The 136,943-nt window shown below is 47.3% G+C and overlaps 3 protein-coding genes across 8 annotated transcripts in view; 2 read left to right on the forward strand and 1 right to left on the reverse strand.

Annotated features, from left to right (window-relative positions):
• The window catches only part of HAUS7 (HAUS augmin like complex subunit 7), a 19,229-nt gene extending 19,126 nt beyond the window's left edge, over positions 1-103 (reverse strand). Inside the window, exon 1 of the mRNA XM_080910559.1 lies at positions 1-103. This exon is cut by the window's left edge and continues 31 nt beyond it. Within this exon, the coding sequence (XP_080766685.1) occupies positions 1-65 (65 nt within the window). The 5' untranslated portion in view covers positions 66-103.
• Positions 104-19,389: 19,286 nt separating this feature from the next.
• On the forward strand, positions 19,390-31,055 carry BGN (biglycan). The gene is made up of 8 exons (XM_080910558.1): positions 19,390-19,523; positions 26,272-26,523; positions 26,787-26,899; positions 27,419-27,632; positions 28,219-28,329; positions 28,478-28,571; positions 28,715-28,853; positions 29,701-31,055. The coding sequence occupies exons 2-8, from the start codon at positions 26,283-26,285 to the stop codon at positions 29,896-29,898; spliced, it is 1,110 nt and encodes a 369-aa protein (XP_080766684.1). The 5' UTR covers positions 19,390-19,523; positions 26,272-26,282; the 3' UTR covers positions 29,899-31,055.
• Positions 31,056-38,279: 7,224 nt separating this feature from the next.
• ATP2B3 (ATPase plasma membrane Ca2+ transporting 3) lies at positions 38,280-106,411 on the forward strand (the record flags this gene model as incomplete). 6 transcript variants are annotated; one of them, XM_080910517.1, is made up of 22 exons in its annotated part: positions 38,280-38,495; positions 57,325-57,657; positions 62,871-63,068; positions 63,168-63,425; positions 63,872-63,997; positions 64,548-64,673; positions 67,375-67,416; positions 68,701-68,865; positions 69,458-69,672; positions 70,613-70,855; positions 71,526-71,767; positions 77,107-77,341; positions 80,048-80,227; positions 80,350-80,437; positions 80,838-80,944; positions 82,015-82,206; positions 84,405-84,618; positions 84,909-85,120; positions 86,299-86,406; positions 88,750-88,932; positions 93,527-93,613; positions 103,624-106,411. In XM_080910517.1, exons 2-22 carry the CDS (start codon positions 57,450-57,452, stop codon positions 103,942-103,944), a joined length of 3,750 nt encoding a protein of 1,249 aa, XP_080766643.1. In that variant the 5' UTR covers positions 38,280-38,495; positions 57,325-57,449. The 6 variants fall into 6 exon arrangements, with proteins under 6 accessions (XP_080766643.1, XP_080766639.1, XP_080766642.1 ...); XM_080910513.1 differs by having other exon boundaries at positions 93,527-93,680; positions 103,624-103,771; XM_080910516.1 differs by lacking the exon at positions 103,624-106,411 and adding an exon at positions 93,148-93,214 and having other exon boundaries at positions 93,527-93,642.
• Positions 106,412-136,943: the final 30,532 nt, after the last annotated feature.

The raw sequence follows: 136,943 nt of genomic DNA on the forward strand, positions 1-136,943 counted from the left end.
TTGACCACGCAGTCATCATCGTAGTAACTGTCATCAGAACCGCCACTAGCACCTTTCTCCGCCATGTTTCGCGCTCTGAAACACAACTGGTTCACGCCCCCAAGCTTACAGGCCACTGCCGCACCGCTAAATGCTCAGCGGTTTCTTGGGTTTCTCCGCCCACCAATCCGCGCGGCAGGGGCGGAGCCATCCTTCAGGACTGGCGTCACAATGGCCTACCCTCTTTCCTAACGAGCCTTCCCCATTGGGCTGCCGCTCAGTCACTGCCTGCGTGCAGACGGCTGGGCGAGGACACGACAGAAGAGGGCTGAAGGCGGGGCTGGAGGGATGGAGGAGAGAGGAGGCGGGGCGAGTAGGACTTGACCGAAGCCGGAGTGAAGGACTCACAGAGGCTCATCCAGGAGGGGGCGCTCCTACCTTGTTAGGGCTCTCTTTGGCAGTAACTGATGGATCTAGACTGATGAAGGCAAGCTTTGGTAGAACTAAGATCATTTCCCCGGCCAGAGTTCTGTCTTGTCTCCTTTGCACACGAAGTCAGAAGGAAAGTCAAATCTGACTCTGCCACTCACAGGCTGTGTAACTTTTCTTTTGGTTTGTGTGGTCTCTTTTGTTTGGGGAATTTTGAACCAGGATTTGACTTTGTAGCCTAGACTAGCTTCAAACTTGTGACCTTCATGCCTCAGCCTTCTATGCACTGTGATAACAGGTAAGCACCACCATGCCCAGAGAACTTTGGACCACCTACCTAGCCTGTCTGTGCTTTCTTGCCCTCAGATAAATGTTGGATGAGAACACCTACCTCATTGTATTACAAATGAGGATGAAAAGAGGCAATCATTTCTATGAAATTTCTAAGGTGATGTCTGACAGGTTCACTGTTATCATTATGCTGGCCAGACCCTATATCTCCATCCTACCTTTTGCTTTCATGGATGTTTTTGTGCCTCATTCCTGCCCAGTCCACTTAAAAAAATTTCTCTGTATTTCAGGCATCTCAAACTCAACACAACTGAAGAACTGTTAATAGTCAGTCCCCCTCCTTCCTAGAATTTCAAAACCCCAGTATGCTATCATTCCAACCCTAGGTCCAGCTGATTGGATAAAGCAAGAAGGGATTGAAGGGTGATTGTTGCTCAGGAGCCAAGAGCCAGTAACAATCTTTTGCACTCAGTGTGTGCACCCTCGGACACCCTCACAAAGAGAGATCATGGAGACAGACCAGCGGCAAGGAAAAGCCAGTTGTGAAGCACATGCCTGCAATCCTAGAACTTATATGCTGGGATCACAAATTTGAGGCCAACCTCAACTACATAGTGAATTCCAGGCCAACTTAAACCACTTGAGACCCTGCTCAAAAGAGAGAGGAGAGGAGGAGGTATTTGTTTTAAAGTTAGATTTAGTAACATACCTGTAAGCCCAGTGCTGAGATGATTCTACCCAACTGATAAGCTTCAGGTTCAGTGAGAGGCCCTGTTTCAAAAAGTAAGGTAGAGGGCTGAAGAGATGTCTCAGCCATTAAGAACACTTGCTGGTCTTGCAGAGGACCCAGGTTTAGTTCCCAATACTCACGTGGTAGCTCACAACTATCTATAACTCCCATTCCAGAAGGCCCAATACCCTCTTCTAAACTCCTTGAACACTGCATGCATATGGTGCATAACATAAATGCAAGTAAAGACACACGCACATAAAATTATTTAAAAATAATAATGACCTTAGGCCTGTATACTCTTGCATATTCCTCTCGTGTGTGTGTATGTGTGTGTGTGTGTGTGTGTGTGTGTGTGTGTGTGTGTGTGTGTGTGTGCACGCACACACACAGAGGTTGTTGCTAGCAGGCTGCTGAAGTCCTCTAACTGGAATCCTGGAAGGAGGGAACAGGCAAGAGCTTGGGGCTAGCAGAAAAGAGCCCCCTGCTGAGGGGCCAGGGCAAGAACTTGGGGCTAGCAGAAAGGAGCTCCCTGCTGAGGGGCCAGGACCTAATTTCTTAGTAAGAAGTTGGAATATTAAGCTCTTCACAGGACAAGACATGGAGCCTCCCAATTTGAGCTGAAAAACAATCTGTAAAAAGGAAGGCCCAGCAACTTGGCTCAGGGGCTCAGTTCTTTGCAAAGAATTAGTGGCCTCTTTCCACCCTACACAAGGTTGCTTCAGCCTCAGACCCTTCTGAAATACAGGGGGGAGAAGGGGCTTTTGGTTGCTTGTTTTTTATTTTTACTTTTTCCTGACATTTTATGTTTTTGTTTGTTCTTCCTTTAAAAAAAGAAGAATAAAATTTCATTTCAATCATGACCCTAACCCAGACATTCAAATTCTTGTGGGTTTTCCTGCGGATCTTTCCTAGGACTGGGGAATTTGGCGGGAGAAACCACTGTAGTGTGGCTGCCTCCCTCCACCCTTCCCATAGCCTCTGCTCTTGAATCTGCTCCTGAGGAACGGAAAAGAAACCAACCCCTGTGTATTCTGGAAGAAAATCATCCTTCTCCACCCAGTCCCTGGGAGCCAAAGCACTGAGCAGGTCTTTCCCCAACTCAGCAACTTTGTCTACAGCTCCAGGTGGGGCCTGGAGAAGCAAGGTCCATCCATAGAAGCCATGGAGGCTAGGCTCCTGCGCTACGGCCACAGCACCAGGAGGCTGACTACCTTCCTATTCGGTCTTGGCACCTCCACTGGAGACTGGGGTAGAAATGTAGACAGTCATAGGACTGCTCAGTAACAGGAAAGAAGAGGCCCGGTCACAGAACTTTCTGAAAACACAGACTCAAGCTCAACATAAGGCAGCATATTTCCTGTCTAAACATTAGCTAGCTGGAGAGGAAGGATATTACACGTCTTGGAAGGTGTGTTTGCTGGAGAAGTACGGAGTAGGGAGGAGTGGGAAGACCCCTACAGACAATCTCGCCCAGAGCATGTGAGTTCTATAAGGGAGACTGGCTGGAGATGAAGCATGAAGAGCACATTGTGATGGGAGTAAAAGACCATGAGGCCTGTAGGGTGGAGGGCCTTGAACAGAACTAGGATATATAGGAAGCTAGTGGCAGCCCATGATCCTAAGAAAAACTTGGCAATTTATTGCAGCAGGGCATAAGCCACGTGTTAGTGCTTACCACATAGGTTGGAAAAAGAACAGCTGACAGACACTAACCCCACAGTGCCAGGGATGGGCTGGCAGGCTGTGGAGATATGTGAGACCCTTCCACTTGTGGAGTTGTGCTCCTGGAGTAGACATACTTCCCTCAGAGCATTGGGCAAGACATCAGGATAGTAAAATGTCATGAAGCATTCATGTTGCTTCTAGTATTAGACCCAGGCTTCTATGGGATTCTCAGTGGCCCTCCAAAGTCAGATCTGCTCTGCCCAGGGCCAGGCTCAGGCTTCACAGGAAACCTTCAAGGGACCAAGGTAACCTCTACTCCTAGATATTCTACCCCTAAAGCTCTCCAAGAAGGACCATGAACAAGAAATTCAGACTCAAAGAAACAGCAAGATGGAGGGCACGTGCCATTAATCTCAGAAACCGGAAGGCAGAGGCAAGCAGATCTCTGTGAGTACCAGGTCAGCCTGGTTTACAGAGTGTGTTCCATGACAGAGAAATCTGGGCTACATAGAGAGACCTTGTCTCAGAGGGAGAGAGAGGGAGGGAGACCACAAGTTCATATTCTAGTTTCAGGGAAAGAAATGAATCCCCAGCCGTGAGAACAGGCTGAGGATAGCCCAATTTGGAACTCCAATGAGATCCCAGCTCAGTCTCTAGGGTGGGCCCAGCATTTGCCCACCTAGTAGGATTAGCCTGTGTTTTGTCCTTTCCCACTCCTAACTATTTAGGACAGGATCCTGACCCCCTGTGGGTTCAAGTGCACACCTCCAAGTACCCCTCACCCTTGCTGTGCCTATAAATAGACAAAACTGGATGAAGTGTACAGCTGCATATGCTCAGGGCTCAGCCAAGGACAGTGAGGAAATGGCGGCAGGATCACCCCCTTCATAGGGAGACTCTTGGGTCTAGACTTCTTGGCAAGACAAGCAGGGCTGAGTCACATGCGTCTGGAGCTAGAGTCTCGGGCGCCAGGACTGGAACACAAACGTGCCCACTCAGAGGGCCGCCAGGGAGGGGGTGCTCGACTTTGCATTCTTACCATAAATCCCTCTTTTCCCCAGGCCAAGCCCCAGTTTCTATCCAGCCTCTATCCAATGCCTGAGGCCCACCTGATGGGGTGCAACAGCTTTCATGGAAAGTCAAATGGAGCCCACATTTTTGGCAGGAGTCAACTGGAATTTCAGGCTGGGAAGGAGGATAGAAAAGTGGTCTCAAAACCCTCCTTGCTGCATGGTGCCCTCTCTAGCCCTCCTTCTACTGCCACCCTCCCCAAGGATACCCACACTCCAGCCAGAGAAGACCTTGTCTCCTCCACTCTCCAGCTATCTTCCCAACAAGGGTTCTGTTTCCTCCATCCCCCTCTCAGTCTCACCTCAGGCAAGGCAGCCTATAGGATGTAATAAGTGTGAATGTGCATGGTCTTCTGTCTACAGCGCTCACAAAAGCATCTGCAAGAGTACTTCTTTAATTGGGAGCAGATCCTCTGAGGTTTCAATGGCATTAAAATAAGCTGAGTTTCCTCTAGGGAAGGGTCGCTGGCAGCAGAAGAGCATGGAAAGTTTTACTTTTCTCTTCTGAAAGCTTTAAGTGGGAAAGGCCCCTGTGTCTTTACTGGCATACAATAGCTGTCTGCGTGTGTCCTGAGACCTGCCCACATGTGTATATACAGACTCAGTATGTTTGTGTACTTGTGCACATTCATTTGCGAGCACACATAGGCATGCTCACACACACAGGAGCACGCCCATACACACACCAGTTATTCTGCTCCACACCATGCCAGAATTCCCTGAATAGAGTGACAGAGCACTGACACTATTGATACATCTCTCCTGAGATCCAGATAATTTCCTGATACCAGCTTCTAGTCCAGTTTCTGAGCTTACAAAGGTATGAAGTTGATACTCGTTGCACCCAAGGCAAGCTAAGATCAACTTCTCCTCTAGACAGCTCAGTCACCTTCACACCTGTTCCCACTTCTGTCTTTGTGACCCCAGTGAGTCTGTTTCAGCTAGTTGCCAAGAGCTACAGTTAAAAGTTGAATTGTGCAATTCTTTTACTGAGAAGCCCACAGTGGCTCTGTTTTCTTTGAGAGCAAAGGTAATTTTTCCTGATCACCTTTGACACCTTCCTCAAACAGACCCTTCCGTCCTTTCCCAATCTCAGTCCCTCACTCAAACTACTTCACTATCCTTGTGAATTTAAGTCAAACTCCCCCAACTTGGGCCTTTTGCACTGGCCAGCCCCAATTTTTTTGAAAGACTCTTTACTAGAGTGCTTTTTACATGGATATCTCATTTTCATTAATATCTCTGCCCAAGTCGGTCTCTCAAGGCCTTTGTCAGATCATCTGTCAAAAGCAGCTGCTTCCTCTAGCTGCAATATTCAGTCTCTTTGTTTCTTATGGGATTTCTGTCCCTGCACTTGCAGTGGCCCAGGGGTGGGTGGTGAGAAACAATTCTGTTCTCTAATCTTTACCTTATGAGAGAAGAACCCTAAGGTTGTACAGCTTTGAGAAGATTTGAGGGACAAAAAGCTCTGCATATAGGGAGAGGGCCATGTGGGGAGGAAAAAGTTGGCAGGAGAGTCTTGGAATTCTGGAATTGTGCAGTGAGAAGCTATGGTGATTATATAGAGCATATTCTTCCCCCTGTCTGCAATCCATATATCTATAGCTTTCTAAGAGAGCTTGTTTGCCATATTGAAAAAGACAGACTGAGGCACTGAGCAGGGATGTTTGCTCCTGAAATCACAGGACCAGCCAGCTCATTGCTGAACATTAAGTCTGAAGCCCTTTACAGCAAGTCCCAGGCTTCAGCCTAGTTCCTGGAAAAGTCCAGTGTCCCTCCCACCATCCTCTCCAGACACAAGCTTAGGATCTGTGCTGGCCTGGGGCCCTGGCTAGCTCAGTCTGAGTGTACAAACGAGCTCTTGAGGAGACAGGAGTACAAAACCCAAAAACTTATGGGAACTGTCGACGCTGCTGAGCTCCTCTCCAAATCTGATTCTGCTGTATGGGGACCCTCAAGGACCCCAAGGTTCCAGAGGTGTCTGGGCAATCTGGATGGACAGAGTAGCTTGCAGAAGTATCATTCTCCAAGTACCTGGGTTGGTCACTGCACTTCCAAACCAAGAGAACAGCATCCAGCCCAAGGATCCATAGGAGAACTGGGGGCACCTCAGACCTTGTATGGGCTTCCTGCCTAGGTGGGAAAGAGGGAATGTCTCTCCCTCTCCCAGACTGGCTGTGCCAGAGAAACCTGGGAGTAGGCTTCTCCCCACCCCCAGCCCAGCTAATGGGAACCAGATGGCAGGATGTTTAGTCAGAGCCTGGGGAGGTTCAAGAACAGGGAAAATGGGTAGGGGGCCAGGATTCCAGAATCCATCTCAGTCAGGGGGGAGGGGCAGAGCCAAGGGCATCTCGAGGGACCTGGATTCTAAGCCAACCTCTGTGATGCCTAGATCAGGAGACTTGATCGAGTTTCCCACCCTTTCTCTGTAAAATGGTGGTGGAGGAGGGGTGTTCACTCTCTCTGGCCTTCCAGAATAAGGGAGGACTGCATGCTTCAGGCCTCCTCAGGCCTGAGGAGTCACTTCTCCTAGCCTCAGCAATGGTCTCCCAGACAGAAGACTGGGTCCTGGCTATTCTCTGGCAGATGTTGGCCTCATCCCTTGCTCCCAAGACAGGCCCAGTGTCCGATTTGTGTGTGGTGTTGTCCCAGTGTTCAGATCATAAACAAGAACCCTGCATGGCACGAGTCAGGACAGGAGTGGAGGAAAGGGCTGTGAATGGACTTTGTATGGTTCAAAGTGGAGACTCCTCCTCCAGGCTGGATTCCCAGGTTCTTCTCACACCAACCCTATTACAGCTGTTTCGCTAGACTCAAACAGGGAAAATCTACTTGCCAGGGATTCCTTAAAACCTCAACTCTTGTCCCTGACCCTCTCCTAGGGACTTACACACTACCCTATGGCACAGGACAGAGACAAAAACTTGCAGATAGAGCTGAGGCTTTAAGCCCTTCTTCCCCTTCCCCCATACTACTTCCCTTTATCCTCCCATGTAAGCCTTGCCCACAATTAACTCATTTTTTTTTTCAGATCACTTCCAAACGTAAGTCAACACTGGACAGAACTGTAGGAAAAGCTTCCTCAATGCTGGCCCCAAACAGCTGAGCCCTGTGGCAAGCTGTGTTGCTTGCCAGCCCCAACGCCTGCCCCTCATCCCTGAGAACTAGGTTTAGAGCTGTGGCTGTAAGAATGCCCAGTGGCTAATGTCCAAGCCAAGTTTTGGAGCAGAGATTGATGACACACCCTGAGAGCTGTTTAAGGGACTCATGTAGACAACTCTCTGTCTTTTGCTCTGGTCTCCACTCCTTTGCCTCTACCCAGCAGTACCTTCACTCAAGCCCAACCTCCTTTCTATCTGGTATTACCCTAACCTACAAAGGCTCCTCAGATTCACCTGGTGTTGAGGATGTTCAGGAGCATATGCGGCCTGGGACTTTTGATCAAAAAGTCTGGGAGTCTTGTGAGATGGATACACCTTAATGCACACACATTCTGATGAGGAATACAGGGTACATGTTATTCCCCCATTTCACAGAGGAAAAACTAGAAGCCTAGAAGAAAGGGAAATGGCAAAATAATTGAGAGACAGCCCTATCCACAGAAAGGACAGTGTCCAGGCCATCTAAAGTCTCTGCTGTCTGTGGAATGGGAGGCTTTTCTACTAAGCAAGGCAGAAACCCAGCAGATGAACAAGTTTTGTGGACACCAGAGTCTTCACTGCCCCAGACAGCCCTGGTACCTGCCCCATTTCCTGGGGACCCAAAAGGCTCCCTCCCCTTGCCTTCCCCTGCCATGAAGGTGGAACCTGGCAGCCTGTCGTAGGTATCCTGCCCTGTAATGGGCTTCATAGGCCTACAGTGTATGGAAACAGATGCCCTATTCATGGAGATACTGGGTCTGGGCCAGTGGAGAGTCAATATGGGCCTTAGAGAGAAAAGTACATGCTCTTGGATCCAGGAAAGATTCAGGCAGTGGACATTGTAGTGAGCTGGGCACAAGAGACTCATTGGTTTGCTAGAAAAGTGATCTGAGAAGGGAAGGAGAAACAGAGTGGGCAAAAGTGTCAGAAACAAAGCCAGAGCTAGTAGCTCAGGCAGGATTGTCTTGGGCTGTCACTGTGGTCCATGTGTCCCATCCAGCTGTGGCCACCATTCCATCTGTCCCAGCTCTTCATGCTCTCTGCTGACCAATATGGCCTGCCCATGGGTGCCATAAAGTGTATGATGCTTACAACCTGGCTCTTTGGGTTGGATGCTGCTCTGGAGGGGCCCTGGCCAGGCAGAGGCTGAATGAGAGAACCTGCTTTGACCTCACTAGCCCCAGCACCTTGCCCATCCTGCAGCCACCACCCAGGTGGGCCAGGTCCTTCAACACTGAGTAGGTGTCACTGGCAGAAAGAAAAACACCTTTCTGCGCCACTCGAGTGCCCTTGGGTTAGAGCAGATGGGCAGAAAGGCAGTTACTGGAGGTTGTCCATCTAAGACAACCAGAATGGGTCAGGGTTTGCTGGTAGGGAGTTAATCTAGCTAACTCAGAGCCTTTACAGGAGAAGTTGGAAGTCTAGAAATGTAGGAGTGGATTAGCAGGCAGATCTGGGTTCAAGGGGCCCCAAAACAAGAACTATAGGTGTGGCCTGCTTAGTGTTGTGATTGGTGGCCCTGTCCTATGCCTGTGAAGGTAGGAAGAACATGTTGTGTGGATCTAGGCCCTTATCCTGTTCCCTGAACATAGAGTAGTGAGAGTCCTCTGAGCCACTGGGCTTCTAGGACATGGCAATCCCCAGGAATTATCACCCTCTCATTAAGGTGGCTGACAGCCCCTTAAGATAGCCTTTGAGCTTAAATACCCCAGGCACTGGGGCTGCCATTCCTCAAGGTGAAATATGCCAGGTGACAGTAATATCTTCATCTCCTCAAAGACATTAGATTCCTGATTGGCACTGGGTGGGGGCAGAAGGGGATAACGAGGCAATGCCCTCACCCTCTGCCCTTGGGAGGTACTGGAGAAAAGGGACGAAGAAGAGCTTTGGCCAAGATCTAAGTAGGCTGACCTCATCCAAAAAACATAAGCAAAACTCTCCTTGTGACCTGAGAGCCACACTGCATCTTGTTCAAATGGACTTGGAGAACCATTGGTAAAAGCAGTGCTACAGATCTAAGAGGCAGGCTACACAGTCAGTGGCATGGGATGGCACTTTGCTTGCTCCCTGGCTCTCCTCTGGAGAAGGAAGAATAGCAGTGGAAGGTCTGAAGAGAAAAAGATTGTGACTACTCCACTATTAATATCCTATGGTGGATGAAGACTAAACTTTCAAATCATTCCACTTTCAAACATTGGTACGTTTTGCAGAGCTGGGCAACCCAAAGAGGTCTGAAGATGAGCAGCTAGACTGGTGGCAGAGCTGCACTTGGTCCACTCTAAGGAGCAAGTTCACCATGCTCCTATCTGGAAGCCACCTGCCAGGATAGCCTCAGCCACGAGGAAGAAGTCACCTCTAATAGTCTCTGAGCAAACACAATGTCTGAGCAATGGAATGGGCACAGGGCAGGCTCAACCCCTGGTAATAGCTTGTCCTAGGGATCAGGACGGAGGATCTGTGGAGACATAGAAACTTTTATAGACCATCAGGGCTCCAGGAGCCCAGGAAGGGGCAGTGATCATAGTGGAGTGCCAGAGAAGAAAGAAAGAAGATCAGGAAATCAGAAAGAATCTGAAGCCCAAGAGTAAATGGGCTTCAATGGTAAATACTAGTCAGGGCAGATAACCCCCATGTGTTTTCTGCTGAGTGTGGTAAGGCTTGTGAGTATCCAAACTGACCATGGCTTTGTCAAGTAAAGCATAAATGGTAGAAGAGGAACTCTCCAAAGATATGGCTCCTACCAGACTCAGTCATTAGCAAAGCCCTTGCCCCTCAGATTGGGCTCTTGTTGCTTGTGACTAAAGCCAAGGCTACCTTTCCCCTCTTATAGGGACCTTCTGCCAATTTGGGCCAGAAGTCTAGCACCAATAGAAGGACAAAAGGAAAGGCTGAGACACTGGCAAGAGCACCTCAGAAGCCACAGGATATGTACAGAAGAGACCAAGAATCAGATAAGGGCCTGGGCCTGAAATGACAGAGTTAGGCACCACAGTGCAGGCTATGCCTCCATGCCAGTCTCATGCACAGTGGCCCAGATGCTTACTGCCTGCTCTGGACAATCAGAAAAACTAGCTACTTTAAAGAAATGAGAGAACAGGGGATGGTGCTTGGGAAATAGTTGTCCTGTGTGTACAAAGAGAATGAAACTGCCAAGTTTCCAACTTGCATGTTCCTGGGACTGTCCAACCTGGAGTGGCTAGATCTGAGCAAGACAAACTGGACACTCAGGGCCTATATGCACACACCTCTAAGGTGTTAAGCAGCCTCTTTATCTACATTCTGGGGGCCTGGGTCTAGGGATGGGAATTTCAGGTTTCAGATGGCCCAAAGGGTCTATTGTCCATTGCTTTGCATTGGCCTACTACATTCAGCGGCTAGAGATCAGGTCTAGAGAAGACATTGCAAGAAGCTCTCCATCATGGATGGATTCCATGATTAGGATACATGGGCCCACTGGAGCAGTCCGCTTTGCAGTAGATATCCTCAGCATGCCTAGGTTCAACGACAGATAAAGCAACAGTGAAACCAAATAGAGATGTTCCTTGGCTAGGATGGGCATAGAGTCATGCCCAGGAAGGCTTGTTCCCTGACCAGTAGCAGACAGACCCCCATCCTACCTCCTCCTCCTTCTTCCTAGAATCAGAGGCAGCTGAAATTTGCCATCACAAAGTCCCACAACCAGGTGTTCTAACACAACAGAAACCCAGAATCTAGGTATGAGAGAGCAGGATCACTCAGAAGACCCTAAAAATTTTTCCTCTGATTTGGACAGCTGGCTAGGGTGTTGGTACATAGAGACCTTTCACCATGACAATGACCAGCAACCACAGGGTTAAGAATTCAATCTTAGAGGCTAAGGGAGGTGGGAGAGGGCTGTCAAGAAGCCAATGATGATCTGATGGTCACCAACACAGGACAAGCTGTAGTGGGGATGGGAGGCAAGGGTCCATAGACAGTCCTGCCCATCATTTCCAGGACCAGAACCTCCCGCCCTGTGTCTTCTTGTTCCAGGAAAAAGTTACCAAGACGTTTGGGTTTAATTATTCTTTTTTCCTCTTCCCCTCTTGCCAAAGGGGCAAAAGAAAGCAGACGGCAGCCTGGGAGGGGCCACCCAGCAGCTTTCCACTCCCCCCCTCGCCTGCCAACGATGTGGGGCCTGGGCAGGGGGCTGGCTGCTAGTCAAACACAGGCTCAGCCCCTGCTTCTCTTGACTGCGCAGTGCTGTGGTGTTTTCTCTGCTGGTGGAAGGCATAGAGGCTGCAGCCCGTAGGGATAGAACACAGGAGCTCTCTCAATGGCTTGTTCCACTTACAGACCCCGGAGAGTAAGAGGTCACTGTAACAAGCCACTTTTCCTGCCTTCATCCATTCTGGCCATTATCATCCTCTGTTCTTTCAGACTTGCAAGGACCAGATCTTGCTTGCCAGCAGAGTCAGAGCCTCAGAAATCCACCATGGAGAGTAACAGGGGCTCATAGTGGCCCAAAGGAAAGTGGCAGCCTGATCTCCACCATCAACCTGGCTTCCCTATATACTTCTGCCCCCAACATACACACGCGCGCGCACGCGCACGCGCACACGCACACACACACACACACACACACTCCTGGACAATAATGTTATTGACCTCTGACACCCTGGTTCTTCAGACGAGCAAAGAAAGGAGAAAGACCCAAGCTAAGCTCCACTTAACCTTTGCACCACATGGACAGTTTTAGATGCCCCCACTTCTTCACATGATCGATGAAGATCCTTTAATTCAACAAATGACCTGGTGGAGTTCAAGGGGCTGAGGGAACACTGGTTTCCCTCTGCCTTGCTGAAAAACCCTTAGGTTACATCCTACCTTTAGCCTCCAAGGTCTATTTCCTTATTTGTCCTTATTTGGCCACTTCCTCCTCTTGACACTGATTACCAAGGTCCAGCTCTCAAAGTATTAAAGTCTAGAATCAACCCCCTTCACTTTGGCTCACATAATTAACATGTCCAATTAAAATTAAACACCTCATTCTAACACAGGGTTTCTTCCTTTTTCTTTTATAAACTGTCACTTGCCTATGTGCCACATGTGCCTCCTCTCTATCCAGAGACACTCCTTTGTCCACCCCCCTTTCCAGGACAAATACTCCTCCACCCTCCCATGTTCCCTTTCCCCTCTCCCTCTCCATTTATCTTCTGTCTCTTATTCCCATCCTTGGCCCCTCTGGAGCAAATATATGTCCTCTGTGCTAAGAACTTGGTCTTGGCGGTCCTAGGTTGTACTTTTCTTTTCAGTCTTGACTGTGCTGAGAGCTACAGGGAAAGGTCTAAGGTCCCTGCTTCCAGAGCTTATAAGACCAGAGCAGCAGCTGACAAGAACTGTCCCTGCCTTGGGAGTGTAAATAGAGAAAGGGCACAAAAATACTACAGAGCCCTATCACTGCCACCAGATCCAGCTGGGCTCTGAGCCTGCAAATCCAGTCTTGCTTTGGTCACATTCTGCAGCAATTCCCTATACCCCGCCCCATTCTCAGCAGTAAAAGGACAAGCAGACTGGGGGTGGGGGTGACTAGGAAGCTGGTGGAATGTTTGTTTTGGACTCATCCCCACATTCCTTCTTCTCTGGGGTCTGGGCCCACAGATATGGCACTTCCTGTTTGGGTTGGGTCAGAGGTCAGCAGCCCTGGAGGCAAAGGACTTGCTTTCCCAGCTTTCCCAACTCCTCCTCCCCAGCCTAGCCACCCCAGGCCCTGCCCATCCTGCTCTGGACTCCTAGTCCATCCCACCCCACCCTCTTCACAGTCTGAATTCAGACCCAGAAGGCACTGGATGTATGGGCTGGGTAGCTCCAACATCCTGTCCTCCCTGTTCTTAGCCCTGATGAGGTAATGAGTCCAGGAGCCCCACTGTGTGCCAGAGCAGCAAGTTCCAGACCTGGTCCAGACCCTCAAGGACAGGGTGGAAATCCCCTGCACAGATGGAAGAGAGCAAGGAACAGGAACTCCTCAAGAATGGCTCCTGAGTTATTTCCAGTTTGTCTACAAGACCGCTGTGTGGTGGCAGAGCATGGGACAAGGAACATACAAGCTATGGCATTCCCAACACAGATGTGGGAAATTTAAATTTAGAAATTCTATGAGATGATTCTTTGACTCATCTCATGATCAAGTTTGAAACTGGACTGTGATCAACCTACCCTTTACAATCCCTAAGAGCAACCCAGAATTGGGCTGTACCAAGATGAGACAAAGAGAACATAGTTTTATGTCCCCAGGTCAGCACTAATTAAGCATGCCTAACAAACAAGGCACAGCTGAGGCAAAGATGATCTAATTCTCAAAGAGAGCCAGAGTATTGGAGATATAGGGTCTTGGCAGCTGGAGGCCAGGGCCTTCAGTTCAGTGATGATGTGGGACGAGCTGGCCAGCAACAGATATGAGCTGGTAGTACATGGGACATCCCCCGAAAGAACCCCAGGCAGGGCTAAGCTTTCAGTATCCTCCATTTCCTCACGCCATGCTTACTGGCCTACTTCTCCCTTAGGGAGTCACTTGGCAGGCACCAGTAATATAGGAAGTCCATCTGAGAACCTCGGGATGCTGAGAATACAACAGTAGCAACCCAGTTGGTGGTGATGGCAGGGATGAGGTGCCTGAGGTCATATGGCAAAAAAGGAAATACTCCTCAACCTCCAAATTAAGATGGGGCACTGAGGAAACAGAATAGGTGGGGGGGCAGAAGGATACTCCTGTGGCTGTCAAGTTTAAGTGAACAAGGAGAATGGGGAGCAAAGCTTTTGTTCATGCTGGCCTGTGTCTCCTCCAGGGGACTCAACAGGATCTTGCATCCCTTTTTCCTTCCTCCCTGCAATCAGCTTCCAAGTCCTGCAACCCACCAGCCTCCATGTCTGGTTTCCCCACATTCCATCACACCAAACTTCCCTCTTTCTTTATCTCTAGGTCTGGGTAAGCTTTGCTCTACATGCTATGCTTGTTGGTACCAAGGCTACCCCCAGCTCCTAATCCCATAGCAGCTACTACCACTTGGGAAATGCTGTCTTCTGCAGTCCTCAGGCTATGTACTGCCCTTTACCAAGAACCTAGCTAGAGGGCGTGAAAGACAGGGCCTGGCCTGCCCCCAAACCTGCTAGACTCCCATAGAGTTACTAGATCTTTCAGGTTCCACAGGCCATAGGCAGAGCCAGGCAGCAATCCCAAGGTGTAGTCTTATGCAAAGCATATGGTCCCAAAGAGCTTCATGGCTTCCTTCTGGCTCCTCAGCTTTGATGACGACCATCTACGCAGGCCACAGTACAGTTCTGGTCCACTTTCTCTCTTCTGGCTATGCCCCAGACTGTGTCTCTAAAGATAGCTAGACACAAGCAGGCTGAGCCTTGAAGGAGCCCCCTTCCATCCCTGAAATTACAACCCTGGTGGCCCAGAGGGGAGAGATGCTGTGTGATTATGTCCTCAGGGGAAGGTCAAAAAAAGCTCCTTGTATAGAGAGTGCCAGCTTTCACCAGCCACGCCTTGGCCATCAGCACTGGGAAGCTTCCAGACAGTGAAGGCTTGGCTCAATAGCACTACTTCTGCTATCTCTTGGGCATATTGGCTGAAGTGGTGTCCCTAATTGTGCCACCTCCTGTACCCACCAAGCATCCATTTCATACAACCTTGAGGCTCCAGGTTATCACTTAGTAGCCACTTTAGTGGTAGTAGGGGCTGCCCTCTACAGTCTGTGGGGCTCATATCCTGACTCTGTTCAGCAATGGAGGGTGTAGGCATCGGCCATGAACAACATAGCCATAGGGCCAAGAATGGGTACCTAGCAAGACTGTGAACTTGGGCAAAATGCTTGTTAAAGAAGTGGCTCTGATGTGCGTATGACATGTCTTGGATACTGAGTCCCCTTGCTCAGGACTGGTTTTGTAGGGGCTCACAGGATAGTCTTCTTCCCTGCAAGTCTTCCTTGTCCCCTTAGGCTGGTTCAATCTCTTCCCACCATCTCTTTGATTCTCCAGGCATGGCCTTGCTCAGTCTAGTAGTATGCAAATTCCATGTGGACAGGGCCACGACCTGCTTCAACTCAAGCACTGCAGATTCCCTTGAGTTCCAAGGTGCCTTCTGAGTCTCTGCAGCTTAGCTTATTCAGAAGCTAGGCATTGGACTGATCATTAACAGGGGCTGACAGAAGAAACAGAAGGAGTGTTGTGGAGAGCCTAGGTTCAAGCCACAGTCACCCACTAGGCTGGCTGGATAAACTAGGGGAACTGGACAGGAAAGGACTCAAAAGGGAGCTTAGCAAAAGAACCCTGAAGTCAACTCAGCTGCATGAGCTCTGGTGAGAAGCCCCTGGGGCAGTTTTCTCAGCAGCTGCCACCTCTGCAAGGGGCACCTGCCAGGCTTCCAGGTCCTGCTCACCCTAGAGAGTCTCACCAAAAGGTAGGATTTTTATGCTCACTGAGAATCAACATGTTCACAGTTTCCCTGTGGGTGCTCTTTCTCTCTCTCAGCACTCCCCTTCAGCTTTGAAGCTAGGGCAAGAACAGCTGCAAAACAGCTGTCGGGGGACAGACTGCAGCTGATGCAAGGCCCTTTCCACACAGACCCGGCTGAGATTCTCCTGCCTAGGAAAAGGGCCCTCTCTTTTTCTCTTCCTCTGTGGCCCTTCCACAAGACATAGGCCCTTCAGTGTGTCCTGGGTACTGCCCTTCTAGCAGCTCTTGTTCAGGCCAGAAGAGTAACTGCCTAATGGTGGATGAAGGGCTGGCTGCTCAGAACAAGAAATCAGCAGTGTTTCCTAACCAGGTCCCCAGGGAGTGCAGGTGCCCATAGCAGGTGGTCACAACAGTAGAGCTTCTCTCAGCAAGGAGTGCTGGCTGCTCAAGAATGTGTTTCCCTGTACATCTAAAGGGTTAGGCTCCTCCTTGTATTCTTGTCTCTGGTCACCAAGAGAAAGGGTTTCACAGGCTGCAAGGGGTAGGGGGCAGGGTAGCTCTTCAAGACAGTCTAAGCTTCTCCAGGCCTCTGGAAAATCATACAAGCTGGAGTTGTAGGGGACTTATTCCTGTATGGGATAGCCTGAAGTCACATACTGATGAGCTGTCTCCCAACCCCCTGCACAAGACTGGCCTGGTTCCTGCAAAGCTAAGACGGCTGTGTAGTTGCCTCCACCTTAGGGGTCCTGGAGGCTTCAGGAAATGCCTGTTCTTCCTTCCTGCCTTCCTTCCCTCCCACTCCCCCCCCCCACTTCCCTGCCTCCTTCCAGGCATGGGAGGCCAGAGGGCAAGAAGTTGCTGCTGCTGCTGCTGCTGCTGCCCAGCAAGAACGTTCTGTTCCCAGACTTCCTACAGCTGGGGCCCAGGCTGGTTCCCAGCCTCCTCAGAGAATTTGAGGCATGAGGCAGGGGAACTAGAAGAGGGAGAGGGGCAGGCTCAAAGACTGATGTGCTGCCTGGATGGTCTGGGAGTGGCCCCCAAATTAGAGGGCTAGACTGAGTGACTCAATGGGTCCTGGGCTGGGCATGCAGTTACAGCTTATTGCAGACTGTAAACCACAGAACAAGGACCTTCCAGGCACAAAAAAAACATATTTACGGAAGTGCTGCCCTGACCTATTCCCTAACTTCAAGGAAGAACCTGGAAGTGTAACAGTATATTCTCCCCCTATCCCCCACACAAAGGGTCACTTCCTTACTACCCCAAGCTCCATCCAGAAAGAAAAACAGGCTGGCTTACTGCTTAGCCTCCCACCTACCCCTAGGGAACATTTTCTCATCTGTTCCCTACGTAAGGCAAAGGCTCTCTCTGCCTGCTCTAGTCTGCTCACTGTTCCTGGCTCCTCCAGAAAGTCTTCCTGGGCCGCTGTCTGATACTGTGTGTAGTAGCCCTGTTGAGGCCTCCTTGTGGAACTCAATCTGTGATTCTCAACATGTAGTAATTCTTAAGCAGCCGGTAGTGGCTCCTTTGGGAGTTGAATGACCTTTTTGGGTGGGCCATGGCTGCTCTATCTTGTGATCACTATCTCCATCACACTTCTCTTGGCTGGGCTCTTGGAGGCTTGGATAAAAACCCCTAGAACAGTGAATATAAGCTTAGGCCAGGTGGTACCATATTTAATAAGGGCTTTGCAGATAGGTGCCTGGGGCAGTGGATATATATATTCTGTGAGTTTTCACCCTTAAAATAAAAACCTTGGCTAGATATGGTGGTTTGTGCTTCTAATTCTGACACTCAGGAGGTGGAGGCAAAAGGATCAGAAGTTCAAGGTCATTCTGTACTACACAGCAAATCTGAGTTCTGCGTGGGGTACAAGAAACCCCATCTCAAAAAGCAAAAAACGAGAAGGATTTATTGACATATATTTGTTGGGTGTAGTAAAGGCTCACTCTTTTGTAATCTCAGCACTCAAGAGACAGATGAAAGTTCTCACCACAAGTTCAAGGTTATTTAGTGGGACTTTATCTCAAAAATAGGGAAAAAAGAGATGAAAGATATATAAACTACAAAGCATACAGTTTAAATGAACTACTCAGCAATTTTCATTCAGTATGTTCAGAGCAATTTCATTGTTTTAAACTGAAGACTCAGAACTGGTGAGATGCTTTCTTTCTGTTTCATTCTGGAAATCTCACATGAATAGACCAGACATAATGTCCTTTTGCCATTGGCTGCACTCACCAAGCAGAATGTTGCATATATGCCTGGGACCTGCTGTAATCCCAGTCATCAGGGGGGCAGAGATATGAGGATCTGGAGTTCAAGAGCAACTTCACTTACATAGTGAGTTGAAGGCCAGCTGAGGTTACATGAGATCCTATACATACATATATACATGCATACATACATACACACACACACACACACACACACATAAATGAGTAGACAAAAACAACAGCCTCAAAAGCCTGAGTGCTCCCCAGTCTGGACCATAGAATCCAAAGGCACCCACAAGCTCCCAACCCATATCCCGATTCTCCCATTTTTTTCCTCTCTGCAGCCAGAAGAGAAGGTTCTTGAAGGAAAACTCAACACTGATTCTGGCTCCAGGCAAAATTCTACTGGAGATTCTGTGTCAAGCTGGGAACTAGCAGTAAACTTCACCCTGCCCTCTGTCCAGTGGGCCTCTGCTTTTCTGACCCTGCCTCAGTCCCTGAAGTTTCTTTGCCCTTCCTAACTTGGTCCCTGGTTCCTTCTTCAGATTTCAGTGTGATGCCCCAATTCAGTCTCTGCCACAGACTAAGGGCTCACCTTTACATCTTGGAAGCTGCCCTGGCAAAGGAGAGGTAGGGTATCAGTGGACAGGTAGATGCTACACTAGGGACCATGCTTCATTTGGACTCTCAAGAAGCAGCTGAGGTTTGGCAGCCTACCGCAGTTAGGTTCTGAAATTGAAGGAAGGAAATGCCTCCAAGAGAGACCATAGTTAACTGCATTCTGGCCAGCCAGTAGGGGTTGAGCAAGAAGATAAGGAGGTTGTTCCTCTCCTCCAAATCAGCTCTGCCAAATTTTCAAAGGCTTCAGGGATGTGAGCCAAGAAGGTCTGCAGAATCTGAGGGCAACTGCCTCCTTTTAAAGGAGGAAGGGATGGAAAAGAGGAAAGGCTAACAGCTAGTGGGAGCCTAGATCAAGCCCTTCCAGAAGCCTACAGTCCCTTACTTCTCTGATCCCCAAACCACCTCCTGGTTTCAGACTAGTTAGTTACCTTTCCTCATCTTCTTGTCACTTTCTTCTGCCTGGCAGCATGACTGCAAGCATCTCAGTGTCCCCTTTTGGAGAGTGGAAAGTTTGACTCTATGAAACTGTCTGCCCAAAGACACCAAGGGTCTGTCCCCAAGTAAGTGAATGTGTATCCTTTCAAACTATGCTTGAGGCAGGGGCCAGAGTGGGGGGGGGGGAGGAGGGGTGCCACATAGCCCAGCCCTCTACAAGAAAATTGCTTTCTTTGAAGCTGTCAGGGGGGCAGGAAGCCTGCCCCCTCCCTCCCAGCTGCCCTTCCTCCCTCCTTTTCTCCCTCTCTGCTCCACTAGCCCCCTCCCTCCTTGTCTCCCTCTCCGCCCCGTCCCCTCCCTGTCGGCCCGCCCGCCCAGCCTTTAGCTTCCCTCCCACCGCCTCTGTCTCCCTCTCTCCACGAACTGCCCAGGAGCGAGCAGCTGCTCCGGTTGGCCCTGACGGACAGACACACCGACAGCCCGACATCCTAGTCCACCAGCCTGCACCTGGCTGCTTCCCCTTCCCCAGGTAGGGCCTGCTCAAGCCGGGAACTGATTCCACTCTCTCCACAAAGACCTCAATCTGTCCTCCCTGTCTTCATTTCGGGCTATGCTCTGCCCTCACCACCCAAAGATGCTGGCAATCCTGTTGCCTCCACACCAGGCCTGCTGCATCTATAGTCTTGCCGCCCCAGTGTCTACACTTCCACTGCCTCCCTGCTGCTCTCTCTGTACCCCCAGGGCACCCACCAAAGGCTTGGTGTCCTTTTCATCAACTCCACATTTCTGCCTCTTGTCCCCACCCTCTTCCCTGAACTTTCTTCCTACCCTTCCTTTCCCTTTCCTCTCTGACCATACTCAGTCGCTAAGCTCACCTATGCTTTGCTTCTCTGCTTCTGGGGGTGGACAGGGAGCTCCCCCGGGGTACTTCCCAGAGCATCACTGAGGCAGGGCTGGGTGGATTGCATGCTAGCTCTACCCATAACCCTATCCCCTTCATGGCAAGGCCCAGGTACACCCTTCACTCCTGCTATCCTTGCTCTCCCAGCTCAACCTTTCTTGGGGTCTTGGTCTTGGCACCTGGCCAGGTCAGGGAGGATGGGACCCATGCAAAATGCAGCCTTGGCACAGTCTCCCTTTGGAGTAGTCAGAGAGACTTGTGCTCCCAGGCACACCTCAGGCACCTTGCCCTGCTATTCCATACTCACTACAGACTAATGCTCTGCCTCCACCCTGTTCTGGGCAAGGTACACAAGGGTTCACAGTATTCCACCTATGGGAGTCCTGGGTTGTGTCCCTGGTTACCTTAGTACTATCTGTACCTCTTGAGCTGAGATGCAAATGAGCAGAGGATGGGATGGGGGACAGAAAATGGAGAAATTATGCCATGTTCTCAGGGAGTCTGTCACAGGATTCAGAAGAAGAAGCAAGAGAAACAGAGTCAACTGGGTATTCACCAAGTCTGGTGAAGTTTGGGGGGCTGGAGTACCTTGTAACTACCCTAGTGGTTGGACAAGGCTCCCATCTGCCTAGAATAAGAGGTTCGGGACCCTGCAAAGTGGAGCTGTAGGTGGGGCAGGCAGAGGAAATCTTCATTAGGCCAAGGGCATAGCATCTGGGTGACTCCAATTTCATGTTTAGGAGCTGTTGCTTCTCTAGTCTGCCAGTTTTCTGCCTTGTAATGGCTGGAATTGAGACACGCTTAACATGTTCCCTATGCCAGCAAGAGTCACAAGGACCAGCATCTGGACATGCAATTAGTTGCCTGTACCACCTACACCCTAGGAGAGCCTGTGGGTGGGCAGGGTTGCTTTATGTAGAATATGACTGTATTGCTGCTGAAGGCTGGGGAGGAGTGAGCCTTTTGAGGGCAGGTAATTCAGATAAACTGATAGGAAGATGTGGCAAAGCAGCATGAGGGCAGTAGAGAGGGCTCCATAGCCAGCTGGCCACATGGGTGTGGCAGCTGGGCCTCTCTGGCCCACTCCTACACTGGCTCTCTGTCTACCCCAAAGGACTTGGGTCTACCATTGCTTCTTTTCCCTACCCAGAACAAGGGCCAACGTCCTACTACATGCAAAGTAAATCTGAACCAGCTAGTTTAGAAGCTCAGATGGGTGTACCAGCCAGTAACCATCATGTCAAGTAACTTGCTACCACTGACCCAAATCTTTTCTCAGTTCCTCTAAAGCCCTAGGCTGTTGGGGGAGTGACAACATGAAATGGAAGGGAAAGGGATGCTGTGGAGGTAAGAAAGAGCTTTTCATAACAATATTCTGTAACTCCCCCCCCCCCCAGTCACAGCATCAAATTCTCTGAAGAGAGATTTGTAATGAGGCTATATTTGACAATTTGCACTGGGATCCTCTCCAGAGGGCTTGATTCTTTGTCACCCTGTTTTGGGATGGAATGGGGACTAAACTCCATTCCAGTCTCCTATTTGCCTGGTCTCACCCACCATGGTCCCTCACTTTCTCTCCCTGTAGAAACAGAATACCATAAGTCTATCCCAGAAGTCACTTGTCCTTGGTCCCACAGGATTCTTAGCATGCCTCCCCATTAAGGCCAAAATACCAAGGGCCTCTGATACTGCACCTATTGGAGTCCCCCAGCTTCCTTCCTCACCCCCCCCGACACACACTACCTCTTCACCCACCATGACTCCCTCCTGCTCTTTCTCCTTTGTCCCTGCTCTCAAATGCCCCACCCATTTTCTTGTGTGGCCCTCACATCCAAACAGTCCTGGCAGAAGGCCTTCTCCATTGTAGGGAGGCCAGCTGGTTGTAGCGAGACACCCCAGCACAGGACCTCACTACACCCAGGAATGGGGCAGTGTGAATGAATGTTCCCGGAAGACTGGAGATGAAGATGATCCTGGCCTTTCCCAGCTGAATGCATAAGGCTGAATCCCACTCCAGCCAGAGTTCCTGGCAAGCAGTACAGAACCTGGTGTTAGGGAGAGAGTTCGAGAACCCCAAGACATGAGAAGAAAGGGGACTCATTGGGGTCTGGAACCTGTTGCCTTGCTACTCTTTCTCCAGAAGTGGGACTTGGGATTAGCAGGTAGACGTACAGACACAATGACATCACAATCTGATTTTACCTCACTGTGAGTCCATGGGCAAGAGTCTGGGACAAATTCTCTGAGCCTGCTAGATACCTATCAATGTTAATAGTGTCATGGTCACTAGGGATGGTGTAGGGAAAAAAATGACTCGAAACTCCTTTCCCATCATTGAGAAGTAACAACATCCTCCTGTTTAAAAATTCTGGCACATGGTTAATAGGAGCCCACACTTTGTTGGTAAGTGCGAGGAGATAGGCAGGTATATGGGTCAGTTGCAAGAGGACTAGGAAACCTAGTACCTCCAACTGATCAGAGTTATCTGCTGTCTTGCTCTTTTCCAGAAGTTTCTCGGTAGGGCAAGGAATGAGGGATAGAAGGCTCTCCCTTGATTCACCCAGTACCCCTATATATCCCAGGCACCTCTGACACCTACATTCAGGTAAAACCCACCCCCAATTCTGGAGGGCTGTACCTGACTGTCCAGGTACTCTGTCAGTGCCACAGCCTTAAGTAGTAAGATCTGTCCCTGGTCAACTAGGCTCAGATTCTGCTCACCTCGTGGCAGACAGGGAATCACACATCCCATCCCTATATTTGACACTCAAGTGTTAGGCTTGAGCTAAATGACCTTAGAAGATGGCACAAGGTTACCTTTGGTGATCAGAGAAAAGAAAAACAGCGCCTAATGGCTCCTGCCTCTCATGCATTTCCTCCCCTGCATAGTCCAGGAGCCCAGCACAACTTCAGTTTATCAGAGTTGAGTATGGTGGCTCATCAGGGCCCAGTGCCCCAGGGGAAGGCTGATGAAACTGCACTTGGTGTCTGCTCCTTGGCAGCTTCCAGCCTCACATCTGCAGGCAAGCTCCCAGAAGCTGCCAGACCTCAAGCCTTGCCCCTGCCGCCCTTGGCCTAGCCTGAATGCCTGGCACAACCCTTCCATGTTCTCAGAGACTGCCAGCATGTCTAGCTTGGCTGTTGCCCAGAGCTATCCTGCATGGAGAACTACACTGGCTTTCAGAGGGGCAGACAAGGAAGGCCCTATTTGGAGTGGTGGCACAAGCTTCAGGAAGCCCAGTTCTTTCCCTTGTTCAACCTGTGGTCACCAAGCTCAGCTCGCCACGATGACCACTCCTTTCCTTTGCTCTGAAGAGCTGGTGCCCAGCAAGCTCAGAGTTCACTTTGATGGATCATAGAGACATAGCCAAAGAATCCAACAAAGGTAAACTGAGGCTTGGAAGCACCAGTAGCAGGAGGAAGTGCAATGGGAGGAACTTTTTATAAGTCTCACAGGGTCTGTCCACAGACTGCCTCTTCCTGACTGTGACTTTGCCTTCGTTCTCAGAATATGAGAATGAGGGATCCGTTTGAGGGAGTTGAAAAAGGGAATCACGTGAGACTATCCACAGCACCCCCTGCTACTAACACCCTACATGATGATTTTCCACCCCCCGGACTCACTGCATTATCCACCTACAGACCTAGAGTTTCCCTCATCCATGACCCAGCAGCATGGTTAAATGTTCAGACTCTAAAGTGACCAAAGCTGGACTTGAGAGAAATCAGTTTTTTGTAAGGCCTTAGTTCTCTCAGTCATAACGTGGTGCTACTGGTGGTGCAGACACCAAGAAAACCTTCCTTCCACACTCCCTTGACTTGATAGAACCCCCTTCTCTGCAGATTTTAGGTACTGCATCTAGTGTCAGTTTTCTGAGTGTAAATGAGGGCTGTACTGGAAAACCTGCCTGACCCCTACCCTTCAAACCTTGAGCCCTGAAAAAGCAGCCAAACTCTACCCTGCCTCTACATGGGCTTTGAGCCTCTTACCCCAGCTTGAGCTTGGACTGGAACTGTCTACAGGCTGGGCTCTCCCTTGTATCACATTCTTAGCCCTTTCTGCGTCCCCACAGCATGTTTCCCCAAATCTAGTCTTCTAAGCCCACCTACTGTCCTGTAGCTTTGGGTAAAGGAGGCTTTTAATCTGAAAAGGCTTCAGTGCCCACAGAAAAACAGCATGTCCTGAGTGTCTGAGGGCCACACAAGGCTTCTGGGGAGATTCTTACCTAGGAAAAGGATGCCCTGTGGAGATCTCCAGTGCATCTGTTCCAATGCATCTGAGTTAGTTCCCACACAGATGGTCCTCTGTCCAACTGCATACCCCAATTCATGTCATCTCCTGATCCTGGCCGGTGCAGGTGAACTGTGGGTCCTGTAGCTCAGTTAAGCAGAAATGCTAGCCCTGAATCTTCCTTCAGGATAGCTTTGCCAGAAGGGACAGGCACGGGGTGGGGGCAGTGCCTCACTCCTTCCCTGCCATTCCATCTTGCTCTCTGGCCTCCTTCCAAACTTTTTGCCTGGTCTGGGCTGCTTCTGCTTCTCTTCTCAGGCCTTCTAGTCCATCTACCCTGGGCAAGATCCCTGCCCTGTCCTGGATGCTGCAGACTGAGGGAGCGCTAACCTTTCTAGGTACTCTGGAGCCAAGATCTGCCCACTGATATTAGCCAAAAGCGGCCATGAGAACCACTGGGTTGTGTGTGGATGCCCCCCCCCCCAAACCTAGGACATTTAAAGCCAGAATGTCCCAGCCTCCCCCTTCTGCCAACACACACACACACACACACACACACACACACACACACAGAGAGAGAGAGAGAGAGAGAGAGAGACAGACAGACAGACAGACAGACAGACAGACAGACAGAGACACAGACAGAGACACAGACAGAGACAGAGAGAGACCCCTACCTACTGGTGCTGAGAATTTCAAAGCAGCAAGCAGTCAGCGCAACCCCCTTGTCAGCTGGGTTCCTTTCACTTTTGCCTCTAGCAGTTGAACTCAGAGGGGCTTATTTATCCCAGATGGAGCCCCAAATACCCCAATTTCACCACCAAAATTTGCTCTATATGAGGACTCTTTGAGTCAGAGGTGCCTTAAATTTTCAGAAGGCTAGGCTTCCTATCCACCCCTACACCAGGGTGGCCCAGACATCCAAGCCTGGAAGGCTAGCAAGACCACCATGGATTCCCTATTTAACAAATGAGGCGATGCGACTAAAATACCCTGAGCCTTTGCCATGGAGTTGGGCAAAGAGAAGTGTTAAAGGGAGGCAGGGGCTCTGGCTTGTCCTGCAGACTACACCCTGCTTGGGTGGTTGTACGCAGGAGAAAGAAACAGGAGATGTGGGTGCTGGGGCAGGCTCAGGCAATGCAGTCTCCACCCCATCACACTGTCTCAGCCTGGGGGGCCTCCAGACAAGCCCGACCCTGCCTTGTTTCTCTGGCAGCAGTCTACTCTCCTTGGGAATCTTCTCCAGGATGCCAGGTCCATGGGCACAAAGAAACAGTGGAGGTAGATATGGAAAGCCCCGAGTTTTGTACCCTGAGTCCTGGGGAATGAGAGGAAGAGAGATATGAAATGTTGACGCCTAATTCCCAGGACCCTTACTCGACGCTGCTACAGCAATGAAATATCTATTCCTCCCTCCCTTTCCCTCCCCCTTCTCCCTCTCTCTCCCCCTTCCTCCTCTTCCTTTCCCTCTCCTCCCACTTAATGCCTTGGCCTCTGGACCTTCTCAGAGCAACATGGGCACTGTGGAGGGACTCAGGCACTGAAGGGGTGATTCATTCATTGCCCAGTTAAACTAATAGCATCCAAGTCTTCCAGGCTCACTCTCAGAAGGGGTGGCCTGTGGGACCAATAGCAGCACTTCCTCTCAGCCTCCAGTTGGCTTCACTGACCTCCAACCTCAGGCAGTGAAGCGGGCTCTGGCTGACTCACTGGGGGGGGGGGGGGAGGCAGCCTTGAGCTAATTTCGAAGATATTTCATTGCCCAATGAAACCAACTCCTTCCAGGAAGGGGAGGGGAGTGGAAAGAGGCACCCTCCTGGCCAGCCAGCACTCCTACCCTGACTGGTGCCTCTTACTCATGCCTCCACCCCCTCTCTGCTGCTATCTAGCCATCCCTGGTGAGGGTTGGGGAAATACTATGCTCTTGCTCCCCCCCTCTCTCTCGTGTGTGTGTGTGTGTGTGTGTGTGTGTGTGGTGTGTATTTGTGTGTGTGTGTCACACACATGCAGAGACAGACAGAGAGACAGAGACAGAGACAGAGTGTCCTAGCTACTGCTGCTGGGGGATAAACTGAAGACAGCAGGAAAGAGTCCAGATGGTGGTGCTGATGTTGACCTACAACTCTTCTCACATTTTGTTTCCAGGAACATTGACCATGTGTCCTCTGTGGCCACTCACCTTGCTGCTGGCCTTGAGCCAGGCCTTGCCCTTTGAGCAGAAGGGCTTCTGGGACTTCACCTTGGATGATGGGCTGCTCATGATGAATGATGAAGAGGCTTCAGGCTCAGACACTATTTCAGGTGTCCCCGACCTGGACTCTCTCACACCTACCTTCAGTGCCATGTGTCCTTTTGGTTGCCATTGCCACCTGCGGGTTGTTCAGTGTTCTGACTTGGGTGAGTGGACAGACATCTAGGGTGAGAGTGTACAGAGAAGCTAAAAGGGACACATGGGCTATCCTGTGAGATGGGTTTACAATGGTAGGAGTGGAGAGATTGTGTCACCACAAGCTGAGGTGTATGAAGGTGCTCAGAGTCTCTGCATTTGTCCCAGTGTCTTTGTGTGTGTCCATATGCATGTGTGTGCCCATCCCTTTACACCAGCTGTGACAACAGACTGGATGAGCCAGGCTTATGCTGGTGATGGTGCCGGTCCTCAGGTCTGAAGACTGTGCCCAAGGAGATCTCACCCGACACCACACTGCTAGACCTGCAGAACAATGACATCTCTGAGCTCCGCAAGGATGACTTCAAAGGCCTCCAGCACCTCTATGTAAGCTTCCTCCTGCCTCCTGCCCTTTCTGAGGTGCTAGGAGTAGTTTGATGTTCCTATGGCCTGAAAGAGGGGTGGTCACAAATGGGGCTGGGGACCTATGGAGTCCTGAGTTAAGTCTAGAGGTGGCTATAATACCCAAAACCATGCATTATATGTATGAGTACAAGACAAAAATCTGTCAGGTCCCATTTCTGACAAGAAAGCTTTGCATTTTGTTGACTCCTCTGAACAACACAGAAAGAGTGTATTCCACTGTAGCTCTTAGAGAAACTGCCTAGCAAAGTATGCTAGGCAGTGATGGCATTACCAGGGCAGCTTTGAGTTAACCTTAGCTCCTTGCCCTGTACTCTACTCACCAACACAGATTGTTCTCAATGAAACCAAAGAGGTTTAGATGTCTCCAGTACCACCAGTACCAAGTTCAGGAGACAAAGGAAAGGGGAGATTGAGCTGGGGTGGGTGCGGGGGGGGGGGGGGGGGCTGGGGTTCTCACCTTAGTTGCCTGCCCTGCTTTAGGCCCTGGTCCTGGTAAACAATAAGATCTCCAAGATCCATGAGAAGGCCTTTAGCCCTCTGCGGAAGCTGCAGAAACTTTACATCTCCAAGAACCACCTGGTGGAGATTCCTCCCAACCTGCCGAGCTCCCTGGTAGAGCTACGAATCCATGACAATCGTATCCGCAAAGTGCCAAAGGGCGTGTTCAGCGGGCTCCGGAACATGAACTGCATTGGTGAGATTAGTCTGTACCTTGGCATCAGGCATAAAGGAGGCAGGTACAGGAGATCTCTTCCAGACAGGACAGCTGGGTCCTGGGCTGTCCCATGTAGTCATGGAAAAGCCCTGAATGTTCCAGATGTTTGTTTCAGGACATGAAGAAATAGACCATAGTGGCTATGAAGGCTCAGCTGAAGAAAAAGTCTCAAGAATAGTCTAAAATAAGATCAGTATGTTTCTGGAAAAAATAATATGGGTAAAAGGAAGGCATAGGACACAAGAAGACTAGACTGGGAGAGAGCAGGCAGAAGGGCAGTGGACCACTACAGCAGCAGGAGCTGGATGGCTTTCTGGAAGCCCTGACTTTATTTCTGGTTCCCCACATTTTTTTCCTGCTTCCCAGCATCCAGAGACCAAGAACAGTGGCAGAGATCTCAAGCTAGTCATGTTGAACAACTGGAATTTGTAGTTAGTTAGCCGGGCATATTCATAACCTGCTTTCTAAGGAAGTGGGAAGAGCCAGTGATCAGCAGAGCTCCAGTTCAGAAAAGAACAGGCTCTGATGGTGATTGGCTTCAGGGCTGACAGGATTTCTCTCCTAGAGATGGGTGGAAATCCCCTAGAGAACAGTGGCTTTGAACCAGGAGCCTTTGATGGCCTGAAGCTCAACTACCTGCGCATCTCAGAGGCCAAGCTCACCGGCATCCCCAAAGGTAGGAGAGTATCAATACCCAACCTGAAAAGGCATAGATGGTGTCTTCCCAGTGCAGTTGAGCAGGCCTCTCTTTCTGGAGCAGAGAATGGGCCTTCTATCTGCCCCAGACCCTGCACTTACCTCCCAGCATGCTCTCTTCTGGGTAGATCTCCCTGAGACCCTGAATGAGCTTCACCTGGACCACAACAAAATCCAAGCTATTGAGTTGGAGGACCTACTTCGCTACTCCAAGCTGTACAGGTGGGGCTGGAACATCCCTTGGGGGCTGCAGGGATCCATTAGCAAATGGGGCAGGTTATAGTGTGGCACCCAAGTCCCTGTGCTCTATCTCAGAGTCCTCTTCTCCCCCAGTGTCTGCCAACCTCGAATTCATTTCTCTTCAGGCTGGGCTTAGGACACAATCAGATCCGGATGATTGAGAATGGGAGCCTGAGTTTTCTGCCTACTCTGAGGGAACTTCACTTGGACAACAACAAGCTGTCCCGGGTGCCTGCTGGCCTCCCAGATCTCAAGCTCCTCCAGGTGAGAGCTGGCTCTCCAAGACTAGGTGGGGTATTGTAGAAGGCCCACTCTCTGCACCAGCCTCTTAACTGCCTGGATACCCTGACCCCCCTTTACAGGGGCCCAGGGTAGAGAGCAGAACATAACCTAGAGTCTCTTCTATATTCCACGTCCTCATTCAGGCCTCAGTAGAACAGTGTCCAATCCCTGTTTGTGTGGCGGCAGTACTAACTCCCATCTGTAGGGTGTTTGGAGAAGGGAAGTCTCTGTCCCTGACTTATCTTCCAAACACATGAGCAAACTAGGCCTTTCCTAACCTTATTCTGAACCTCAATTTTTATCTCAGCTCCATTCATAATGGTAGAAAGCACATTGATCCTCCTCTAGGGCAGCACAGTCCACACCAGACTGAGAGCGCCCTCTAGTGGCCAGTAACCTTTCTACGACTAGTGAGCTCCTAACCAAAGACACTATCATTCCTATACACAAATCATGTCAGGATCAATGTTTGCTTCCTGCACTTCTTACACTTCCCAACTCACCACTCACTTATACACTTTCATTTGAGACCTTCATACTGACCTAGGTCCAGCCAAACACCAGTGCCCTAATCAGAGCTTAGACCTTCTAACACATTCCAGTATGCCCTCCTCTCAACCCTGGGAAGAATCACCAGCTGACCTTCAAAGGGTGACTATAAAATGACACCAAGAAGTGACTGATTGGATCCAATGTGGAGGCAGGCCTGACCTTTTTTACATCTTGCCTACAACTTACAGCACCTACCCAGACTGGGACAGATTGGGATGGGTGGTCTGTGGCACTGATCTGTAAACAAGAGCATCAGACACATTCCCTCTGCCTCCAGGTTGTCTATCTGCACTCCAACAACATCACCAAGGTGGGCATCAACGACTTCTGCCCCATGGGCTTCGGAGTCAAGAGGGCCTACTATAATGGCATCAGCCTCTTCAACAACCCTGTTCCCTACTGGGAAGTGCAGCCTGCCACCTTCCGCTGCGTCACTGACCGCCTGGCCATCCAATTTGGGAATTATAAGAAGTAAAGGCAGTGGTAGCCACCATGGTGGCCTTGGTGAGAGTCTCTGAGGAACATAGCCAGATGTTCCACAGGGGAAGGGGAAGCAAAAAAGCAACACTTTTGTTCCCCAATATTAACTCACTGCCCCCACCACAGCTTCCCCCTGGCTCTTAAGCATGCATATATGCACATGGCCTGGCCCCCTCCTACTCTCCTCAGCCGTTGGGATTTAACACTCACCCACCATGTCCACTCAGAGATTCCCTACAAATCTTTCTTCTTGCTCATCCTGAAATTCAGATGTTTGTAGCAAGAGGGACTAGCAAGGATGGACAGAGCACACTGCCACATCTATGGCTCCATCCAGGCATGTGTTCCTCCTCGTTCTTGCCCATGTCTGACTTCTAACTCTCCTGGGCTCTGCTTGCTGCCCTTATCCTCTGGTGATCTCTTTTCAGCAAGTTCACTACCTGTCCACTCCAGTCACCACCTGGGTCTACTAACTTCTGGATCATTCCCTCGCCAACCCTATTATGCTTTCTGGTACTTTTTTCCTTCTGGGATTATAGATCTGTCCTCTGCCATCTCTGGACCTGGTTCATCTCTCTCTGTCTTCACCTCTTTCTCTGTTTCTTTACCTATATCTCTCTGTCTCTATTTCTGTCTATGTCTCTCTGTATCTCTGTGTATCTCTCTCTCTCTCTCTCTCTCTCTCTCTCACACACACACACACACACAGAGAGAGAGAGAGAGAGAGAGAGAGAGAGAGAGACCATCTTCCCCAGACTGCTTTCTGTTTCACGGATCTCTGGCCAATCCCTGGACAAACAAATATAGTGCAACTATCTTCCTGACTGCCCTACCCAGCATTTGATTCCCAGCCCTGGAGGAAGCTGAAAGGTGGAGGACCAGAATCTTGCCCATATTGTCCAGGAAAGGGTCTATACTCTGCTATCAAGATGAGAATCAGGAAGCTTCCTAGTTCCTGGAGAGACTCAGCAGGCCACCAGAGCCCCCAGAACCAGTTTGCATTGGCCCCTGCACTCTCCCCAAGATGGCTAGGTCCCCTCCCTCACCCCTGGGTCCCTGCTGTGGTAGGAGGTGGTGGTCAGTTTCACCCAGCAGGAGGGAGTGCTGCTTATGAGGCCAGTTGTCTCTCAATTAAAGAAACACTGTGCAATATGACTCTGTGTGCCACTTCTTTGGGACATCACTGGGCACCAAGAGGAGAGCAAAGGGCCTCCTCAGGCTGCCTCAGGCCTTTCCATGGCCAGTTTCCATACTTATGCTTCCTCTTCATTGTTGCCCTTGCCCTCATAAGAAGGCCCTTCTTGCCCTCAGGTCCAAAACTATAAAAGCACGTCCCAAATGACCAGACATAAGGCCTGGGCCCTATCTGATTTCCCCTCCATTCTTGGTCCTTTTATTGCCTCCATTGTTCTTAAGCCGGACTCAAGAAGCAGGCAACACCTGAGGTGTCATCTGTCTTTCCAGAGTGGAGCATTTGTCAATGACCTGCTGGCTATGGGATATCAACCTAGGTCTCACTCCCTTCAGGGTGGGGGGCTTCAATACCCCAGCAGAGAGAATTCTGTCTGCCTGTCTAGATGGAATTAGAAGGAAAAAGTAATGCCAAAACACTGTTGTATTCAAGCTATGACTAGTACCTTGCCAACACTAAAAAAAGGGTAGGGGGAGGAGTCCTTGGGCCAACCTGGCTTGCCTTCCCTCCAGTACCATACAGATCCCTGAGAGCTGAGAGCAAGTGGCAGCTAAATCCTGAGGGAGGCTCCTGTTTGAGTCCATGGAAGCATGCCCACTGGTGACACAAGCTGCCCTGGAAAGTAACAGACCCACAGAGGACTGAAGTGGACCTGGGCTAAGCCCAAGCCCTTCTGCTCAGGTCATGGGAACTGGGGCTTCCCTATACAGCAACAACCAGGCAGCAAAAAAATAGAGTGCCAAGCCAGTGTGAGTGACAGGCCAGAGGGGTGCACCCAGAAACAAGCTTGTGGTTTCTCACACACAACTATACCCTTCTGGCCTGGCACCACAGGCACCCAGCGTGTCCCCAGGTTTCTCTTTTGGGGGTGGGAGGTGCCACTCGGTGTTGTAGCCCAGCGATAGAATATCATCCAGCAGCATCATAGCACTATTCTGGGGCATGTGCTCCACAGCCTGGCAATCTCTGCTGATCTGGGCAGACACAGGACAAGGGCACTCACTGTCCAAAGGCCAGGAGTCAGGGCCTCAACTCGGTCCCCATACTGGTGGGAAGGAGGGGAAAGCAGCAAGGGGTGGAAACAGAAATATGAAGCCCTCAGTGTTTCTCTGGGTGGTGGTGTTCTGGGGGCAGGATTCACTTCAACAGGTTCTCCACATAGTCCCACTACATCTTCCTTCCCTTCCTGTCTCTCTTCCTGGCTATTTATTTACCTGGCTATTCACACACACCCCCAATTTGGCTCTCTCTCATGTCAGAAAAGTTTACAAGGCTATCCTTTGCAGGTCTCAGATCAGGTACCCTATGGGGCAGTGCAACCACCACCAGCTGAAGGGACGTGTTAAATAGGTGTTAAATTCAGAGAAAGGATTCCATGGACAGCTCCACACTATCTACACCAAAAGCTTTAAGGCCCCAGGCAGGAGCTCATGAGACTAGTATATCATGGCTAAAGGTGGCTCCATCTCCAGAGCACTTGGTCTTTGCTACAGGCATAAATTCCTCTGCCTTGTGACTGGAGAGATGGCTCAGCAATGATGAGCGTTTGTTGCTCTTGCAGAGGGCCCAGGTGTGGTTCCAGTACCCACATTAAGCAGCTCACAACCAGGGGATCTAAATCTCCTCTTCTACGCACTAAATACCTTCTTCTGCGGACACCAGACTTGCATGTGGTGCACATACATATACTTGGGCACACTCACATATGCATATAAATAAGTAAATCTTCATATATTTAAATTCTTTATATATATTTAAATTATTCAACCTCACTTTACTATTAAGTACATTTCAAATTATTAGACAGTGATGAACTAAAAAATTTACAGTGAAACCAAGAGTGGAGGTAATCCTCTAATCCTAGCACTTGGGAGGTAGAGGCAAGAAAATCAGGAGTTCAAGAATGACTTTAGTTGCATGAGACTTGGTCTCAAAAAAGCCCACAGTTACATTAAAATAGTTGCTTACTGTCATTTACATTGGGTTGGAAGGTAGGGTTATATCCTGGGTACTGGCTTTGATCATAGGAGGCCCCATGGTGGTGATTTTATAGAGCACAGAGAACAAGTTCCAGCCCAACATTTGCTTGTGAGTACCTGGACTTAGGGACAGACTAAATGAGGAGTGAAAGGAAGAGTACATTGCAGGATCATGACACCAAAGCAGCCTGATGTGTTGAGCAAGAAACAAGCTGTGGTAAGGGGGAAAGAGCTGTGAGCACCAGAGCTACCAAAGGCAGAAGGCATGCTCATATGGGGCTCAAAGCAGAGGCCAGCTAGGCAGCCATCAGACTGGTGAATATTTACATGTGAATATGAACATGCTGAGACAAAAATGCATAGATGCACACACAAGTTTGTGCAGGAAAATGAATGAATATATGCAAACATATGTGAGCACACATGCACAAAGAGCAACATACATGCATACAAACACAAAATAACACACACACAAGTACACACAAATATGTATACACAAACACATGTGCACATACAACCCTGTATGTGGAGGCAGAAATTTATGTGCATAATGTGCATAGAAACTTAGGAAAGCACACACTAATGATGCACATTGACATAAACGTATACATGAACTTACATAAAACAAACATATACCCATATAGACATGCCCATTCATGCACTGCACACAGAGACACACAAATAGACACATGAGCATGCAGATGCATAGTAATGTGTCATTGGAAACAGCTGTTCTATAAATAAGGTAGTTGCTAAGGAGTGGCCTTTAAGAGGCATGAGACTTGGAAAATGGATTTTTCTGAGCACTTTCTACAGGTCAGGTGCCTTCTGCATTTAGTGGGTCCCAGCAGGAGCCTAAGCCAAATCTAATGCTTAGGTTTAAACAAGTCAGATCTTGTAGAAGGGGCAATTGGCCATGTATCCTAGACCGTGGCCTAGATGGAAACAGGGACCCTAGGGAGAAAATCCCTCCTTGAGAGTATGAAGGAAAAAAGTTAAAGGCCTGGGGAATGGGGGCAGCAGGGCTGCTCTGAGAGTGTGAACTCCAGGCTCTCCCAATGGGCTCCAGGCTCTTCTATGCACTCTGTGCTCTCTCAGGAAAACAGAGACCATATAAGAAGTAAAAATTCTATTCTGAACATGATAAGGTAAAACCTTTGTTTCCCTTGGTTTCCAAAGACATACATACCTTGAGAACCCAAAGAATCCAAGGTAGCCTGGTGCTGAAAGGTGCCAGTGCCTATTGCACAAGAGGTGACATGGGAAAAGGGTATGCAATTTACACACACACACACACACACACACACACACACACACACACACCAAAACAGCTGGCCAGGGTTTTCCAGAAGTTCTAAGTATGGAATCTACTGAAGCCAAGCAGTGGACAATCAGTTGAAAGGTAACTCTCCTTGGTGACTAAGTTGAGGTTTATATGATTGTCCTTGGACCTCTGTGACAAATAATCACAGATGGCAAAAGAAAACAATATAATTTATTCTTTTGTGGTTCAGGAGTTATTGTGACAGGGAAGTACTTCTTGATGAGATCTGGGAGGACATATATTGCCTCTTGTAGCTCCTGGTAAGTCTCGGTACTCCTTGTTTGATGGCCACTTCACTGAGCCTCTGTTATCATGATCTCTGGTTCTATGTGCATGGAAAATTTCTCTCTACCTCTGTCTTAGAAGGACACTGTTATTGCACACAGGGTCTGCATGAAGCACCAGAGACCTCAGGTCACCATCATCCATTTAGTCACATCTTCAAAAACCCTATTTTCAATTAAAGCCTGTTCCAGCTGTGAGAATCAGCCAGGATAGTTCTTTGGGTTGCTGTCAACCTGCTCTAGGCTTTTGGGTGGACACTGACCTTGAAGCCTGGGGGCAGGGGAATCTGTGATATCAGCCTGGAAAGATTAGAGATAAAAGTGAGAATAGAACAGGTCCACCAGAAGGACCAGGAATCTGGACCCCACCAAGAAACTGCAATCCCAGAGGAGGCTTTGATAACCACACCAAGTGGCAGAAGGGAAATTGAACAGGCAAGGAGAATGACCTAGAGGCCATTGGAAGCAAGATGGTCATCCAAAGGGTCCATAGAGACAGAGAATTAACTAAGGACTCAGGTAAACGTGAGGGGCTGGGCATAAGGGGCCAGCTGGAAAGTGGCCAGCTGGCTGCTTCCTACAAGTTTCTTAGGATAAGGTGACCCTTTTTGAGGTTGCCCAAGAGTAGCCATGATGAACATAGGAGAGGACCAAGATTAGATCCTGGACTGGCTGATCCAGACGCGGTGTGCTTAAGGGTAGGACCAAGAGGAAAAGAGGAAGGGGACAGGAAGGGAGCAGAGAATCAGCCTAGTGGCTGTTCCCATCATGAACATCTCTGGATCTGGCTCCTTAAAGATTCCCAGTGTAAGGAACTGGGACAGGCCTTTGTGTAAAGAAGAACATTCTAGCAAAGGCCATCAGGAACCTGTTCCTCCCTCTTCTTATTCTGGAGCCAGGGCCTTCATGCCACAAGGGGGGGGGGGCAGTGTGATGAGTTGGGCTGGTTCCAATTTTAGTTTCTCTATTCTAGGCAAGAGAAGTCATGGAGTGTGCCATGGGGCTCTGAAAGTGTATCCAGTCCCTAAAGAACCAGCTGCCAATTCCAAGAATGTCCAAGTTCCAGGATAGCCATGGATTCTCTAGTAGAGATACAGCCAACAACACTGTGTTGGGGGTTGGTGAGCTCTCACCTGGAGGATAACCAGTACTCAGGGAAAGCAACTCTGTTGGAACAGAAAGAAAGGGTATATGGGGGGAAGCGTTATGTGTGAGTACATATATGTGGATAAGAGTGTGAGGGAAAGTGAGTAAACATGGGTGTGGAAAGTAACTATCCAAGTGCTCATGTGTGAATGAATGCCTGTGTGTGTGTGTGTGTGTGTGTGTGTGTGTGTGTGTGTGTGAGAGAGAGAGAGAGAGAGAGAGAGAGAGAGAGAGAGAGAGAGAATATCTTTTTCTGTGTGACATTATACGTCTTTGCGAATCATAAGCATGTGTGGGTAAAAGTATGTAGGCCAGCTTATATGGGTGTAAGAAAATATGTGTAAGTGACCTGTGAGTGTACATGGGCATGTGACTCTGTGTGATACATGAATGTGTAATTGTAGGTATGGGTGAACATGTGAGTGGTGCTTAATGAGTGTGTGGAGTTGGTAGTGAACATATGTGTGAGTTGGATGAGCATGAGTGTATAAGGGTGAACATGTGAGGATATGTGTTGGATGAGTATGGGATGTTGCGAGCTTACAAATATGCATATTGGGTAATTGGGGTGTGGATGATCACTTAAATGTACATGTCAGATGAGTGTGGGATGGGATGAGTATGTGAATGTACATGTTGGTTACTATGGGTGGACATACATGAGTGTATATATTGAGTAAGAAGTGTGGGTAAGTGTGAAGGAGTATATATGTTGGTTGAGTGTAGGGTAGAGGCAACTACATGAGTATGCACGTTGTGTGAGTGTACGATGTGAATGAATGTGCATGTTGGTGAATGTGGGTAAGTGTACATTTTGGTGAGTGTGGGTATGTGTGAATGTGAGTATAGATGTTGGGTGAGTGTGTAAGTAAGCACATAAATGAGCATGTTGGGTGAGTGCAGGTGAGCATGTGAATATGCGATGGGTGTGAATATGAGTGCTTAGACTGAGTGAGTGTGAAGTGGCTGTGTGAGTGTGAAGTAGGTGTGAACGTGTTAGTGTTCATGTTATGTTAGTATGGGTGGCTGTGTGAGTGTGTATGTGAGTGTGCAAGCAGTCTGCCTGGGCTGAGAAGTGCCAGTATCATCCCTGGCTTTCTACGACAACAGATCTCACTGGCCTTGCCACAGAACTAGCTGCTTCTTGGGAGAGGGGCTGGCTATAGGAATGTGATCTCTAGCCCAGGGTGAGACCATTGTGTGCTTTAGTCATATGTCTTACATGGCAGCAGCTCGATGAAAAAAAAACTTTGAGACCCAGAACCATATTCTGTCATCCCAGTTAATGGTTTCTCCATATCCCTTATCCCAACTATCTGAGCAGTCACTGTCTGCCGGCCACTTCCTTTCAGTAAACACCATTGTATCCTCAACCCAGCCAGGTGCATAGGCTTCCTTGGTACCCTGTGTGTTCAGGCTTGTCCACCCCTTTTCTCCAGCAGCTTTAGCTGGTGAAGTGACCCTTCACCATGGGTTTGGCCCATAGTCTTCTCAGAGGTTCAGCCCCTACTTCTATTCACAGACCAAAAGCAAAGCAGGATCTGGGGTCAGAGCTTCTGTTCCAGAAGCTGGAAAAAGGTCAGTGGCAGGTGCAGCTTCCCTCTGGAAGTCCAAGGGCACACATGGTGGCAGCCCATTGGTGTGAATGCATGTTGGTACGTGTCAGTGTCTGCTCTAGGGTATCCCTTGTATCTATCTTTGGAGTAGCAGCATTGCCTACTTTGTCCTGGAAAAATGGCGTTTACTTGATAACCTTTATGGATCAGGGAGTGAAAATCTGTTATAAACTCTAGCTTCCCTCTGGGGAAATCTATTTGGATGCTTGCACTCCCAGTGCTTACCAGGCAATTTCAGATAAGCACCAATCACAGGAGCCCACCAAGAGCCCAGAGACCCCATGTTACCAATGAGATCTAAACCCCAAGGGTAGAGGGTCTTGAGAAATATGGCAACCTGCTGCCCCAGTCGCTTTCGGGGGCGGGGGTTTTGTCTCTGCACCAGCTTCTCAGCCCCCACTTTCCAACCACACCCACCACTACTCTGCCAGTGTCCTTGGAGGGCCATGCCAGGCTAGGAAGTGCTGGCATTCCCTCGCATCCTGGGGACAGAAGGGCGCACACCAGGCACAAGGCTCAGGAGCACCTTGTCCCCAGAGCCTGTTTGCCAGTGCACTGCCCCTCTATTCGCGCTGCTCCTCCTCCTCCTCCTCCTCCTTCTCTTCCTCCTCCTCCTCCTCCTCTTCCTCCTCCTCCTCCTCCTCCTCCTCCTCCTCCTCCTCCTCCTCCACCACCACCACCACCACCACCACCACCACCACCACCACCACCTCCACCACCACCACCACCACCACCACCAACACCACCACCACCAACACCACCACCACCACCAGCTCCCTCCCTCCCCCACCCCTTCCTCCCTCCCTCCGCGCTCAGAGCTGCGGCTGGAGTCGAGCGCGCAGCGTCGCCCGCCGCCGCCGGTGCGGAGCGTGGGGAGCACTCGGCCACAGCCCTCGCCTGCCGCGGAGGGTCCTGCTCCGCACTGCTGGCCAGGCCGCCCAGTGCCCGGGCCTTTCCGTCCTTGGAGCAGATCGTTGCTTGCAGGGAGCTCTCCCGCAGCAACAGCGAAAGCTACAGCAGAGGCCGCGGTGGCGGCTGTGCCCATGCCGGGGTAAGTGGTGCCCTGGGCGCACAGGCGGGCGCAGAAGGGGTGGGCGCGCGAGCAGGCGGGGGCGAGAGGGCGGCCCAGCAGGTGGCGCGGCGGCAGGTGGGGGGGTACGCAGGATCCCGCCCAAGGCACCTGCTCCCTATGGGCCTGGCCTGTGTGTCCTTGCAGCACTATGGGCGCGCGTCACCCTGGGGCCTCAGAACTGGCGGGCAGCGCCCCGCACCCGCACTGGTACCCTCACCCGCACCCTAAACCCCGCATCCCGCGCGCACGCGCATCTGTGTCTAGGGAATAAGGCCGCTGGGGGCTGCGGGCTGCGGGCTGCAGGTTGCGGGTTGGGGCTCCAGGCAGGCATAGCCAGGGGCGCCAGGCCTGGGCCAAGAGTCTAGCCTCTGCGCACACACCTCCCCAGGGCTTCAAGATACCCCTCCCCCGCCTCCTCGCACTGTATCATCCTCCTCCTCACATGTTCCTGCACTGTCCCCTGCACGCCCACATAGCTACCCAGCCGACCCTGACGCTGGCATAGACAGTGCCACTGGCAAGTGGCAGAGCCACACTTGAACAAGTCCTTCATCTCTGCCAACAGCTGCCTTCTTTTCACCTGTGTGACCTTGGCCAGAGGGTTTCTGTGATGGAAAGCCTCAATATTCTTGGGTTTGAAGGCTTCGGCTCTGCTATTCTGGGATGTAGAGCCACTGGCAGTATCTCTGGAGCCCAGGAAGACCCTCTCCTCTCTCTATAACTTGCTCTCCCTCGCCTTCTGTGAGCCTCTATGAGGCTTGGTGACTCAGCCAACAGAGAAGGGGCAGAAGGCAGGGTCAGGGGTCAGGGTCCTGGCGCCTCACCTGGGCAGAACAGATAGGCAAAGACTCATAGACTGGGAGCTCTTACCCGGGGCTCAGGAATGATAGGGATGTATGCAAGTACCCCTCTGTCACTCTTTTGCTGCAAGGTAGGCAGAACCAGGATCTCCCCTTCCCCACTGAATGTTTGCCCTCCAAGGACAAACCCTGAATGAGGCTACGACTTCTTTCACAGATGTGGCCTTGGGTCTTGGCATGCTACAAGATCAAGTCCCCATCCATCTCCCCTAGCTCTCTACAAGGAGTTTGGAACCAGCCTGGCAGATGCCACCTGCACATACACCCTCACCCATAGCTCTGGGCTCTGGATCTTCGTCCTTGCTCCATCCCTATTATTGACCAATTAAAGCAAGAATTTTTAACCTACATGGACTTCCCTGGTGTCTGGAGCAAGCCTGAGAGGGTGGGCACTTAGTTTCTGTGTGGCACATTTGTGACCTTGATTCTGCTGAATCTGCAAACTCACTAACAAGATGCTAACCCTTGATCTTTGTCCCCATTTGCCAGACAGGATCATTGAGGCCTCAGGAGGTGAGGAGACTTGGCATATATGGAGATCCCTTTGTTGGTTTGGTTGGTTGGTTGGTTTAAGCAGATAGCTGTGGGTGCTCCAACAGAAATATGGGGGGTTGTAAGAATAATACCATATAATTTCTCTTTCTGAGCATCTCCTCCATCCACACATGATTCTCAGCAGATTCCTGGACCCCTGGTGAAGTGTTCCATCAATCATATTCATGAACTGACATGTTTATACCCACTACCACCACCCTTCATAGACAAGGAAACTAGGGCTTCCTGGTTTGGAAAGGGGCACTTGGAGGAATGGTCCAAGAAGCTGCCTAATTCTACTGGGACCTAGATTAGGCCTAGCAGAAGAGCTAAGGGTAAAGCTGACCCCACAAGTCTGCACCAGAACAGACAGCTGGTCAGTTGGAAGGAACTGGGCACTTGTGGTCCTGGGGCATCGATTGACTGCCAGTAGCCTTGAGGCAGGAGATGACCAAGGGCACAAGTAGTCTTGATCAGCTCCACCTGGTCCAATCCCAGCCCTGCCAGGTGGTTTGAGTGGAGGGCAGCCATGCTCTGGCACAGAGGAGGTGAGGCAGGCAGATGCGAGCAAGGCGGGCGGGCGTGGGAGGGGGTTCTGCACAGAGCCAAAAGGAGAACCAGTCCTTGGGAAAGGGAGCCCCCCAAAGCTAGAAGCATGCTTGGAAAAGTGCCAGCCTCAGTAGAGAGAATGCCACCATAGGCCCCTGAAAGCAACCAGGGGCACCAGTAGCCTGTGGCAGACACCTATCTTGCTCTCTAATGACAGAAGCTCCAGGGAGTGATGCCAACTCTATGCCTGATGGTTTCTGTGACCTTGACTGAGTCCCTTATCCAAACCTGGGGGCAGGGTGCACCTTGCAGGTCCTACATTGACATTTCAGGATCCCTAGCTGGAGATGCTGGGTTGAATCACCCAGGAGAACAGAAGAGCTGAAAAGCCAGCCAGCGAGTGAGCCAGGCATACGAGTCAGTGGGCAGCAGAGGCCAGCCTGTGGATCACTGCATACTCTGTATTCCAGTTGTGCCTAGCCAGCCAGAGAGGCAGCCAAAGGAGGCTATAAAGAGCTGCTAGAGCCCCTCTGAACGTGGCTGCTCTGAGATGAGCTTGACTGAACACTTAGAGCTAATACAGCCATGTCCAACTTTCTCCAGCCATTTGCCCTGCTCCCCCAACCTCTCAGAGCAAGTTGGTATACCATACTCCCTTCTGATTTTAAGCTGGTAGATTCTGTGATTCAATAATAGTTGCTGTCTCCATCCTAGGTTACTAGCATATCAAATGTCAATAATGACAATACTAACAATGCGAGTCACCAACAATGCCTACTCAGATAGTGTTCTGAGTGCTACACAGACATCTTTTGTCCTGCCCTTCATTGAAATAATAGCTGAATAAAGCAAGTGCTGTTATTATCTACATTTGGCAAATTATCAGACTCAGGCTCAGAGAAGTTAGGTAACTTGCTCAAGGCCACCAAGTCAGAGGATGGCAAAACTAGGACTGATTTGTCATAAAGCCACCTGTTATGGTGTCCCTAGAAGTTTCTTCGGATTTCTCTAGAAGTATGTGTTGAATTTTACAGAAGGGAGAATTGAGTGTTTGAACTGACTATCTTGGGAGCCCTTCCTGGGTAAAGCTATGGGTTCTCAGGAACATTCTTCAGCCCAGAAGCTAAGATATTGATGTTTCTACCCCATGTTCCCACTGAGAAATGGATAAAAGGTGCTTTCTAGCCATCCAAAACACATGGAGAATGAATGATTCATTTTCAGTAAGTTATCCTTTTAGAGGAAAGTGATACTTTCTTCTAAAGAAAAGCAAATGATGGATGGGGACCTGGACTATGGCACTGAAGTCCCCCTGAAGCCCTCCAGTGCCATCTCTGACTCCAGAGTGAGCCGTAGCTATATCCCAGGCTGGCCATGGCAAATGGAGACCTGCAATGTACAGATGGTTCCTTGTTGTCCCCTGTCATTTCCCAGCCTCTCGCTGTTGCCCTCCTCCCTGACATGACAGGGCCAGTGTAAGTCAGGCCAACAGTGCCCAGCTGGAAAGCCCTCCCCTGCCATGACACCTTCTGTTGGGTGGGAGGTGCTGGCAGCAGGCCTGAAAGAAGCCTGGGGAGAAAGGTCTGAAGCACACAACACCAGGGCAGAGAAAAGGAGCTTCTCAGGTGTAGAGGAATTTGGGCATCTAAGACTATGCCCGGGTTGGGAGGACAACAAGTCCAAAGTCAGATGACTAAGTAGATGGCAAAAATGAAGCAGAGATACATGGTTCAAGCAGACTCTTGAAGCACAAACTTTCCAAATATTTGTGCCCAAATCAAAGGTGTGCAAAAGGGGGATAATACCATTTACCTCAAAGTTTGCTGTTTTCTTTTTCTTTTTAAATGTGTATTTCTTATTTTATGTGCAAGTCTGTATGCCTGGGAATATATATATGCACCACATACATTCAGCAGTCTATAGAAGTCAGTAGGCAGCATCAGATTTCCAAGACCTAGAATTACAGGCAGTTGCAAACCACCATGTGGGTGCTGAGAACCAAACCAGGTCCCCATGCAAGAGCAATAAGTGTTCTTAAGCACTGAGCCATCTCTCCAGCCTGAAATGTGCCTTTTTCAAAGGGATATAGAACCTACTATTTTGGGTTCTCCCAAGAAACGTGCAACCATTCCTTGAAATGAGTTCTTTCATGAGCTATAGTCTTGAGACACTTTCTAAACAAACACTGTCTGATATGCCAGCTATTAGCCACAAGTGGCAATTTAATTAAAATGAAATTACAAATTCCTTTCTTTGTTTGAACTGAATGTGTTACAAGTCCCTGGTATGACTGCAGGCTTCCCTATTGGCTAAGGAGGTATAAATGTTCCCATTGCTGCCTTGTGGTACCATCTCAGTGTGTATGCAGACCTAAGTCCTGACATCGGTTCTAAAGCCCTCTGTACTGCACTTCTCTGTGGTATTCAGGCACTGGTGTTGTAAGTATGGCTCGGCTTCTCTCAGAAAACCTGCCAGGAATGAAGCCCTCAGGGAGTTCTGGGCACTCATGAGCATTTGAGGAAATGTTCTTTGATTAGCTAGGCTCTGATTGGAGGTCTTAACAGCTGAGGACACTAGATGCCAGGATGGGTTTGAGTGGGTTGCCTGTAGAAATGAGTGTGTTCCATTGTTGAGATGTGGCCAGCCATGCCAGGGCCACATCTTATTGGTGATAGTCCTTGGGGACTCTGCTCCATAATCATTTTGTTCTGTGTCTGGTTCTATGAGAGCAGAGAGGAAAAGCTAAAGTGCTTCACTGTGTTCATCAAAGAATCTGATGCCATTGAAGCACCAGCTGGCTGGGTCCAGTAGCTTGGGTGGAGGCTGTGAAGCCAGGCTGCACCTCTCAGGGTTCAGCCTCCAACTTTGCTCCTACTCTGCCCAAGCTGGCTAAGTAGTTCAGACTTAACAAGATAGCCTAAGCCTTAACTTCACAAGAGCCACGTGGGGCTGAAAAACTAGAAAATGTCCAGTTGTTCCAGCATCCTCAACAAGATGCCACTCAAAGTCCCTGCCACTCTCTCCCGACTTCTTGAAAGGGAGTAATGGAAGCAGATGTGGACACTCCAAGTTAGTCCATCTATACCTTGGAAAGTCCATTAGGACCAGAACAATGCTTCCCAAGGGCCAGCTCAGGTGCCTACACACTCAGGAGGATGAAGCCCACCAAGTCTAAGCAGAAGGGCATTATGCCGGGAGACCATAGCTGAGAGGCCTAGGAAGCGCTGTATAAATAGTAAGGTGTTCCCTGGTTTTTTTCATATTGTTTTGTTTGTTTTTCATGACAGCGTTTCTCTCTGTAGCCCTGGCTGTCCTGAAATTTTCTCTCTAGACCAGACTGGCCTTGAACTTGGTGATCTGCCTGCCTCTGCCTCCCATGTTCTGAAATTAAAAAGGCTTGTGCCACCACCACCCAGCTGTTTTGTTTAAAAAAATTATGTTCTTATTTTAAAAAACTAATATACAGACATAATCTTTATTTTTGCACTATTTAAAAAACAAAATACAGAAAAAAAAAAAAAAGAGGTAGGAAGCTCCTCTCCACCCTCTTGTATCACCAAAGTACAAACCAGTTTTCCATTCTATTGGACTTATTTCTGCTCTTTTCTTTGCATAGCCTATTTATTTTTCACATTACTGTAATTAACCCATGGACTCAATTGTGTGATCTATTTTTTACCTCACATAAGCATTTTCTTTATTAATATGATTCCTTCTTAAATTAACTTTTTTTCCCAAAATGGACAGTTTAATTTGTTAAAGTACTTACTACAAAAATGTCTACTTGAACTGTGCCACAAAGAAACTGCAAATGATCACTCATTCATCTGACAATTATTTATCAGGCCCACTGATGTATCAGGGCAGTCCTCAGTAATTACAATTTTTAATGGCTGAATAGTATTCTCTCAAGAGATTGTAATTCACTTAATTATTTGGTTATTTTTAGAACTCTAGGCAGCAGGATTTGTTTCACTCTTTTGCATGAGACTCTGCTGAGCATCTTGGGGCAGAACATTCACCCTGTCCTGAGGAGAGGACCCAGACAACAGTGCAGCCTGCCAAGTGGCTCTCCAGAAGGGCTTCTGAATGTGCCAGAAGGGCTCATTCGCTACAGCCTTGCCAGCTTTAGGTATTCCATAAGTATCTAGGCCAGAAAACATCTACTTTGCTTTGTCTTCAGCTAATTGCCATTAAGGGCAAACATTTTCTACAAGTTTCTAAGCTAGCTCTATTTTGGTTTTAGTAAGTTACTTGGTCTTAACTTTTATTTACTGTGGTTTTCAATTTTTTTTATTTGTTTGAATTAAGAGAATTAATCTATATAAGGGAAATAATGGTATGATATATTTGCTGCAAAACATTTTAATGTCTTGGTTCTTTGTCTTTTAATTTTTGGCCACTCATAAGATGAATACTTTTCTGATGTCTTACATAGACTCTAGGGTTACAGAATCTCTTCTTTTATTTAGCATTTTTAAAAATTTTATGTGTATGTGTTTTGTCTATGTGTATGTCTGTGCCTGGTGCCAAAGGAAGCCAGGAGATGGTGTCAAATCCCTTGGAATTTGAGTCCCAGGTGGCTCCATATGAGTGCTGGTAACTAAACCCAGGTCCTCTGTAAGCAGAAAAGAGCCTCCAGTGATTTTAACCATTGAGCTTTCTTACCTCATATTCCTGAAATGTATTTCTTTTGCATGGAAATCCAGCAAAATGTGCTTTTGAATAAAGTTTTATTAGCACATTACATGATTTCTTTACAAAATTCTAAGAGCTATCAATTTTAGGTTTATTCTCCCCACTTCTTATTTGTAGTTACATTTAAGACAGTTTAAACTTATTTCTGTACTAGGGATTGATGCCAGGGCCTTGGGCATGTTCCCACTGCACTACACCCCCATACCTCCCTATTCACTTTGATTTAGAGTTTTAATTTATTGCCCAGACTGGTCTTGAACTGAGGATCTCTTGAAGGTCCATTCCTCTTGACCTCAGCCTCTCTAATAGCTGGAATTACAGGTATGTGATCCCATGCCCAGAAAAAAGTCTCTAATCGAGGAGTTGGCATCCTCTTTGGTAAAGTGTCAGATGGTAAATCTATCCCTTTGCAGAATACATGGTCTCTATCACAACTGCCACACTATGGAAAACACAACATAGACACAGACCATATGAAAATGAACGGATATGACAATGTGCTAATAAAACTTTATTCAGAAGCATATTTTTCTAGATTTGCCCTTGAGCTGTCATTACTAAACCTTATTCCATGCAAAAGAAATTCATTTCAGGAATATGAGGGAAGATGGCAATGTGTCCCCTCAGCCAGGTTGCTAGTCATCAGTCCCTATTTCCTTTATCAAGTTATTTGTTCCTCAAAGAGTTTGTACTGAATCTCTCATTTTACCCTCAAAATTAACCTTACGGATGGATGGCCAGGGCCATGATGGTAGTGTGGGGCATAACAGAGCAGGGAGGGATTCTTGGTCCAGATTAGGCAATCTCTGCTGAAACCATTTGGTGCTTGCCAGGGCAGAGCTAGGGCTCTGTATCACATCTCAGGTCTCAAACTGACTGCTTCTTCAGGCATAAGGGTCTTTTCCTCTCGCCGTGGGCTTCATCTCCATTTCTCCTAGTAGACTATGGGACTATCTCGGCTAGGAGTCACATGTCTGAAATGGACGACTCTTGTCCAGGAAATAGCTGGTCCAGGGTTCGAGATTCCTAAGGAGAACCAAGAGGGAGGCTGAACCTAGTGTGGAAAATGAGGGAATTGGGGTATGTATGGCACATGGAAGGGACAGACTTTGTTATCAGCACCTCTCCCACACAATCTAGTCTCCCTTGTGGTCTGTAACTAATTTGCCCTGTAGCTCAATGCACAGTGGCTGGACCTTTCTTTGGAAAAGACCCTATCCTGGGGAACCAAGCAAGATTAACCACTACAGTCTATTCTAAGGGTCTAGGGAGGAGAGAGGACCAAACCTAGTGGCAGGGGTTAGCATCTTGGGATGCTTGGACTGATGATGGCCCCTGAGAGGTCCATTGGGCCGTCTGGACATTTAAGTGAGTTCAGGCAGGGTCAGAACTCTCAGGCTGCAGGCTGTCCCCTGTGTCTCTGCCACCCTTCCATTGAGGAGGAAGCAGAACCATATTATTAGAATCACCTTAGAGGATTACTGGGGAAAATGTCCACATGCCTATCTCCCATGGAGAAGCTTTATGCAGGTATACTACTCATCAATTCCTCTCCCAGTTCTCAGCCTCACAGGGCATCAATCCATGAGCATCAATGGGACAAGTGGGGAAAGCTAGAAGAGGGCCTGGGTTAGGCCCATGATGTGCTCTGCAGTCTGCTGAGGGGGCACCCTTGGACCCCTGACTTAGTGTTTGTGGTTATCCCATAATCACTGCAGAATCTTTGAGGTAGAAAGCTCAGTCCATGTGATTCTGGTGGCATCCAGGCCCTGGGTGTCCTTCAGGTTGCTATCATAGCCTGTTGGGATTGGCGAGGATGGTGGAACTCTATCTGGCAGCCTTTCAGTTAACCCTCCCTAGGCTGCAGCTTCTAAGGCTTCCTTTCTTGGGGCTACCATGGGTCACTGGCCTTTACTTCCTCTGTTACTGCATTTGACAACAGGCAGAACTTTGGGTCAACCTGGGAGAGGTTGGATGCCTGGACCTGAGTGTGCTGAATCGTTGCTTCTGGGTCACAGAGGTAGCAGAAAGAGTTGATTCCCACATCTAGTATTTTCTATCCCTAGCATCCTTTCCATCTCCTCTGCTAAGACTATCATGGTCAAGGATCTTTCAAAGGGAAGAAAGGTAGCTTTGAGTCCCTTGTAGCCTCAGAATTCCATACAGTGACAAGCTCATTTTTCTACATGGAACTGGTCCTCAGAGTGAGTAAGTTAAATCACTTTAATGAGCATTTGGGACCCCCATACATTCAACTTATGACCTTTATGCCAGTGAATTCTTCCTGCCCCCGACCTCTGCCTGTTGGCCCAAAGACTTTAACCTGCTTCCAGAAACAAAGCCCCTCTACATGGGGTCTGTTTCCCCAGGAGTAGAAGACTACTCATGTCCTGGTAGTCTTCTTATCTAGTCCCAGCTTGTCCTAGCTGAAAAGACTCAGCTTAGCCTGTAGTCCCGATGGACTCCAGCTTTCTATAATTTCCTTAATTACCTGTTTTAGTCTTGGCTATTTCCGATTGCTAGGCTGACTCTGAGATTGGACTGGTACCTCGGTAGCCACCAGAGCTAGGAGACTTGGGTGCCCTTCCTTCCAGCAGGGAGTTTTCTGACTCTAAAGAGCTGGAAGACTAGAACCCGCTGCCTCCTATGCAGGAAACTTTCACAGAGGCTAGCTATGGTGGCTTTGTGTCTCCTTGCCTCTCTGGAGACCACAGGGTGTCCCAGCTGTCTGTGCCTTAGGGCAGGAGGGAAGTGGGGGCCACCATGTGCAGGACGCGTGCGGGGGCGGGGCGCAGGGTTGGCTTGGCTCCTGCTGCAATGCAGCTTTCTGCCCGCACAGCTCGCTGTAATTGGATAATTAGTGTCATTATGCTTCCTGCCTATCGGCTTCTTGAGCTCCTGCTCCCCAGCTCTCTCCTTTTTCAGCTTCTGCCTTCTCTGGCAGAAAACAAATGACTGTCCCCTTTCTCCATGGAGAGTCATGACCCCAGTAACCATACTGCATGGTACTTGCCAGAGAAGAGTTTTCAAGTTCCCTTTATGACCCACAGCCGTTCACCACCGTAAGAACCACTTGTGTGGGCATGTTGACTTATCACACAAAAACATTCTAGGGACCCCAGATCAATGTGGAATCCAAGCAGGCCTAGGGATGGCCCCTAAAATAGGCAAACATCCTGAGAGGCACATGAGTTCCATCCTGGTCAAACAGAATGTTCTGACCTCAGCAATGGAGCCTGGTCCTGCTCTTTGAACTCTGGGGCCTGGCTGATGTCAGCTTCAGAATAGACAGAAGTGGAAGGTTTGGGAAAGACACATGAGGCAGAATTGACAAACTGAGCAAAGTCCTTGCCCTGCCCTGCTTTTCTTTCCCTGGCCTCCACAGAAATGAATCAAGCACCCTGAAGATCTGCACTGGGTACATACTAACTCAGCAAGAAAAGACGAAGTCCTGTTTCCAGAGAGGCTGAATGACTCTGCAGCTAGTGCTTGAGCTGTACAAGGACACAGCCTACCCAGTCACTTTATTAACTCTTTGAATTGGTTCTAATCAGGTGTCCATTGCTTTCTTGGATGTATTAGGCAGTCACTTAGCTGAGGAGCCATACAGAATCCTCTGAAGGCAAGTTCACATCTGCTTCTATTCCTTGCTATCAATATGACCTTGAGTAAGTGCCTCAATCTCTATACCTTAGATGCCTATACTCCACAGTAGGCATTCTCATCCCTTGACATAAAGCCTCATTGTGCAGAGCAATCGTAATCATTCCCACAATGCCTTGGTGCACAATACTCAGCTTGCATGCAACAGGACTGACCTTGCATCTCTTTCTTATAGTCCTGTCTTCTCCCATCTGCTTTGACTAGAATATTTATGACAGTCAAATAATACAGATAAGAGGGAGCCAGGCTACAGGTGGTCACATACAGGGAACCCATAAGTGTATGATATTTAGAAGGCCCTGGAAAGATTGGAAAGCCTATTAACACCTTATAACCATACCTAAATTGGGCACATAGTGAAAGGGGGAAGCTTGAGTTCTTCTCTCTGCATCTCAGTTTCTTTAGCTTATGGGGCTATCCTCTTTAGTGAAATCAGGAATAATAACAGCTCTGTCAGCAAGTAACTTCATTTTTGGCTCACATACAAGTCTAGCTATACAACCTGTGGCTGCTGTGATGACTTCTGTGTATATAAGTATCTGGGGTCCTATATGATACATGTAGATCCATATGCAAAATGACACAAGAAAATTATTACCACCTGATCCTCACACCAGTATTTCAGCCAGCAGGATAAAGAAGAACAGGGGAGAACATGTCACTTCTCTTTCACGTTTCAACTTGAACCTGGAAGTTGTTCCTGTCACATCTGTTTATATCTAATTGGCCAGAGTGTGGTCACATGATCATATGTAGCTGCAAGAGAGTCAAAAGAATTCAGTCATTGACTAAACAATTAGACATATAGCTAGCAAAGTATCATATAGTCTCTTCTAAAACATTCTAAGGGCCCATTAGCACTTTCCAAAGCCATTTTGGTACTAGGGTTTGAACTCGGGGCATCATGATGGCTAAGCTGTGTCCCAAGGCCTACTTTTACTATTTTTATTTAAGATAGAGTCCCATTAACTTACCCAGTCTAGTCTTGAATTCATTCTACATCCCAGTCAGGTCTTGAACTTTCAATCCCCCCATCTCAGCCTGTTAAGTACCTGGAATTACAGGCTTTAACAACCACTAGGCCCTGCTTCCAAAGTTACATTTTGTGTATAGAATTCACCCATCTTGAGGCCATACTTTCCTCCAAGTGATTAGACCATCCTTCCTGAGGATGGACTGAGCTTGCTACTCCCAGGAAAGTTCTGCCAGTAGCTACAAGAGAGGGAGCACATGCCTGTTCTAACCATTTCAAGTAAGAAAGCAATTTAGGCACCATAATGGTAGACTACTTGTTTAGTTTAGAATGCTTGGACCAGGGGGTCTACCTCTAGCACCACAAGACATAAACAAAAGTGGTTCAAGTAGGTGGACAATAATGGTAACAGCAGCCAGCACATAGTAGGGATGGTGCACACAGTCTGTGGGATGTGAGTAGGGCACATGGGAAAGGGATTACTTAGGTTGCCATTTCCCCGACAGGGGTCTCCCTAAATGCTCGTTTTCACATAAGCAGAATAGACTGCCAATTTGACTTCTCCACAGAGTGAAATAATGTCACTTGGGACACCACAAAAGACCACTCAAGCTCCCTATCTACTACCTTGGACACAAACAAGAAAAGCGGCTTTTTCCTTTTGGCATTATAGAAAACAACACATAGCACAAAACAGAACATCTCCACCAATAGAGCTAATAGGCCTGAAGCATGTACCACATCCTCATTTCTGTGCCACCACCAGCACCATCAATCTCCAGAACTTGCTCATTGTCCCAAACTGCAGCTCAGCCTCACTAAACACCAGCTCCTTATCTTCCTCTCCAGCCCTCAACACCCAACATCCTACTAGCTGTCTCGATAAAGCTAGTGACTCTAAGAACCTCCAAAAAGTGAAGCCAGACAGGCTCTGTCCTTTTATGTCAACTACATTACAGCATGTGTGGGGATCCCCTACCTTTTAAAGGCTGACTGATGTTCCATTATAGGCAAATGGAGGGATACTCCATCTGTTTGGCCAGTCGTCTGTCTATGGACATTGGGCTGCTTCCACCTTTTGACTATAGTGAATAAATTTTTTGTGAGCATGGCTAAGTCTCTGTGGGTCTCAGCTTTCTACTCTTAGGAGATGAGAAGCTGCTGTAATATGATGCTGATTTTTTTTCAGACCTGCCATGGCATGTTGCATTGTGGCTGTAACATTTATCATTCTTTCCTGAGGCCTATTCTGACTAGAGAGCTTGGAGCCCTACCAGAACCTATAAAGCAGGCAAATATGTGGCCACAAACTTGGCTGGGCATGGGATGCCCTTGAAGGGTGTTTGATTATGCGGAGGTCTCAAGCCCCCCTTTTGGAGTGGGCAGATTGCCAGGTGGGAAGGGTCATACAGGACTTGCCTAGGCTGCCCTAGGTGAGACTAAAGTGATTGGCCATCAATTAGATGTTGACTTACCCACAAACAAGGGTAGAATTAAGCGTTGTCTGAATCCCTACCATCCCCATGATTCTGGGTATGGGTTTTTCTGGGATCCATATTCCTAGACTGGAGCCTCTTTTGGGACTTCTTTTCCTATGTGCATCTGTCTTTCTTGGGATGAGAAGGGTCCTTATCGCCTTGCTGACAGCCCCCAGCCAGTTCTCCAGGTGTCCTTGCTAGATTTGCCTACAAGGGTAAGACTTCAGGCAAGTGGATGCATAGGCAGGGAGGGGTACCATGGTGGCGGTTGACCCTCTTCTGTTATTGTTTTTGCTCAAAGCTGTTCTGGGCTTAGAGTTATTCTGCAGCAGCGGCAGCAATAGCGGAGTGTGCACAGATTGTACCAGGAACAAGGAGGAGGGCAGAATGGAATCGGAGCGGCGGGGGGGGGGGGGGGGTGGTCTGTCCCTTTAAATCTGTTTTCTCAGTTTTATTTCCTTCTCTTTTCCCATCCTCCTCCCTCAACCAGCAAAAGTGGTGGGGCTGTGAGGGCCCAAGAGCTGCAGTGACAGTGTCTCTGAAATATTAATGAGGCTTTTCTCTGCCTGGCTCCTTCCCTCCCCCTCTCTGGCTGCATGCCTCCCTTGTCCTTGGGTGGTCATCAAGGTGTATCAAGCAGAAGGGTGGGACAGAAGTGGACAAGAAGGCAAGGGCCCTGTGGCAAAAAGGAAGATTGTGAAATCAAGGGTTAAAGCACCATCCCCAGGCTTTCAAGCCAAGCCTGTGTCTGCCCCCATCATGCAAGACCCAGGAGTGGACAGCCAGCTGCCCTGCAAGATTCCCTCCCCCCAGACTTTCTCCCCACCTGCTCCTTAGCTGGGCCCCAGGCCCCACCCAGTGTACAAGTGTGGCTGGGATGTCTGACTATAAGGCAGGAGCTAGACCTCTGCTCCTATTCCTGGACCTTCTCTCTCGGGGCAGGCTGGTATTTTCTAGGTGTTTGGAGATAGAGAGAGGCCAGAGCCTATTAATTCAAGGACTACACCCCCCCCCCGGTGAGTCACACTGCTGAGCCCTAGTCATATCTGGAAGGAGAGTCTTAATTTGGTGAGTCAATAGGGAGATACTAGTGGGTGGTGAAGGGGCCCAAGGGGCATTTACCAGGCCAGCCCAGGCTTTTGCCCCCTGCCCATCTAGATAGACTCTTGCCTTGGGTCCTGGACCTAGCTCTAACACCAAGACATTGGCAAGCCCAGGAGCCATGCACTGGATTTTTTTTTCAGGAGAACTGCTCTTGTCACTCAGAGCCCAGAAACTAGGAAGCAACTTGAGTCTGGAACTTCCTGGCCTGCAGCTGGTGCTGGTGTCCAGCAGTATCTACCCCAGGAACGGTGGCCATGTCCCATCACTGGTATGAGACATGTGTTTACAGACTTGGCTTGTGCTAGGTGAGGGCAACCCTAGACTCTTTCCAGTCAGTATAATGAACTTTAATGCATTTTTAAAGTTTTGACATGGGGGATAGAGTGGACTTTGCTCTCTATTGCATGACCCTTCTTAACATGAGGCTGGGCAGTCCCACAGAGCATGTTCTATCTGAGCCTGTTGAAAAAGCTACTTAAGGGTAGCAATGAGGTGTCTTAGTGTGGGCAGTAAAGACTCATCTCTCACCATCAAATAAATGCTGAATGCCTAAGGCCTCTGGCCCCATCTAAGCCCCAACGTGAAACAGATACTTTGCACAGTGAGCTGCAATGAGAGTTGGTGGGGTTCGTTGTAGGTAGTGTTATCCTATGAACATTGACAATGCAAAGTTTGGTGTTAAGAGAGGGGTAACAAAAGGAAACCCAAAAGCAGAGGACTCTCCTTCAGGAACTGCTCAAGGGCTGCCTAGGCTCAAGGGAAGCAAATATATGAGATGGAGGGGGGATAGAAAGGAAGAAGTGCACGGTGAGAGCCACTGAGCCAGAGAATCCAATGCAAGTTCTGCTCTCTCTCTCTCTCTCTCTCTCTCTCTCTCTCTCTCTCTCTCTCTCCTCTATGATGTTGGCCAATTTGTGCCAGGCTGGAGCAAATGCCAGAAGGTCCAAGTGCCCCTCTGTGGAGGTTCTCAATTCAATTAAGCCAATTAAGGTCTGAAAGATGAAAGAGCACAGAAATGGTACATTCCCCACCCTTTCGATGCCTACAGGCCGTTCTCGGCAGCCAGCCCAGGCCGGAAAGTCTGTCAGGCCTGCAGAAATGATGGGCCAGGTCACTTCTGTTCTTGGCCATTTTAGTGATGGCTGATGTTCTTATTAAAAATAGGGGAGGCCATCATCCAGGTTTACAGACAACTCAGGGATGAAGAGAACATATGCCAAGAGTCACTCAAAGTGGCCTCCCCTCAACTGATGCTATTTGTGCTGTGGCCTGTTGAGTGAATGAAGATGAGAAAAGTTTGAGTAGCCACCCCCATTGGTTTTATGCTGTGCAGGATAGTGCTGCCACCTTCCAGAGCTCCAAGATTTTCCCTCTGTGAACCAGGCCCCATTCACTAATTTCTCCAGCCCCGTTGCCATCTGGGATAGATCACTCAGTGCATTTCAGCAACTCAGTGGTCAACAATGTGTCTCAAAGGATGTAGGTAAAATATTTCCTGTTCTTGGCTATAGCCAGCCCTGGGAAGTAGGAATGGACTCTGGAATCTTGGGCTCAGCAGCAATTAATTGTGGCTGGAAAACTAACTGGTAAACACATTCTAGAGAATGTTCCACAGGAACTGTACCTAATTGAAGCCTTTGAGTGTCAGCAGGTGGTGACAAGAGAGAAGGAAGTGTTGTTGGAGTTTAGACATGCTCTCTGGTAGAGTGAGTGATGGCTGATGTGGGGTGTGGGGAACACAGGTCAAGATCAGAGGAGGGAACCGAGAATGAATGGGTGTACGGCAGAACCAATCATGGATTACAGGAAGACTTTCCTGGAGTGGTGGTGCCTAAGCCAGGGAAAGGGGGTTTCAGGGCAGTGTGGCAACCAGTTGCTAGCCTATAGGGAGATCTCTGTTGGTAAACAGAGTATCAGGTTTGTTTTAGGAAGAGAGTGGGAAAAAGGGAGCTAACCATGACTGCCAGTCGGGGTGTTGGGGAATACTGAGATAGAAAGAACAAGTTAACCCCAGGACAGTCACAGGGAGCAGGGGTGCTGTGAGCTCCAGAAGTTCCTCTGGATACAAGGAGGTAATATGGCTTGACCCTGTCAGAAACAATGGCCTTACCTTCCTACCCAGGGCCATTACTATGAGTCATCAAAGGTCCAGCCATCCTCAGCAATGACAGCATTCCAAAGTCAGGAGCAACTCTTCACTGCAGGTCAGTAACAGGGAAGAGAAGGTGCATGACAGAAATGTGCCAGTTACGTTAGGGAAGTCCTGGCCTCCTTCAGGACTCCTGGGCTTGGGTGACTGTAGCAATGGCCTACAGGTATATGCTCTGAAAAACATGTATCCATTTCAGAGCCCAATAGGCTATTCACTTCACATTCCAAGCCTTAGAGCTCTCCCATCTCTAGGTGGTCAGAACAGCTGAAAAGATTAATGGGCTTCCAAGGAGTAAAATTCTTCATCTGGCTTCCTTTTCCCAAAGAGTCCCTGTGGAGTCCTTAGGCAACTCAGCTGGGAACATGCAGGTCCTCAGATGGAGCCCTGGGGTCTTCAAACTCAGGGCGAATAGGCTCATACCTATGAGAGCATCAGAGCCTGAGACAAATACTGGCTACCCCTCCACAAGAGCTGAAAATGTCTGAGAACCCATGGGGACCCTCTCACATTTTCATTCGACAGTACCTGGGTACATATATCCCTATTGATTTAGCCTTTTCTAGCAGCCTTGCCTGACTAGGGCCTAAGAAGCTGACTCATGGTGGGGCTGTGCTGGCCGAAGCCAGTGCCTACCCAGACAAACCAAACCCATTCATCTTCTCCGGCAGCCAGCCGGCTGGGGGTGGCAGAAGTAGAGGACAGAACTCAAAACTGTCAGGTACACGCAACTGCTTATACATGGGACCTTCAGGGAGCAACTGGAGCTCAGGTCAGAAATGAAAGTAGTCAGGATACCATCCTAAGCCAAGGTCACCTGGCGTAGGGGTTGAGAGAGGCAGATAGCAGTTGAAAGCTAACATAGCTAGCTACCTTGAAGCAGCAGCCTCAATTTCTTCTGGCTCTGTCATTTCCCTTAACCAAGAGTGATGTTTATCACCTCTCCTAGGTAGTTGGCATGGCACATTCAGAGCACCAGTGAAGGAACACACTCTGCCCAGCTTCCCATGGGTCCACTGCTTGCCCCTGGCATCTCTGAGCCAGTGCTTTTGGCTGCTATTGCTCAGCCAAGCAAAAGGGCTGCAGTCCTTGCCCCTTCCCCAGCCTTGCTTAGCTGCTTCTCCTTCTTTCAGTTTTTTCTTCCCTTTGTCTTTCCTAGAGGCCTGCCATGTAGCAGATGCTCAATAAATATTTGTCAGATGACCAACTGGGAGACTTGGTGAGAGAAAAGATAGGGAAGTCATCTTGTATTTGCCATTTTCTTCCCACATATTCTAGAAGTGAGGGCTGCTCCATGTAGGAACTGATGAAAGAGTTAATACTCGGGTACCCAAATTGTGAAATGGTGACTACTTGGGAAGGGCATTTTCTACATCTCCCCCTGTCCCACCCACCACACCTTGCGGATGAGCACACACATTTTTTTCTTGAGAGTTGAAGCTCAATGTTTGGAGCATGAGTTGGAATGTTTCATTGCTCCCCAGAGCATCTGTTCTTCCTCTAGGTGTGATACTCTCAGTTCTTGGCACCCCACTGGGCTCAGAGGAACTTACCTGGAGAGCAAAGGCCATGGAGTTAACCAGCTCTATTTTAGGTGCATGAGGGCCTTTTTACCTTTATTCTGGGCTTTTGTCCCACCAGTGATTCTACATCAGAAACCTAGATGGATTTCTGAGTTCTGAATTTGAGAGGATTGTTCTGAACCAGGAGTTTTCCCCCAAAGGTGAGAGGCCTAGTCCAGCCAAGCATGTTGTTCTCTGATAAAGGCCAAAGCCATGTGCTCTGGGGCTAGTTCTAGGGGAACAGATGGGGCAAGTTTGGTACATGGCTTTGAGGGAGAAGGAGAACAGGTCCAATGGGGCTCAATGGCTGCAGTTCCAGGGAATAGCAGTTTCCTAGGTAAGGTAAGGTGCACAGCTGCAGAAGACAAATACTATGAATGTCATAGCCTTGGGAAGCCTACGAAGGGAAAGATTGTATGACCTGATAGTGCTTTGGATGTTTTCAGAAAGGAAGACCTTAGCTCCTTTGTCATCTGCTGTGTGGTAGCAGTGTGTCAGCAGAGTCACTAGTGACCTGTGGTTGCTTTGGCTTTCTCCTGTGTGTCCTATCCTGGTCCCCCCACACACTTTCATTTCCCTTGTTTCTACCCTCCTTGCCCTGTCCATTCCTCTTCTTTTCCTACCCTCCCCTCTTTTCTACTCTCCACTTGCCACTGGGATTTCTCCTCTCCTTCTCCTCCTACCCCCAGGTACTACTCTGAGGGCCACAGTAAAACCCTTTATACTCAGCCTTGACAAGGAGCCCAGTTGGCTCTCTCCATAGCTCATCTATCTCCTGGAGCCCTGAATAGCCCAGTCCTGAGCCTCTGAGGGCTCCTGGGTATTTAGAGCAGAGCAGTGGGCACTGGGAAAGTCTTATTCAAGAAGAAAAGAAAGTAAGGTGGGTGGGTCAAGCAAGAAGCTAGTGATGGGCACTGATCTTTTGAGCATATGAAGCAAGAGCAGTTACTCTTGACCCCAAATGTATTGTCTTCCTTCCAAAAGGGCTTTTAAGTGGATTAAAGAGGCAGTGAGAGCTAGCTGGTACTTCCCCATCTAGCAAACCCTCTAGCTCTGGATTATTATAATAGGCAGGACTTGAGGGCCAGTGGTCTATTTGGTGAGACCTGAGAGATGAATTTGGCACTCATTCATGATAAAGCTCACTGAATGAAGATGTGCAGAGTAATCCCAGAACCCTGGTCCTTCATTTTTGTCTGAACTAGTCTCTTGGCATCTTCTTTCTTCCTTCTCCCCAGGTGTTCATACTTAGCCTCTTTCCCACCACCACCTTGCCTCACCTCAGCACTGGGATCTTAGGTGGCCATCTATCCCTAGCTGCGACTGAGCTGAGGTTGCACCTGTGAGAAGGCTGACAGACAGGATGGGCGACATGGCAAACAGTTCCATTGAGTTCCACCCCAAGCCCCAGCAGCAGCGAGAAGCACCCCATGTGGGTGGCTTTGGATGCACACTGGCAGAACTACGCAGCCTCATGGAGCTCCGAGGTGCTGAGGCACTACAGAAGATCCAAGAAGCCTATGGGGATGTCAGTGGGCTGTGCAGGAGACTGAAGACCTCACCTACTGAGGGTAAGTCTACCAAACTGGACGGGAAAAGGGACAGCCTAGGAACATGGGGGTCTTTCTTCCCTCTGGGGCACACTTAGGACTCTGTGGTACTGCTGCTATGGCTGCCTTGAATGATAAGGCCCAGTTGATTCTTGAAGGACACAGAGAATGGGACCCTGATTATTACCCTCTGCTCAGACACTTTCTCTTGACTGGAAGATACTTTGTGCAGGGGGAGATTATCACCCATTGGGCAACTAAATTCTGAGACCATGAGTTGAGCCCTCATCCACACCTTTGTGATCAGTCATTTTCCACCCTACAAGAGGAAAAGAGAGGGAAGGACAGATTAGGGCCACTAAAGGTAGAGGGTCCAAATGGAAGCCCTGAACTTCTTTCCAAGAAACAGAGCAATGCAAACAGTGTCCTACCACAGGAAGAGGACACCGCGGCCTCTGTCCATATATTTGAGTTCCATGTGCTTAAACTTGGGTTCAGTTAAAAGGAACCAGAAAAAAAAAAAAAAACGAGATGTGGTGTGGAAGTCCTTTGGGGCTCAAGTTAAAGGGGTGACTTCATGAAAAGGAAGGGGTGGCCTAAGTAATGCTCAGAGATATTTGAGTCTTGTGGGGGAAAGCAGACCAAAACTAGGGCCCATTAGTTACATGGTATCATTAGCCATGGAAGTGATTGGGACTGGGGTGATTGCCCAGTAGGTGAAGTCCTTGCAGCACAAACATGAGTTCATGAGTTTGAGTTTTCAGCTCCCATGTAAAATGCTGATCATGGAGTGTATTCCTGCAGTCACAGCACTGAGGAGGCAGATAAGGAAATCTGTGGGGCTTGTGTATCAACCAGTCTACAAATAATTGAACTCTAGTTTCAATGAAAGATTCCATCATAATTAGGTGGAGAGAAACTGAGGAAGACACTAGATATTTACCTTTAGTCATGAGCATATATGATGAGCACATACACACACACATGAACGTAAGTGACAGCAATAACAGGCTGTCCTAGAGAAGTGACAGCCTGAGGCACTGCAGGTCTCACACCAATGAGCCTCTGGATGAAACATGGTGAGAGTACTCTATAATACTCAAAGTTGAGGTCTGATTGCCATCTTGGGTCCTCAGCTCCCTGGTGCTGGTATCTTCTGTGGTGAGACTAGGGTCCTCAAAGAGCAAACTCTAGCCCCAGATTTCAGGAGCTGGAATTCTTTCAGGCCCATCTGACACTAGCTTGGCAGGGTTACTGAAGCTAACCCAGCCTGATGCCAGGCCTGCTTCCCAGCCAATGTTGATTGATTTTATCAGCTGCCCATTTATTTGTGGCACTTTGGTGCACCCAGTCCTGCAAGTCTTGGCTACCACTCGGATTCCTACTGCTCCCTGGATCCCCTGTCTTACCCATCACCAGGCCTTGCCCATTCTTGTACTTATTATGCCCAGACTCCTTGCTCTGCCCTTGCCCTACCCAGAACCTCTAGGGCACAGATGCTCTTAGTCTAGCCTTGCCCCGAGTGAATTGAAGAAAGCATCATCTTTCCACAAGCAGTAGTGCATAGGCCCAAGGGGGCATTAGAGATAGGGGAAGGCAGGCCCATGGGCCAAGTTAAGAACTCAAGATATGATGGCCTCCCTGAACTAAGCTGTAGAACTGCTGCACCCATGGACAACCTACTCAGCCTGCCTGCCTACCACACATGCCCTTGAACACACACCACACACACACACACACACACACACACACACACACACACACACATACACACACACACACACACACACACACACACACACACACACACACACACACACACACACGTGCTCATCAGCCTGAAGCAGCATTCTGTCAGGGCAGATGGCTGGGCTCCATGCCAAAGGATCTCTTTCCTTCCTTCTCCTTGCCCACCCCCCTGAGGACTTAGGGCCTCTGAGAAGGCTGGGGTAGAGGGCTATTTAGCCACAAGGGCTCTGGCCTCTCCCAGATCAAAGGAAGCAGATGGGCTTCGGCTGGCAGCTCTTCCCTCTGCCTGTCAGGCCTTGTTAAATATTTAAAATGTCAAGGCCCCTGGGAACCTGCCCGATTCTGCCACAGAGCTCCAATGCTCATCTGGTGCCTCTAAATGGGGTGGGTGTGTAAAGAAGAACAGGTGCTCAGGTGGGTGGTTCAGCCCCTGACAGGCCTCTGAGACCCTAAGTCCCCATGGCAGCTCAGGAACCAGCCCTTCCCCCCTCAGGCTCCTTGGGCCCAGCTGTCTGAGGCAAGGAGCAGGTGACTCTCCCCCATTTCCTTGGCTCAGCAAACCTTGAGCAGGCAGGCTCCTCAGCAGGCCTTCTTGGAAGGAGGGGCAGGCTTAACTATACTCCTGGCCCCATGCCAATACCCTGGAGCCCTAAAGGGGCTTGACAGAGGACAAGGGGGGCAGGTAGATGTGTGGCATGTGGTGGAGGGGACTTTGGCAGTTATTGCTCCAATCCACTAATCTCTTAGCCTCTGTAGAGATTCAGAGGATTCCAGAACCCATGCTGAAGAAGGGCCTACCTGCTGCTCAAGAACCTTGGGGTATGCTGGAAAGGGGGCTCAGCACCATGCTCCTGTCTTGTCTGTTCTCCACAGGCAGTCCAAAGAAGGAGGGAGCAGATTAGCTGAGAGCCAACACAATGTGGTTCTAATCCAATTCTGATGGCATCTGGCCTCTGCTCTAGGCAATCAGCCCATATGTGTCCATGCCAACCACCCTGCCTCTGTCCCCATGTCATGGGCCTACTAGGTGGGCACGTGTTTGGAACCAGAAGGCAATAGCTAACTGCCTTCTCTACCATACACACAAAACATGGCAGTGTGGCAGCTGTTAGGACCCCCAGTCCCACGGAAATGCCAGCGCTTCAGGGTCCATCTGAAGGCAGCTGCCAGTGTCAGGCAAAGGAGACGGAAGCATTGCTGCAGTAGGAAGGACAGTCCAAGGCCAAGGGCAAGGCAGAGGAGGGGACGGGAGTGAGTTCCTGGGGGAAAGGGCCTAAGGGCCTCACTGGCCTTGGGGACAATCTGGGCATGTGAAGTAAGACAGTCAGGAAGCAGAGTCACATGGTGCCATGGGACTCATGGGCTTTCTAGAAGTTAGAATGGGTCACCTCCCCTCTCTGGGGGCTCCAGGCCAAGGACAGTGTAAATCCAAGTGTCTAGGAGCTCAGAGTTCTGGTACATCCCTTGTAATGTTGCATCTCTCGTAGCTCCTGCAGCTGAAGGGGAAAACGCTTAATATGGGGAAGAGGCTGCCCCACCCCAGCTTGGTCCTTGTCCCCACCACTGCTACCACAGAGACACCCTACTGGGGAATCTGTGGGACATCAGAAAGAGGCCTTTGATCCCAGCAGAAATTTGAGCTGCCAGCCCAGGCCAGGCTCAATGAGGCCAGGGAAAGAAAGGCAGGAACAGCTGCAGCCCTTCTGGGTGAGAAGGACATTGTGTGGCTAGATGGTGTGGATGTGCCAAGGCTGTGCTGGTTGTGACTTTTGCTCTTCTCAGCCCTTCCACTTCATTCAAGCTCCGCCCTGATCCTCTGCAGAAGGCCCACTGCCAGAACTTCCTTATTGGTGATTGGTCTGGGACCGAGTCTTATAACCCTTCCTGAACTCAGCCTGCTGTGCATACTCCACGGATTGGGTGACCCTTTTTCTCACCACTCAGCTCCTTCAGTGGATGTTATAAGCTATGCCAGGGACTATTGATGGGAACTTCAAGCTGCAATTCATCCATTAGGTGTCAGTATGGAGCTGGTCCTTTAGGGGCATAGCACTGGAGTCCTGGGTGAACTTTTAAGAAAGGGCTTGATCAGCCTATAGAGAAGCCTTCCAGACAAGGATAGGAGTGTAGCATCATTTCACTTGCCTGAGATCTATGTGGAGATTACCTCCAGGGCCCTGAAGCCTAGAGTTAAGGCCCTCTCAGCCCATGGACTCTGTATTAGCTGAAGTACTGAGAGAGCCTGTACTGGAACCTCACTTTCCTCTCCTTTCCTTGTTCTCTGCATTGACAGTCTCCTTAGCCTCAGCCATCCTCATTTCTCATCCTCAGGGATGACAAGTGACAGAATTGGATGAGGAGGGGTCATTGCGAGATCAAAGGAAACCATCAGGCTTCTGAGGAGGCTGGCCACTGAATTTTGCAGAGCATCTCTAGGTGGAAGTTTGTGCAGTCTCCAGACCAGAGCTCATGCCGGGCCCCAGAGCCAAGCTCTAAGAAGGTGTAAGGTATAGGGAATCCACATGCCAGGGCACTTCCTAAGCACTGTGGGCACCTGACCTTGGCTCATTCTCTCCTCGACCCTGTCACAGTAGCTCAGCTTCTGTGGAACCCTGTTATTCTTTCAGGGTGCTGGTTCTTTTGATCTCCAGCAGAGTCCTCCCCTTCTTCCACACTGTGAATCAGCCTCCATGCACAACCTAGAGAATTGGTTTCCCAGGCCACAGCTTAGTATTCATGCCACAGACCTCTACCTTTGCTCTCACACTCATTCTCTCTGCTCCTTCCTTAAGAAACTTCCAGAAAGTGGCTCCATCCACCTCCAGAAGACTTTGTTCTATCTTCTTCAAGAAGCTATGCTTCTGGACACTCCCCATGTCCCTGGTCCCTGGTTCCCCTGGGCTTTGCTTCTTTTACAAGTTTGGCTACACTCACCCACCTACCACTCCCAACCCAGGAAGCCACTAGCTGCTGTCATAGCTACTCTTGGCCATGTAGTACCCTCCTGGGTCCTTGATGTCCTTCCCCATGTTGGGTTTTATCATTTCTCTGCAAGCATCTCTCCCAGATGGCTTAGACATAGAAGTGACAGCATACATAGAAAGTGCATAGTCTGGGCTAGTGTTTCAGTAATCGAGGCATCCACAGTGCCACGCCCCCCCCAGGCCTGTTGTCCTACAAGTGCATCAGAAAATTGATAACCCCCTTTCCTAGACAACCATCCCTTCCTCAGGCTAAGTACTCCTTGTGAGGGTTTGGTCCCCATGCTTGGTCCTGGGGCTTATAGTACCAGGCCTGTACCACTCCGCCTACTCTAGGTATCCACTCCAGAGTTCCAGAGTTTCAGAGGCACAGGCTTGGGCCAGAGAGCCACGAGGGCCACTCTCACAACAGCAGCAGCAGCTTAGTCAGGGATGCTTGATGGCAGCAAGAGCTAGCTGGTGTCATCTTCTGTGTTTCTGCCACTTTCCTGGGGCACTGTGTAGGTCTGGCAGACAACACCAATGACTTGGAGAAACGCAGGCAGATCTATGGGCAGAACTTCATCCCCCCAAAGCAGCCTAAGACCTTCCTGCAGCTGGTGTGGGAAGCCCTGCAGGACGTGACTCTCATCATCCTGGAGGTGGCTGCTATCGTCTCCCTGGGCCTCTCCTTCTATGCACCACCTGGAGAGGAAAGTGAAGGTAAGAGGAAGAGGTTCTGGGCTGGGAAGAGGTCGTAGCTCTTGGCTTCCATGAGTTCACCTCTCCTTCCTTTTCATTCTCTTTCATCTTTGGACACAGCATGTGGGAATGTGTCTGGTGGGGCAGAGGACGAAGGAGAGGCCGAGGCTGGCTGGATTGAGGGGGCTGCCATCCTACTCTCTGTCATCTGTGTGGTGCTGGTCACAGCTTTCAATGACTGGAGCAAGGAAAAGCAGTTCCGAGGTCTTCAGAGCCGTATTGAGCAGGAACAGAAGTTTACTGTCATCCGAAATGGGCAGCTCCTCCAAGTCCCTGTGGCAGCCCTGGTGGTAGGGGACATTGCCCAGGTCAAATACGGTAAGTGTGTCTATCTTCATCTGCCCTGCCAAGAAAGCCCGAATACCATTTCTGAGATGGGTGAGCCAAAGGAACCCCTCCCAAGTTCAGACTGTCTCCCAAGTAGTCTGTGTGTTTTCACCCAAGAGGGCCTGAGATTGGCACATAGGAGACTGTCAGGAGGGGTAGAAAAGAAGTTTGAGACACAATAGTGCCCTCACTGGCCTCATAGCCTCTGAGGAGGTCTTCTCCCACTAATCCAGGACACAACCATTGTCCCTGTTCCATGAGAGCTGGACAACATGGTTACTTGTGGATGATCCCCCTCAAATGAAGAGGCTGAAAGAAGAGAGCTCCCCAGACCTTTCCCAAATGACAGGACCTCCCCTGGGAAAGGCAGGGAAAAGCAAAGGTGGGGAGGTCCCATGAACCCATAGCCTCTGGTTCTGGCCTGTGATGGCCTATAGGGGATCTTCTGCCTGCCGATGGTGTGCTCATCCAAGGCAATGACCTCAAGATTGATGAGAGCTCCCTGACTGGCGAGTCGGACCATGTGCGCAAATCAGCAGACAAAGATCCTATGCTACTCTCAGGTAAGGGACACCTGCCCAACTAGCTAAGTGTAAGGTTACTTTGAAACCTTTCAGCCCAGTATCCCCAGCTAAGACTTTGGTCCAATATCCTGCTGCACTTGCCTTAGCTAGGGTCTCCCTGAATAGCCTTGTTGGTTGGAAAGTCTGAGAATGCTACCCATTGTCATGCCAGAGCAGGTTACTAAAGGTCTGGTAATATGGTTCCAGCCATAGGGCAAAAGGGGGAGGGGCTTCCCTGATCAAGAGGGCCCTTGGTATCATAAATAGGACATCTCAAAGGGAGGACTTTCTGGGGTCAATATTGTGCTCCTTCCACATCCAGACTAGAAATGACCCAGTGAGTGCTTTGTTCCTTTTCTAGAAGGTTCTCATTCAGCCCACTTTTATCTTAATGGGAAATGGACAGAAAAGCCTAGATGTAGTTACATTGACTTCTTCTGCAAGACCCGTACCTGCCTCACAAAAACCTCAAGAACCAGCCTATGGCTGCTGAGTATGTCCTACCAAGCTGTACAAATCTCTGTCTTAGTCCTTCTGTGTTTCTTGCCAGGCACTCATGTCATGGAAGGTTCTGGAAGAATGGTAGTAACAGCTGTTGGTGTGAACTCCCAGACAGGCATCATCTTTACATTGCTTGGGGCAGGTGGAGAGGAGGAGGAGAAGAAAGACAAAAAAGGTAAGGTAGCCATGACTTCCAATGTACAGTGATGATGAGGCAGTTTCTTCAATGTCCTTGTTCTTGCTTCTTCATCTGCGTGCTGGTTCTTCATAGGGATCTTTCTGGTATTTTTCCATAAGAGCCAGCAGGCTAATGACACCTGTGTAGGGGCATCTTTCCTTAGATGTCTATTCCCTGGTGGCTTTGGTACATCTGTACCTGGGGTGGAATGGGGTCATAGATATTTAACCTCTTACCTCACTTTGAAAGTTGCTGCTGGAAGCTAGGCACAGTGGCACACACCTTTAATCCCAACACTCAGGAAGCAGAGGCAGGTGGATCTCTGTGAGTTTGAAGCAAGCCTGATCTACAGAGTGAGTTCCATGACAGCCGGAGCTACACAAAGAAACCCTGTCTCAAAAAAAAAAACAAAAACAAAAACAAAAACAAAACAAAGATGCTGCTGGGGTCTTCATGCCTACCCTCGGGTGCTCAGCTCCCATACAGAAGATCCTGGGGAGGGGGCACAAAGTCCAAAGTGGGAATAGGACTCAAAATGAAAGCCAGGACCAGAGGGTGCTGGATGGGATTGGAAAGGTAGGCTCTGGCCCTGGGGACAGTAATGGATAGAAACAGAACTTCAGAGAGCCCATCTTTCTTATTACCCCAGGCTTCCTAGTACAAAGCTACTATAGTACCTTTTCCCAGCCATGGCACTTAAACCATGGAGTTACAGAGCTTCCCTATACCAGGCCCTGGTCCTTTGTGACTCAGGCATACACCATAGCTCTGGTAAGCAATGTATCTTCAGTTCTTTTCCACAACCCCAGGTGACTAGGGAACAGACATTTTCAGATGCATGCATGCCCGTCTTAGAGGATCTGGAGCTAAAACCATTGGTATTAGACTACACAGGGACAGACTGGCATGAGGAAGGACAAATTAGTAGTCCTACCTTAGGTCACCTCTTAAATCCCCCTGTCCCTGGGGGCAGAGAGATATGAACTGGCAGGGTTTCTATCATCAAAAGGCTTCCATTATCCTTATCCTTGTTTTTTGGCAGTCTGGTCCTATGCCTCCCTATATGGGCACCTCCCTGCTTTTAGACCAGGTCTTCTTCCACCTGCACCAAGCCACCTATCTCCACTGAGATCCTCCCAATTTTATCCCCCAACTTTAATGTGTGCTCCAGGATGCACGGGCAAGCTCAGCCAGGCTTAGTTTGAGTCCCCAAGATAGATGATCTTGCTTGGTGCCCTCTTGGTTCTGCTTGGTTGACAGGGAACCCTTCACACATAAGGCCCTCTAGGAAATCCACCCCTTCCACTTGAAGCCAAGGGTCTCTTCCTTGAACTTCCATAACCTACACTTTTCTGGTGTCTGTCCCCTGTAGCTCCTTTTCAAGCTTCTGAGCTCCTGATCTATCCCTTAAATATTTTTCACAGCTTGGTCTTAGGTCCCTCCCTCCTCTTTGAACTTGATTATTCCTCACCCAAATACAGCCACATTATTTGCACTTCTACAACACTCCTAGGTTGTGAGTCGGAGTGGACCAGCTTCCTGGAGACTACCCTGAGAGGCCTGGGTGGGAGGGCGCAGCATCTATCTCTTTTTGTGTTTGCCTCTGTGGTTAAGAGCACTTTGCTTCCCAGCACCTTATTGGGCTGTAACTCCCTGCAATTGTAGTTCCAGAGGCCCTAATGTCATCTCCTGGCCTCCACTGACATGGACAGACAGACAGACAGACAGATACACACACACACACACACACACACACACACACACACAAAACACATGAACATATGTAAATAAAAGAAATCTCCCTCACCTCTAAACTATTCCAAACATGAACCAAGGGTACAATATATGCCATACTTCTGGTTGGAAGTGTCTCTTTCATTCTTGGGACTCTAGACCCAATGTGTCCCATTGTCTAGAAGCTATCTGACACCAAGTCTGTTCTTTGAGTCTCTAGTGACATGAGCTACTGGATGGAAATTGACCCTATGTTGGCAGATTCCTCCATAAATGGGAGCTAGGGAAGATGTGTCTTCCAGATAAATTCCTCTAACTGCCACTGGAGCTGTGCAGCCCTCAGAAAGAGTGGCTGTCACTGTGGGCTGTATCAAACCTAAGGCTTCTGACAGAGCCACCTAGAGTTTGGTCTTTGTACCTTTTCCCTAGTGCTGTTAGATGACCAATGCTTAGCCCTCCTCTGCACAGTGGCCCTGGACCCATATTTTGAGGATGCCCAACAGGTCTCTGAAACAGACAGAACCCTTATCCCATTAAAACACACATACCTGCTATCAGTGGCCTCAGAGAAGAATAGAAGGGCTGGGTTGGTCTAGGGCTTGGGAATTACCTCTTGTTGGGTGCAAAAGATCAGACATTTAAAGAGAGGGCATTGGGCCTTCCAGAGACTGTCCACAGATACTTTACCTGACCTGGGGCTTAACTGGCTTTAGAAACTCAATTGTGGGACTGAGATCAAGAAAACTGGACAGGGGTTTGCTCCTGGAAAGAATAGGACATCAAGAAAGCCCCTCCTTAGGCAAGGTCAGAGCTACCAGCAACTGGACGTCCCTCCTCTACCCCATATAGCTGCAAATTGCCATATGTGTCCAAGCTCTTTCTACTCTCCTATGTGTCTGTGTATGTCATGGCCACACAGGTGTTCTTAAGCCTCTCCGTGTCTGTCATTCCTCTTCCATTGTAGGCAAGCAGCAGGATGGGGCGATGGACAGTAGCCAAACCAGAGGTAACGTACGTACGTGTGTGTGTGTGTGTGTGTGTGTGTGTGTGTGTGTGCATGTGCGTGTGCATGGCTCAGGGCAGCTGAGGAGCCTGGGGGAGGAGGAGGACAAGGGGTAATGGGGAGGGACCATCTGCTACCAGGGCAGAAGCAGCACCTAAAGACAGGTGAGTGGGCCCCAAAGTCCCATACTGGCTTGGCCCTTGGAGACTCTTTCAGTTTCTACCAGACACTGCTTTCCTGAAGCCTAGATGAGCCACCTGGAAAACAGCTGGTCAGTGCCAAGGGCATCAGGCATGGCTTGAGCTTGTTCACAAATGAGAATTACCCATGAATGGACACCCTGGGACCACTTCAGCCAGATGATGAATCTGAGGCATAGAGAGGGTAACTTGTCCTGTGAGTCTCCCAGGTAAGAGGAGTCACCTGGAGCCTGGAAGATAACTGAGATTGGTAGGGCTTTGGGTAGAGGAGACATTTTGATGGCTGGGGGCCTTGCTTGGTGGGATAAAATTAGGCAGGGACTCAAAGCTAGAGTGACATATTGAGACAGGTCCTCAAGGCTACTGGTAAGTGGCTTTGGACTACTAGGTGAGGTAAAGGGATGCATGATGAGAGAAAGAAACAGGGGACACCCCCACAAATACTAGGTCAGGCAGCAGTTTCCTTAGGAAAAGCACAGGAAGTAGGTTTGGGGAGTATAATTACTTTTTGCATCCATGTCACCACCACAAAAGCAGCAAGAATGAAAATAGAGGGGCCTAAAAAGAAGAAATGAGGGGAGTCCCCTAATCCAAAGGGGTAGGGAAAGATCAGGACAAAACAAGCTTGCCTGAGAGCACTGGGGAGGATAAGATCTGAGAAGAGCTCCTTAGTATCTATGAGGGGAAAGTGGGGGTGGCTTGGACATTTGTGATCAAATGAGTCAAATTTTGGTTCCAGGACTAACCACAGGACTTCTCTCAGGTATTGAGATTTGAGGTATTCCAGGACTGGTTACCTTCCCTGTTCACAAGTTACTTGTGCTGGTGTCTGTCCACTCTTCCCACAAAAAAAAAAAAATATATCTGTCCCACCTAAGACAATGATACAGTTACTTGCCTATGTCAGGAGGGTCTGAATTTAGGATGCAACATTGGAAGACCTACAGATTCCTTTTGCAAAACTTGACATTAAAAGTATTCCATTAAATCCCATATGATGAGACATGTATTTCCTTATGATAGCTCTTTATAGCCCCTTTACCCCTGCTATGTCATAACATCATCCAAGGGTTTCCTTTATGTACAGCTAAGAAGCAGGATGGGGCTGTTGCCATGGAAATGCAGCCCCTGAAGAGCGCCGAGGGTGGGGAAATGGAGGAGCGAGAAAAGAAGAAAACCAATGTACCCAAGAAGGAGAAGTCAGTCCTGCAAGGGAAGCTCACAAAACTGGCTGTGCAGATTGGGAAAGCAGGTAGGTTTAGCCAGAAGCAGCAGGGCAGGTGCCGGGAGGACACTAGAGTCCTGGAAGTAGAATCAGTTCCAGATGTTGTGAATCCAATAAACAAAATTTTGTCCTGGCCCTAAGGCAAGTTCATGTGCAGAGAGGTGGATAGTATTCCAGAAGAGTGTGGCATATACTGTAGGGTCATCATAGGTGCAGGCCAGAATCAAGCATGACTGTTGAGTTCTGGTTTACCATCCTCCACCCCAATGTGGCATAAGTCACACACTCACATCTTACCTAGCAGACTCCCTGACTCAAGGCTTCTGGCCACATTACAGTCAAGAAGCAGTTGATTTTATTGGGAGTGTGCTGTCCAGAGCTTCAACACCTAAAGATGGCTAGCCCCTCACAGATGTGCATCTCATACCCTCAGCTTTCTGCCCTTTATGTCACACTGCCCTGAGAAAACTGGAATAAAGGACTTCTCGTTCCATACAGTCATCCCTCCAGTTGTTTATCTCAAAAGATGGCTCAAATCCATCATGGGCTCAGGCCAGGATGATTACATTACCCTCAACTTCTTTCCCTCTTTTCTCCCCTCTCCACCATGGCTGGACAGGATTGGTGATGTCTGCTATCACTGTCATCATTCTGGTCCTCTACTTTGTGATTGAGACCTTCGTTGTGGATGGCCGAGTATGGCTGGCAGAGTGCACACCAGTGTATGTGCAGTACTTTGTGAAGTTCTTCATTATTGGAGTCACTGTGTTGGTTGTGGCTGTCCCTGAGGGCCTGCCTCTTGCTGTTACTATCTCCTTGGCTTACTCTGTCAAGGTAATACTACTACTACTTACAATTAATTCCATCACACAAACACCAAAACTGGAGTGGGATGTCATTGGGTACCTTAGGTGGATGTCATTGGGTACCTTAGGTGGATGTCATTGGGTACCTTAGGTGGATGTCATTGGGTACCTTAGGTGGATGTCATTGGGTACCTTAGGTGTAATGGGGACTAGGGAAGGCTGGGGATGCCTTTGAAAGGAGGGAAGGTACTTGGCGAATACATCCTAGCAGAGTCCCACTGTACCCACCTAACCCTCAGACACAGTGAAAAGAGCAGAAAACAAGCTGAGGGGCCTCAGAAAAGGTTCTGAGACACTGAGAGATGGTGGGAGTAAAGAAGATCCAGTGGAGTGTGGAGGAAAAAGCAGGAAATTGAAGAGGGAGCTCTGAAAGATAATTTCTAAGTCAGCCATGCAAAGAGTAGCTTCCTGGAAGCTCACTGTTCCCCATGTGATGGTAGTTGTTGAATATTTTTTTGAGTTCTTTCTTTATTTACATCTCAAATGTCATATCCCCTTTCCTGGTATCCCCCTCTCGAATCCCCCTATCCCATCCCCCCTGCTTCTATGAGGGTGTTCCCCCACCCACCCGCTCCCTCCTGCCTCCCCATACTTGTTTTCCCCTACACTGGGGCATGGAGCCTTCACAGAACCAAGGGCCTCTTTTCCTGGTTGATGTCAGATGAGGCTATCCTCTGCTATATATGCAGCTGGAGCCATGGGTCCCTCTTTGGTTTGTGGTTTATTCCCTGGGAGCTCTGGGGGTCTGGTTGTTGTATCTTATATACCTACTGTCTCAGCTTGACTACCACCTAGCCCAGAGATGACAAATGTCAAGAAATGGACTGTTGGTGTTATTTACTCACATTGCCTTTATCCTTATGAGTGAACAACTGAAGCATCTCCCACACTATCTTTGCCTATTACAGAAAATGATGAAGGACAATAACCTGGTACGCCACCTGGATGCCTGTGAGACCATGGGCAATGCCACAGCCATCTGCTCTGACAAGACGGGCACACTCACCACCAACCGCATGACAGTGGTTCAGTCCTATCTAGGAGACACCCACTACAAAGAGATTCCAGCTCCCAGTGCCCTGACCCCCAAGATCCTTGACCTTCTGGTTCACGCCATCTCCATCAACAGTGCCTACACCACCAAAATTCTAGTGAGCACGGCTAGAAGGGCAACTGCGAGAAGGGGTCAGGGTTGGTGGCACAGCAGAAACTTCCCTGAGGGGTTTGTTAGGCCCACTTGTAAATTTCAGGTTGATGAGTGGTATTGGTAAAGAATTTCCCTACTGCACATGAAGCTCTGGGTATGCCTCACCATACTATAAAAGGAAACACTGAGGAGCAGAAGAGAAAAACCAAGACCGAGGTTGAGGAGTCAGGATGTATTTACACAGTCAATAAAGTGCTTGCCTTACAAGCATGAAGATTTGAGTTCACTCACCAGAACCCATGCTTTAAAAAAAAAATCTAGGCAACGGTCTGCTTGTAATCCTTGCACTGGGGAGGCAAAGACAGGCAGGGTTTAGAGAATCTAGGACAGTGACAGATCCCATCTCAACAAAACAAGAAAAAGCAAGAATTTTTGACAGAAGACTATTACCGTTGGGTGGGCCAGGTGGGCTCTAAGCGTGGTAAATAATGGAAAATCTATAAAGAGCCACTTGTCAGACAGCATAACCTGTGTAGTCAGCATGACCCTCCCTGTGTTCCATGCCACCATCCTCTAGCTACACAATGGCCAAGACTGGATGAGAACCTTGGCCTTGGGGATGGAACAGAAGGTACTCTGGGCTCTAATGCCAAGCTGACTATTCTTGCTTATAGCCTCCAGAGAAAGAAGGCGCTCTCCCACGCCAAGTGGGCAACAAAACAGAGTGTGCTCTGCTGGGCTTTGTCTTGGACCTGAAACGTGACTTCCAGCCTGTACGGGAGCAGATACCAGAAGATCAGCTTTACAAAGTATACACCTTTAACTCAGTTCGAAAGTCCATGAGCACAGTTATCCGCATGCCTGATGGTGGTTTCCGCCTCTTCAGCAAGGGAGCCTCAGAGATCCTGCTCAAAAAGTGAGTGTGTAATAGGAAGAAGGATCCAAGGGTCAGGTGGCTGGGGACTAGCATTTGATTCACCTATTTGTCTATTGTCAGACACCTGAATTATTTCTACATTTGGACTCTTGGTCATTCAAGTAAAGGTTTGAGTACACATTCTTAACTCTATAGGGCATACAGTGTCAGTCAGCTTTCTGTTACTAGAATATTTAAACTGAGCACAGTGAAGAACTCCTCTTTTTCCCAGCTGCTTCAAATGGTGAGGCAGGAGGATTGCATAATCTAGGAGTTTGAGACCAATCTGAGAAACTTAGGGAGGCCTTGTCCCACTACCACCAAAAAAGGAAAAACTTAAACTCATAGAATATTTATTTAGCAGGGCAGTGGTAGAAACACAAATTTAATACCAGCACTCAGAGACAGATCTGAGGATCTCTGAGCTCAAGGCCAGCCTGATCTATGGATTGCATTTCACTACAGTCAAGGCTACAGAGAGAAACCCTGCCTTGAATACCCCCAAAAAATTTTAAAGATTTATTTGGACTTATAATTTTAAGGGTTTCTGCCCATAGTCAGTTGCACCACCCCCCAACAGCACAAAGCTAGAGACCAAACATTTAACACATAGGCCTTTTGGAGGTCATTCTAGATTCAGAGTAACATTACATCCCTAGTCCTCAAAGGTCTATGTCCATCTCATGATGAAAAATACACTCAGCCCACTCCCAAGATTTCTCAATGTCTTAACTATTCCAGAAGTCCATGTTCAAAGTCTCACTCACACTTAGTGTTGAATCCCTATAAAATTCAAAAACAACTTATGTACTTTTGACATACAGTGGCACAGAGTAAATATCCCCATTCCAAAAGGCAATAATAGATTCACAGCAAGTGTGGATTCAACTAAAGCAAGACAAAAGGCCAGCATAACATTAAATTGTGTAGTTTCATGCCCAAATGGCATCTGAGACATGTCTACAAAGGGCTCAGACAGCCCTACCTGTCTGCTCTAGCCACTCCCCTCTCTTGGGCTGGCTTTCTGCATCTTTCTTCAGCAGAAGTTATATAATATAGGCATCTTCAGCTTCCTGCAGTCTCCACTGCAACTTCAGCTTTACCCTCTGTGCTGTGTGCACTACCTAGAAGTATCTTGACATGAACACACAACTATCTTCTGGCTCCCTGGGCTTTTCTTTTAAATATGGGTGGAAGCATCTACAACCCTTCAACTCTTACATTCTGAACATCTGTAAAATCACCACACAGAGGATACCAAGGCCAGACACTAGCTTGAGCTACATATGGACCCACATTAACCATGACCTCGGTGGCTTGAGTCCCTTGCTAGATAAATAAATGGGAAAATCCCAAAGAAATAGTTTATTAGACATATTGGGACAAGCAGGATATCCTGGAGCTGTCCTCTCAAAAGATTCTGCCCTACATAGTCTTTGAAAACAACTTGTATTTTTACACCCCTGAACTAATTTCTGAGATTCTCTCCAGACATCATTCTTATCATATCAATGCAATGCTTGGCCTTCTAAAGTGGCACTATCATTCTGCAACATGCGCCTTGGTTGGAACTTTACAGCACACACTTATGTGTACATATGTGGAAGCTAAAGGACTAGTGTGGGAGTTGGTTATCTCCTTCCATGATGTGGGTCCTGGGGTCAAACTTAGGTCATCAGACTTGCAAGCAAATGCTTTTACCTGCTGAACCATCTCACCAACTCTTTCTTTGTTTTTGCTCTGGTCACATTACATTTGGCTTTTAAAAGCAATAATGCCTATGCCACAAACTAAATGCTGGGCTGCTTGAAATTTCCTCTGCCAGATTAATTAGTCTTATCACTTTTAAATTTAACCTCCCACTGAGTATGAGGACATGGGCAAAAGTGTAGACAAGATCTTTTCCATATCATAAAACAAATGGTCTCTAGTGCAGTTTTCAATCCTCTGAGTTCCCACCAGCATTACCTGGTAAGCTCTTAGAACATTCTAGGCTTTCTTTAATGTTGTTGTTGCCATTCTATTGGGTAGAAAGTAGGGTCTTTTGGTAATTTCAGTTACATTTCTTGAAGACTAGAAATACCACTAAGAGTGAGAAGATGTTAGAATATTGCTATGTTTCTGATGGAAATATGAAACAATATTGTCAGGGCTGGGGAGATGGCTCAGTTGTTAAAATGCCTGCCACCCTAAGCAAAAAGACCAGCATTCATGTGAGAGTAGTGAGTGCAGTAGCTCACATCTGTAACTTGGTTCATGGATGGAAGGCAGGGGCAGTGGTGGTAGGGAGAGAGATACACAGTTGACTGGAGTTCATTGGGCAGGATTCTTGCTGAATGGATGAGCTCCAGGTTCAGTAAAAAACACTGTCCAAAAACTACAGTGAAGAGCAATTGATATCCAGGGTGACCTTTGGCCTACATATGCATGTACATGTGCATGTACATATATGTACAAATATATGTATTTGTATACCTGCTTACACTTACACACATATACACATACACACACTGGTATAACCATGTGACTCAGCTGTTTTATTCTTAGGCATATATGTGATAATTCACACTGGATGTTACCTTGATTGTTTAGAAGAATATTTAGGAAACTGGTACCAATAAGTAGGATCACTCCTTTCACCTGGTCCTGTGAAAGAAAACTTAGGATTAATTTGTGATTGGAGTTAGATGTTTGAAAGACTGTGCTAAAGAGTTGGGTTGTCTTATTGTTATGCTTTAGAAATCTTTGCTGTATACTGGCTACTAAGTTCTCATCAAACATAAAATTTTTTCTTTTCACTCTCCTGATAGTGTAGATGCAGATATTTTCAAATCATGATGAAATCCAATTTGTCTATTTTTGCTGTTGATGTTTGTATATTTACTTTCTTATCTTCAGTTTTATTACATTTTAAATTATTGTTGAATTATGTGTATGGATGTCTTGTCTGCATGTATGTCTATGTGCCATGTGTGTACAGTGCCCATGGAGGCCAGAAGGGGGCACTGGATGACTTTAAACTGGGGTTACAGAAATTATAAGCTTCCATATGAATGCTAGGATTCAATCAAGGATCCTCTGAAAGAACAGCTACTGCCCTTAACAACCAAACCATCTTTTCATCCCTTATTTTGTTTTATTTTTTGATGTATGTGAGGATTTTGCCTGTGTATATGTCTGTGTTCCACATATGTCTGTGCACCACATGCATACATTGCCCATGGAAACCAGAAGGGGGCATCAGATCCCCTCAGAATTGTGTAGGTGCTGGGAATCAAACTCATCCTCTGGAAGAACAGCCAGTGCTCTTAACAGTTGAGCCATTTCCCTAGCTCCTACTTTATTTATGGTTTGTGTGCATTCATGTGTGTATGTCATATGCACACACATGTGTACACACAAGTGGAAGTCACAGGACAAGAGAGTCTGTTCTCTCCCTTTACCATGTGAGTCCCCAGAATTGTACTCAGGTCATCGGGCAGGCAGCAAGCACTTTGACCCTCTGAACCATTTCATTAGTCCCCATTTGGTTTGCTTTCTGAGACAGACTCTCCATTCTGTAGCTCAGGATAGCTTAGAACTCAAAGTCCTCCTGCCTTAGCTTGTTAAGTGCAGGATCAAAAGCCATGTGCAACAGTATCTGAAGTGGGGTTTCTTTCAGAGATTATGAAAATATTCTAAAGCTCACTGTGGTGATGATTTCATGTATCTGAAGATATACTAAAAATTGATGAATTATACACTTTAATGGGTGAATTATATCTCAGTGAAGCTATACAAAACCTGAAGGAGGGAAGAAGTGTGAAGCCTAGCCCCTGAGCATTCCTGTTCTTCCTACCTCTTCTCATCTTGCACACTTCACCTAGGTCTTCGCCTTTCTCTTTTCCTGAATCCTTCTGTCTCACCCATATGGGGCCTTGGAAACAGAATCCTCAACAGGACATCAGACTTCTCTGCCCCCAGACTCAGCCTATTCCATGCTCTCAGCAGACCTGACCACAGAATACATCTCTACTTGGTTGTCTTACTCAGAATACTGTCACCAAAACAGCCCTGTCACAGTCTCTGCAGCCCATGGAACAGGCCCTACTGCGGTAGGAGGAAATGCTGCATTTGGGAGCCCTGACACTTACTTGTCTATGCTGTTCCTTTGATGGTACTATGGGCCTGTAGCTGAGGCTAACCAGCATCTACTCTGTTTTTTTTTTTTTCTAACTATGGGACATAAGAAAGTTATCACTCTATCTTGCCAGCGCAGCTTCCTCATGTGATGTGGAGATCCTAGAAATCTGGATTTCTGGGGAGTGCTGAGAGAATTCCATGAGTGAATCCATGACCCTAGGAAGATGTCAGCCTTCGGTACTTTTATTAATTTCGCTGTCCATCCCCAACCTTAGCAGCCAGATTTATCAGTTTCTTTGTGGCACCTGTCAGATGAAACTCCATTCAGTTCAACCACAACTTTTCTGAAGCTGTTCCCTAGACCTGTCCCTTTGGAAGCTCCCAGACTGTAAGAGCTGGGGCTGAGGTTGCTGCTGCTGTTGTTCCTGATTCGTAGTTCCAGAAGACTGTCCATTGCATTTGGGTTTTACATACATTCCACTCCTTGGTCCTAAAGAGTCTGTAGGAAAGCAACAGTAAACCTCAGGCTTCCATCTCTTGCCTGGGTCTCTTAGCCAATCAGTGTGTGAGTATTTACACTGTAACAAATGGCCCCAAACCTGATGGCTTAGGATAACATTAGTCTTAAATGTATGAGACAACTGAATTGGTAAAGTTTTTGCCTCAAAAAAAAAAAAAATAAAACAAAAAATAAAACTCAAGGGCCTGAGTCTGGTCTCCAGAAGCCATGTTAAAATCTTATAATTCCAACCCTGGGGAGGCAGAGCAGAGATAGATTGATCCTTGGGGCTCTCTGGCCAGCTAGCCTACCCTGATTGGCAAGCTCTAGATCAGGGAGAGACTGTCTCAAAAACAAAACAAACAAATAACAACAACTAAGGAACAATAACATAGTTTGTTCTGACTTTTGAAAACCTAAAGTCAAGGTATTGTCTTAAGCTGTGTGCTCTCTCTTAGAGTGGGAAGTGGGGTTCTTTACTTGCTTCTCCCCAATTTTGCTACTCGTAGGCAGCTGCACCCCTCCAGTTTCTCACAGGTGATCACATGGTCTTCTCCCTTGTCTGTGTGCCTCTGCATCCTGTTTCTTGTTTGTTTTTGCTTGTTTGTCTTTAATACTGTCATTGGTTAAGGTCTCATCCTAATCCAGTGTGACTGGCACTGTTTTCCCTTGTTCACTCCCTGTCCCTAACTATCCCACTATCCCTCTCCCACCCTAGGTGTACAAACATCTTAAACAGCAATGGTGAACTCCGAGGATTTCGTCCTCGGGACCGGGATGACATGGTGAAGAAGATCATTGAGCCTATGGCTTGTGATGGCCTCCGAACTATCTGCATCGCCTACAGGGACTTCTCTGCTATCCAGGAACCCGACTGGGACAATGAAAATGAGGTGGTGGGTGACCTTACCTGCATAGCTGTCGTGGGCATCGAGGACCCTGTGCGACCTGAGGTAGCTGTCCCCTTTCTGGAAGCTGCTGTAATAACTATTCCCCAGGTTCAAGGTTGTTCAGCAGGCGGCAGGGTAGCTTTTTCCTCACTGGACCTGCACATTGTATGTAGTCTTGGGACACAAACATACATAGCAAGATTCACTTTCTCCCACCTTCCTAGATGTTACTCTTCTTCCTGTCCTATTTATAGATAAAGCAGCATGGAAAATAGAAACTTGGAGTCTCTCAGGGCCATGGAACCTTCCTCAGTGCTTTTGATCCCTTTGCCAAGCTCTCTTGTCCTTGACTTATGGGACTTCTGTTGGACCTATGGAAGTTTTCAGCTGTGATAGAGGCAAGATTTTGGGGGGAGTAGATAGATCTCAAGGGCTATATGGCTGTAGCAAATACATTGGGAGGTCACTAAAACCTTTGACCAGAGCACTTTCTGTGTGATGGTTGTATTTGCTGGTCTTTAAAAATGGGAGATTTTTTGTGAAAGGATCCTTAAGAAAATAGTGTAAAGGGGCTTTCTATCTTCCCAGACCTGTCTGTTGTTATCCATCTCATGTTAGACTACTTGATTCTCCCCATTAGCCTAGAGCTTTGGCTATGAGAGCAGATGAGAAGCTTTGCATACAGGATCACAAAGCAAAGGCATTCAGTTCTAAAGAAAATGCTCCTTGAATCTAAAGAGTAGACATGAGTCACTATCAAAACATCCCTGTACTCAGTTGGGGATGGAGTGAGAAACAGTGAGCACAACAGGCCTAGGCTGTGCTGGTAGCGGAGTGAGCCCAGGGCCAGCTTTGCAGTAATATTTTTGAAGATTTTTCATCTCAGAAAATGTGAAACACAGACAAGTGTTAAAAAAGATGTAACCAGGAACCCACCTCAGTGAGTACCTTGGGAGTCTGGGGTAGAAACTCAGGACAGGAAGAGCCTATCTCAGTCTAGGTGGTGACAGATGGGTCCAGGGAACAAGATCAGTTCCTCTGTGGCTTGAAGTTGTTGAGAGAAAGTTCAGCCATAAAGTTACTGGGGAGACCTGACATCAGGTCCTGGTTCTAAGGCAAGCACGAGAGACCAGCAAAACCTCCATGGGTTTTAGTCAAATTTGCTGGGCTCGGGAAAGTACAGGATAGCCACCAGAGGGAGACAGAGAGCTATGTCTACAAAAAGTCTAGCAGATGGGCTGGAGTGGACCTGGGAACTTCTACAACCCCTACTCCTTGCTGTGCTGTGTGGGCCTTGAGAAGATAGGGAATGGGTCAAAGTAGACAAGGATGGAACAGGCTGCTCTGCAAGGGAAGGCATCCTTTGGAGGAACTGTTCTACCACCTGGCTAGGAGACTGAAAGCTTGGAGACTGCTTATGTGGGTAGGCCTTGGAGTAATGGCTGCACCTGGATTCAGGGGTGACTCTATGCCAAGCTCCTAGCTCCTAAGCTCATTATGGTCACTTGGCAGCAGCAGAAAAGAAGGCTTCAAGCCACTTTGGGAAATGAAGCTAAAGAGCTGCCTCACTCTCCTGATTAACAGGATGTTCTCTTTACTGAAGGTCTTATGCAGTACCTTAAGACTTTAAGAGAACAGAATGTGTCCTTGAGACTAAGCATAAGGAGACACCACACGCATGCATGCGTGCACACACACACACACACACATGCATGCACACACATGCACGGAGTGGGAGTGGTAAGTGAACTATTACAGCTAGACTCTGCTCAAGTCATATCCTTCCCTGTCATTTGACAGTTCTGGCTTTGATTATTGGATCACTGTCAAAGCCTTAAGTAGAGGCTCCTCTGTTCTTGCTCACCATTCTCTACTTGCTTTCTGACTATCCCCAAACTGCTCTGCCCATCTGTGCCCACCCTACATACGCGAGTCTCCATAGGCCAAGGGAGTAGGCTAAATCTACATGCCTCCTACATTCTTTCCTCCTCAGGTTCAGCAGCCAGCCCACTACTGTTCACAGGGTACCCACTAAAGAGTTCAAAGGCCTAGGCCTTGCCTCATTCAGTTCTTCAAACACTGAGCTGGCCCTCCTCCTCTCCAGTGCATATGCTATTCCATCTTGCCTATTTTGTCCCTTGTGCATCCCCGGGGCCTGAAGAGCCATACATATCATGTGTTTAAAAACTGTCCTTTTCATCTGTCCACTACTAGAATGATGTTAAAACACCTAAATTGATCTCATGACTTCCCACCGTCTTGGCCTGTTATCTGCTTTGTGCTTGGGAGTTCTCTTTCTTTCTTCTTAGCTCTAGAATACTATGCTATTTGAAAAAGAAATGCATGCATTATAACCCCAAGTAATGTTTCACTTCCTCTAGTGAGTAGATTGTGTAAAATCTACAGCTGAGACAAAGATTAATTCCTGAGGAAAATGGTTGAGTTATATACTGGAAAAAAAAACCACAAAAACAAACTAGGCAAAAGAGGGAAACATTCAGCATTGCTGGGTCTAAGTCACTGCTCATTCCTGTTGCCAGGAACAGTGAAGATGGCAGGAGACAGATGGCTAGTGGGCTGAGGAGGGTACCTGCCTACAGTAGACCATCCTCTGAACTTCTTCACACCACACTTCAAGAACCCTGAACTGGAACCACAGGGTTCACTGTAGTGACATATTTGCTGGGACTTGGAATCCTGCATATCTGTACCAAACACAAAATATGGGCTTATCTTGACAGCCCCACCCATCACTCTTATATCTCCCAGGTCCCTGAAGCCATTCGAAAATGCCAGCGTGCTGGCATCACAGTCCGTATGGTGACTGGAGACAACATCAACACTGCCCGGGCTATCGCAGCTAAGTGTGGTATCATCCAGCCAGGGGAGGACTTCCTGTGCCTGGAGGGAAAGGAATTCAACAGAAGGATTCGAAATGAGAAAGGCGAGGTAGCTCCCTGCATCTCTGTCCTGAGCTTCTGCTTTCCTCATCCTTTTGCTATCTTCCCAGTCATCTCAGCCACAGTGCCTGCCTGAAGTCTAGACTCTGATGTCTCTCTTATTTCCTCCAGATAGAACAGGAGCGGCTGGACAAGGTGTGGCCCAAGCTGCGGGTGCTTGCCCGGTCATCTCCCACTGATAAACATACTCTGGTCAAAGGTACCCAACTTCATTTACTCTCTTCAACATGTGGCTGCATCTGGCATCCATGCATGTTGTCACTTGCTCTTAGGTCCTTGAGTGGAAGAGCTTAGAGACCAATGACTAGAAAACTTCCAACTAAGAATGGCTCATAGAGGCTACCCCTCATTGGGACAAATGGGGAAACAGACCTGGAACAGGGAGATAATCATCTAATTCACATAATGTTGGACCTTCTTTTCCATCAAATCATGATGGTCTGTGTTACTGAGCAAAATTCCTTGGTGGAAGTAGAGAGGTGAAGCTGTCACATTAAAGCCAGGAGCCTTAATCCCATAAATAACCTGGAGCAACAGAAGCAGCCCATACCAACCTCTGGCACATAGCTTCAGCCTTACCCTAACTTACTCTGTTTCAGGCATTATTGACAGCATGACTGGTGAACAGCGGCAGGTGGTGGCCGTGACTGGGGATGGCACCAATGATGGGCCAGCCCTCAAAAAGGCAGATGTGGGCTTCGCCATGGTAAGCCACCCGATACCAAACCAGCTCATCACACAGATGAAATCCTGTCTCCTGGACTTAAGTTTGTACAAGAAAGTGAAGAGCCAGTGTCAGGGCAAGTGACAGAGTGCTAGAAGCTTCCTTCCCTCATATCTTGCCCACTGGGGACTGACCATTAACGAATTCGTATGTGATTTTTAAAAGTATTTTGGTGTGAATACACCAGATGTGACAATGGAACTCAACTGCACTACCGAAGAAAGGGAAGAACAATGAACAGTGCCTTGTCAACAATGGCATCTGCCTACAATCACCTATACTCAGTCCACTCCAAGTAACCTCTGTCCTCAAGAGTGATGAGCAGAGATCACAGTGGGTTCTTCCTCTGGTTTCTCTCCTTCTATTCATATAGATCTAGCTCTTCTCGGTCAGCAGGGTAGCCTTCTAGGCACTGCCCACATGATGAACCATGTCCCCAACACAGGGGGCAAGAGGGCAAGAACCTGGTGTCACCTTTCCCAACTCTAGTAGAAACAAGGACCTTTTACTCAGTCCACATTTGGTGCAGTTATGGGTTGGGATAGTACAGTGTTCCTGGACCTCACAACTGGGAGGAGAGAGCAAGTTTAGTTTCCTAGGGTGGCTGGTGCCACAAGACCAGGACCAAGATGGGGTAGGTAAGGGCTGCACAGATTTGATATCTATTGCTGTGCCCAAGTTTGTGTGGTGGAGAAGCAAGAATCTGCCATGTAGCCAATGATGGGTCCTTTACTCTACCCAGACAGTCCATATTTCTCAGAGCTTCATCAAATAGCCAGAAAAACAGCTGGCAAGTAGTCACCCAGTGGCAGCTGGGCCTTGTGGAAGGCTCTATGGATGTCCATGTTGTTAGCAACTGTGTTGCTTAGTAGCAAAGGCCCCCTCACAGCCACAAGTGATAACATGCAGTTTGCAGTCTAAGGTGTTAGATTAAAACAAGTGCTATTGAACTAGGACTTGATTTAAAAGAGAAAGGCATAGAACCACCCCATGTCAGCTGGGTGGCCAAAATGAGATTGAGAAATAGGCACAGTGTTTATGTCATCCCCCAGGGCATTGCAGGCACTGACGTGGCCAAGGAGGCTTCTGACATTATTCTGACTGATGACAACTTCACCAGCATTGTCAAGGCAGTCATGTGGGGCCGCAATGTCTATGACAGCATCTCCAAGTTCCTGCAGTTTCAGTTGACAGTCAACGTGGTAGCTGTGATCGTGGCCTTCACGGGTGCCTGCATTACTCAGGTAAGCACCAGGAGTTTCTAAGGGCAGTAGTGTAGACTAAATAGGGCCATACTGAGAACAAGTGTTTTCTTTGCTACAGATTCTTTTTTTTAAGATTTATTTATTATATGTGAGTATAGTGTATCTGTCTTCAGGCACACCAGAAGAGGGCATCAGATCCCATTACAGATGGTTGCTGGGAATTGAACTCAGGACCTCTGGAAGTGCTCTTAACCGATGAGCCATCTCTCCAGCCCCCAACTACAGATTCTTTTAATTGAAATCAAAGTCACATACCAAAAATCTTATTTGTTCATAGTAACCAATTAGTAAACTTTTTAGTATATTTATTTTTGTCATACAATCACCACTACCATCTAATTCCAGGATACATTTACCCATTCCAAAGGAAACCCACTAGCAGTCACTCCACATTCCCCTCTAAGCCCTGACAACTGCCACTTTTTTCTGTCTCTATTTGCCTCTATAGACATTTTGTATCAGTGGAATAAAATGGCATATAGCCTTTGGGTTTTGTTTTGGCTTTCTGGCAAAGGAGCATGGCACATGGCTACAGAGCACATGTGGAGACCAGAGGACAAATTGCATGAGTAATTCCTCTCTTTCTACCCTGTAGGTCCCAGGGAATTGAACTCAGGCCATATGTTTGCATCTTTATCCACTGTGCCAGTTTGCTGGTTCTACATGTAGCCTTTGCATCCAGCATCTCATTCAGAATGTTTTCAGGAGTAACACATGTTGCTGCTTCGATGAGTGATTTATTCATTTTCATAGCTGCACAATAATCCATCAGGCCTCATTTTCTTTGTCATTAAACCACTTACCAACCTTTGACCCACTTCCACTTCATTAAGAACACTCATGTCCAAGTTTCAATGAGCATATGTCTTCCACTCTCTTGGGTCTAGATCTGTGAATAGAATGGCTAAGTCACAGAGGATCTCCAGATTTCCCCCTTTCTTTTTCTTTTTCTTTTTTCTTTCTTTCTTTTTTGAGATTTTTTTTTACTTTGTTTTTCTTGTTGTTGCTGCTGAGTTTTTTGTTGGTTTTTGTTTTGTTCTGTTTTTCCTGAGACAGGGTTTTTCTGTGTACTGAGCTCAATGGCCCCAAGTTCAATTCCCTGGGACCTGCCAGGTAGAAAGAGAGAACTTACTCATGTAAGTTTTCCTTTGGCCTGCCTATCCTAGAACTTACCTTGTAGACCAGGCTGGCCTGGAACTCATAGAGATCCACCTGCCTCTACTTCTTGAGTGCTGGGATTAAAGGTATATGTGTCACCACCTCCTGGGCAGATTTCCCCTTTCTCAACTATTTCATCCTCCCCATAGGTTGAAGGCCAGAATTTATTGATTTCTTGTTAGGGATGCTTAACTTTACTGTCAACAAGTACTTAACTTTTTTTCTGATTAGCTTGGCCCTTTCAAGGATATGTGTGTGTGTGTGTGTGTGTGTGTGAGTGTGTGTGCGCGCGCGCGCGCATGCACTCAAGCACTCGAGTGCGTGCACACCTGGGTACACATGAGAGTCTCTATGTTGGCAAGGTATGGATATACCTGCATTCATGTTTATGTAGATGTCAGAAGTCAATCTCTGGTGTTCCTTGGAAACTATCTACCTTGTTTTTTGAGAGAGACAGCCTTTCAGTAAGAACCTAGTCTCACTGATTTGGACAGGCTAGCTAGCTGGGTAGCAAGTTTTAGGGATCTTCACATCTTTATCTCCCCATCCTTGAGATTACAAATTCACACCACTGTGCCAAGCTTATTTGACATAGGTTCTAGAGGTTGAGCTTAGGTTATCATGGTTGCTTACTGATCTAACTCCCTAGCCCTTCAGATTGGGGTCAACATTTCTGCCTCTTCTTACTCTGTGAGGTGAGAGACTTTGGTTTCAGAGGCTGTAGCTGGGAAGCCTTGCAGGGCTGTCTTGAAAGTCCTAGTAACTAAGTTGGGATCACTTTGAGATCACTACCACTAGACAAGAAGAGAGGGAGGTATGTGAGAATCAGAAAGATCAGTGGAAAACCTGCCAATCTGAGAAAACTTGTGTGACAGGCTTCTGGGAATGAACTTCTCATGACATAGGCAAAGCTGAGCTTCTCCTCAGTAATGGCAGGGTACCTATCCCGTCACCCCAAGGTTTCTCTGTATGGGCTTGCATGGACAGGCCTCAGAACAGTGACTGCCCCATCTCTGCAGGACTCTCCTCTCAAAGCTGTGCAGATGTTGTGGGTGAACTTGATCATGGACACATTTGCCTCACTTGCCCTGGCAACGGAACCCCCAACTGAGTCACTGCTGCTGCGGAAGCCATATGGCCGGGACAAGCCTCTCATCTCACGCACCATGATGAAGAACATCCTTGGACATGCTGTCTACCAGCTCACCATCATCTTTACCCTGCTCTTTGTTGGTAAATTGGACCTTCAGTACACATTTCATCCCATATAGGAGGTTTTCAGAACACTGTTGCTGTGGCCTCATGTTTAGACCCTTCCTATATTCTCAGTCTAGCACAGGATGGGATACAGCACTTACAGACTGAAAAGAACAGGTCTGCTCTATGCCCTTAGTCCACACCTCTCCTGCTACCCTTTGCGATGTGCCCTACTGTACATCTCTGGGGCAGATGTGGTATAGGAGGGTGGCCACTGGTGTGGGGAGAACCTCTCTCGTCACCCATTACCTTTCTCTTCATTTTAGGAGAGCTTTTCTTTGACATTGACAGTGGAAGGAATGCACCACTGCACTCCCCACCCTCAGAGCACTATACCATCATCTTCAACACGTTTGTCATGATGCAGCTTTTCAATGAGATCAATGCTCGCAAGATCCATGGTGAAAGGAATGTCTTTGATGGCATCTTCAGCAACCCCATCTTCTGCACCATTGTCCTTGGCACCTTTGGAATTCAGGTAGGATATTAAAAAGTAGGGGGGGGTTATATTGGCTTCCTTGTCCCTGAATCTCTTCTGCATTCTAGAGTAGTGGTTCTTAATCTTCCAGACATTTTGATTTAACCTACTAGATTCTAGAAAGCTATGGAAGGCCTTTATCCTGCTTACATGGCTGCTAAAAATATTATTTCTGGCTATTTCTGGGTCAACCATCCACATGTCTAGCACCTAACTACTTGGTCTGTAACTATAGATTATTTAGAAAATGCTTACCACACACATGGTTGACATACTAAACTGGCTGCCACAACACTGTGAGCCAGTGGGTCAGGTCAACTTCCCAAGAGGGGCTGAATGATCTAAAGTATAGTGTTTTCAAACAAAGCTTCAGATATAGTAAGTCCAAAATCTCAGGGATGGCTATCATAGAGATGCAGTTCACTGTTCGCAGAGCCCAAGAAGGGCATGTCATATCTTGTGGCCACTTCCAAGTGCCAGTAAGAAATTTGTGACAGGGAAATTTTCCTGTGATTTCCCAGAACCAAATGAATGAGAGAATCAGCAGACATGAAATAATGTCAGCCCATCACAGAGTATAAACATGCCCTTACTGCCTGGAACCTGGCCCTGAGATGGTTGGGTTATGCACTATGGATTGGTTTCTTAGCATTTGAAAATCTTGCCCTTGGGTGTAGGATTCTTCCTGAAGTAGACAGGAAGGAAGGCAGGAGGCTAAGACTGAGTGACTTAATACTAAAGGGTCATGCAGAGCAGGCAAATGAAAATAGCCTTGCAGAAGCTGGAAATATGGTCCAGACAGCTGGGTCTCATATGGAAAGTAGAGGCAACAGAGGGAAGGTGGGTGTGGATGACAGCATGTGAAGCCACTCGATGATGCATCCTGGTACCCTTAGCCCTGTAGACAGCCAGTCTGTGGAGCCATCTTTACACATTTACTGAGGGAGAAAAGAAGGGAACAAGCTGAAAAAGAAAGCCAAGATATTTCCCAGAATGTGGCCAGTCCACCAAGAGGCATGAAGCCCACAAATCCTTGACTATGGCCAGGGTGGTCTGGCTCCTGGGAGACAAAGTCAATCTGGAAAGCAAGGTTTGTAAAAGTCTGGGCAGGACAAAGAGAGAACAGGAACTATCTTGACTGCTACCCAGTCTACTACTTTCCATTTCCTCCCCCCCAGATTGTCATCGTCCAATTTGGAGGGAAGCCCTTCAGCTGTTCCCCACTGTCCACAGAACAGTGGCTCTGGTGCCTGTTTGTTGGTGTTGGGGAGCTAGTCTGGGGACAGGTGAGTGTCATCAACTTTCTCACCAGGGATTTCCTCTGGTTGCTTCTCTTGAAAGCCCTCAGAGAGGGTAAGAAGCCAGGCATTCTGTTTCACCCATGGCTCTCATTATCCCAATTCCCTGCCTCATTATCCCAATTCCCTGCCTCATAGTCTTGAAGCCTATGACCAGGAAAGTATGTGGTATGTGCTCAGGCTCAGGCCTATGACATACTATAACCCAAGGGCAAGGTCACAAGTGACAACTTCAGGAATGAGAGATTAGAGTTAAAATGTCACATTGTCCTGTAAAAATCATCTAGTTTCCTTTCTCATGGAAGAAGCAAAAAACAACCTCCGTAAACCTGGATATTTGGAATTCACAAGTAGGATTATTAAAACTAAGAACCTTTGGCCACAGTAAAGGAAATAAATAATCAGCAGGGTAAAGGAGGCTGCAGTGTACCTGGGTATAGAACACTGGCTTAGTTTTCAAAAACTCCTGGAATCCATCCATAGCATTATAAGAAACAAGATAGGAGGAAGGACAGCCTGAGGTGCTTGGTATGGCCCAATATATTTGAAATTAAACAATATCCTGCTACAAAATCTGTGGGTCAAGGAGATCTCGAGAGAAATGAGGAGGTGTTTTGAGTTAATAAAAAGTGCAGAACAATGCTTTCAGACCTGAAAGCAGCAGCTACCCCAAAGTAGCAGTGTGTGGCACCCAGTGATGAGACCAGGAAGTAACACTTGGGTGTTGGTAGCCAGTATAATCTCAGGTGCCAAGCTAGCCAGCTGTGGTGCACAATAGACCTCTGAAAACACTTTCTCCCAAGTTCAGGAACACTGCTATGGGAAGCCATGTCCAGGACTTATTTCTCTTTGGGTTTTGATCAGCTCAGGCTGGCACTGAAAACTACTAGAGACTGAGAGTCTCTGGTTACACTGAAGGTATGTATTTTCTCTCTTGAAGTCTAATATCAAGGACAGCCAGCTCACTGTCTGGTAAGGGTCACTTCATGGTTTCTGGGTGGCTACTTTCACACTGTGTGCTCCTATGGAGTCCCCTGGTATCTCCTCTCATAAAAGCACAAATCTGATGGGATCAGGAATCCAACCTAATGACTTCATTTAACTTCTGTTATCTGCCTCTTCCAAATACTTCCAAACTGATGGTTAGGGCTCACCACTAAGGCATAAGTAGGTACCATTTAGGTTATAACATTATGAGTTTTGTTTCTTTATCCATTGATCTGTGTCCCCTACCAAACTGGCCACAGGGAGCCCCTTTAGCAATGGTAAAAGCTAGCCTCTGCTGACCCCTGGAATTAACCATTGAATGACTTATGCAGTTTCTCCATCTGATTTTCAAGAAATCTCTACCACTGTTCATCCCATTCTTCTGCACTTAGATCTAACAGCCCAATGTGGTCCTTTCATGTTCTACAGCCTAGATTCCACATAACTCTACTCTGCCCTGCACATGCCAGCCTCTAGTTAACCTCTCAGCTCTCTGATGTAATAGCCACTGTAGTTCTCCTCATGGGTACATGCCACCTGCCTGCAGCTTAGCCACCCACGGTATTTTTAATTATAAAAATAATGAACATTCAAAGTGACAAAATTCTAATTAAAAAGGACCTGTAAAGGACCTTAAAGCCACTTCTGGCATGCTGACAGGAATGTAAGAGGAACAGGATTACCTACCATCATCCACCCAGATAGTGAAAGACACATCCCAGCCTTGCCTTCATTCCTCCTACCCTTCCCAGATGTCTCCCTCCTAGTCACCTCTTCCTTTTGGCAGCCCCTGATCACAAGCCCTTTCTAGATCCTTCTTTTTCCAGGAAATGCCAGGCACGTGCTTCTGGGAGGGCTCAATCTCAGAGAACAGGGCACTTAGCTTTTCTTCCAACAACCATGAAGGCTAGTAAATATGGAGTGCTATCAGCTAGGGAGCTCATCTGACTCCTCAGGTCAATCACATGGGTGTGTAGTACTTAGCTGGCCTCAGTGACCATCTCCTCTGTGTCCCATAAGGAATACATAGACTAGACGGTGACCCAAGACCTCAATTGGGCCCCAGTCTTCTCAGGAAGGGTGCCCCAACTATTTCAAGATCCTTCCCAAGAGTGGCTAAAGGCCAACACTGTCTTCATCACATGTTACTCTATATGTGGGCTTTTCTGCTCCCCAGCCCTGATGAGGCTTAGTTGAGCAGAGTCCGCCAAGTAGAAGGGAGACAGTTTAGAGTCTGCTAAGCCTAGGATGTGAGCTGTATCTCTGAGAGATGGGCCCTCTGGTTTTTTCCTGGCCACAGTAGAGCCTACTCTCATGGCCACCCTCTGACTATGGCTTTCCCAGGTCATTGCTACCATCCCTACCAGCCAGCTCAAGTGCCTGAAGGAAGCAGGGCATGGGCCTGGGAAGGATGAGATGACTGATGAAGAGCTGGCCGAAGGGGAAGAAGAAATCGACCATGCTGAGCGAGAGCTCCGCAGGGGCCAGATCCTCTGGTTTCGGGGCCTCAACCGGATTCAGACACAGGTAAGCTGCTGTTCCATGTGACTCCATTTTGGTAGAAGGCAGGCAAGAAATAGAAACCAGGTAGAGAGACTCCAAAGTCAGCAGGGAATTCCCTGCATCTGTTCCCAACGTATGCAGGGGCAGTGGCTAGTTTCCCCTCTTACCATATATAGGGATACTCACCACTGGCTGGTCACTTAGAATACCTCCCCTAGTGACCAGGTATCTTCCCTCATAGCTGAAGATGAACCTGTGCTGGCAGCTAGTGGCTCTCTTAGGGAGCACACACCAGCACTGTCTTTTTTTTTTTTTTTTTTTTTTTTTTGGCAAGTGCTACTCAGGTAATAGGCAAGTTGCATTTGGGTATGTGGGATTAAAATGGCAACTTCAAGGAGCCTTAGGCTAGCTCTCTGTTTAGTAGAGTTGTCTGTAATTATTGTGCAAGAGCCTTTGTAAGTAATGGACTCTGCCACCAAGTTGGTCCAAATTTCCATAGGCTGGATTGGTCAAAGCCAGAGCCATCCGTTATAGGTCCCAGAAACATCAGACAGCCAATATGAAGTAGTAGTGAAGGCTTCAAAAAAACATGTGCTAGGCTACCCTACTCTCTGCCCAAGTCCTTCTTGCCCGGCTTTCTTTCTATAAAGTTCCATACATGCTGCCTGTTTGCATCCTCCCCTCACACTCTCTCATGACTGCACTGGCCACTGCTCCTATGAATGGCTCCCACCACTGTCTGCAAGGCCTTCTTTCATGCCATGCTTCACCATTACCCTCTGGAAGTGTTGTTGGCCCTGCTCACCCCAACAGCTTGATGTTCCTTTTGAGTTTTCCATCTTCCTTCTATCTTTATTTTCTTGGTATCTCCACCTCCCACTGCACTCGTGCTCTTTCATGCTGAAAATGCCTTAAACATCCCACCAGGCTACCAGGCTTCCCCACATTGCAACCTCCTGGACTGGCCTGTGTCCTAGTCAATTCCTCATGGCCTAGCTGGTATCCTCTAGAAGACCTTGGCACTTTTACTCATCCAAGGCCTGGATGAGCTACCTTCTCTCTGATGCCTATCTCTGCTATAGGTGCAATCACTTTTCCTCTCTGGGAACTTGGTGGCTAAAGCAGAATCACCTGGGTAGATTCTCCTGGGGAGTCTAGACTTGATTTCGCACCCCTCCCCACATATTCTTCCAGCTGTTTTGCCACACATGGTGCAGGACTCACACCCAAGCTGCCCTTAGAGATTCAAGGTACACACAGCTACTCCAGTACAACCCCCACAATCTAATGGTATCATTTTGAGGATGCCTGTTTTCCCGCTTCTCACCTCTGTAGGTATGACTCCCCAGTGGCAGGGCACTGTGACCACTTCTTGCCTCCTCTCTGTCCTTGTTCATATCTACCCTTCTGACACCACCCTGAGGCCTGTGGAGCTTGTCTCCATTATGCCCAGAATGAAGTTGCAGCTTCTTACTGTGGCTTTCAAGCTCCAACTTCTTGGCATCACCCCCCCCCCATTCTTCTCTATATCTATGACTCTGTGCTGCTTTTCCAGATGTACACCCTGCCTACCCATACTGCCATGCCTCCCTACTTGCTGCTGTGTACCCTCTGGGTTCTCTCTCAATGTTATAAAAGCCTATTTAAAGGTTGCCAAGTCTATGACTCCTCACACAGTACTCCCTCCTACCACCATGTGCCATCTGTGCACCTGAGGCCAGGATGGTGAATCCGAATATGCCAGAATTCCTTGGGGAACTTGCTTAGAGAGTGAAATTTTTCAGGATTGGGTGAGGTGGCACTAAAGAAGTCCAAGTTGAAGGCACTGCTCAAGGACCAAGCATCCTGAGAACCTATCCCAAGTCCAAGGAGGGATATACTGGGCCCACATTCTGAGGCGTTTTAAACTAGCTAGGATTCAGATGAAGCCTGGGGAATGGGGAACAGCCATTAGACCTTTAGCCTGAGCCTCTTCTTTCCATTGGTAAGCCAGTGCCTCCAGCCCAGTGCCCAGGACAGGCATGAGTACACCATAGGTAGCTTTGTTTCTTATAATAAATATTTATTCACTAACATAAATGCATAGTAACTGTCAAGTAAAAAGCCCTCATATCTTCCCAATGTGCTTGTGGCCATCTAAGTGTGTCTTCCAGGAGACGGTGAGTGTGACCACTCCCAGCACCCCCTCCTGTTACGATTCAGGGCGGATCTTATCTGTCATGTCCCAGTTCTGGTGCAAAGTCCAGCCCATGAAAACAGTACAGCAGTGACTCCACATCAGCCTCTTACTTCTGTCATGTAATACAAGATAGAATTTCTACATGCTGAGACAGCAACCCCATCCCAAGCTACAGAGTCAGTGCTAGGCTAGCCACCTATGTAGACATGGTGTCTTTGTGTGTGCCTGTAAGTAGAAGTGAGTCCCACTAGTTGGAGTTTTGGTGTTCCATATCTTTCTGATTGTCCCCTTGCCTATGTAGATGCTTTGTAAGCAAGGAAATGGGACCCCAAAGATAAAGGGAGTAACTCAAAATCAACCAGTGAGATCCAGGGCTAATACCAGTTCCTTAAGCACACTTCCTGGCCCCTAAATAAGCCACAGTGATTCCTCCATGATCTCAACTCCCATGTCAGATGTACCATGCCTCTCAAGAATGCTGAACCAGTCACTTTAGCTCAAGTTTTATTTGATTTTAAAAAACTGCTTGAAAAAACAGAACCAACGCCTATGGAAGGCTCTTTAGGTTGTATGTATTTTTCAGGCAACTGGCCCCAGATTTCTGGATCTTGTGAACCACAAAATTGCTCCCCGGATTTCGGAGGCCTGTACATTTTCTGTTGCAAAGTAACTTGATGCCCACTTTCACTACTGTTCTATACTAATGTATCAATGCACCAAATCCTAGGATACTGTTCCGTAATAAAAAGAGAGTGCCTCAAACCTAGAATATGTAGCTTTTTGAATGTTCATGACGTGGTCTGTCATTTTTTTGCTTTTACCAATGACTGAGACTTGTTCCTGGACAATGCTGGGGCTTCTGGGGGGATAGGGTGGTAATGGTGATATTTGCATAGATCTTATTATCCCATGAGGGACATTACAAAAAAAACGTGGAGACTGATGCAAAATAGAGGCAGCAAAGTCAGGTTTTCCACCCTTTATCTTCTCTAAAGAAGCAACCGCATACCCCAGAATCTGCAATGCCACTGCTCCAAACAGCTTCCTTCCATGAGATACCAACCATGTATACAACATATTCCTCCCAGATGCAGTCACATCCTCAAAGCCTTCTCTTGAGGAAAGGAGTGAAGAAGTGGGCTGTACTGGGTGAAAAGCGGGTGGAGTGGAAGGATGACAAGGTTTTTCACAGTGGGTTCACGGTTGAAAGGCATTGTGTTTGGAGGAGGGTGTCAACAGTAAAGCTACCTCTTTTGGAGAAGTCCTGTCAGCAAGCCAGAAGAGACTGGTAGGCACCAGCTTCCCCCAGCAGGGTTTCGGGTGGAGCAGGCTGGAAGAGCTTTGAAATCCAGAATGCATGTTGGTTTGGCTGCTTATATTATTCAGTGAACTACGTGGCACTTTCCAGACGTTGAGTCCCACCCTCAAAGATTCTCTGCCCACTGGAGCCATTCTTTGAGAGGAGGCTCCCAGTGTGCCTTGCCTTTGGCCTTCCAGAGTCTAGGCATGTTGTCTTCCAGTGTTATAACACTGGTTAAGGTTGCTCAGCTACAGTTTCTTCAGACCTACTTCCTGTATTTGCCACAATGTCAGAGTCAAAGACAGAGCCAGAAAACCCAAAGACAATGAGTCAGGAAGCTTCTAGCAGATCTTATCCACAAGGCTCTTCCATGGGTCTCATCTACATATGTACGTCCCTTTCTGCTTTTAGGATGCTCAAAGAGTGGGGACAAGGCAGAAGGCAATTGTCCCCCAGTCCTCCCAGCCTACATTCTTGAGGGCTGTGGGAAGAGTTCTGACAAGATGAAGCCTGTGCTCTTGGAACCCTCTCTTCTGCCTAAATCTATTTTCTGCTGAGGGTCCCCCATAATTCAATGAGCTGCAGAAATCTGGGTGGTTATCAACGCCATACCAATGGAGCAGGGCAGAGCAAGAAGCCCTCTACTTAAAGGATCATAAACAAAGACAGTGATTTCCTACAGGTTTAGGTCAGATCCTCCAGCCCACATACCACTGGGGAATGATTCTACTTTCTAATAAGAACATATCATATCCCTCAGGTGTGTTGGGGCAGAAAAAAATGTTGAGAACTACCGAAGTAGGATAAGGAAGTATTGCCAGACACAGGTACTTACTGAGGAGTGGCTCTTGAAGAGCACATCATGAATTCAAGTGACCTAAGAAATGTTTGCAGTGTGTCCCCCACTGGTGACCCTTTCCTCTCACACTCCTAACTACTAACCATTTGCCCAGCAAACCCTCTCTTGGTCATGGCTTTGTCAAAAGCATTGTCAGCGTCCAGGGCTTGGGGCTGACCTAGCTGAGGCTTTGCTGGCTCCAAATGTCCCTAGTGTGGCCCCTGCCCTCACCCAGCCCCACCCTGTGTGGTAGCCTGGACTTCCATGCAAGCCAACCTTTATTTCATTTTCTCTCCCACAGATGGAGGTAGTGAGTACCTTCAAGAGAAGCGGGTCATTTCAGGGTGCTGTGCGCCGGCGGTCTTCGGTCCTCAGCCAGCTCCATGACGTAACCAATCTTTCTACCCCTACTCACGTAACTCTCTCTGCCGCCAAGCCCACCAGCGCTGCTGGCAGTGAGTCTTGACTTCCCTTTTCTCTCATAAATGGCACCTGGGGCAAGATAAAGCCTCCCCGACTCTGCCTTCTCTTTTCCAGTCCTGCATTTCTGCTCACCGTGGCTTTTCTGTTCCTTCTTTACTACCCTGTCCAGTCCTTCCCGCCAGATGGTGTCTCTCCAAAGCCATATTCTCTTATGAAATGACCCCACAGCACTGACGGACCTTTCGTCCTTTGCTTTATTTGGATTTTGGTTTGCTACCATTGGTTTTCTTTTCTTGAATTTGTCCACATGTCCCCATAGTTCTTCATGAACTCAGGCTTCTTCCAGTGGTGTCTGGTGTCAGGCTGGGTACTTGCTCCATGCTCTGGGGTGAGAGTCAGGAAAGCATGTGGCCCAGGGCTACCTACCCTTCTGGGGTAAGTAAAGACCCACAGTTTGGTATCATTTGCAGCAGAAGAACGCAGCCAATCTCCTTGGGGAAGAAAGCAACACTTTCCAGCATTCTCCTTGAGGTGGCTTCCAAAGGATGCCCCTGTCTCCAGTCCCCAGGTGGGCTCAGTGGTGACTAAGAGTGCCTCTCTGGAGCAGCTGGTGCCTGCCCTGTAGGCCCCACCCTGAGCCAGGATCTGTTAGAGGAGCCCTGATAACAGGAGCTCAGAGGCCAGGCAATTGCTGTTTTGTGTGTCCCCAAGCATCTTGCTCTTTCCAAACAGGCCTCAGTACTGGAGGATCTGGGCCCAATCTTATGCAGTCCTCTCTACTCCTTCCTTGGAGAAGGCAGGACATTTCAATGACAAGTTCACTGTGCAGTTCACATTTTGAAGAGAACCCTGGGGTTGGTCTGACTAGGTAGACGCTTCCATAATTGCATAATTGCTCATATCTTTTTACAAAGACAAAGAAGTCTAGAGCCCCCACAACAGGAGAAAATGCAGGCAACCACGTGGAGGCGGGTTAGGAGGGGCGGGCCTTGTACTCCGGTTGCCTGCTTTTGGTAACAAAGTCAGGAGGTTTCAAAAAGCGAACAGTAAACTTTCGAGTATGAGTCCAGGGCCCCTGCTGGGATAGTTCAATGCTAAGTCTTTCCTTCCAGTGAGTCCCCTGCAGCTCCCTTCGGAATATGCCACTCCCATGCAGACGGAAGGCCTTAACTACTTCACGTTTTTCCCATCACAGACTCTTCAAGATTCTTTTTGCTTGGTTTCTTTCTGTTCTTTTCTTTCTTTTCTTTATTATTATTATTTTTTTTAGGATCTGGTGAGAGGTGCCCTCCTCTTCCTTATGCTCTTCTTTTGGGCCACTCTGCCTTTTAAGGAAAGGATAAGGGCCCCTCAAGAATAGCACAGATGTGTGTGTACATACATCTCTTCTCCAAACCACAGGCCACATGCACCTCCAGCTTGTACACCACCCTGGGCCACAAATATGGGCTGGAACATGTACTATTGGTCTGGAAATCAGCCAATATTGCTGCCATACCCAAATGGGACCTCAGGGTTACTTTACCCAGAGAGGCCAGAAGGATGCTATACCAAATCAGTTAAGGGTAGACTGGCTCATGGCCTCCCAGCACACCTTGGCCATGCCCAGGTGGACAACAACAGCTTCCTTCCTCTGAACAATATAAAGAATGGGTGTAGGATACACAAATGTGCATTACCTCTTTTCTCCCCACTGATTTCCAACACATTTTTCAGTGTTATCTTTCTGTACCCCCCCCATCTGTCTGTCTGTCTGCCTGCCTGCCTGTTTGTCCACCCATCTGTCTACCTGTCTGTTTATTGCCTCAGTTGGAGGGCAGCTTACAAGACTCTTCTATGTATGCCCCCAGAACTCTTTCACAGTGCTGGTCTTAGCCCTCACTGGAGCCTAACAGCCTCTCAGGGCCATCCTCACGAGTTTCCACTACCTGGAAATGTACCTGGAAATGAGGCCTACTGCATTTCTCCCTCTTCCTCTCTAAATATGGTCTTTATTTTCTTCCTTGGCCCATAGTACCTTGCTTCTCTCCTTTCTTCCTTCCATGACCATCTGTTCCCTTCCTTCCCACCTTCGGATCCCAACAGTGCCTGGTAAGTACAGTGGGAGAGACATGCCCTCCTGCTGTTTATTAGCTATTCCAGAGGAAACTAAGATATGAGAGGTGGGTGGCAGGGTCTTCTAAGGAGGGGGCTGCTATGAAGGTACAGGGGTCCTGTTGTCCCAAAAAAACATGGTAGGCAGCCTAAGAAAGACTCACTGTGAAGGAAGATGCTGCTTGAATCACCTGCCAACCCCAAGTGGGATCCACTTTGCTTCTGGAAGCCACTGGCCAACATGTATTGTTGCCACATGCAGTTCCATTTAGAGTTCAAAAGCTAACTTCTGAGTTCTGAGAACTTTCACAAATTGCTGTACCCAGCACCCTCATAAACCAGGAGAAGACAGATACCCATAAGGGCAAGGATCTATTCAGGATCCCATAGGCAGCTAGGCCTGGCAGAATGGACACTAGCTCACCCTGCCCATCTTCTTGGAACTCGTCAGAGGTTCAGAGCTGTTGGAAAGGAAAACACAGTGTAAGCCATGATTGAGCTCCCTGGGCCACAGCTGTCCTAACTAGACCCAGAGGTCACATGGTTTCCTAAGGAGAAGCATGGTTCCATATATGAGGAATTTTGCATCCTCTTCATTTGCTTCAGGCCAGATTGCTTTTTACCCCCTCAGAGTCCAGAGGACTGTGCCTGCAGCTTTTGGGCATTGAAGAAGCTTCCTGTTGAAAGGCATTGCCACTAAGAGCCTCGGGCTCTCTAGGGAGAAAGGCCACTCATCCTGTGCATTTGGGGCCAGAGAACAGCTCCAAAGCTAGAGGGAGAGGGGACCAGAATTCTTTGGGCTCAGTATGCTTTTCTCATCTTTTCCAACTTCCCATACTATGTGCAAGCTCTCTCTTTCTCTCCCTCTCCCTCTCCCTCTCCCTCCCTCCCTCCCTCCCTCTCTCTCTCTCTCTCTCTCTCTCTCTCTCTCTCTCTCTCTCCCTCCCTTCCTCCTTCCCTCCCTCTCTCCTCTTTCTCTCTCTCTGTCCTGCTGCTTCTGAACACAGAGTCTCTCCACAGCCTTACATGCCCCTTGCACAGACTAAGCTGGCCATGATCTTCTACTCAACCATTTTTTCCTCCCCTTGCCTCAAGGCTATCCCTGTCACAGTCATTTCATTCGTAGTCTTCTGAGCCCAGGACATTATTTTTCCCCCTCATGACTGCTACCTCATTCCTTGTGACCTGGACCATTTCCTGGAGGCCAGTCTGGGTGGATGGCTCAGGAAACAATAAGGCTGTGACATTCTATTCCCTGTGGGTGTCCATAATGCTCCTTCTCACCCCAGCCCCATATTCAAACACTAGGGCTGTAGGACTTCATTCTCCTTGTGATTATCAAGAACTTCAAAAGGGTAGCTAGAGAGGAGTTTATCAGTCAACCAGATTTGCAAAGAAGCAGCAAACCCAGGGCAATTTGTATCACCCTCCTAATGGGAAAAGGACTACGATCTCTTTGGAAAGGCAAGCCTGGATCCTGGCACCACCAAAGCCTCTCTTCAGGCTCCAGCGCCTAAGAATTCTTTTGTGTCTCTTCCCCATGGGAACACACAGACACACCTTTGCCCCTCTGAAGCCAAGCACCAAAGACTATTAGTCCCCATCAGCTCACTCTGGGAACCCTTTCATTTCAACCCTCAGTGAAGCCCCAACCCATCCTTCAGACAACAGGAATGGGCCTCTATACTCGAATGTTTACTGTCTCAGTAGTTTGACATAAGATGCCTTCTGACTGACTCAGGCCAGCAAAGATTTGAGCACCATATCGCCAGAGGGGCTTCTTCCAGGTTCTGATGAAGAATTTGAAAACCACCGGCCACAGCAGTTGCCTCATTTTAAAGAGATTTTGCAACACAGAAATCTTTCACCCATTGGGGGGAGAGAGCTAAACCCCACCAGGTGAGCCCCTGCAGCTTTGCCAGAGCCCAGGAAGGCATACTCATCATGTTCCCACACCTTGACAAGGAACTGGCACACAGTCTTAAGTTTGATCGGTTCTTAAGAAGTTAATCAATGCTGAGCCACATCACCCCACTTGGGTTTCTAGGCAGAATATATTAGCAATCATTTTGTTGTTGCTGTTTGACAGTGTGTACACTGGCTCTACACTAGGAAAGACTTCAGTCAATTCTCTAGTTGGAGTCCTGCCATACCCTTTCTGGAACTACAGGCTAAACCCCGGGGGAACAATCTTCCAAGAAATTCCTAAACAAAATGCAGCCCTGGTCTGAGGCCCTGCAGGTAGGTGCAGGGAATACTGCCACATGGGAAGCAGCTGAGAGCTTGTGGAATTTATTGAAGCCCTCCTTACCCTCACCCCTGCTGCAGCTAGCCTTAGCTGTTGGAAGGGCGAGGCAATAGGTGGTTCCCATAGTCCTGGGCAGTAAGTGCACAAAGGTAAGAAGCAAAAGTAGTCAGCTTCTCTTCAGTTTCCACACTTACTGGGCCAGAATGCCAAGGCATTTGACAGATATCTTTTCTCAAGAAGATTTTGAACTAGTGGTCAGTAAAGAGAAGGAAGAATCAGACAGAAGCAGGTGAGCCTTAGTAGCAGAGCATGTGCAAGCCCACTAGGCCTACAGCCTCTGGCAGCCATGACCAAGGAATTAGAAAGAAAAGAGGAGAAGTGACAGGCATTTTCTACTGTTGTTTTTTGCCATTGTGGTTCATGAGCCTTTGCTTATTTCTCTCTCTCTCTCTCCTTTTTATTTTCTTTCTTTTTTAAAATTCTTTTTACGGGATGAGCCTTCCCTCAAGATCCTTAGTTAGTTTTCAGCTTTTACACTCTTGTTCAACCCTCCACCCACAGTCTACCCTCCACATAGAAACCTCCAACACACACACACACACACACACACACACACACACCACATACATTCAAAGGCTTAGGGAAGCACATGTATAGCCCAATAAGGCTGGAATCTCCCATCCCTCAGGGCATCCTTGATTCCTTTCTGCTGCCACTTTTGAACTGCAGCTTGGTCTGCAACATCTCCACCAGTCTCATGCCAGGCTCGAAGCCTTTACCCTGCATGCCCTGCTGTCAAGGCCACGTGGATACAAGACATTGGGACTTTTCTCTGGGCAGCAACTGATGATCAGCAAAGGAGAAGCAAATGTTACAGGCGGTATTCTAGGTCCTAGGTTACTGAAGACGACCCTCTGAATCTGCAGTCTGGTGTGGAAAGAAAAAGAGTAGTTGTGGGAGAGTTGATAATGGATCCAGGGTTAGAGAGTGTTGCTCACAGCTCAGCTGGAGTTGAAACTGGGAGCCTTAGGTGTTCAAACAGTTACAGCCAAGTAAGTAGAGAGCTTTGGAAGGGTGATGCTACCATAGAAGACAAAAGCAAGGCTGGAGGAAACATTTTATACTCACTCACCAAAATCTGCTGAGTATGACCAGCTCCCAAGATGTTGAAGTCTATAGAAAAAGTCCTACCTTGGAGTTAGTGGTTAGTTTCCACTGAAAGAACACAGAACAGAAAATAACTATGATTGGGTACTTTTGACTGGGTACGGGGGGGGGGGGAGGAGAACAACTGAAAAGGTGGGGAGGGAGCCCTGAGGCCCACTAAGGAAGAATCTTGGTGGCAGAACAGACAGACAGTGCCAAGGGCCTGTGAGAGGTATATATCAGGGAATAAAAGTAGTAAAAGAGATGGAATGAAAAAAGCCAAGGCAGGCCCTTGGTTGGGGCTACAGGCCTTCTGTGGGATATGCGGATAGGAACTCCCTGCATTGGTGGAGGGTTTTATTACAAAGGACTGACCAGCTGCCATGTGGAGGATAAACTGTGAGACTTGAAACAAAAGGCCCTGCAGCAGCAGCTTGAGCCTAGCTAGTGTTGTGGCAGTTTTGGTGGATGGGTGTGAAGTGGGAGGAAGTATTACGATTGTCAGTGGCTGATACTCTATCAGACAGTGAGATATGGCTCAGCCACCCACATCTGGAGCTGAAAGAGCAACTGAAAGAGTGTGATGGAAGCTATGGGTACACAGGAGCACTCAGGCTAAGGAAGCAGCCCCTGAATACTAGAGAAGGGTTGGGGGAAAGTGGCTAGGAAGACACTCAGGAGAGGTTAATGAAGGATCAAGTAATTTGCTTGGTTAAGGACTGCATAGCAAAAGATAATATGTCAAAAGTTTTCCTGGGACGCTAGCCATGATGGTTTGCAGAAGCGAGGCAACAGCTGAAAGGGGCAGTGGAACTGGGGTAGGAACAAGCACATGCTGAGGAATGTGCCATAGCACCTCATTTGGGTGATAAGCAATTGGAGACACCCTCTTCCAGACCAACTTGATTCCCTTGTTTTTCCCAGAAGCCTCAGCCACAATCTAGAGTTTATCTTTCCTAGAGAAGTCTTTGATGTGAAATTACCCTGCAAAGCTGGATCTGGTGGTGCATACCTGTCATTCCAGCACTGAGTAAGGGAGCAATGCTGAAACAGGAGATCTGGAGTTTGAAACCAGCCTGGTCTGTATGCTGAGACCCTGACTCAAACAAACAAACAAAAAAATCTTTATGCTCTAGGAAAATGGGCTATAAATTAAAGCTCCAGGATTTTCCACCCCCAGTCACCACCCAAGCCAATCTGTCACCTACAAGAATACTTGTAGTTGGGTCAGGAAGTGACTCAGCAACCATAAAGAGCCTGGAAACATCATCTGGACATGGGATGTTGCAGGTCACTATAGGGTCATCAGACCCTTAGTCAGAAGCAGTGTGTCAGGCACAGAACAGGATGGAGGCCCCAGGCAAACCAAGGTCATCAACCTTCAAGCAGGACATGGAGGCTGTAATGGAGGCAGAAAGGGATTCTGGTGAGACATTTCAGAGTTGGTCCCATTGGACAAACTGACAGTGAAGTGTGCAAAGAGGATGGGCTAGGAGCTAGTGAGGTGCCTGTGAATCTGGCTGGAACCCTGGGCCCAGAAGGTCATGAAGGTAGTGAGGATGGGAGACTGAGAGTTACAGTGGATTCCAAGGGAGGCACCTGGGAGCAGTAGGAGTGGGGTGTGAAAAGGAAGGCCTGGCCGGAAGTGGTACTCAAAGCATCGATGGTATCTAGGGTGTCAAATAGGCCTTAAGGGTTGTTGAAGGCCCTGGGGAAGAGTAGATGTGGAGAAGCTTTATGCATAGAACAGTGAGAAATCCAGGCAGGAGCCCAAGGAGAAGCCAGGACAAGCTGTGGGCTGGAGCATGGCATGGGCTTAACACATCCTTGGCTGCAGCTTAGCTAGAAACACCAAACTCCAGATCAGGAAGAAGGAATCCCAGGGTCTTGAAGATGCCTGCAGACACCTATCACAAGGTCTGCCTTCCAGAACAGGTGGTTGCTGCTTTGCCTGGATGGTGCCTGTGCCCTCCAGCCTTCAGGTGGCTGAAAATGCCCAGTCTTAAGATCAATAGCCCCAGTCTTCAATGCCTGCAAGAAAGCTGGAGCAGAGCTGACTCACTCTCAGATGTTACCCTCAAGATGACTCAAAATACTGGAGCGGGTGGCCTTCTAAACCAGAGGCACTGTACACGTGCTGGTACATTGGGCACTCTGTGCCTGGATGTGGTAGAGAAAAAAGCAAATGGGATAGGCCAGAGCAACAGTAGTTGTAAAAGGCAGAGAGAAGCATAAGAGGGTTGCCTTGTGGCCTGAATTTCTTTCTTCAGGAAAGGACTATGGAGTTGAGGCAGCTAAGTGACCCATAGATAGGTTTGAACAGGGGGTCTGGCCTAACCATATGAGGTCCAATTAAGGAGAATGAGTCGGCTCTGCCCTAGAAAACCTAACTAGTGAAGCAATGCTGGTATTGAATTATTTTCATTAAAATCGGTGATAGCTTTCAATTTCTCTGTTAACCTATTTAAGTAACCAGTCTGAGACTCTCAGCCTGAAGAACAGCTAGCTACCACCCACAATCAAACAGAGAAAAAAATCCGAACTGGATCTCAGATGTGACTTTATGAAATCCCAATTTTCTAGAGCCTTTTGACTCACTTCTTTGCTTTCCAAACGCTGTGATTTAAGAGCACTGTGCTTGACCTGGCTGAGTTGTCACCCCTAAGGTCCTAACTAGAGAGCTGAAAGGGACTCATTGTAGTCTGGGTGATTCATTGTCAACTGTTCCTATAAAGGACCACCAAGTAAACATAGTTAGCTTTTCAAGCCAGCTCTCTGCTGCAACTGCACAACCTCCCCTTGTAACATGACAGCATCCACAGACAGTACACAGATGGATGGGCATGGCAGCTTGCCAATAAACTTTATTTACAAAAGCAGAAGAGGTCCAGGGTTCATTCACCTTTTGGCCAGAGTTTACATATACATTACTGAAACCATGAAAACCAAATCCTAGGTCCTTGAAATAACTTAGAAATTATAAAGTGTCCACTGCTTCACACAGGGAGGAACTAGCTGGACCCAGTTGTCTTCCTGGAGAATTGGTAGTCCTTCTACTGTCCTCTACACTACCTGGAGGCCATCACAGCTAGCTTTGTGTCTCCAGGGACAGTTTATGCAGGCTGCTGTGCAAGTACTGGCCTGTGTGAGATCTAGCAGAAGCCTATTCATTGACCTCTGGTTTTAAAAACACAAAGGAATCCAGCATGTGGAGCCAGGGAGAGATCAGAGAGGCAGCTTCTCTATGGCTTGAAAAGATGAGACTGGAGTGTGTGGGTGAACATGAAAAATCTAGAGGACGGACAGGCTGATTTTCAGGCAAGTTCTAAAAGCACTGCCCTGCAGGAGGAGCCGGTGGCTGGGGGTGGGGGGGATGTGAGTTTTGTTCAGAGCACATACTGGTGGGAAGGCCCAAGTATTTTTGGGAAGCACTTCCTTGGAGAATATAATACTGATATGAATTGAAAACAAGAGTGGGGTGGACAAGGAGCATGTGGACAAGCACAGGGCTGTCTGAATAGAAACTCACAGAAGAGGAAGAGGATGGGGTGGTTTTGGGGAAAGCAGACAGAAGGATAGATTGTAAAGGGGCTGCTGAAGACACCAAGTATCTAGTGAGACATGTGTAGCTATGATAGGAGCTGGAAGAAAACCATGAGGATAACTGGTAGACCAAGACAGCTAAGTAGGAATAGGCTTGGTACATGCAAACCAAGTGTGGCCATTTTCAGTCTCGGCCTCCAGGTTGGGGCCAATGGGCTCTTAGACCCAAAGCTCTGAGGAAGAGATAGTGTCATAATCCCTAGATAGCTTTCTAGCTCTACACAGAGATGTGGACAGAGAGAAAGAATAAGAGGGACAGGACAGAGCTAGGATACCCCCATGACAAAGGAGCAGTATAGGAAGTGATTTCAGAGCCTCTGATAAAGTAAAGAGTGTCAGGCAGGAACGGTGTTAGGGAGGCTTGAGAAGTTTTCAGAAATGGGAATTCAAGTGTGTGGTATGTCCCTGAAAGAAGGACTAAGAAGTAGGCGCAGAGATGGCCACCAGCACATTCTTTGGAGAATCTCAGTATATTTGTCTTTTACCAAATTTGAATTCATATTGAGCAAAGACCTCAGGGGTCATCTAAGCCAGTCCTGTTCCCAGGACAAGGACCAGGAAGGGAACAGGCATATGTCCATTGTTCCAGAATATCTACCCAGGTCAGGGATGTTTTCAACATGAAATCTCAGACCTGTAAACCCTTACCACAGTCTATCAAAGTCATCTCACACCCTACAAGTCCCCCAGTGTGTAAATATTCATCATGCAGTGTGCCAGCCGCTGATGTGGATACAACCTTCCAGCAGCAGCCAGCCATTGACTGTCTCCTCTCCTTTCTTCTCCCTCCCTTTTCTTCTCCTCTCCTCTCCCCTCTCCTTTTCCTTCCCTTCCCTTCCCTTCCCCTGTGTGGGCTCTGCTCTGTCCACCCCCCTCTACTTCAGATCCGGGTGGTGAAAGCATTCCGTAGCTCGCTTTATGAAGGCCTGGAGAAACCAGAATCCAAGAGTTGCATCCATAACTTCATGGCAACACCCGAGTTTTTGATCAATGACTACACCCACAATATCCCGCTCATCGATGACACAGATGTGGATGAGAACGAAGAGCGCCTGAGGGCCCCACCTCCCCCACCCCCTAATCAGAACAACAACGCCATAGACAGCGGCATCTACCTGACCACGCATGCCACCAAGTCAGCTACCTCTTCAGCATTCTCTTCCAGGCCTGGGAGCCCACTCCACAGCATGGAAACATCCCTCTAACCGGAACTTCTTTCAGCACATGTGTACACACCACACACACACATGCACACACACATGCACACACACACACACACACACACACACGTGTGCACGCACACGTGCACAGTCACACATGCACCCAGAGAGGGGAACCCATGCACCTGCCAAAGAGGGAAACGACTAATATGGCTAAAGACTTTACTTATGTGGTATTTGCAAGAAGCCAATTAATTGCATTCAATAAGGGCACAGCCCACTAGGCTTCTTACTAGGTTCTCAGAAGGTGGGGAAAGGAGAAAGAAGGAAAAGAGAGGAAGGGAGGTTCTTCACCCATTGTGAAAGAAAAGGAGAGCATGAGACAAGATGCTCCTCCCACCATTTTTCTACTGATGCTTCTTTTTTTTAATGAACACTAGTTCCACCATGTGTTCACCATTTGAGCTGTGCAATGTGGTAGGGGCTGGCTGAGCCTATTTGGAGCTTTGCTATACCCATATCAAAGAAAAAAAAATCCCAAAACCAAGAAGGAGGTAATTGTGCAGACAAGCCACCAGAGGGAGCCACCTGTAAAGGTACCTTCTACTGCAAAGCACACAAGACCCATCTCCAGACCGCATGTGTGCGTGTTTCTATATGTATGTGTATGTCTATATGCATATACATATATGGCAAAATTAATATTTAAAGAATAAGGAATTATTTATTGGCATGATATTTCTATTCTTCTCACCAGGCATTTCCCTTTTGACATTTAATTTTTTAATGTAGCAAGGTTCTTTTCAGGGAGCAAGACTACAAGAACATCCTCTTGGTATTGTACTTCTCTTCCAAGCCCCTGACCCAAGGATCTCCATACCTGACCCTGCTGAGATTTCAGAAGAGGCAGTCTTGGGAATGTTCTGCAAGGCCTTGCACTTAGAACCTTTGCACTTTGAGACATCTACCTGTAGAGGAGACAGACTTCTCAATGGCATTTTTGTTTAAAGGAAAATACCAAAGTATTGATGATAGTGGTCCCCTCCAGTGCGCAGCAAGGCAAGTTTTGGTTTTGGTTTCCTTTCACTTCATTTTCAACACCTTCATTTTTTGGCTGGCCACTTTCTGTTTCCCTACTCCAACTTTAAAAACATGATGAACCCTAGGAAGAGCTGTGGTGAAGCAGAGACAGATGCCAGGCAAGGACAGTCCAGGTTCATCACTGTCATTCCTCTGGACTTGTACTATGTGCTTTGGCAAATGACAGCAAGTATTCACTGGATCACCTCAGTGTCTACAAGGACATGGGCTTGTCACTCACCAAAGCATGCTTCCAGCCCAGATCTTCTTGCCCACAGGGCAAATCTAACCTAGAAGACAGAACTATAGAAACAGAACATTTTGGGAAAGTGGCCTTCTTTGTTCCTGCCATTGTTCTTTTCTGACTGTTGCCTCTTCTGGGCACTTAGTCCTGTGGGGACTAAGCATGGGATCAGTCAGCAGGCCTTGGGTCCACCTAGACAGGTAAGACTAGGAAAGCCAGGTCTGAGGATCCTGAGACATTTTCTTCCAGGAGCCTGTCCCAGCAGTATGGGCACCCATTGTGCCAAGCCTGCTATCCTAGAAAGAGTTATAACCTGAGAGGAGGCAGGGGAAAGAGGTTTAATGTCTGCTGCCCTACCAGGGAAGCCCAAGCTAGTGAATCTCTTCCTAGTGGAATCTCACTCCACTCCCATATATGCCTGACACTTGAGATCAAGGTTTGTCTGCTGGGAGACAGGTGAATTGAGAGATGAACAGGAGCTGTTTGCCCCACTCCCTTCCCACACCATCCCACTAAAAGCTTGTCTCAGCTTTCTGGCATCCAGAGAAAGTCAAAGGGAAACTTTCTATGTTTCCACTGGTCACACCAATGCCATGTCACCCCTGAGCAGGAGTAGTCACATCTCGGGCAAAAAGAATTTTGATTACAAGAAAACTCCACTTTAAAATGCCAGCTACAAATCACATAAAGCCATCCCTTTTTTCTAAAGGGCATATTGAGAATGTTTCCCATTTGTAAATTGTTCCCTGATGTCCTTGTTTAAACCACCATGGCAAAAGGGCAACTTGGTTTGCTGAGGGTCTCTGTGTTCTTCAGTAAGTAATCAAATGTGGAATATTGTGATTGAAGTGGGTCAGCTGTGTCCAGGTATGCTCATGGGCTTCTTGTCATCCTCTGTTGTAGACATACACATAGAGCAAATGGCCACTATGTATTAAAAAGCCAACCCTTGATGATGCTGTGTAAAGTTGCCTGATGTCAATGTCAATTGTGTGATATCCAGGCTGCCTTTGTGCTGAGCTGTGGGGTTCAGAAAAGGCCCTGGGAACCTGCATCATCTGTTCTGGTTCTTGTACAGTCTTCAGGCCAAGAGACCTGTCTCATCGGAAGCTTCTCTTTATAAAGCATTATACTATATGGAATGGCTTGGTCAACTGTGTTCAGTTCATAAATATGTTTTACATTTTTATCTGCCTGTTATAAAGATGAACAAAATATCTTAATGAGGAAGACCACAGATGCATAATAAATTAAAATCTGTAGTTGAATTTCCTAATTTAAAGAATAGACCGAAATTTTTTTGTGTATAAAAAATGAATGGGTCTGAGTCACATGTGCAATTTACTATTTGGTAACTTCCCATGTGGAACCAAACTAAGGTGTCTGCATACCATTGAGCCAGGGCAGGAGAAGCCACAGGCATGGCCTCCCCTGTGCCTGCTGCCTTGATGGATTCTATGGCAAGAAAGAGCACTGACTCTGTGGCAAGAGGTGCTCCACCTATGTTGCCTCCAAGTGAAGCCTGCTGAAAATATTCAGGCCACTGTCCTTACATGGGTCAGTGGGAGAGTTGTGACAATTCTGTCTTCAGAATTTTTTCAGCTTTTCAACTCCATGCCATTTACCACCAATGTCCCACTTCTCTTCTCCAGTCTCCTATCCTATTGTCTGTTGGCAAATCTGGCTGCAACATTCTCATATAAGGTCTCTCCTAGAAGTAGGATGAGAGAAGTATTGGTCTTTTTATGACTAAATCATTTCACTAACCATCATATCCTGAAAGGTCATCCATGCTCTAGCAGGTATCAACAACCTTCAGTTCCTTTTGAAGGCTGGATAATATTCCATTGTTTGCACAGACATGCTGTGTTTAGCTACATAATCACAAATGCTTGCACTGCTCCCACATTTTAGACATTGTGACTAATGCTACTGTAAACCTGGTACACAAACTGCTCTTTTGAGACTGGTTTTCTTCGGGAATTGATAGATACCCAGCCACAAGCTTGCTGGAGCTTGTTGTATTTAATGTATGCATACATGCACACCGGCTATTCATATATATAAAGGCGTGAATGGCTGGCTCTGTGTGTGCATTTTACATCCTCATCACCAGTGTGCCGGATTTCTAATCACTGACTTCCTCTTTGTCCTAAAGCCACAGAAGCAAAGCACAACACTTCACCCTTATTACTCTTAGCCGCTCTTCTACCTTTTCCAGATCCCCTTGAATACCTATGTACAGACATCCATATTCTGTTGCACCCTCTTTAGGCTAGGAATAGCTACATAAATAGTTCTGTGACTGGGCTTTGCAAATGACCACCATGGTCACAGCACTCTACACATCCTCCTCGCCTTTTCATCATGACATGTCTACTTTCTTTAACATTTATTTCTATTGATGTGGCTGTGTGTATGGGCATGCATGTGCAGTGCCTGTGGAGGTCAGAAGAGGGCATTAGATCCTTTGGAGCTGGAGTTACTGACTGTTGGAAACCTCACTCAAGGTCCCTGAAGGAGCAACAAGTTCTAGCAACCACTGAGCCATTTCTCAGGAGGCCTTCTTCATGGTATTCTCTCTCTCTCTCTCTCTCTCTCTCTCTCTCTCTCTCTCTCTCTCTCTCTCTCTCTGTCTCTGTCTCTTTCTCTCTCTCTCTCTCATACACTCAGTGTCCTTTTATATTTATTAGCACCAGAAGACAATTTTCCAGGGCAAGAATCAAAAAGCAGAGCCATGGTTTCAAAGATTCCTTAAACCTCTGCTTCAACAGCAAAAAGGCAAGCAGCACAGCTTGAGCCATAAGACTAAGGAAGTCTCAACAAGACAGATTCGATATCAACACAACTGGCTCCACACGAAGAGATAAGGTGTGATGCCGCCCATAAAGCATGAATGTGTCCTTAGTCAAATGGCTGGGAGCATGAACACACTATAGCAGCAGCAGAGCCTGGGGAATTAGAAGGAGGTCTGTATATCTTGGGGCTGTTTTAAAAGACTTCACACTGGGCAGGAAAAAAAAACAAGAGAAATGTATCCTCTTACAGTTCTAGATGCTCAAAGTCCAAAATTGAGACATTAGCAAGGGCAAGCTTTCTCTGAGAGTTCGTGAGGAGAATGTGTTCTAGACTTTTGTTTTCTGGTGTTACCATCTAGGTGTTACTGGTAGGCCCTTTCCTCTGCTTCTGCCTGTCTTCATGTGGCCTTGTCCCTTCATCTTCCTGTCTCTTCTCTTACAAGTGGTTTGTGGATCGTAGCCCACCACAGTGGCCTCAATTAGCTTGATTTCAGGTCCAGGACATGGACAGATCTTTCAAGAAGCACAACTCAATGCACCATAGCTAGGAAGCAAGGGGCCAGACAATTCCCAGGACCTGGTTGTCCTCCTCCTCATTCCATTGGGTTCATGGGCTAAGTAAGACTCGGCCACTTATCACTATGCTGTAAGATATGCTCTGCATCACCAGATCCTGGAAGCTTTGGGCTCTAGAATATCTTATCTCAGTCTGTCATTGCTGACCTTTTAAACCTAAAATAAAGGAGATGGAAGACTGCAATTTTTTAATCTCCACTTTTCTGTTTACAAAAGCCTGGGCAACAGGAAGTAAAAAGTAAATCCAAAAGACCCAGATTATAACAATGTCTTTAATTTCATAAGGCCTAGAAATGAGGCCTTATGCTCACTGTCCCATGGGCCAAATGACAACCTCTGAGCTGACAGGCCCAGAGGCCAGCACACAAATAACACCAAGTCAGAACAGCTCAATTTACAAAGTAGAAACTGAGTCCCAAGGAGAGAGGGGAGCTGTTGATAACCAGTGGGAAAGGAAGTATCAGGTTTCTAGGTGCTATGCTCTGTAGGGAGGGCACCTCACAATGGGAGGGTTGCCTGTTCCAACCCCCTGCAGAGCTTTATCATCTCTCCCATGCTATGCTCTGAAGTGGCTCTGAGAAGGGAGGCTGGTGCAGACAGAGCCCTCTTTGGGGGTTTAAACAGCCTCACCATCTGCCACTGCTATTCCAAGGGAAGGGCTCTGCCTTCCAAGAGCTGAGAGAATACCTTCTGTAGGACAGATGACCTAAAGCATCAAGATGGGTACAGGGCTGAGGTGTAGCTCAAAGGTAGAGCACAATGGAAAACAAGTAAAAGTGTGGGCCCAGGGAGCATCATTGGAGGCTGAAGCCTGGGACAGGGGACTCAAAGGCCTGTCAGGGAAGATAAAAGAAACCAATAGCAGAACATCTGTCCTGAAAATCTGTTTAAGCAAAGCACAGTCAGCATGGTGGGGGGAGGGGAAAGGGAAGAGGTGGGGAAGGGAAGGGAAGGGGAAGGAGCAGTCAATGCTAAAAACAGGTCAGACAAGAAACTTGAAAGGGCAGAGTGCTGGAAGGACAGGCTAGATTTCAGCCCCTCACTCTATGCTCGGAGCCCATGCTCTAGGTCCTGAGCCTGCCACAGGTCTCCTCCTCCAGGAGTCCCAGCCACACAGGATAGGTAAAAAAGGAAAGGGGGCACTCTTAGAGCAGTGACTTGTAAAAGGGGACTTAGAGGTAGATCCATTTGTACAGTTTTAAGCAACCAGTCATTCAGGTTAAAGGCTAAGACAGAAAAGATAAGAAAGCACAGGATGTGGGATGGTGACAGAGCAGCCTGTGAGGAGTTGAGGACTACAGGGAAAGGACAGAGTTACAAGACAGCTGACAAAGGTGGTTGCACACTCCTTTCTCCCAATATTGGCCTTGCCTGAAAGGGTGACCTGTATCTCCCAAAGCAGGTCAACAGTGTCTCGGGATTGGTGGCAAGAGGACCTAGGGGGCTTCTGTTAGGTCCACCACTGTGGGCACTCCCAGAGGGAATATTAGAGACCTAGCCCTATTCTACATGCCTCTTGAAGACTCTCTCCACACCAGATCTAGTGTCAAGAGGCCTAAATCTTTTGTATTCAGAAGAACCCAGAGGTCACCTGACCAGCTGTGTAATGAACAAGACACTTAGGCAAGTCACTACGAGGAGCTCAGAATCCAAAAGCATCTCATATCCCAGTCAGGCCAAATGCTGTGCTGATCATTTGTCATCCTGAGACCTGAACTTTCCATAAAGGTGTTCAATGAATAGATAAATGAAGGTGCCACCCTGTGTGTTCATGAAGCCAGGATCCAGACACACACACTAAACTACTTTCTCCTTTGTGCCTTTCATCATCAACTCTGGGCCCTTCCTCCCAGAAGTAAGTTGTTTTGTCAGATTGCTCTGTGGCTATGTTCCCGAGCTGACACAGGAATCGGTACACAGCAGCTGCTTGTCTCAAAATGTTTACATGATAAACCTGTAATGAATAAATTCATTCTTGGCTTCCTCACCCTGGGATAGATAACACATGCAGTTTGTAAAGTCAAGCAATCCTTTCGAAGTGTACCTACTATGTGACCATTCTCTGTGCCCACCAACAAGTGAGGCCCATGTGATGGGACATGCTTCCTTGAAGCTCCATGAGTAACTGCTGGTATTACTCTAATACCTGTCCTTCCCACATAAGAGAAAGGGCATTTCGTGTGCTGAATGTCGATCAGACCAGCAAGAGGCCCATGGAACACACAGCAGGCTGTTGTTACCCACAGAGCCAGACTTTCTGAAAGAATCAGAAGGGTGCCATAGTGGAGAACACCCCTGGACTCCCATGACACAAAAATCCCAAGGGTAGTGTGAAGTGTAGAGCAAAAATGGGGACTTCTGATTCACATCATTTTATTACACAAAATAAAATTTCATCTATGTTGCACACTCATACTTTCTATAAATCTGGCTTTTAAAAATCCCTAGGGATACAGCCCATCTGTTCTTTTGACTGCCTGTTGATGACATCACATTTTAATTGCACTTGAGTCTTCTCAATAGGCTAAAGCAGAGACTGCTTTCTCAAGGCAGCCATCTTCCTGTAAGCTCTAGTCTGCCTAGCTGGAGGCAACTTCAGACATCATCTAGACCAGGGCTGCTGGGGACAGCATATGGCAGCATGTTCATCTCCCACAGCAAGCCCCTCAGCTGGTCCTCAGGGTCTGGCTGTCACAGTAATGTGGTAGCACCATCCCCAGGCAGCCAACCATCCTGGACTTCTTTGGATAGGCCTGGCCTTGGACCATGACCCTAGGGAATTTCTGTGTCCACAATATAAATCTGAATGAGAGCAGATACAATATTATCAATGGTGGGCTTGGTAAGGTTATCACAGTTTATCATTGGAAGAAATCAGGACAGAAACGCAAGCAAGGCAAGATCCTGGAGGCAGGAACTGATGAAGAGGTCATGGAGGGATGCTGATTACTAGCCTGTTGCCCATGGCTTGCTCAGCCTGCTTCATTATAGAATCCAAAACCATCACCCACATGGACTGGGCCCTTCCCCCTTGATCACTAGTTGAAAAATGCCTTACAGCTGGATCTCATGGAGGCATTTCCTCAACTGAGGCTCCTTTCTCTGAGATAACTCCAGTTTGTGTCAAGTTGACACAAAACCAGCCAGTACACCCTCCTACTCATATCAATGAGGTACTGACTGCTAGAACATAATACTATTGCCCAAGTGGGCCAGAGCACACTGGAAATTGTCTGGCCGGATTATGGTGACTTTCCTGACAAGCCAATTCAGTTCCAGCCTACTGGGGCTGAGAAAAGGTTGAGAACATTCCAGATGGAAGAAGCCCTGGCAATCAGTTGATGGGGACAGATCAGAGGAATTGTTCAAGGTCACATGGGGAGCTAGTGAAAAGCTGTACCCACAGCTCAGGCGCTTGCCTCCTAAGATCCCTCAAGTCCAGTCACTAAGGATGTTAACTAAAGGAGACAGAGTCTCATTTCTAGAAACATGCAGGCCAGGCAATCTAGGACCTCCACTTAGCCCAGTCTGTGGAAAACTTAGAGCAGACAAGTGTGTTAGATCACATAATCATATGATCATAAAATGGAAGCATATCCTCAGGAACCCACAGAAAGAGGGGTATGTAGTACAAAAATTCCCAGGTCTAGGGCCACACACTTTCTCTCAAGAGCTCCCTGAGAAATCCTGCCTGATGTAAGTGTCCTAGTTTGCCAGGAGCCTAAGGCCCTAGTAAGTTGTCTAGGCTGAGTCTAGGGCCCTAGAACACATGGTATGGTACAAGTTGGACCTCAGGGTGGCTAGGGTCTGAGAATGCCATGTCAGGCACCCAAGCATGATTCCAAGAAAGCAATGGCACTGTTGTCCTCTTATCTGATAGCCCATGACTAACTAACCATAGAATAATGCTTTATGTCTCCCCTTTTCATCCCACATGATCTAAGAAGAACTCATGGCTTGTCACTGTGACTTTATTAAATACATTAACTCAAGGACCCTGAGCACTGATTATAAGCCTTACTTACACAGGATTAGGTAGACAGAAAATCTTAAGGTCAGCTCTCCCATAGAAGTCACAGGAGCCAGAGACGTGTGTATAAGAGACCAGGGTCTGGGCTAGAAAGATGGTTCAGTGCTTAAAAGCACTGGCTGCCCTTCCAAGGGTCATGACTTCAATTCCCAGCAACACATGGTGGCTCACAACCATCTGTAATTGGATCTGATGCCCTCCTATGGTGTGTCAGTGACAGGTTCAGTGTACTCATATACATAAAATAAATATATAAATCTTAGGGGGGCTCTTAGGGTCTTTCTGCTTGTCACCCTCACAGCTTCTCCAATGCAGACTTCAGCATGCTTCCTACCAATGGCATTTTTGGCATCCATCCATCCAATTCATCCATATATTCAACACATTTACTTATTCTCAGTTATGCATGAGTCCATTATCTATCTTCCTGTAGTGTCTACCTATCCATTTGACCTATCACCTCCCTATTGTTCACCAACCAATCTTTGCCAATAAGTGCTCCAAGGATTCTGAAGTGGAACTAGATCTATTCATCTTGATCAATGCCAAGATCCTACTTAATTCAGAATGTCTCATGTACTTGGTTCATCTGTTGTTCATGACCAGATAACTCCTTCTTCAGGACATTTGGTAATGTCTAGATGGAAGCCAGGGCTGCTGGTCAACATTTGACAGCTTCTACCACAAAAGAATAACCTGGTTTCAAGTGGCAAAAATATCAAGAGGAAAACCTAGCACAGACTATTTTCTAGTGTCAATATTCCCAAATGCCCCATAACCTTCTTTATAGGTAACTATTAGAAAGAAATGGGTGATCATTCAGCTGGAGGACTTCAGAAAGGAAAAGTCCAGCCCAGTGTCCTGAGCAGCCACCTTACCTCGCCATAGTTTCATAGCCTCAGACTCAGCAGGCACCTGCAGGTATAACACTGACCAGTTAGATGCTGAGCTGGAAACTGGAGGCACAGCCTCCAATAATCAACTAGCAGGGCTCAGGCTGTGACAGAGATGGGTGTTCACTGCCAGCTGTAACGATTCAGCCAGTTCTTGGGGAAAATCAATTAGTGGAGCAGGAACAGCATTCTCTATAGCAGCTCCTCCTTCTGAATGTTGGGTTTACAGACATACATCACTTTTCCTTGCTTGAAAGGAAATCATTTGAGTACTCCCAAAAGCAGCACCCTTATCTGCAGAATAGAAGGCATCACTCCCCTGTGTGGTGTTCCTACCATGAAGGCACTGCTTTCAGGACAACCAGGGACTGGTGATTGTTTTTCTAGGTCATAACAAGAACCTAAAGTAATAGCAGCTTCAGCTACATCTTCATGGTCTCTCGGATTAGGTCAGTTCCTACTCTCAGAGAACAAATGCTTAGCCTTAGTCTCATGCAGTATAGAAAGATAGCAATAGTCTCCCATATGCATGTGTTCCTGGCATGCCAAGAAGGGAAACTTAAGCCTGCAAGAAATAGAGGTGGGCACAGGTTCCTAACAACACCTACTACCAGCTCTGATTTGTGCCCAGATCATACAGCTTCCAAGGTCAGAATGCTGTTTCTTTTCCAAGTCTTGTCATCTGAACAACCTCTGCCAGCATGCAATTCCCATCTTCTGGGGTGCTGATCAGTGCTCCCAGTAAAAACTGCTGTTCAGTAATCCAAGACTAGAGGTTTCTGTGGTTATGAGGGGAATTAGATGAAATTATAAAGGGGAAACAAAAGAACATTTGCATGAATGGAGTAATTTCACACCTGTGTTCTGGTGGTGGCCACATGAATTTAGATACAGGATAAGATCATACAGAACTAAATACACACAAAACCAGTGAACTTTAATCTTATCAATATCTTGGCCATGACACTGTATTACATATAGTCTAACAGTGTTCTCACTGGAGGTGGCTAGACAAAGAACACATGAAATCATTCTTGAATATTGCTTACAGCTGTATGTCAATCTATAGTTACCGCCATAAAAGATCCAATTAAAAAGACCAGAAGTCCTAGCTCTGCCACAAACCCAAGCTTCCTCCTCTGCAGGCCATCTCTCCACTGCCATTGTACATGGATCTGAGGCGCCAAAGTGGCATAGCCAATCTAAGTCAGCCTTCTCCTGTGCTGCTTTTGCAAATGGTCTTCTGCTGAGACTTCTGTGACCATGGAAGTTAAAAGGATACAACTTAACAACTGGCTCTTCCCATATATTCTAAGAACAATAGAGCAAAATAAAATAGCATCTCATGAGGACGGGGACTTCATCTAGTCACAAAGCCAGCCCTGCTTCTCTGAGGTTCAGTAAGCACCAATCTAGACATTGTAGGCACTGCAATGGCTTCAGAGGGCAGAAGGGGCCCTAAATGTAGCCACATAAAAGTGCACAGAAAAGCAAAAGCTGAAGTAAGAACTGGTGAGAACAGCTCAGTTAGGGCAGGGGAAGTCAGCTGACACACCATGAGATGTGGAATCAGGAGTCCCAATTACCAGCTTCCAATGTCCCTGCTCCTCACATGTTGTGCACTGGAGGGGATTTTCTCCCAGACTATGGAACAAAATCCCTGGTTAGAGCTATTAGAAACAATCCCCAGCCTCTCGGACACACATGCCTTGTGTGGATGCTGGAAGGAGCCCTGGAAGTGCAGAAGTCTCAGCATGAGGAATCCAGACAGTACCATGTTGTCTAGGAGCTCCCAGAAGTGAGCTCCCAGCTCCAAAAACTTGCTGCTCAGGTTAGAGTACCTAAAAAACACTGCAGTGATAGCATCCAATCCCTAACCAATGAGGTGGCTCCAACAGGCAAGCCCTTAAGGAAAGTGATTTCCAGCTGCACATTAAGGAGTCTTGTAGTATTGTTGGTTGTCTACCAGAATGAGATAGCAAGGCCCTATAGCTGAAGATACCACATGCTCTGACCACAGAGCATAGAGAAAGTAAGCTGGAATTCACAAGGAAGTTTCGTCCCCACTGGCTAGTCCTTGTAGTAACAGAAAATACTGTGCAGACTGCTGAGAAAAATTGTCATCAAAAGTCTTAGCCAGTTACGGACCATACATGCTAGATTCTCACCAGCCAGAGTCTGCTGGTGCACTATTGTTAAGTCCGTTTATGTAGTAGCCAACTGCTTTCTGGTTGGATTTGATACTCCACAGGAGGAATTTATTTCTGGTAAATAAAGTCCAAAGCCCATGGCTAAGGAGGTCACAGGCCGTGGCAGAGAGGCTACTACTGCTGTTTTGATAAATGGATATGATGTATCCATCAGATTTTCCTATTTATGTCCATAAATTAGTGCTGCTCTCAGCTTTAGTCAGAGAAGCTTCTTTATTCGGTGGGCAGTGGTAACTGCAGAGACTCAATTGGTCACAGAGATAAAATTAAATGTCTGCTGAACACTTGGCTACAAGTGGGACATCTATATTGCTCCTTCCAAAGCTTGTGAAACATGATAGAAGAGGAGTCAGAAAGAAATAAGGAGATGAGAGAAGAGGTAGAGTTTTGTTAAACACTGTTTTGGGGGCATGCCATGGCTGTTGCACTCTTGAACTCATAGTTACTGTGATTCCCTGTATCTCAACACCTTGTCATGGAGTGGAATTCACAAGGTCCTATACCTCTCTAAGGATTTATAGGTAGTAAATGGTTAGTGGGTGAGGGTGGGACATTTTCTATACCACCACTTTCAGTGGTATACCCATGCTCCTACAAGAAAAATACATGAAAGTATAAAGGAGACTAGTTGGGAAGAAGGGTATCAACAGGAGTGGTTGGAAGACAAGACAAGGTAATGATAAGAACATGATCAAAATACATTATATACCCATTATTTATCATCCATAGATGCTGATAAAAATGTATCTTTTTTTAAAAAAGATTTATTTATTATATATAAGTACACTGTAGCTGTCTTCAGACACACCAGAAGAGGGCACCAGATCTCATTATGGATGGTTGTGAGCCACCATGTGGTTGCTGGGAATTGAACTCAGGACCTCTGGATCCATCAGTGCTCTTAACTGCTGAGCCATCTCTCCAGGCCCCACAAAAATGTATCTTGAAGCAAATTAACACGTAGTCATTTGTGTTATTATAAAATAATCCTTATTGGGTATGATAGCACACATCTTTAATCCCAGCACTTGTGAGGCAGAGGCAGGTAGATCTCTGTCAGTTGAAGGTCAGTCTGATGTAAATATTGAGTTGCAGGACAGCCAAGGCTACATAATGAGGCCCAGTCTCAAAAAACAAAATCTTGGACTGGAGAGATGAGTCAGTGGTTAAAGAACACTGACTGTTCTTCCAAAGATCTTGAGTTCAATTCCCAGCAACCACGTGGTGGCTCACAACCATCTGTAATAGGATCAAATACCCTCTTTGGTCTGTCTAAAAACAGCTACAGTGTATTCACATAAAATAAATAAATAAATCTTTTTAAAAAAAACAAAATCTTGATCTACATGTGTACTGTACATATTAAAAACTGTGGCGCACACACACACATACACACACATAAGTTGGCTCTTACTTTTATCCCCAAAAGCTGACCACTTTCAGTAAAATGCTAAACAAAAAGACTGACCCTTTAGAATGTCTTCAGAGGAACCAGAGGTGCCAGCCTCCAACTCAGTTATGTTCCTCATCACAGTTAGTGGAGTAGAAGTGGGGCTCTTTGCCCCTGCGAAGTAATTCTGATTCTGGCCCCAAAGAACATACAGAAACAGGGCTAGGGGATATATATTCTGAAAGGTGAGTGTGTTTTAACTTCCTTTTTCTCATATTGTCTTTCCTTTCTTCCAGAACTTTCCTGTCCTTACTTACACTCTTCAAATTTACAATCTCCTAAGAAACAACTCCAAGAGGGATACAGTGTTCACACCAAGTGCTCAGAACTCTGCTATGACTTATCCTTCTGAGCTGCTCACCGATTAGATCTCCCTCCCGGAGTCCACACAATTTCCCTTCTGCAGCTCCTCCCTGCTGAGGATCAGGCAATTACAGGTGGATTCCAGGCATCCTTCTTCAGCTCTGCTCCTGTTTTAATCTTCACCTCATTCTGTCTACTGTGAAGCCACGGGACCTTTGGGAGTAAGGAATGTGTTTTTGTTGATGATGTTGTTATTTATTGAAAAAGCAGCAGAACAAAGCAGTTTGCTTTCTAATGATTAGCGTTTGGGGAAAGGCTCATAACACATAGCTAGTCAGTAATTTTCCATAAATGCTATAGCTTTCTCCTGGCCCCAGGATGTTGGTGGAGCCTGAAGACTGGGCCCAACATCTTTCCTTGTCAGGAACACAACAGCAGGAGGAGACTCTGTTTCTTGCCTGATCTAAGTATGACTATTGCTCTCTGCATCCTTGTCCTGTGGGTCTCGCAGATACATCCAAACCCACAATATAACTGGCAGAGTTTCTCTCCCATGATCTTCTGCCTCCAAACATTCTTGGTTCCTCTATCCTATTCAAGACTCCACATGACTGTTCTCTGACATACTTCTCCAAGCTCAATCTTCTCAAGCCTTACGTCAAACTGGGGTAGTTAAGGGTGGGGTGGGAGTGTTTCAAAGCTTCCCTCCTACAAAGGCCACTGATTAGGCTCCTTTATGGTTTTATAGCTATTGTTTTTGGGACCTGGGCTGAAGTCATCCAGCTGCTTCCTTCCAAGTCTAACTGTTGGTGCCTGAAGGGCGAAGCACATAGGAGTCCATCTGCTCTCCTTGTCAGGGTGGACAGGGGGATACCTTTCAGCATTCCTTGGCCAGGATGCCAATACCTGTTGGACATATTAATTATGTAACAAGTGCACAGGTGTTGCTCCTCTATTTTGCCAGCCAAGTAATGGAAGACATGACAACCAGGTATAGGTCATAGGCATGCAGGTTGATCTCTCACAAGAACTTGTAAATTGTACAAGCAGTGGTGATGGGAATGGAAGACACTACTGACAGAGATTAAGTGTTTCTGTAGAATCTTAGTGACTTCTTTGCCTTACTCGGGAAGTGGGTGCACTGTAGTCAACCCAGCAAAGTTCAGAACTTACTGCACCCTGACTCCTCTACGGGACTTCCCTAACAACGTGCTGCAAAAGGCTCTTCATTCTGGCAGAGGTTACCTTCCTCTGTAATAAATCACTTTACTTAGAAATGCACCCTTGCTTCAGGCACTGGCACCCTGACCCCTCCTCCACAGCACACCTGGACATCCTAGGGCCGTTCTAGGAGGTCATTGAGGTGGATGCCGCCACGTCAGCCATGTCATGCTACACCACGTAGCCACGTAATCATAGTTCTCTCTCTTTCTCTCTCTCTCTATCTCTCTCTCTCTCTCTCTCTCTCTCTCTCTCTCTCTCTCTCTCTCTCACACACACACACACACACACACACACACACACACACACGAATACTGCTGCACAGACTGCAATTTCAATGAATGCACAGGCTCAAGTTCAGACAAAGCCAATGCTACCAAGAACCTTTCTTGCACCTGGTTTCCTTCCACTATGGTAACTGGGTTTCTGGAGGTGCAAGCTCCGCCCCCACAAACTTAAGCCCCGCTTCCTGGAAATACAAGAGGCCTAGCCTCTGGGAACCCAAGTGAGAGGAGGTTGCGGATAGGAAGACATAGGGAATATCGAGGTGAGAGGGGAGCAGTGGGGGACTGGGAAAGGCAAATTTCTACCCCTCTCCAGATCACAGACTGCAGGTATTTCTCCATGAGTGTGCAGTAAGTTCTGAATTTTGAAGACAGCGGCATGAAGACATGTCCAGATACTGGAGTCCAAGAATTCCCATGGTTCCACCAAGGTGTTGGCCTGGTCTAGTGGGCCAGAATGCCTTAGTGGCTTAGGACAGGGAGAGTTGTGCAGCAGCTGGGTGAAAGAAAGTTCTGGACTCTTTTTTAGGCATCAGAGTCTGAGCCAACAGCTGCCAGTAATGAGAAATGTTCGTGTTTGAAAAAACCTGAATCCAAATTTGCAGAAGTTTCAGCATGCAGATGAGACGTAAGGAAATGCTGTGTCAAAATGTGAAGAGGGGCCTTTCTGGTGGATACAGTAAGGGTGTTTATGTGTGGCCTTCATTGCTTTTAACGTTTATTGCAAATGTGATTTTTCCTTACTTTTCAAGCCTGGCAGAGGAGCTAAGTAAATGTTTACTGAAAGAAGATTGAATATGAAACTCACATATTTAATATCCCATTTCATTCTGTCTTCTACAAACAGGAAATTGTGCAACAGGTGTTAGAAACATAGGATATCAAAAGAACACCCAAGCTAGTGACTAACTCTGGTCTTTTTTGATACATTCAAATAATTGCTTTAATTTCAGACCACCAGGAATGTGGAAAGAACTATTGTTCCCTAAGCCCTTAGGTGTGATTGGTCTGATCTCATGAGGATAAAGAAGTCCCCACAACCTGTCTAGTCTCATTCTCCTTCCTTGACATAGCTTGCTTCTACCAAGCTCTTTAGTGTTCCCTCCATGCCAGCTAGGCTAGAGTGATAGGACTGTGATAAATGACCACAAAGGAAGTAGCAAAAGCAGCAGAGCTCTGATGGCCAGAGGTAACCAAGGTCAGTGGGTTGGATTTTATCTTTAGCGATTCTAGTCCACCCTCTTGTTCTACAAGCTCTTTATAGCCTGAGTGGTCCTGGCTTCCTGGTACCATCAAACTAGTACTTTTGTTTACCTGGTCTTCTCAACTCACTATGTGAAAACGAAGGTGTGTGGAGCCAGGATGCCCCAAAGAGGTTGTCTGATTACTGGGGAAGGATCTGTAGTTTGTGTCTATTCTCATCAGGTTGCCACCTTCACTGTTGTCGATACCTGCTCTTCTAATATAATTACCAATTCCTAAGGCCTTTGCTCTACCCTAAAGAGTTCCCTCTCCCAAGCTGTGCCTATACCTGCCCTCCAGGGACTCAGAAAACCCTTGTAGAGCTGTGGTGACAGAAGGAGCTGGCCCAGAGCTGGTTTTAGCTGAGGCAACAGCTACAGGAAGGGACATGAAAGGGAGAGGCAGTGCAGAGACCAGTGGTGTCTTAGAGCTGCCATCACAAAGTCCCACAACCAGGTGTTCTAACACAACAGAAACCCTCTGTTCTCTGCCTTTTGTTTACACTGCCTTCTCTTCTGTGTCTCCTTCTGTCCTTTCTCTCTTCTGTCTGTCATGTAGACACTGTCATTAGATTTAAGCCCATTTGAGTAAGCCAAAACAACTTCATATCAACAACCCTATCCTCCCTACATCTGCAAAGGCCCTTTTCACAGATAAGGTCAACTTCAAAGGGTCTGGGATTTAAAACAGGGAGACATTTGGGGAGACTGTCATTTACTGTGACACCAGCTACTAAAATGAGCTTCCTGGAACTGTAGGCCTGCTGAGAGCTATTTACTTTAAGAAAAAGCCAGTAGCTAGGACCTGAGGTGCCAGTCCCTGCCCAGTCACTCTGTTGACTGGTCAGCCTCAGGTCCTACCCTATGCTTTTTATGGCATGAGGCTCAGGAAGATCCCCTAAAGATGGTGATTTTTCAGATTGGCATCTTGACCTGGTGTAAGGACTCCTGCCACACATCTTTCTGTCCAGCTTGATCTGATCTGTATTGTCATAGCTGTTTACAATTGGGGATGGGGACTTGTGCCCCTAAGCCTCTGTATTGTTGACATGCCCTGAGCCCTGTCTTGGATGTCTGTCCCCAGACTATGAACAGCTCTACTCCCTCCTCTGCCTAAAACTGAAAATTCTCCCTCATCCTGGCTGACCAAGGACATGACCTTCCTTATAAAACACAGTGCCCAGGCCAGTAGCTCTAAAACTGGCAGCTTGAAGTTCAAACTCCCTAAACTGACTGTCCTTGGTGGATCACACACACACACACACACACACACACACACACACACATACTTCAAAATGAGGTGTTTCCCCCTCCTCTGACAGACAGCCTACTTAGCTTCTCAGAGCCAGCCTACAGCTACAGGCCTGTGGTTAAACAGGGTTGTGTGGATGCCTGCTGTTCCCCTGGGTCTTTTGTGGTGTGAAGAGTCTATGCTCAACAAGTAATAGGTGCTTGTGAATGTGAGTGAGTCAAGGGAATGACTCAATGAACACATTAATTTTTAAAGCCCCAGGTCACAGGGCACTCTACTGACAGGCAGTCTCAGCACAGTGGTTGATAAATTAATAATTTACAAGCAACCAATCAGGGCTAGCAAACCTCTATGCAAGACTCTCCCTCTGGCAAGCCATGCCTATCACAGAGGCCCTCACATGCCACCTGTCACCAACATCCCCACATTTTACATTCTGGTTCCCTAACACCCCCCCCCAATATCATTCTGGTTCCCTAACCCCTTGCTCAGTTGGTAAACTGAGGGCATAGACCTGGGTCTCCTGTTCAGTCCCAGCAGAACAAAAATGCTCAGCAAAGGTGGGCTGGGAATTCCCTGGTGAAAGCACTTCCTTCCCTAACATTAGCTCACCACATGTTAGCTCACTACACACCCTTCCCACAGAGACACCTAGTACCTGAAAGAGTGACTGGCTTACATCAAGGAGTCAGACTCTGAGGCAGAAATACCAAGGCTGAGGCTGAGAGAGGGAGAAAGGTTGGGTGCCCAAGGACAGTTGTGCCCAGAACACCAAGCCTATTTCCCAATTCCCACACTCTCCCTGCCTCACACCTCCCAGCAGTCTTTCACCATAGCTGTCCAGGTCTAAAATATTACCTTTTCTCACACAGCCTTGCTGGCTCTGTGTCATTCCTTCATCTCACCACCTGGTATCCCTTATCTACAGATTCCTCCTTCCTACCATTAGGACCTGCAAACCATCACCACCCTTTACCCCAGCCCTCATTGTAGTTAGGCCTTCTATAGTAAAGAGACACCCTTAGCATCTGGATAGCTAACTGATGACCACTCTCAAGCCTCAGCCTGCCTGCCTATGGTCCCTTTTTCTCCACATCTGAGAAATCTGATAGGCAAGCCTTAAGACATTACCAGCCAGGTGTGGTGACACCTTTTTTTTTTTAATCCTAGTACTCCAGAGGCAGAAAAGTTGGTGGATCTCTGTAAGTTCTAGGTCAGCCTTGATCTATGTAGTGAATTCCAGGACAGCCAGAGCCATGTAGAGAGATGCTACCCTGCCTCAAACTAAAAACAAATTTAAATTAAAGGACATTACCAATAAAATCAAAAGGAAACCTTTAAAAAAGACAATGTGGCATTAGCACAAAGACAGATACAGGGCTTGGGTGATGATTCAGTCAGTAAAATGCTTGCCAATCAAGCATGAGGACCTGAGTTTGAACCCCTGGCACCTATATAAAAAGCTAAGTTGTCAGTGTGCAACTGTGATCCCAATTCTAGGGCAGGGGAGAGGAATAGCAGAGACCGATAGATCCCAGAAGCTTACTGGCCAGCCACTCTAGCCAAATGATGAACTCCAAGTTCAAGGAGAAACTTTATTAAGGTTCAAAGGGGCATATACAGATAGCTCAATAGTTAAGAGCACTGGCTGCTCTTCCAACAGGACTGGGTTCAGGTCCCAACACCTACACAGCATTTAATAACAGTATGTAACTCTGGTCTCAGGGGATCCACCTCCCTCCTTTGGTCTTCATGTGTACTTTATGCATATGGTGAACATGCAAGAGAAGTATCCATATACATAAAATATTGGACCCTGCTTAGCATGAGATCAGATGTAATGGTATGATACTATATAACAGTTTCTTCTAAGCATGAAACATTCCATCCTTCAAGAAGCTCTTTAAGTATAACTCAAAATAGCATCAGGAAGTCCCTAAAACTGACTAGATTCACTAGTCCCCCCTCTCTGCCAGAGTAAACAGTAAAAGCTGGGAGTCCCCCTCAGATGGAAGGAAGCTGAGCTGCACAGATGACTCTCAGACAAGCTGAAGTGCACAGAACACTTTCATAAAATAAAAGCTGCAAAGAAGACTCTGAGACCAGACTGAGAGAAGCAGCAACCAGCCGGGCTATCTGGAAGAGGGTTAGACGTACCAAGTTACTGGGAAAGGACACTCTCCAACCTGTTGAGGTGCCTGCTTGTGCACTGCACTCCAGGCCCCCAGCTTTGTGAGCTCTCACCCATCCAGGGGTGTGCTTTGGCGATGCAGCTGTCTTTAAGTCATTTCTGATGCTATAAGTAATCCCTCGTCCATGCTCCTGTACGTAACCCTAATGAGATTCATTAGTTCACCAAGTTGGAGTTTGGTGTCACACTTTGGTCTGTGTGGGCTCCCTATCTGGGGTGGTTAGGTGTATGTATGGTACGTCCCCGGAAAAAGTTTTGTCACACCAAATGTGGTCAGGATGCTTTGACTGTAGATAAGATTTATATATTTGGATCCTTCATATAGTTGGCAGGTACAAAATGTCATATAGTATAAGATCCAATTTGTATAAAGGATCCAAATAAGTAAATCCTATCTACTAATCCATCATCCCTATTAGTACTTGGATGGGAGAATAAGTAAATGCCATCCAAGAATCAGAAAATGAGGAACTGATCCCAGGATTTGAAGAAGGAGAAATGAGAGCTTAATGAGTACAGGGTTTCTCCTAAATGTGATGAAAATATTTTAGAATAAGACAGTGATGATGGATGTACAACTCTTACTTCATGGCAGCATGTGATGGTGCACACCTTTAATTCCAGAACTCAGGGTTAGGGTTAAGGAAGGCAGAGGCAGGCAGATCTCTATGAGCTCAAGGTCAGCCTGGTCCACAAAGCAAGTTCCATGACAACCAGAAAAGCCCTGTTTTGAAAGACAGAAACAAAGCAAACAAAGATTGAATTGTATGTCTTGTGTGACTTAGGAATGGCATGTGACTGTTTATTTTATTTTTGTATATGTTTATTAATTTTTAAATTTTAATTGATTCTGAGTTTCACATCATGTACCATTATCTCATTCATCTCCTGTCCCTTTATTTCTACCCTTTACCCCTTGCAACCTTGCCCACAAAAAATTAAATTAAAAAAATTTTAAATCTTATTGAGGAAGCTGTAGTGTGTCACAGTGTGCCACACAGTGTACCCTTTTGTCCACACATATTTACTTGGATGGAGTCACGGGTCTGGTTTGGGGCCTCTGGCTTCTGCTCTATTATCAATACTGGATCCTCACTGGGACCCCTCTCGGACATCCTCTTGGTACCCTCTTGTGGAGATCCTGCAGTTTTGGATCTGCAGGACCAGCCCTTTCACATGTTGTAGCAGTTCAGAGATGGGGTAGATGTTGGGGTGGGCCAACCAAAGGCCTGGATCTGGGTCTGGGTGGTAGCTTAGTTGCTCAGCACCCACACCACCAGGGACATCTCTCCAGCACTGCCCCAGCTAGCTCACCCAAGTGCCACAGCCAGCAAGGTCTCATGCCCTCAGGGCCAGCTCACCCTCTTTCACAGCACCAAGGCCATCTCTAGTGTGCTGCCCAGACTATGTAAAAGCCCCACCCTCCCAAGTGCTCCAGCCAGTGAGATGCTGAGACAACTCTCCTACTTTCAATACCTTGGAGCAAGTTCTTCCAACTGCTGCAGGCAGCAAGGGGGTAGGAGGACATCTCTCCCTTGCCCATGCCACCACTTGGCAGATCTGTGATGCAGCCAGTTCCTCCCAAGCTTATGCCCTCAGGCTCACTCATCTGAGCAATGCCCCCCCAGCACCCACCCAGTCCACCCTCCTTCACCACCAAGGCCAGCTCTACTCTGCTGCCCAGGCATGGTAGAGGGAGTGCTGCAGCCAATATGGGGTAGGGACAGCTCTACACAGCCCTTGGACATCAAAATGATCCCAGGCAACATGACCTTTACTGATAACATAGGTCATGGACATCAATACAGGCCCCTGCTGCTGTAGGGCCACTGACCCAGACATGGCCCTCAGTGGCACAATGGACTGCAAGTTCACCCTGGCCTCAGATGGCAGGGCAGGCTGTTCTTCACCACTCTTTGGGCTCCTGTTCTGCCTCTCTTCATAGTGCTAAAAACCATTTGGATTCTCTTTCTCTCCCATCTCTCTACCAGGAACTTGCACATCATAGTGGCTTTGGAAACAGTGGGCTGGCTATTATCTTGTTTTTGTCTTTCAAAGCAGGGTTTCTCTGTGTAGCCCTGGCTGTCCTGGAACTTTGTTTCTATTCAGGCAAGCACCACCACAAACAGCCATGAATTCATTTTTTTTAAAGAAAAGTTCAGTGGGGACTCCTTTATGCTACTACCCTGTGGCAGTTCTAGCCTAGAAGGAAGTTACTTTGAATGAAGACCATACACAAACTTCAGCAGCACTATGTGAAGACCCAGGACAATAATCTCTGTAAAATATCACTACTAACCAGACATGGTGATACACACCTTTAATCTCAGCACTTGGGAGGCAAGGAGGCCAGTCTAGACTACATAGTCAGTTCTAGAACATCCAGGGCTAACTGTGTCAAAACAAGAACAACAAAAAGATATCACTACTGGGAGACTGGCCAAAGGGTACTATCCTCAAAACATCCTATGTCATATATATTTTTTAAGTTAAAAAATGTTGGGTGAACCAAGTTACATCTGGGGAGGCCCAAAAAGCTCATGCAGGTAGGTGTAGGATCGAGGTTTCCACTTTCTTGGTACACAGCACTCCCTGACCTAGCAAACAACCCAGGAGATCACTTCCCCTAGTTACAGCAGCTGAGTGAGCTAAGAAGACAGTGCCTGAGACAAGCTGCAGGAAAAAGAACTTTCACTTGTATTTTGAGGAGGTTAGTGTCTGTCCTTGGGGTCTAGTAACCATGATTACCCCTAAGCAAATGGGTTATTTCTTTCATCCTTCTCCACCATTTTTTCCACTCTTTCAACCTCCTAACCCTACTGATTAAGGTATCAAGTTCCTTAGGGCAAATTTGATCCTCATCGTCAGGATATCTAATTTCTTCTCTGTGTGCAACTACTTGACAGCAACCAACAACAACCCACCCTGCCTCTCTGGGTCCTGGCATTTACATACACTTTGAAAAGTCCCCCAGAGTTTCAAATGTCACACACTTGCAGAAACTATCTGCCACATCGCTGTCAGTGGACAATCTGAACCATCCCCATATCCCACACCTGGGGTTAAAACAAAAGTACATTTCCATAATATTTCTATGTTTTTTTAAAGAAATCAAAATTCTCACTACGCAGGCTGTGGCTTCTCCTTGCACCCAGCATCAAGAGGATGAGGATCCTAGTCTGGTTCTCCATATGATTCATTTTCAAGGACCCCCTAGAGAATTCCAGTGAGTTCTAGCTGCTGGGGTAACCTGCTTCCCTATCTCTGCCCTGCATGCTAGTTTCATCCTGTCACCAGGGGGCAGAGTTGTCTATACCAAAAGCCACCCAGCTGAGTGTGCATGCGTAGTGGGGCGCACTATGCACACACTGGAAAAGTGTGCTGACTCATAGGAATGTTCTTTCCTCCCAACCCCCACCCCCCAGGAAGTCTCAAACAGCCCCCTGACCTAAAAGCTCTAAAAGGACCCTTCTGCTGGAAACAGAAGAGAAACATCAGAAGAGTTCAGGCAGTGAGGAATGTCCCCAGTGACCCCTAATATATTTTCCCTTGACTATCTGAAAAGGGGATCAGGTTGTACTCTGGAGATATGTATGAACTCAGAAATGGCCTTGGAGGTTGGAGGCAGTAGTTTAATGTTCTTTGGAGAAAATGGAAAGCATGCCACTTGTCTCCCTACTCAGGCCCAGCACTCTCATTGCCATCTCTCCAAAACTGAAATGCACAGCAAAGTACACAACGACTGAATAAATGGACTCAGGTCCCAGAAATATGCTGCCCTTTCTAAGGGGCAATGGGAATGTCCTCTCTGCTTTCTGTTGCCATGGTTTCTACTGTGCTACCAGGCAGCCTGTTGTGTGGAAGCAAGCCGTTTTGCATGATGGCCCTGAGTGCAGCTGAGAGCTGCTGAAGAGAGAGAGCGGGTAGCAAACTACCTGGTCTTAGCTCCGACCAAGATCCAGAGAGGAAATGGGAGCCCACACAGACTCTGGAGCTCATAGATCAAAGTACTTGTAGAAAGGCAAGCTAAAGCCAACAAATGCTATTGGTTTGAGCGCTGAACATGTTTTTCAGAACTCTGGGGCCATCTCTTCTGGAAGAGAAGCCTAGCAGAAGGCTATCTTCCAGAGAGGTCCCAAGCTAGCTGAGTACAGTGTACTCAGAGGAGCTAGAAATTTGCAAATAAGTCTGAGCTCAGCCTGTTGCAGCTTCCCTGTTGGACCCAGAGCAGCAGGTCCTTCCTCTGATACCCTCACAAGGCCTTGCCATCTAAAAGACTCCTCCTGCTTTCTGTCCACTCTGATCTGTTCCCACCCCACCTCCTAGCCTTCCCTAGCTCATTGGAAATGTCTCCTAAAGTCAGAAGGCCGCAAATCAATACAGCTATTTTGAAAGAAGAGGGCCAGCTATCCTTTCAAGGAGGGGGTAAGCTGCTCTGGGATCTATCCAGCCTGGAACTGTGGGGAGTGAAGAGAGACCCCCCACGGTGGAAGCTAGGCTCCAGGCTGGCCACCAGAGCCAGGGAGTGAAGGGGGGAGTTACACCTGGGCCCGCAGCCCTCCAGCACTTCCGGATGCTCTGCCGGCCATTCCAGACCTTTCCTGTTGGTGCAGTTCACCGGAGTTTGTTTATGCCGCTCACTGTGTACTCTGCACCTCCCCCCACTCCCGCCCATTAACTTTTCTGGTCTTTTTCAGTGTTAAAATTCAGCCCAGACTCAAATCCCCTGTAAGCTTTCCCCCTCCCCACGTCCTCGGAGCTGGAAAGGACTGGAATGGAAAGGGAGGTGACCTGACCTCCTATCCCTGCTCCTCCCCACCCCCTCCTTAGCAGGGGCAGGAAAGGCTCTTTTTATGCCAAAGTTAAAGACTGAAGTGAGGGGTGTGTATCTTTGTGTACTCCCTCCTTTGGGACCCTTCTTTAAGTCTCACTAGTGCCTGGAGCCCAGTACCCTCTCCAGACAAGGATTCCTGCCCCTCCTGGCCCCTCAGGCTCTTGGCCCATGCTTTTGTCCTACAAAAGCAGAAAAGAGCTGGGGTAAGAACGTCTGCTTTTCTTTCCCAGCACCCATCATTAACTTTTCTCAGATAGCCCTTCTGCCTTCAGAAATTCTAGCAGCTGACAAAGGCTCCATCCAGCAAGTCCAGTCCAGCAAGTACCCTCATCCCCACACCCAGCTCTTCCTAATCTTACTCCCTGAGCAGTCCCTGGCTGGGGAAGGGGGGGTGGTGGAGACAGTTCTCTTCTAGTGGCACTCTTTGAACTAACTCTTCATTGAGTTGGGGGGATTAAACCATTAACAAAATGTTATTTTGAGAGACAATGGAGGACAGAACTAGGGGTTCAGCCTTCAGTTTTGAGGCTTAGATGCTGGAAAGGGGTCTTAGATTCGAAACCATGACCTGTGCCCTTTAGGCACAAGGATCGTGAGAGGACTCTGATAGCTCCAGGTACACAGGCGTGGTTGTTTCTGCAACAACCCCTTATTTTCTCCCAATTTTTTTGTGATCGTGCTGATAACAAAGCCACCTCAACAAATCAGTACTGTGAGGATAGTGGACTTTTATCTGGGCTTCTATTCTATGGAATTTATCATATCTCAGAAGTTTCCAAGCAGCTTCAGCTCTGTCTCCGTTCTGTCTAAGGGTCAATTAGTGGCCCAGAGGCCACTCCTGCCACATCCAACCTTTGTTCTTTTCTGTCTTCTATGCTGGAATGTTTAAGAGCTTTTCTTTTGCCTTCCTCACAAAAAGGGCCTTTATCTAAAAGTGTTTTGTCCTGTGAGTAAATACATTATATGAAAATAGTTTGGATTTCATTATGAGTTATTTAGTTTTGACCTCGATACTGTCCTTCAGTGTCCTTGTCACTGTGACAGAACCCAGCATGGTGGTAAATCTGTCCAGGTGGCCCTAGCAAGGCGTGGCCATGAAGAGCCCCAGGGCTAAACAGACAGCTCTGTAGAAAGGGCTATAGAGTGGAGATGTAGAAAACACAGTTGCAGCTAGACACGTCCACTTTTAAAGGATCAGGAGAAAAGGTTCTCCAGAAAAGGATATAGTTAGCCCTTGTTGCAAAGATAACAAAGTCTTTAGTGACTGGTTTCAAATAACATATTTTTCAATCAGGAAAATTGATCATTAGAGAACTGATCAAAAAAGAGCAGCTGTTAGAATAAAAGGTGAAATCAATTCCTTCATTTGAATTCCAAATTCAATGGAGGTGACCTGGTAATGAGGTGAATTGGTCATTAGGCAAACTGGCTGAGGGTGGCCGGGCAGCACATGAAACCAGTGGGCAGCTGTAACCTTGATCTTCTCTCCTCTGAGAGTATGGGTGCTGGGTCTTGATGGATAGTAAAGACCCCCAAAACAGTGTTAGAAATGGACCTAGAACAGGCTTTCTGAGTACTGGGGCCTGTGCCTGGCAAGTGAAGGGACAGGAGGAGATAGGGAGAGACAGGAGCAGGACATTCTGAGCTTTGGGCCCTAGAGTGTTCTGATGTTCTAGAGTAGGCTGTTGTGCAAAAACTATAGAAAGCAGAGCCAGGTCTCAGGATCTCTGTTTCTTCCCTGAGCCTATTATCTGGAGAGTTGCCACAGCCCATTGAAAACTTTGAGGTCTCTCAGCTGCAGCAGGACTCTGGTACCTCTATCCATACATGATTCAACACAACTCTTGCTTTCAAGTTTTGTCTTTGTCAGCTGTTAATGGATATAATGGAGTACACCTGTAAACCCAGCACTCTGTAAGCTAAAACAAGAAGGCTGCTACAAGCTCACCTAGGCTACACAGTGAGGTCCAGGTCAGTTGGGACTACAGAGTAAAGCCCTGTTTCCTGGTGCAAAAAAAAAAAAAAAGGTTATGGAATATCCCTAAAGTATATAAAAGTATAAAGACCGATACATTGAACCAGTGTTTTTTGTGAGGTTGTTGTTTGTTTGGGGGCGTTGAGATCCCCTGCTGTCATGGAACTTCTGATTCGCCTTTCTATCTGCCCCCTCCTCTCCTGGAATTACAAGCATGCAGAGCCACAGTCTACTCCTGCGTTTATAATTCATCCCCAAACAATATAGGTGTATCTTAGCTGTTTTGAACTTTGTATGAGCCTAAATATTTTACCAAAATTCTTTGCAGCTTAGTTTATATTAGTTATCTTTCTCCTTATCCAAATGAAATGCCTTACAAGAAGCAACCGAAGGAAGGAGGAGAGTTGATGCTGACTTAGTACTGGAGGTGGTTCAGTGGTTATGGCAGGTGGAGAGACACGACAAGCATGAGTGAGCAAGTCCTGTTGCTTTCAGGAAGCAAACAGATGAATGTTGCTGCTCAGCTCCCAGCCAATGTAATGGCTAGTACACCCCTCCTAATAGTGTCACTTCCTGGGCCAAGCATATACAAACCACCAAAGTGGCTCAAACCATCTGTGATTCTTCTGACTTCCATGATAACCAGGCATGCAAGTGGTACACCTAAATGGATGTAGGCAAAACTCCTATAAGCATTTTTTTAAAGCTTTAAAAAAAGAATTTGAGATATCAGTATGAACTTGTGGTGGTAAAACAATAGGATAGATACATAGATAGATATATCTATAGGGAGGGAGTATAGGTGTGTGTGTGTGTGTGTGTGTGTGTGTGTGTGTGTGTGTGTGTGTGTGTGTGAGAGAGAGAGAGAGAGAGAGAGAGAGAGAGAGAGAGAGAGAGAAAATGAGCACTTTCCAGTACTATAGCAAATACCTGAGATAATCAACTTAAGAAGATTAACGGTTGATTTGGATTTATGGTTGCAGCTTTCAGTCCACAGTTCACTAACTTATTGTCATTAGAAGGCCTGTGGTAGCACAGTTAGATCATGATAGAAATGGATGGCAGAGCAAAGCTTTTCACCTCATGGCAACAAAAAAAGAGATGAAAAGGAGCCAAGGTGCTTGAGACATGGCTTAGCACTCAAGTGCACTTGCTGCTTTTGCAGAGAACCCAGGTTCAATTCAAAGCACCCGTGTGGCAAATCATAACCAAATGTAACTCTAGGTTCCAGAGGATCCGAAGCCTTCTTCAGGCTTCCACAGGTACCTGAATGTACATGGTGCACAGACAAAATGTCCATACACAAATACCTGACAAAAAACAGGGAGGAAAGTGTTTGTTTTGATTTGAAATTATACAGTCTCGCACAGCAAGGAAGCCATTGAGACAGGAACAATGCTTAGCAGTAGAGTGTAAGGCTGCTTGCTCACAGCCAAGTGCATCTGGAAGCAGAAAGAAAACAGGAAGGGGGACCAGGACTATGAACACCAAGTTCCTTTCTTTGGGAATCCACTTCCTTAGCTAAGCCCCACCTCCAAAAGATTCCACAGCCTCCTAAATTGGTGGTGCTCTTTTAGGATTAGGTGTTTAAGCTTAAGCCTATGGGGAATATTTAATGTTCTAACTAGAACAGGATTCTAAAAGAAATCAATAATTCCAGTAATGAAAGATAAGTAAACTCAAGATGAACATAGAAATAGAAAAAGTAAATAACCTGTAAACCCACATTGAAAGAGAGAAAGGAGGCTCTTTCTCACAGTAAAAGGTCAAATAATAAATGGAAGACTGATGGAAGTAGAAAATTGCCATTTTGCAGCCATGGCAGTAATGATTGGCTCAGATAAAAATCATCAACCAGTGAGAAAAACACTAAGCAGCTGCCAACAACAACGTCTGAGAGCTTCAATTTGGGGACATCCTCTTCAACTTCCATTATTGTCTGTTTAGTTTCCAACCATCTTAGTTGGTGTCAGCTGGTGTTATTTTGCCTTTCCCTAACAAGTAATAGTGTTGAGCCTCTTTGTGTTTTCTCAACCACTTGGATGTCTTATTTGAAATAACTAAATAAATTATTAGTTTTTAAAAACTGATTTATCTTTCTGTTGTGAGGTCATGAGGGCCCTTTATAGCCTAGATGAAGTCCTTTTTGATATGTGGTTTGCAAATATTTTATATCTTTCTGTGGGTTTTCTCTCATTTTCTTGGTAGTAACATTTCTAGCACACTTAACCACATAAATTTGATGATGTCCAAATATGCGATTTTTCTTTAGTCTTGTGATCCTTGTGTTTTATCTAAGAAACTACTTCCTAAACCAAGGCCAGACAGATTTACACCTACATTTTATTCTAACTTTGAGTTATTTCTTGTAGGACGTGAGGCTCAATTTTATTTTGACAAGTGTATATCCCATTGTCCCTGCCCTGTTTGTCAAAAAGATATTTGTTTCTCTCATTGAATGTCTTTAATGAATTGGTCATGGCTAGTTCTTCTTTATTCCTGGTGTCCCAACTGTATTCCAGCTGGTTTATAAATTTATCTTAATTTATAATACAATAAAATCTGGTTTTGTTTTGTTGTGTTTTGTTTTGTCTCACTGTGTAGCAGCCCTGGCTGTCCTGGAACTTTCTATATAGACCAAGCTGGACTCAAATTCACAGAGTTCTGCCTGCCTCTCCCTAGTACTATGCCTCCACATCTGGTTTATTAAACTTGAAATTCTACCTCACCCTAGTTGAAATGGTTATCATCAAGAAAACAGCATGCCGTATAATGGCCAAATTGATCTGGAAAGAGAAAAAAAAGTTTGAGGCCTCATTCTTCCTTGTTCATTAGAATTTTCTAGTATGATGTCGATTTGAAGTGGCCTAATATGAACAACCTTGTCTGTTTTTTTTTTTTTTTTTTTTTTATCTCAGGTAGAAAGAAAGCATTCAGTCTTTTAAAGTACAATATTAACTATGAGAGCTTTCATAGATACTCTTTAGTAACTTAAAGATGTTTCCTACCATTTTCTGTCAATTAAGAATTATGTGTTAAGCTGTTGCTGGTGGCACATGTCTTTAATCCCACAAGTCAAAAAGCAGAGGCAGGCAGATCTCTCAGTTTGAAGCCAGCCTGGTCTACAGAGTTCATTCCAGGACTCCAGGGCTACACAGAGTAACCTTGTCTTAAAAAAAAATAAGATAATGTTTTATGGAAAAGTTTATTAGGGATATTGTCTCCCATTACTTAAACAAAATGCAGTTCATAGTGGTTTGTGTTTTTCTATTTTTTTAAGTTTTATTGTATATACATATGTGTATGGCTTAGTGTATATCTGTGTACCATGTGCATGCAGAAGCCTTCAGAGGTTTGAAGAGGTGTTGGGTCCCCTGGAACTAGGGTTACGGATGATTGTGAGTTGTCATGTAGGTGCTAGGAACTGAACCCATGACTTCTACAAAAGCAACCAGTGCTCTTAACTGCTGAGTCATCACTACTGTACCTGTATTGTTTTTTTTTTTTTTTTAATTTGTCTTTAAATATCTTCTAAACTGCTACACTTTTTTGAGACAAGGTTCCTCCATGTAGCCCTGACTGTAGCTAGTCTTGTTGCTATTTTGGAGTTCTTCTTTTTCCACCTTTCTTTACCTCTTTTCACCCTTTCAACCCTCTAACTCTAGATAAGAGAGAGAGAAAAAAAAAAAGGATAGAGGGGAAAGGAAAGAGATTGCTGGATAAAGTCAGGGGTAGGAAAAGGGTCAGTATTATTGTTAGACTGCTTCCTGCTGATTAGGGGCAAATTTTAATCTTTGTGGTTAGCTATCTAATTTCTTTGTCTTGCTTCTTTTTTTGTACATGACTACCAAACAAATTGCAACAACAACCAACAACTAACCAACAACCCACCTCTTGGGCCTCTAGCATTTATATACCCTCTGAAAAATTTCCAGAATTCCAAATCTCACACAATCACAGAAACTATTCACAGCTGGCAAAACCATGCCTCTACTAGAGCATGAGGCAAATCACAGTCAGCTGCTGTGAAGCACCCCATATCCCCACATCTGGGATTAAAATGAGAACATATTCTTATAATATTTCTGTTTTTTTAAAGAAACCAAAATTCCAAGAGTCTCACTATACCTAGCTGTTTTGGAATTCACTCTGTAGATCAGGCTGGCCTCAAATTCAGGTATCTATGAGCCTGGTACTCAAAGAAGTCCTCAATAGGTCTTCATGTCTTTGAGAGTGGTTTTAGAGAAGTTTGACTGTAGAAAGAATACCCACTCTGAATACAGGGGGACAGTCTCATGGACCTGGGGCCAGACTGAATAAAATGGGGAAAGCAAACTAGGCAGCATGGTTCACTTCTCTCTGCTTCCTGCTGTGTGAGCAGCTTGTCACAGCAGTGTGCATTTTTGCCATACTAGCCTGTATCTCTTTCTAAAACCTGAGCAGAAACAAACCCTTCCTAAGTCGTTTTTTGTCAGATATTTTGTCTCAGCAACAAGAACAGTAACCAATACAGGCTCTCTGATTTTGCAAGCCTTGGGCTTTGTCATATGTCCCCCAAAACCATTAGACCACAAAAATAAAGGCCAAGGTCAACAATGTCTGCAAATGCCCACAGGGAGAAGGTTAGATGTCTCTGGGTTCTAAGGAGTAGGACTTCTTTCCTTTTTGCCATCTCATTGTTGGGTTGAAAAAGTTGATTTTAAAATATTTTTTCACATTTTACATATACATTTAAAAATCTGCTTTGCTTTTGGGTTTCTCATTACATTAAGTCTAGATGAATCTCAATTTTGTTCAGTCAGTGGCCTTATATTTTGTCTTCACAGATAGTTTTGCAAAAGTAAGGAGACATTCTGTCTGTTATGGTAGTATATACTTTTAATCCCAGCACAGGCAGAGGCAGAGGCAGAAGCAGAGGCAGGTGGGTTTCTGTGAGTTAGAGGCCAGCCTGGTCTACAGAGTAAGTTCCAGAACAATCAGGGCTCCATAAGTGAGGTTCTGCTTCAAAACAAAACAAACAAAAAACCTCTAACTAGGTATTTACATATTATATATGCCATTAAATGGCTGTCCTCACTGGATAATAACAGAGAGACACGGAGACTACTCTGTCAGAATTAGATTCACATACATAGATGAAAAAATGATGGTTTTGACCAAGATGGACATTTATATATGTTGTGTATAATCCCTGGACTGTGGCCTTCATGCTTTTGGTCCAAGATGACAACCAGAACTCCAGGTATTACATCAGAAAAGAGCTGAGAAAAGGAATTAAGGAAGGAGAAAAGTAAAGGATTAAGAACAGGACTAGTGTTTTTTGAAGGAGTTTCCCAAAAGATGTTACTCAACGTTCTAGTAAAATCTCACCAGTCACAAGGCCACAATTCAGCAAGAAAGGCGGCTCTAAAATTTGTCTTATTGAGGCAGACACAGGCCTCAAACAAAATCAAGGCTTTTAGGAAGATTAGGAATTCAAGGTTATCCTTGGCAACATAGCAAGTTCTATGCCATCCTAGAATACATTATTGTTAACTTTCCAGTTGCTGAATGGGCAAAGAAAACAACTTAAGATATTTCTTAAGCCAGGTAGTGATCACAGCACATGCCTATAATCCCAGCACTTGGGAGGCAGAGACAGGTGCATGTCTAAGTCTGAGGACAACTTGGTCCACAGAGTGAGTTCCAGGATAGCCAGAGCTACACAGAGAAACCCTGTCTTGGAAAAACAACAACATATATTCCTTTGTCAGTTTTCACATAAGAACTGAGTTCTAATTATAACTCTATGCTAGAAAAGTGCCCACCAACAAAACAGGAATGAAAGTGTTCTAAGAAGCACAAAACATGAAAAATGAGCACAGCCCTGAATATTACCCATATTCAGAAGTCAGTTCTGTACAGAAACTCACTGTTGAACACTTAGCAGGCTTCTGCAGTCAGATCTCTGACAGAGATACATAGTGAGAATCCATCTCAAAATACAACTTTACTACTGAGAGGTGAGTAAAGCATGGGGATGGAAAACATAATGGAGGATAAGTACCAAGGTGACTACACTGCCAGGGGAAGCACAGGTCAAGGACATCAACATGGCCTCTGGGGCAACACAGATCAAGGACGTTAAATGCTCCCTGGACATCAACATGGCTTCAGGTGGCAATACAGACCACACATATCTGCATGGCTTGTGATGGTAACACAGACCATGGATATCAACACTGTCCTGAGCTGCAGTAGGACCCCAGACCCCAGACATGGCCCTTACTGGTACCATGACCATGGATATCAACATGACCTCAAGTGGCAACATAGGCCATCTATAAAAACAGCCCCTGGCAGTGGCGTGGCCCACAGACATCAACGTGGCTTCAGGCAGCAACACAGACCACAGACATCTGCATAACCCTTGGTGGTAACATGAGCCATGGACATCAACACAACCCTCAACCACACCAGGAT

Source organism: Micromys minutus, assembly GCF_963924665.1.
Source record: "Micromys minutus genome assembly, chromosome: X".
Lineage (NCBI taxonomy): Eukaryota > Metazoa > Chordata > Mammalia > Rodentia > Muridae > Micromys > Micromys minutus.

Bases quoted from the DNA above. Each gene is read 5' to 3' on its own strand.
- BGN (XM_080910558.1), top strand. From the start codon at position 26,283: ATGTGTCCTCTGTGGCCACTCACCTTGCTGCTGGCCTTGAGCCAGGCC. The intron at 27,633-28,218 runs GTGAGATTAGTC...TTTCTCTCCTAG, and splicing joins CCGGAACATGAACTGCATTG to AGATGGGTGGAAATCCCCTA. The intron at 28,330-28,477 runs GTAGGAGAGTAT...TCTTCTGGGTAG, and splicing joins GCTCACCGGCATCCCCAAAG to ATCTCCCTGAGACCCTGAAT.